Consider the following 144,179-nt stretch of genomic DNA (forward strand, 5'->3'; position numbering starts at 1 on the left):
CAGTCCTAAAATAAGTGAGAAGAGGGTAATAGAAATGAACAAATGATATAACAGGTAATTCACAGAAAAGAAACATAAGTGATCTTTTGAGCAAATGAAAAGATGCTCAACCTTACTAGTGATCGAAGAAATAAAATAACAAGATACAATTTCACTATTTATCCATTTAAAATGTTTTTTTTTAATGTGCAAATGTTTTTTAAATATAGTAACAAGTGTTGGCAAGGGTATAGCTCTCATAAACTGCTGGTAGAGTGTAAATCGATATGGCGGAGAGCAATCTGTCAGTTCCTGGAGAAGCTGAAAACACAACCTCACACCTAGATGTCTGTCATAGAGCAGCCCTTGCTCATGTGAACAAGGGCATGCTGTTGACAGTATTAGTCTTGGTAATAGCTAAAAAAATTAGACCCCTGTCTCTCAGAAGGGAATTAGATTATAATGAAATATTATACAGCAGTTAAAATGAACAAACGGGAGCTTTGTGTTACCAACATGGAATAAATCTCAAAAGTATAGTGTATGAAAAAGCAAGTTGCAAAAAATATGCACAGTATGACACTATTGCTTATTTAAAAATGTTTCTAAACAATATTTTATTTAGCATATGGATATGGATGTATATATATCAGCGAATAAAAATATGCCTGTATTAAGTAATATATGTCAACTTAGAAGATTAATATATGTATATCAACTTTAGGTATATAGTTTCCTCTGGGGAGAGAGGAAGTAAAAAAATTGGATGGTTAATTCTTTTCATTACGTTTATTTCTTTAAGGAAGAAGATCTGAAACAAATTTTGTGTAATCTTGATATTTGCTAAAGCTGGGCAAAAGATACATGGATGGAATACAATTTAATTCTGCCTTCATGGAAGAACAGAACCTAAGGAGTAGTTCATTGAAAACTAGTAAGAATTTACTCAGAAACAGAGGAAACACAAGGTGGGAGAAGCATCCTAAGAATGAATATTTATCCTCAGGAATAAGAAACATGAGAAGCAGAGGCTGAAATCAATGAGAGAAGAAACTGGTGAGCAGCTGGGACAGGAGTTAAGGGGGTGGAGGAAATAGGAAGCAGCTGGAAAACCCTATTAAAAATACCACCTTCCCACCTTGACATCTCAGTCATGTTTCAGGTTCCAAACTGTGGTTATCAAATGGGAGTGTGAGGGGGTGAGGGGGGCTCCTTTTTAACGCAAATTAAAATTACTCTAAAATGTGACCATTATAAAACTAAAGCTAATGAAAAAAAAAAACAACCCACTTTGCCCTCTTAGTAAAATCACAACAGCTATTTACATCCTCCCCTTTTCTTTGCCTCTTTAGCATTATACAAACTCATTTTACATGATGTACAATTTTGCATCCTGATTGCTTAACAATAAATTGTGTTGTCCTACAGTTGCCAGTCTCAGCAGCCATTCTCCAGGGGGACGCTCCACACCCTCCCAGCATCGCCCACTCCTGGGTGCTCTCGGGGCTGCAATGGGCACAATGGGCACAATAGTGTTTTCAGATTTGATAGGTGTGAAAATAGTGCTTTGTTTTCTTTGATTACTGGTTAATTACCATCCACTAAAAACCAAAAGGAGATAAGGCAGGAATTTGAAAGAACGTGAGGAAGGAACAAAAGAAATACAGAGAACGGGCACTTAAAATTTAAAGTAAACTTTGTCTTTTGAGATAAGCCAGGAAATTTCCTTGTAGCAAAGGAAACCTGAAGGGTCTCCTGCCCTTTCAGGATGACCTGCAGGCTTTCACACAGCCCACGGCATTTGTATGATGTCAGGTCTCCTGCCTCAGAGGTTTTCCCCTCTCCGGGAAAACTAAACTGAATACTGGAGTTGTAAATGTCCAACTTTTTTTTTTAAGCAGAAGAGTTAAATGCCCCAGTTTTCCTAATATGCATCACTGTCCTCCAAGTTACAGTTTTGGCGGTGAGGTAAGATCACGTTAGAGGAGACTATGAACTACACCCCACTTGGGGCTTTTTCTCTGGTGCTGCCCTATGCGCAGGTCCCGCCCCTAAGCAGAGTGTCTTGTTCCACCCTTATCGTCCTGAGAAACAAAAGGTAAGTTTGTGGGCTGCCTTTTGTCATGCTTCCAAGGCTGAGGGCACCAAATCTACTGTGAGGAATAAAACAGTAAATGGTGGTGGCCGATATTTAGATACACAGTTTCTCAAACCAGTGTACAAGCTAAGGTACTGCCTTTCCTCCTCCAAAGAAGCAGGAAGTTATATGAAGCAACTTAGAAATTCTTCACAGTGACAGTGCTAGTGAGATGAATAGTCAGATTTTTCTCTGTCTTAAATCCAGAGACTATCCAAAGCAATAATCTCAATTGAAGCTGGTTCCAGCCTTTTTTAAAATCTGAAATCCACAGTACAGGTAAAGAGAAATGTGCAGAACAAAGGTTTGGGGCAAGGGTGCTGGAGGGCCTTCTCGCTAGTGGCAGGTGGTCATAGAAATAGGAGGAGTTTCTTCAGATGGACGAAGATTACATTCCCTTCACCTTTACTGCATAATTCTTTAGATTCTTCACCTCCAGAACTTAATTCCTATTTTTAGTAAAAAATATTTTCTATTTTAGTCTCAGTTTACTTACTCAGCAAAATGAAGTTTTTATTCTATAGATAAAACAATTTCAAAATTCTACTCCAATCGTTAATTTGAGGATTAAAATCTATCTGATAGACTAAAAATGTTAGAATGCCCTTCTTTGTCTCTATTTATTTTGTTTGCATTCACTCTGACACTGTGCCAATGGAAGTATAAAATGTCCCCTTGGTATGACTTGGTTGTCAGGAGGTGACCTCCCTTCCTGCTTTGCATAAATGATGTTCCCAGTAATTTAACAGCGGAAGATATTGAATGCAAAAGTGGAATCCAACTTCTGAATAAACCTTTTGCCATTTGAACCATAAAGATTCAAATTAGAAATACTTCTAAAATTACTCACATGAATTAAATGTTAATACATTAAGGTTAAAGAAGTTAAATCAGCGTCATTATGGGAAGATTGGATGCAATGGTAGACTGAGCATAAATGCTTGATGCCCCTACCAGGCAAAATATATACACATGTAAAAATAGTCATATACAGTCGTGGAAAGGAGCTGATTAGAGGAAGCAAAAGATCTTAAATGTAATTAACATACTCAAGGGATAAGAAAACCTAATGCCTCTATGACAAAGGAAAAGAATATATGAAAGCATGATCCAAATAGGGACCCCCACCTCCACCCCAGAATTGAGAACATCCCAGGATTGACTGAATGATTCAACCAAAACTACATCTACTATATTAATCCAATTCAGAACTTTAGCAGATTAAAGAAGGGAGAGTTATCTCAGTAAATACAGAAAATGCAAATGAAAAATTCAACATTCATTCTTAAAAAATTATTTGAAAGCTAAGAACAGGGGAAAAAGGCTCTTAACTCATTAAAAAGTATCAACCAGAAACTTACAGCAAATATGCTTGACACACGGGATGCATCCCTCTTTCAAGTAGGAATAAGACAGAGGTAGCCATGCTTACCACCATTCCTGGCTAACATTGTGCCGGAGGAACTAGGTAGCAAACTAGGTAAGAAAAGAATAAGAGGTAATATTGAAAAACAAGAGGCAATCCTGTTATTATTCGTAGATGATATTTGGTATACCTAGAAAATGTAAGAGAATCAACTGTCAAATTCAGTATTATAAAGCTAATTCAATAGTAATAATAATAATAATAACAGCAACAACAATAAAAATAATAACAGCTAACACACATAGCTCTTATTTTTTATGCCAGGCACTACTCTAATCCCTTTACCAAACATAATTAGAAAATGTAATGGTTTCAGCAGTGTAACAGATAAGAATACCTAAAAGTCCTTGTAAAAAAACAGGAAATGTTATATAACGTAACAAAAAGCTGAAATCTTAGCAAAGTAAACTGCCACAGGCCACGAATGAGAAAGAAACTAAAAAACAGAGTGGTACATGCTCACTGTAAAGTGCTTTCGGGGGGGAAAAGCAAACAAACAAACAAAAACTATAAATTCCTTTAAGCACAAAGGGAAATCTAGAAGTTTGGATTTAACACCAAGACATGAATAAAAGACAAGGACATATGACTACTTAAGGCAAAGAGTCAGAACTGGGACCCCCCACTTGCAGCTACAATCTTCAGAAAACCACAGGCTAGAATAGAATCTACCTCTTGGGACAGAGAAGTGTTTCTGTTTGGGCCTGGATTCTTAGTAGGGAATTTTTCCCTTCTCATTCCTCATCCCTCTACCCACTCTCTGAGAATTCATAACTATAAGCACATAAGGGTTTAGGGTTCAAATTTATACCACCATGTGATCCAAGAAGTTGCCGGTCAAGAAATTAACACAAAAATTGGTCCCAGGCTGGTAATACCATAGGACATTAGTATGCAAAACCACTCTAATGAGGAAGGCTCACACCCACAGTAGCAGTCCCTCTGAAGGTGATTCACATCCAACATTACAAACACACACAAAAACAATCCACTATGAGGGAGAGCCAAAGACACAACAAAGAACAGGATGAATACTAAGAATTCAGCCATGATAATTGGATGGAGACTCAAACTATTATGTTTAAAATTATAGTCATAAAAGAAAAATTCAATAAGAAAAGAGAGAAGTATTGTGAAATAAAATCAGAAAGGTTGGGGTGGAGAAGAAGAAGCAGTTTTAGAAATAAATATTATAATTATAAAATTTTAATTCAATGGGTAGCTTAAACAGATGATTAGAAAGAAATGGCTCCAGAAGGATGGGAGTAGAGAAAACTGGGAAAAAGCAATATTCAAAGAAATAATTCCTACAGTTTTCCAGAATTGTTGAAAAGTATGAAATTTTAAATTCAGGAAGCAAAAGTTCCATACAGGATAAAAATAAATTCATACAAATCCGAGCAAAAATGCAGAACACTAATGACAAAGAAATGCTACCCACAAAGGAACAACTTTGAAAACTTAAACAAAATGGACAATTTTCTAGAAAAATAGAACTTAATAAAATTGACCGAAAGCATTATTGAACACCTGGACATTTTTTTAAGTGTACAGTTCAGTGGCTTTCGGTATATTTGCAATATTGTGCAACTACCAACTCTATTTAGTTCCAAAGCCCTTTAATCAACCCAGAAGAGAGCTGTACCTATTAAGCAGTAACTCTGCATGCACACCTCAACACCCAGCCTCTGGGAACCTCCAATTTGCTTTCTGTCTCTAAGGATTTGTTTATTCTGGATATTTCCTACAAATGGAGTCATCGATATATAGTCTTTTGTGTCTGGCTTCTGTCGTTTAGCATAATATTTTTGAGGTTCATCAATGTAGTGTGTATCAGTACTTTATATCTTTTCGTGTCTGAGTAATATTCCACTCTGTGGGTATAACATATTTTGTTTATCAATTTATCTGTCAATGGACACTTCAGTTGTTTCCATCTTTTGGCTAGTGTGAATAGTACTGCTATGAACATGAGTGTTAAAATATCTCTTCCAGACTCTGCTTTCAAGTCTTTTGGGTATATATCCAAAAGTGAAATTGCTAGATCATATGGTAATTATATTTTTAATTTTTTTATGAATTGCCATACTGCTTTCCTGCAGTGGCAGTATCATTTTACATTCCCACCAACAGTGTGCAATTGTTCCAATTTCTTCGCATCTTTGTTAACACTTTTTTTTTATAGTAGCCATCCTAATGGGGGTGAGGTAATACTTCATTGTAATTTTGATTTGCATTTCCTTAGTGATGTTAACTATCTTTTTGTGTATTAGTCATTTGTACATATTCTGTGAAGAAATGTCTATTCAAGTTCTTTGCCCATTTTTTAATTGGGTTTTTTGTTGTTGAGTTTTAGGAGTTCTCTATATATTTTGAATATTAATCACTTATCAGATATGTGATTTACAAATATTTTCTCCCATTCTGTAGGTTGCCTTCTTACTCTGTTGGTAGTGTCTTTGAAGCATGAATTTAAAAACTTTTCATGAAGTACAATTTATCTATTTTTTCTTTTGTTACCTATGCCTTTGGTGCCATATTCAAGAAATCATTGCAAAATCCAGTGTCATGAAACTTTTGTCCTGTTTTCTTCTAAGAGTTTTATTGTTTTAGGTCATGCTTCTATCCTTTTTCATTCCCTCAGGTTTGTTTTATGGCCTAGCATATGGTCTATCCTGAAGAATGTCCCATGTGCACTTGAGAATGTATATTCTGTAATTGTTGAGTGGAATGCTCTATAGATGTCTTTTAGGTTAAATGGGATTATAGTATTGGTCAAATCTTCTATTTCATTGTTGATCTTCTACCTAGTTTTTCTATCCACTATTAAAGATGGGGTATTGAAGTCTACAACTATTATTGTTATTTTTCTTTATTTCTGCCAGTTTTCGCTTCATGTGTTTTGATGCTGTTATTAGGTGTATATGTTTATAATTGTTATATCTTCTCAATGGGTTGACCCTTTTACTATTATAAAATGTCCTTCCTTATCTCTAGTAACATTTTTATCAGTTTTGAAGTCTATTTTGTCTGATATTAGTATAACACTTCAGCTTTCCTGTGGTTGCTGTTGGCATATTTTTCCACTCTTCTTGTCTTTGAATCTAAAGTGTAGACTTTTTTTTTTAATCTGACAATCCGACTTTTGATTAAATTATTTAATTCATTCACATTTATTACTGATATAGTTGGGTTTATATCTGCCCCTTTATTTTTTGTTCTCTATGTCTCATGACTTCTTTGTTCTTATTGTCCTCTTTTGCTGTTTTCTTTTGCAATGAATATTTTCCAACATAGTATTTTCATTTCATTAATGTTTTTGAGTTATTTTCTTAGTGATCACTCTAAGATCTACCATATAACTCTTAACTTATCAGAACCTATTACAGATTTATTAGTTTAGCTCCAATAAGGGATAAAAACATTACTCCTATATAGCTCTATTGCCTTTCTCCTTTTTATTTGCAGCATTGTAGTGATACATATTAATATAATACATTACATTAATTATAATTTTATCGTGTCTTCATTTCATTAGCCCATTACAGCTTTACTCCCACTCAACTCCTTTGTGCTATTATTAGCAAATATGTTACACATATATTACATTTCTGTATGTTATAGGCCAGCAATACATTATACATGTTTATACAACTGCTGTTTGAATCAGTTTAAAGAAAAACATGCATTTATAGTGTCATTTATAATGACATTTTTACTACAGAATCTAATTTTACTAGAACTCTTTATGTGGATTTGCATTACTAATCTGAAGTCACTTGCTCTCAGCCTCAAGAACTTTCTTTAGTATTTTTTGTCAGGCAAGTCTAATAGCAACAGATTTTTCTGTTTTTGTTTATATCAGAAGTCTTTATTTCACCTTCATTTTTGAATGATACCTTTGCTAGACATAGGATTCTTGGTTGAGTTTTTTTCTTCGAGCATTTTGAATGTTATCCTTACCTTTTGGCCTCCATTGTTTCCTCTGTGAAATTAACTGTTTATCTTATTGAAGTTCTTAGGATGCATAATTTTTTACTTTCTACTTTCGGAATTTTTTTGTCTTTGATTTCAGCATTTTTACTGATATGTCTGTGGGTCCCTTTGCATTTATCCTGCTTGGAGTTCATTAAGCTCCATGGATGTTTTTCATTAAATTTGAGAAGTTTTCAGCCATTGTTTGTTTCTTCTCCTTTCTCACTTCTCTCCTGGCACTCTCATTCTGTGTACACTGATGCACTTAACAGTGTATTGTTTCCCTGACGCTTTGTACATTTTTCTTTATTCTTTTTCTTCTCTATACTTTGGATAGCAAAATCTCTATTGATCTATCTGCAAGTAGGCTGAATCTTTCTCCTATTTCATATCTACCGATGAACCTGTCTACTGCGTTATTAATTTGTCACTATACTTTTTAAATCAATGGATTTAGCCTCTGCTCCTTAAAGCTGGGGAGGATAGACATGCTGGCAGCATGCCCTTCTAAGTTAATACTGTATCCCTTGATTTGGAATTGAGGGACAGATTCCCATTTTCCTGGCTAAATCCACTTGGATTACAGCATCTGTCATCACAGAGATAGGGGGTTGCGGGGGCGGGGTGGATAGGTTGTGGCTCAAGAGTAATAGACTCTCACTTTTGGAATTTTGTCCAGTTACAGTTGCTTTCTGGATAGTAGGTCCTTGGGGTCCCTCACGTGCCATTCTGGAAGTGGAAATCTAAAATATGTTTTAATGTTGGAAAATTTAACTGTGTATTTTCTGACACTGAGAGATATTTAAATGAGAAAAATTTATACAATTAAGTCAAGATATGCAGGAAAAGCATTTAATAAATTCAGCACTGGATTTAGGAATGAAAAGAACATTTTCTTAACTTAATAAAGACCATCTGCTGGAAAACAACATATTTAATAGTAAAATTTTAGCTTATCTTCAATGTCAGGAATAAGATAAGGATGTCAACCACTGTCATTTACATTATCATAGAAATATATAAGTATTAGAGTGAATGAAATACGACTGACTGTCTTTTATTTGCATCTGACATGATAATGGTTGCTAGATATAAGTCTACTATGTAAAAACCAACAGTAAAACTAGAAAATGATTTAAATATCACTTACTATAGCAAACAAAACTGTTGGATAATTAGGAATCAATATGTGCACAATCTTATAAAATATAAGTGAAAGACAGAATGGAATTGTCTTTGTAATAAATATGTATTATAAAATGGAGCAATATGCCCTATTCATAGATGAGAAACTCAATATCATAAACAATCTTTCCCAAGCAATCTATAAAGTCATTATCATTTTGAAAACAACAAAATCCAAATATAACAAGGTGATCCCAAAATTTATATGGAACAAAAGTCCAAGAACTAATGCATTTTTGGAAGATGAAGGGAATCATTCTATCATATATGATAGCCAATTATAAAGCTATGATGATTAAAACAGGTTATTGGCAAAGATAAGTGGACCCATTTAACAGGACACAGAGCCCAGAAACATTCTCATATTACATGGAAATTAGATATAATTATAGATGTGGCTTTATAAATTAAGAAGGTAAGGATGAACTACTTTTTAAAAAGGTACTAAGAAAAATAACCATCCACATGGAATTTACAAGAGAATTTATGAGAATGTAATCATGACTTCAGGTTATTAAAGGGGTTCTTAAATAAAATATAGAAAGACTAAATTTTACTATATTTAAATCAAAAATTTCTGTATAATAAATGACATCATAAATGAAGTAGATACATGAATATCCTAGTTCCTCACATTTTTATGTAAAATTAAGACTCCCAACCAAAACTAAAAATCTATAAAATACCTAAGAATAAGCCTAATATGAAATGTGCAAGACTTTTATGAAGAAAGTTATTAAAATTTTATCCAAGAATATAAAATGCTTTAATAAAAAGTGGCCTATCATGATACTAATGGGAAAAATTATATTAAAGTCTATTATCCTCAAATTAATGGATAAACTAATGCAATCCCAATCAAAAGAACACAATTTTAATAGAACTTAAACTAATTCTAAGATTTACCTGAAACAAAAAATGTACAAGAATAAGACAACGAAGAGGGTGTCAACAGACAGCAAAACACAGTACAAAGTCAAATGACAGTAAAGAGTGTGGTTTGGTAAAATAGACATCTAGATCCATTGTCCAGAAATAGTCAACTTAGCATATGATAAACGTGGCATTTCAAATAAGTGGAGAAAAGAATAAACTATTCAATAATAGTTGGGACAACTGCCTTTTCATTTTTACTTGGTTGGGGGGGGGACCCTAAAAGATAACCAATAATAAAACTAGGCAAATGTGACATGAACAGGCAATATACAATAGAGCAGCGGTCCCCAACATTTTTGGTACCAGGGACCAGTGCTCCTATGAGAATCTAATTCCTGATGATCTGAGGTGGAGCCGAAGCAGTGACGCTAGTACTGGGGAGCAGATGAAGCTTCACTCACTTGCCTGCCCACTCACCTTCTGCTGTGAGGCTCAGTTCCTAACAGACTGGTACCAGTCTGTGACCCAAGAGTTGGAGATCCCTACAATAGAGGATCTACAAATGACCAAAAAACATACAATGTTTGGTTTTAAAAGTGATTAGTGAAATTCAAGTTAAAAAAATATTTTCAACCATAAGATTGGTTAAATAAAAAAACTCCCAAGATACTTCCTACTGTTGGCAAGGGTGTGGAGAATGGATCATTTTATGGAGTGTGAATTGAAGATAAGTTTCATTACATCCATTAAAATTAAAAATCTATATAATTTTTAATCCAGCAATTCTATGAAAGTAGAGCTATAATTACAGGAATGAAAAGCTATCTTGCACATAACATTAAATGAAAAGTTAGTTGCAAAATAATGACATAATCCCATTTTGTAAATCACATATACAAAACAAAACGAGCTGCTGTAATAAAGAGATGCCAAAAGATAGTGGTTTAAGCAAGTCAGGAATTTATTTTGCTCTCAGTAATGGTACAAGAAAAGCAATTCAAAATTGGCAAGCCAACTTCTCTATCCTCAACACATGACTGTGGATCCCATGACACTGCTTAAGCTCCCATTGGCATCTCAGCCAACAAGAAAAAGGAATGACAGGAAGAGTATACACCCAATTCCTTAGTTAAGGACCTAATGTGGAAGTTCTCACATCCATTGCCTGGTCACGGGGCCACAATTAACTATAAAGTCGGCTGGGAAACAGAGTCTTTAGCTGAGCAGTGTCCAGGTAAAACTTGGGGATCTTATCAGTAAAGGAAGGAGAAAACAGACATTATAGCAGCAGTCTCTGCCACAAGAATTTGTAAATGCATGACAAACAGACTGGAAGAATATACCAAATATAGCACTTATCTCTAGAATAGGAGCAGAGTGGTGGGGAGACAGAGTACCGCCTACAATATTAAAAACAGTATTAGTGTATTTATGCATTAACTAAGGAATTTAAACATTTCACAACATTTTTAAATCTTTTATTTGTAGCTTGATACTGACATGTTATACACATTAAATCTATCTACACTGTATAAAGCTTTTAAAGTTCCAAAAATTAGATTTTATCTAAATGAATAAGTTACTCTATATTGTTAAAACCATTACATTTAGAGCATCTTTCTCTAAGTCTCTCCTCCAGGGAAGCATGATGGTAATGTTCATAGATAGCCACACTGAGACACAGGCAGGGCAGTGACCTGTCCAAGGTCACAGCATGCCACTGGCAGAGCTGAGACAAGAACTGGAGTGAGGACCACTTGGCTTTTACTGCAATCATAACTTTTGATGGCATTTTCTACTTGACAAGGTTACAACTTCTCTAGCTCCATATACTTCACACTTCAGATAATATGATGCCCAAACACTTTGCACTCATGACCTGCATCAGTACTTCAATCTGAGAACAAGGCGGACACAATTCTCTTATAAGCTAATGATTACAAAAATAAAAATAAAAAAAACTTCCCAGAATCAAAACAGTTATGAGTTTGACTTCCTTCTAAACCAAGTACTCAGGTTTAGGATTTATTGACCTGTTCAAAAATCACTTCTATGACTTCTAGATAATGATGGCAAAATGAGGAAAATAATAGTATTTTCCTCCTCTAACATATAATGAATCACTCTAAAAACAGAAGGAAAAAAAAAAGACAGAATCCTCAAGAATCCTGGTGGTAATAACTACTCTACAACACCTCCTGCCAAAGGGAAGAGATTCTTGGCCCAAGCCATTTAAAAAATCTCAGAATGGAAAAGTAAAAGTAAAACCCAAATCCTACAACCAAAGCTACAGGCTGCCCAGCAGAAGTTCTCCCTGATCCCCAAGCCCAGATCCTTTCTGTCTGGGTCTCAGGGAAGAGCATACAGAAGATCTGGATGAAGATGCTCGCTTTTACCAGGAGCAAGAGGTGATGAAATGGCATGAGAGGAAAGAAAGCATAATAAAGAACAATCAAAGAGGACAAATGGCAAGTCAGAGAAAAAAAATCCAAGAAACAAATTGCACTGTGATAGTTCTAGAAAAAAATATAAGGAATACAATGAATTTAAGAAAACAAGACTTCAGAGCTGAAATCTTAACAATGAGAAGGAAACAAAAAAACAAGGCTAAGCAAAACTGAGGCTCAAAAAAAAACACCTATAAATACATAAATTTTTTTACAGAGCTATAAATACATAAATAACAGAAAGAGAACAGATGCAGCTGAAAAGTAAACCTCTTAAATAGGAGAGTCAGAGGGAACGCAAAGAAAAAAGATACATTGGAAACAACAGGACAGAAGATAATAAATACATGAGGAGAACAGTGCTGCCTAATATAAAGCAATCGGCACCCTTAGGAAAGCAAACATTGAATAAAATTAAAAATGTTCAGTTACTTCCCAGCATGGAAGCAGAAGGAAGGCTGGAACAGAAGTCACTAGGTGGTAACGATGGTAGATCTGGTTGTGGTCTGGAGGGCTGTTTCCGTGCATGGTGTGTGTTGGTTGCTTTATTTGTACTTTTGGTTCTGCTTGCCTTTTTTTTTTTTTTAAGATAACACATTTCATTTTTCTAAAACCAAGTCACTAGAGGGGAAAATCGATACCTTTTGCTTAAAGTAAAGCCAGTATAAACTGAGTACACTACAACTTTCTGCAAACACACGTCTTACTATTACCAAGTTATTTCATGCTTTACTAATAAAAATACCTGCCAATTTAGCAGCACCTTAAAAGATTATTTAAAGGCAATTAATATGATTCAAAAGATAACAAATCTGATCTTTTTGGGGTAGCAAATGATAAACATTTTAAAAAGCTATGCACTAAAAATAATGCTGTTATCAGATACCAATGAGTTAAGTTATTGAACAGGTCAGACTGAACATAAGACATGTTTTTAGCACCAATAAAAATAATTTTTGAGATTTCTGGTCTACAGATATCTACATGAACAGTAATGTGCTCCCTGATAGCATCTTTTGGGAAAATGAACAAATGTATTCCAAGGATTAACTGTTAGGTCCCTGATTTTATAACATAATTTGTAGTACCAAATAAAAAAAAAATAACCCAAATATTTTTAATACTTTTAAGTTTTGAAGAATTTCTTCTTCATTAAAGTTTTAATTATGAGGTAGATATCATTCAAAGTAAATATCAAATGCAGCCAACGTCTGTCAACAAACATGATTATTAATCATAGGATTAATGACCAGAATTTTCCATTAGAAAAAGTCAATTAGAAGTTTAGAAATTAATGCTAATCAGCAGTATTCTGGCTTGAGTTTCCAAATTCCTTCACCACCAGAAGTTCTATGAAAAGTACAGAGATTTCTCAATAGTTCTCGAAAGATACAAGACTGTGAAGCTGATAACTTGGATTCGAATTCCTGTAGTATCTCTCGAGTGCTGGCCTGGCCATCCACGTGGGCCTGAAAAGCAATGAAGTTTCTCATTTCTACCAGAAGGTCATCGTGTTCTGTGGTGGAGGGTGGCGGAGCAGAAGCCTCTTGAAGTTGCACGTTTTCACTTTCTAACCGCTCTGGCAAAATCAGATGGTTTCTAGCCCTCATTTTAGCCAAGAGTGAGGATGAAGTGAGGGCCCTGGATAAAGATTCTGCATCTTCCACTTTTCCACTAAATTGCTCAGAAACATGATTTTTTCCATCCTTTTTCATGATGCCATCCTGAAGAAAGAAGACCAATGAATTGATATATTTAAATTCTAGTTTATAGCTCCACTTATTTCACCAAAGGCTCTGCAGAGTCATAAAATAACACATGCGCCCAGGGCAGTGAAGTTGATGGGGAAAGAATGAGACACCATCTAACACGGAGAGAAAAGCACAGAAACAAGCATCTAAATCCACCCACCATTAAAGAACATTTCCTAAAAAAAAAAAAAAAGAACCCCCTCTCCACAGCTACACTACTCACTTGTCACCATTCTGAGTAATGAGGATGGTGGGAGGGCAGAGTGAATGGGGAACAGGCTTCCAGAGAAGGCTTTTAGGAAACTGTCTCTAGGGGGCATGGGTTCTGTGGGCTTTCCTTGTTCTTCCTCCCAAATTTACCCTGATCTAAATAGGTACTGTGGGATTAGGCAGCGGTCCCCAACATTTTTGGCACCAGGGACCGATGCACCTATGAGAATCTCATGCCTGCTAAGCTGAAGTGGAGCTGAGGCAGTGATGCTAGCACTGGGGAGCAGCTGCAAATATAGATGAAGCTTTGCTCCCTTTCCCATCGCTCACCTCCTGCTGTGCGGCCCAGTTCCTAACAGGCCATTGACCAGTACTGGTTTGTGGCCCAGGGGTTGGGATAAGGAATAATATCACAGCTGTACTTCTTTTTCTTCACTTTTAAATATTTTTATTCTTTCCTACTTTATATCTCACACGTGTTTCCTTAAAACAACAAAGGTTCTCTATTCCCAATGTTATCAGTAAGATAACCCTAAACCAGAAAAGACCAAAAAGAGTACTGACTGAGTCTGGCCTAGTATTTACTCTCAGAGAAGCACTCAAGGCATTCAGGGAGTTATAGGACAGGGAGAGACAGGTACAATGCTCTTGCAGTAAATGACATTCAGAGTGATTTTCTAGACCTTTATTCCAGAGGGTGGTGGTCATTGGAGCTGGTACTTCACCTCTGGATGGGGCAGGTTGTATGGTCAGTGACTGATATGTCACCTACCCTTGTATTAACTATCTGAGCGCAAAACAGAGATTCTGCTACAGATCTTGGGTTAAAGATTTTTTCTTTTAGGAAGGTAGCTGGCCCTTTTAGATTCAAATTAAGTGTGTCAAAATCAGAGCATACCACACAAATATCAGGTGTCGCCATGACAGCAATTTTCTTCACATCGGAATCAGGTTAAATTTTCATAGCAATTTAATCAAGTCTCACACGTGAAAAGCAGACAGGCTTTCATATTACCTGGCATTTCTCCTTTGGAGATGCTGAAGAAGACGGCTGCACAGAGAAGCTGGAATTCCTTTTCTGACCAAATCTACTCCTAAATAAGGACAAATATCATTGTAGATAAAATGTTCGTTTTTGACTTACGAGATGAAAATGTCTTTTCAACAATTAAACTCGTCCTAGAAAAATGTTCTTCCGCATGGTTCTTCTTTCATAACCATGACGCTTCTGCTCTCTCCCCTTCGACTCCTCTACTTTATTCTCCTGGGAAGTTAACTATAGCATCTTGAGTAAAAACTACTCAATATCCTTTGTTCGATATGATGGAAACTACCCTCAAATCCCAGGTAAGAAAATCCTTCTAAAGGAGTACACTGAATAGCATAGTAATTACTAATTGTTGAAAACTGGCTAATCATCTGATTAAAGTTTAATCGTTACTATTTTTTAGAGTGTTACTATTTTTAACATCATTTTTAAAACAAAGCAGATCATTTCTCCTTCCCCTGAAAAATTAGCTTTGGAAAGCAAGGGACAAAAGTGAAGAAAAAGGTAAAATTACAAGTGTTTCTCCAAGTCACACAAGTTGGCTGGCTCAACCCCTCCTTGGAAGATTTTCTACTACTGCAGATAAACAGAAATCCATGTCTGCCCTGACTTTATTCTAAGCCTGGATGGATTGGCTTTCTCATAAGCATGGCAGGGCATCAATCTCTTACTTTATTCCTGGCGCACCAGAAACCCCCCTGTGGCCGGTCCAGGTGGGAACACCAGACACTGCTCCCAGACACCGTTGACGAGAGAGTCTCAGGGCTTTCAGAGCATCCTGAGCCACTCGGTTGGCCTCTGCCTCCACCAGCACATAATCTGGACTGGCTCCATCCATAATGGCATCGTGTTTCATGACACTGTGCACACCAACTAACAAGAACAAAGGAAGCAGTAAACGTGTTATTTCATGTTGTACACAATTATATTTTTTCTTCTGTGTAGTCTAGCATATTGTGGGTAGAGAAAAATTATGAATATTTTTAGTTGCTATTTACCAAACGACCACAGAAACTTTTATGTGCTGTTGCTATTTACCTTCATTACCACCTAACAGTAGAGACTATTACTATCCCTGTTTTACAATAACTAAAGTATAATGCTTTGATCACAACTTTAACATAACCTCTTCCCTCCTATCTGGATAATTAAAAAAACTCTATTAATAAATTCTTTAATGAAGGGAAAAATATAAACCAGAATTATAGAATTTCTAAAAAGTAATGACAATAAAACATGACATATCAGAAGAATTTAATGCAGTTATCAGTGGAAAATTCGCAGACTTAACTACTTATATCAATAAAAAAAAAAAGGAAGAAAAATAAATGAACTAAATTTCCAAGTCAACAGTTTTTAAAAATTAAGCCAAAAAAATTCACCAAACACAACAAAAACAAAAGCACAAGAAAGTAATGAAGATAAAAGCAAAAATTAATGAGGTAGAGAATAATCATGGAGCTAATTAATAAATCTAAATCTTGATTGTTTAAAAAATCACAAAATAAACAAACCAGTAGCTTAACCTGATCAAGAAAAAAGGAGGAAAATATACAGAATTAGAAATGATGGGGGAAATTATCTTGAAACAGAAGCAAATTAAAAACCAATTATTACAAGAAAATTTTCTATGCTTCTATGCAAATACTTTTAAAAACTACACAAAATAAATAATTTCTTAGGAAAACATTAACTGTAGGAAAAAAAAACAAGAGAAAGTTACCAAAAAAATACCTTACAAGAAAACATCAGGCCCAGATGGTTTTTTTCTGAAATGCCATACATAAAGCTGCCTTCTTGAACAGAGAACCATAAACAGCAATCTTTCAAAAGTCAAGGCCATGACACTGTAAGCACTATGACTGCCAAGGCCTGACCAAGATGACACTCCCAAGGATGACTAAGCCGTGCAGGACTGCCTGTCCTCCAGGGTCCCGAGCAATTGTTGAGTCTGCTTTCTTAATTTTTCTGCCTTGATATTAGCTATCAGCTTTCCCGCTTCCAGAGTGCCCGCCTCTGGCCATACCCATACCTTTCTCCCCCATGAGTTTACTTTAATCCCCTGTGGTAGAAAAACTAGATAAATATAGCATGTAGAGAAATTTCCTAATAATATTCAGGTAGTACAAATCCATTTAAAGTACTGTACTCCTCTTGTGTGTGATTATAAGTACTATTATTCTCTGAAGTTTCAATTTCTTCTAGATCTTCAAAAAAGGTAAATATGATTTTCAAAAATGTAAATACATTTCAAATCTGACTTTTAGAAGAAAAAATACTTCCAGCTGAGAGTCCACTCTGCACTGTCAGTAAAGGCTGCTACCGCTAGAAATGGCCCACTAATGTTCTGTTCCTAGCACCTCATGGCAAATTCAGCAAAAAGATTACCTGATTTTTTAAAAAGCTTTTCCAAAACATAATCATCATTGCTCTGTTCCTTGTTCTCACTCTCATTTTCGCTGTTTTGCTTCTGGTACTGCCTTTTCTTCACTAGGTGTGGAATTCGGGTTCCTTCAAACTTGGCGTCTCTGCAACGCTTAGAGTTCTTAGACATTTGCTTTGGCCTCAGCTGTTTCTCCTGGGTCTCTTCTGCTACACTATGTTTTGTTTTTGACTTGTGCTTACAAAAATTATTTTCAATTTGTTCATTCTCCCAAAGAGGTTCTGTTTGAACCTGGCAACTTTCTCTTTTGTCAGAAAAACTTTGTTTTTCATCGATGCTTTCCTCACCAGATGTCCTGTACATTTTATTGATTCTTGGAGAATTTGAACACTCCCCATTTCCACTCATCACTGATGAGCACTCTAGTCTAGACACTGCATCTGTCTTTTCTACAAGTCTGTCACTGCTCATTAGATTACTAGGTGTCTGAGGATCATCTCTCAAAGGATCGCCTTGATCAGAAGGTACATTCACTTCAGCTCCTACAGTTGTAGATTTCTCTTCAGATGACATGGCATCATTTGCAGACACATTAGAATCAGGGAACTTTTTGCTTATTAGAACATTATGGTCTGTTCCGAAGGCTGGTTGAAGTTTTCTTTTTAAATGGCGTTTGGATGCCTGAACATCTGAACCAGTTCCTATAAAAGGGGAAAACATGCTAATGTTACATTTGTATAATTCTCACATAATTAATTCCTTTCAGTTAAATTATTTTATGTAATACCTGCAAAAATAGCACTCGTTTCAGTGTTCTGGGATGCATCAGGACTAGTCAGAGTAAACAGCTCATAAAGATCATTGGACTTGAAAAATCGCCTTTGCTTTGGATCTTTTAGCACTCTATTTATCAAAAACTGCTTGAAGATTTGTCTAAAAGATAAAAATTAAACTTATATGAAATAATATTTAGCTCGACCTCAAAATACTAATTATAAAACAATATAAGAAAGTTATGCTAACTGCAGCTGTATGGATGTCTAAATCATCCCCAAAACTTTTAGCCTTGAAAAATTACAATTCGGTAAGTACATAAAACATTAGGTGGTCTCCCATGTTTTACAAAATTTAAGTTAGAAATAATACCTTATTATTATTTCTACCCAGGGGTTTTTTGCAACTTCCAAGATTCATCACAGTTCAAGAAACACCTTTTCATATACATTCATGTGACTCACAGCCATGCTCAGCTGGAAGGAGTCAGCCTCCTGACTCTTGGACCAAGAGCCCTCTGCCCTGCCCTATGTAGTACCCTCCTGTGATGGGGCTTAGGAAACTCTTACCTGGACTTTGCAAAGTTTTCACTTGGAGCCATCTCACAAGCTTCCACCTAATGATCCATACTCTATGCTAAAGTACCCACATCATTGTTACTCTTGCCCAGATTATCACCATAAAGTAGTCCTGCCCCTCCTACTTGCTTATTCAGGCTAAGGTGTATATCTCTTCCTCTCAGGACACAGCTTGACTCTAGACCTCTTATAAGAAGGCCCCTGAAGAACATGAACCATCCCATGAGTGGCTCAGTCCCCATGGTGGAAAGTAAAAGACTCCCTTTAGGGGCTGGGATGAGGCTTAAGAAAAACATCTTTAGCAGGGGAGACAGAGAAGTTGGGAATATCTCTATTTTACTGTTGAAGTTTCTCTCGCCTAAACCCCCCAGTCATTATAGAGTGAAAGATGGAGGAAAAAACAAATATCCTGATCAATCTGTCTCTGTGGGGCATCTGAGCCAAGGCCAAAAGAACACCCATACTAATCACAACTATGTGCTATGTTTAAATATCAATATGTTAGTGTTTTAATTTTGTCACTTCTTAAAATTTTTCTGAAAGAAGATGGACATTATAGTATTTGGAAACATTTCTGTCAAACAACAATATGAGATTTACACATAAGCAGTCCTTGAAGGTAGAAAAGTGATGTGATTCAAAGACATTTTTAAAAAACTCACAATAAGCCATCTAGGCTTATTTTAATAAGAAAAAACATAAAAACAAAACAAACATTTTAAAGACCATACTATCCCTCACATTATAGAAACTACTGCTCCAAGATGAAAAGACTTTTTTATCAATGTTTTTAAAAAATTCTCTGCTTGAAATCCTGGTGGTATACTTATATATCCTGCACACACTGCAGCCAGAAGAGCAGTCGTCAGTCAAGGAGCAGGTAGACAGACATCTGTACTGACCGGTGATAAATCTTTTCTTCAATGGTGCCCGCAGTCAGAAGCCTATACACAGTCACCTGCTTCTTCTGGCCTATCCTCCACGCTCGCTCCCGGGCCTATGGCAGAGAGATACATCTCAACAAGGGCCCTCCCCAGTGACAAGCACTGACTAAAAGAAACAGAGATAGCTGGTTGCTTCCTTCCACTCCCAAGGTTAGAATTTTGACATAATGACATAATGAGGCTAAATATACCTAAGGAAGATAAACAGCCTGATGACAAAGAGAGACTGGTATCTCTACCTGAGAAACAATGTGTGCTTGTAACATCGCAAATTCTTTTTACCCCAGATCTAGCAATAGATGCTATGAAATAACTGTACTCTTCCTATTTGTTATGCTGGAACATGTCTTCCTCAAGGTGAAAATTAGGCAACAACTGAGACATGAACTACATGCTGCAGCTAACACGAGCACTAAGGACACTCCCAAGTGCTAGCCATTAAACTACAGTTGACCTTTGGAACAACACACCACGCCCTGCACCATCAAAAATTCACATATAACTTTTGACTCCCCCTAAAACTCTACTAATAGCCACTATTGACAGGAAGTTAAACAAACACAAATTTGGTATGTTCTATGTATTATACACTGTATTTTTATAATAAAGTAAACTAGAGAAAAGAAAATGTTACTAAGGAAATTATAAAGAAAGCAAAATACATTTACTGTATTTATTGAAAAAAATCCACATATAAACGTTAAACCTGTGTTAGTCAAGGGTTAAACCTGTGTTAGTCAAGGGTCAACTGTATGTCACCAATATACTCCTTTTTAAAAACAAACAGACCTGTGTATCTGTGCTTGGATTCCAGTCGGGGTCATAAATGATGACTCTGTTTGCCCCTGTTAGGTTGACTCCCAGGCCACCCACCCGAGTGGTCAGAAGAAACACAAATATGGATGTGTCCTAGAAGTAAGACATACAACACTTAGTATGCACATTTAAGACCAGTTAGAGCTCTTTGTCTCCGCCTTTCCATATTCTAAACATGGAAAATGTTCCCCATATAAGGAATAGGTTATGATCTAGAGACTTTTGGTCAGTCAAGATCTCATCCCACGTTTCCTACTTTTAATATTAACATTAATAATATTTAAAAGTTGTATTTTCAAGAACACACATATACACACCCCTAATAATCCAGAAATGTACAGAGTTAAAAGCTAAAAGTCCCCTCCACCTGCTGCCCAATCTAGATATAAGCACTGGTCAGGTGGGTGTAGACACTCTCCTTCCTGTCCCACTGTATACAGTAGCACTATGTGACTTGACTGTTATATTCACTTGTTACCTCATTGTATCTTGTAATCAGTGGTTGTCTTGAAGCTATTGTAGTGGTACCATCCATTTTGAGATAGGAATATTTTTGGGCTCTAAGGAATATTTCAAGTATGTCCAACATCTGTTTGGGAGAGAGGATTGGGGAGAAGAGTTTAAAAATCAAACTTATACCCCCAGTGAGTGCTTCTACATTTGTGTAAACAGTCACACGTTCCCAACAGGCTCAAATTAAAAGGGTTTCTCACTTTGAAGTAGATAAATATAACTGCTACAAGATTATTTTTGGTATTTTCTTACTATATATTTACTGTTAATTCTCACACATTTTGTAAATAGCTGGACATTTATTTGAGTTCAGACCCAAACTCATCTACACTCCAGAATCGCATGGTACATAAGCCTAATTTTTAAAAAGCCAACTTATCTGTACTAACTCTAGAGAAAGATCCAAGCTCCCAAAGAGATCTGTAGGCTGCTACCTCAGTATCAGCGGGTAGGTCTGCTTTTGGAGTCGTTATTTTAGATTATATCCCACATTTTTAATTAATGCTTTTAAGTCATAAAGAACCAACTTGTTTCTTGTATGAAGTCTGTATGCTCACCTGCCTTGACTGAGAAAATAGCAATACTCGTTGACCCTGCTTGTGCCATATCTTCAACAAGGATTCAACCACTATCATTTTCCCAGAGCGTTTCCAGTATCCAAACTGATCTTCTCCTAGTTCATCATCTGGAATACCTTTGAGATTCTTGGGGCCTCCAGAAAAGAGATCAGGATGGTTGCAAATTTTTCTTAGGGCTATAAGTCCAGAGAAAATCTATGGTATATAAGAATTATGTGCACTCAGATTATCCCATGTAAAATCACAGTCAGGCAGATTAAGAAGTTCCACTTACTTTTATATTAATATTATATCAGAAAATATATCTGCATGGAAAATACACAAATGGGAAAGATATGAAGGATAGCTCACCCAGCAGGACACAGACCTACTGTCCATGCCTAGCCAGAGGGCATCTTTCACACAGCTTTCAGAGTGAGACTCTAATCAAGCTCACCAGTATAAAAGCTCAAGCAAAAAAGACAAATCATAAATTAAGCCAGTAATCAAAGAGTATGATAGTTTTAAACAGTAAACAACAGTTAAACAAACACATAATGGAAGATCTGGATAAATCAGGAACATTGTCAAAACTCCCCAAAGAGTCATCTGTACTCATCTTTCATCCCTTAGACCTGTGCTGTCGAATACAATAGTCATAAACCATATGTGGCTACTGAGCACCTGAAATGTAGCTAGTCCAAATTGAGATGTGCCACAAATGTAAAAATACAGGTGACCCTTGAACAACACAGGTTTGAACTGCGAGGACCTTCTTATACAGGAATATTTTTCAACAAATACGGTCAGTCCATTATACCATGAGTTTAGCATCTATGGATTCAACCAACCGCTGACTGAAAACAATATTTTTGATCTGAGGTTGGGAATCTGTGGATTCACAGGGCTGATGGTGTGCATTGTTCTACATACACCACTTTATATAAAGAACACGAGCATCTTTGGATTTTGGTGTCCACAAGGGGTCTTGGAACCAATATCAAGGGATGACTGTAGTTGTTAAAGGAGCCAAAAGTTAAAAGCAAATTTTTGATTGTGCAGGAGTTAGGGGGGTTGGCACCGCTAACCCCTGAGTTGTTCAACGATCAACTAGACCCAATTTTGAAGACTTATAACAAAAAAAAGAGTAAATTATCTCAATAATTTAATTTTTTTGATTATATATTAAAATATTTAGGACATTTCAGGTTAAATAAAATATATTATCAAAATTGATTTCACTTTTTTTTAACCTTTTTAATGTGACTACTAGAAAATTTCAAATCACACATGTGACTTGTATTCTATAACTCCTGGATAGTGCTTATCCTAGACCTCCTAAGTTTCACAACTTGAAAGCACATGAAGCTAAGTTAAGGGGAAATTTAGGAGAAGTAAATGAATGCGAATGATTTAAAAACCTCCTATAGATGCCAATGAAAGACAAAATAAGAAATTGTGAGAGATGGTTAAAAGAACTGAAATGACTTATTTAATCTAGAAGAAAAAGCATGTAGATGTTCTGGAACACAGGTAGCCATGTTGCCTACATATATCTCTTCATCATCTACCTCCATGTATAAGCATGGAAGTGTGTTTCTTGGAGTGTACTGTGTTACTCAGCTATGCTTCCATTGAGGACAGACCAAGGACTAAGAAAGTCCTATGTATTAAATAAATAAATAAACAAATAAATAAACACAATTCACATTTTAAGATACTAAAACACAAAGTTGAATAGTTTAATGAAGCTTTAGACTTAGACACTGATTATAAACCTACTACATATACCTATTGAACAGACATGTACCTACGACTATAGATTGCTGAGTATTACCAAACACTAAAAGTTATTAAAAAAATTTATAATAATTATTCTTCCTCCATGAGCCTACTAACCCTGACACTCCAAGGCTGCTTCCCTACATTCAGCACAGGATCAGCTGTCCCTGCAGGACTCCCCATTACAGATCCTGTCATCTAGTGCTATTCTTTCACTCGACCACAAGTTATCAGATTCAAGTGTAACAGTGCTGCAGTACAGACAAAAAGGGAGCATGCTGAAATATAACCATGTGTACTCTTACTTCTGGAAGGGCTCAAAATTAAGTGCAGGTTTGCACCGAAATGTTTTCAAGAGAGTAATAGTGAACCCCTGACCGGTACTAGTTTCCTTTCTTTCCCCGTTTCCCTTAGTCTACCATTCATTTCTCCAGCTTCTATCATTTAGCTGACCTGCATCTCTCCATTGAGAATTCTGTAAACTTCTTTGGAATCAATGAAATTTTGATAGACTTTATGTTGTTCATCTGTAAGACGGCAAAATAAGACCTATGGGGAAGGAAAACAGAGAAACTATAATTTCAAACAAAAACCTTAACAGAATAAAATTATTAAAATATCAACAAAATTTCCTAATCAAAACAGCACAATATATGCAATTTTAACAACGTACCTCTTATTTAAAAAACCAAACACATCTCGACTGAACAATGAGTACAGTACCCTCCACTGACCAGTCCCCATTTTTGTCATCGGTTCACCTCTTGGTCCTCACCCCATTGTCTCAACAGTCCCTGAAGACTGGCTTCCTGCTCACAGGAAAGCTCAGGACCAGGTGCAAACCTTCCTCCTCCTAGCCAACAAGTGCTCAGACCTCTCACCTCCCATGCCCCTCTCCCACACTCCACTTCAGCAAGCCTGAACAGGGACCCTTACTTCACCTGCACTCCCCCTTTCCTGGGGTTCTAAGCGCAACTCCACAAGTTTACCAGACTCATCTCTGGCAGCAGCCCCTATCCTCGTTGCCCAACTGCAGCAATTACTCCATGCCATCATGTTCTCTGACTCTGCTTCTCAACCTTCCTCTCTTTCTCCAAGTCCACCACAGCAACCTCATGGCTTGACTTTATTCCTTGGCTAGTAATATTCCCAACATATTTTCCTTCAGCCAGCCCTCTGCATCTGCCCTGTGAACTTCCAAATGCAGATTAACTCAACTACCTGCCTTCTCTACTCCTTTCTGGTTAGGTGCTGAGCAGCACTGGAGAATGTCACCCACCAGGGCGGCATCCTGCCACTGCCTGCTCCTGGTCTCCAAGGGAATGCTCGAAGTACTTCCCTGCCCAGTACCTTTTGCAAACCTAGAACAGCTGTGACAACACTCCTTTCTCCCCCAAAGCCACTCACCTCTGTCTCAACCTCTACTTAAAAACAACCAAACAAAAACAAAACAACAAAATTAAAATTGAAGTTATCAGGCATGATTCTCTAGTTTTCACTCCCTAAAATTTATATACTTCATCTGCCTCAGCTTATTTTCCTTTATTCTCAGAGAAATAGGTTCCTGTATGGAATCAAGGGCAACCCTTCAACCTTTCTACCAATTCTGAAAATCCTCCTATCCTCCTCAGGACAGAGCTCCACTCCTTAAGACTATGCAAAAAGTGAGGGGGAAAACTCCTGAAAGTATCGTGTACAATCACCATCTCCACTTCCTTGCTTTCTAGTCACGTATGAATCTAGCACAAGCCTGAAGGGCACTTCTGCTGATGCCACTGAAGCTGCTTTGGACAAGGTCACTAATAACTTCCTAGATGCCAAACACATAGGATCTCTAGGGCATCATCACTCCACTTACCCCAACCCAGCTTGTGCCTTTCTACAAAGGCCTTCCGTCTCCCCAGGTCGCTCCTCCACTTCTACCCTCACCTTAATGTTGCCGTTTGCCTGAGCTGTTCGTCTCTTTTCATTCTACATAATCTCCTTAGGAAAACTCATCCTTGCTCATAACTTCAACACCTTCTCTCACAGGTCATAGCTACATCCCAGCCTAGAACTCTCCGAGAGTTCTAAACCCAATTACAACTGCCTTTTAGGCAAGCAGATGTTCCATGGGCACTTCAAATATTACCTAAATTAAACTCCTCAGCTGTCGCCTCTGAGCTGTTTGTCATTTTGTAGCCTCTGCCACAGCAGATTCTTCCCTGCATCCAAGTGGGAAACCTGGGAGTCACCAGGCCCTTCAGCTTCCTCCTGCCAGCCCCGCCTTCACCTCGGTTCAGGCCCATATCTTTTCTCCTGAGGACTCTGTAGGGACTGGCTAACTCATCCCTTTGCCTCCATTTTCTTTCTCCTCCAATGCTTTCATATGCTGACTAAGTAAAAGGAACCTGAGTGTTTATAATTCTTAACTTCTTACTCATATTTTAATCCTTTAAAAGTGGCAACAGAAAAACCTCTCCTCTCAGTAGCAAAGTTAAACAAATTAATCACTGGGTACCTAGTGTTTGCAAATGATTGTTTATAGGTGTCATGCAGAATCTGACGATGGGGTAAGACAAAGTCTCAACCTCAAGGTATTCCAGTCTAGTAGAAGCTTTAGCAGAGACTATCATGGGGTCTTCAAATGGAACATCTCTGTGTTTGCTGGAGGAGTGGAAAACCTCTAGGCAAAGGGAAAATCATATGCAAATGGAAGGAAAAGTAGTGTACGTTTAAAAAATAGGAAGCAATTTGCCTTGGCTACTGTATGGGATATAATAATAAGCATTCTGAGATTCTATAGTGAAAATAAATTGGCACAAATAAACTAAATTGGTATTCTCGGTGGGGAGAGGGACATTAAAGGTATGTTGATAGGAATACTACTACTCTTGGAAAAATCAATCCAGCAACAGTGTGCAATACGGTATGGAGTGTGGAGTGCTAATGGTTGAGAGATCAGTCAAACTAATTGTGCTAGTCAGACTAAACTGCACTAATTTATGAGGATGTGAAGCAGAGAAGTGAGAGAATGACAAAGGACAGAGCATCACAGCAACTGGTTGATTTAGAATTAGAGACAGCTCAGAGTTATGTCCTAAGCAACTGGCAGGAATGAGAGACCTGTAAGGGGGATGCTATGACCAATGGCTCAATTTAGAGATAAGTGTTGATGGGGAGGGAAGAGGTAGTGACAAAAGTAGCCTTGATGACAGATCTCTCAGATCCTTCAGAGTTTCCACTTTCAAAATCTACAATGCATTTACTTTTAGATCCTGAATAGAAGGTACAGTTATACATTTAGATAACAGAACACTAGGATGAAATTCAAAAGGATGACCCTTTTAAATCCTAAGTCAGATGACATCACTCCTTTGCTCAGTATCCTCCTGTGAATCTCCTCCAAATCTTCACCATGACCAGTGGGCTCTGGTGATCTGGCAGGCAAACTGACTTTGAGCCCTCTTCTTGCTCCTGCCCTCCAGCCACACTGGTCTCCTTGCTGGTCCCTGAACATACCAATACCCTCTCACTTCCCATCTACCTAGAACGTTCTTCCAAAATACCCTTTAACTCCCTCCTTCACCTTCTTTGCGCCTCTGCTCAAATGTCTGCTCAAATGTCGGTTTATCAGAGATCCCTTATAAAAGCTTGCTTCCCCAAATCCTTGCCCTCGGCACTCCCTATCCCTGCCTCATTTTTTTTCTCCACACTTATCACCACCTGCCATCTGATAACATTTACTTATGACTGTCTCTCCTAAAGAAAAAATGACAGTTTCATGAGAACAAGTGTTTGCTTTGTTCACTGCTATTTCCCAGACATGTGGCTGGCACCTCAAATAATTTATAGCATGAATGAATTGGGGACTTGAGAAAAATGGAGAAGTTTAAAAAGAGCAGCTGTGGGAATCTAATGTGTTAATAAGAGGGATCTAAGCCTATGTACTAGAGTCCTTCTGAGGCCAGATGCACTAGCAGGCTCAACTGTCACATACAGCTACATACAGGTATAGATCTGCCTGTTCCACAGTACCTACAACCATGTCTCACCAATTCTGCATATGAAAAAGCAGAGTGAATAGACAGGTACACCTGTGCTTTAGAAATCTTTTGGTAACTCCTGGATTTACAGACCTGTTCATTTTTATCCGGCAAAGAAAGGCTCATTTTGACATCTGATTTCATTCTCCTTAGTAGGTATGGATTTATGGTATCTCGTAAAACACATGCACACTTATAAGCAGTTTTAACCTTTAGTAAGAGAAAATAAGAAAGAATTACTGTATGTTTAAGGAATACATTTGTTCTTACCTTTTAAGATTCCAATGTTCAAAGTAAGAATTTTCAAAAGAATGACCAATGACTGTACAAAATTGGTTGGAAATGGTTAGAAAATGGTTTGGAAACATTAATATAAGTTTAATATGGCAGCTTTCATAATAACATCAGTAAAAAAATTTATTAACCAAAATGTACAAACAAAAGAACTGGCAATTTTGTGCCTTATTCCTCTTCTATACTTTGTTTTAATTATTACTGCATGGTGAAACCCTAGAGTAGAGATTTACTTGGTTCTCAACCACCCTCTGGGGGAAAATGCTGCTTTCAAACAAATCTGTTTATAACCTTGAATTCTCCAAAAGCTACAAAGGAATTGCTACTGTGCAAGACTGAAGATCAAAAGCCAACTCTGGGGGGAAGCTGCAGCAATGGGAGTAACCAGATAATCAGTAGAGATTACTACCCACTGGAGACTTTGGAGAGTAAGTTCAAGAAAAGCCCTATGATCCCAGAAATGAAAGGTCACTCTAGTCTAAAATGGGGCATATGGTTCTGTAATGAAGCACAGCCACATGAGATGGGTATTAACTGTACATAAAAAACAAAGGCCCACAGTGCAGGAAGCCACTCCCTCTGCAATCCACTTAAAGGCAAACAAAGAATTCAATAAATTATTGATACTTTAAAAAAATCTAAATAGGCTTAACAACCTAGTAAATTACTATTTAATGGAACAAGAAATATTCCAGCCAGTTTAAATTTAAGAAAGTTAGCTGCAAAATTAATGATAATAGCTTGATTATAATACAGAAAAATTCATGTTACAAAATTAACATGGTAAAAATATTTTAATAAGACCCTAAGAACACCTTAAGTATGTATACATGTATGTGCATGTATATGTGTTATCTTATATGTCTATATGTGTAAACAAAAAAAAATAGGTTTTACTTGGAATAGCAGACAAGAACAAAGCAGCTCAATTAACCAACATCTTTTAGTTACAGGTAACCCTGGTAAATGTATCATTCAGACAGTGATAAAAATTACCTTTAATACGGGTATATATTATGGGTTACAATGCAGAGATGATTAAATTTCGGAATTTAACAAGACATTACAGTCCCAAGGAAACAAGTACTTGTTTAAATTATTCCTAAAAATATTTACAGTGTGTTAAGGAAATTGTCCCCATATCCTTGCCTCTATCCACATTTATCTCCTCCAGAACGAGCGAGCTAGTTGGTGATGCTGGAAAACTAGGGCTGGGTTGTTAGGTGCCCTGGCCACTCCTGTTCTTTTCCACACTCCCGCCCATCTGGAGAGTCTCCCTACTCCTGGGCCACTGCAATGAACTTGCAAGGGTCAGAGCCTAGAGTAGCTGGGGATAGGTCTGAGTCTTTTTGTCACACTCAACTCTTCCCAGAGGAAGATCATCAGCTCTAGACTGGGGTGGGAATGGGAAGCCAGAAAAGACTAAGAAACCCTATTTTAGCCTCGAGGTCAAGCCACATTCTCCAGGCCAGCTTTCTTAGGGAATCTTGTGCGTCAGGCAATAAAGCAGATTCTATATTTAATTTCCATCTGCCTCTTGTGTCTTTTCCTCTGTGAGTAAAAACATGATGGTGGGGAGATGAAGGGCAGAATCCAATTGTATTTCTCTATCACTCCCAACTCCCAAGTACTGTGAAAAATAGATACCTAGCTGAGTATGCCCATTCTTCCTTCCTATTCTCGACAAAGTAGAGTGATAATTACTCCCCACTTCTGCTTCTTCCAAAGCTGAGTGACCTAGGCAAGTCACCAAAATGCTGACTCTCAAAAACCTTGAGCTTGAAATAAGGAAGTTTACCTAGATAACTCCTCAAGTTCTTTTCAGTTCTAAAATGCTCTGCACAAGTTTAACATACAAATCCAAAAGCAATCCCTATTTTTGGTAATTACTGTCCTTCCTCCTCATCTTCCTCTATCTTTTAGGCCCTAGCATAGTCATCCTACCCCCAGGAAGCCTTTCTTGACTCCCACAGCTCAGATATTGGATCTCCTCTGATCACAGACCTTATTACCCTATACTATGATCATGTTTATTTCCCCTGACACAATAAATATCTGCTCACAGAATATCTTCTTGGGATTCAATAATGCATGGCAGCCATGGACTTAAACAGAAAGGAGCAAATAAAAACAACACCTTTGCTCCCAAGGAGCTTATAATCTATAAAAGAAAGAAAGGTAAGTGCACAAACTTCTGAAATAAAGACTTCAAGGAAGAAACAAGGACTTCAAGGAAGAAACAGCCATATTGCATTGTCTCAAAGTATTTTCCCACAAATGACTTACTTAGTCCAAAGGAAAAGTGGTAACTTTGAAGAATTTAGAAATCTGGCAAAGACCACCACACCCAAGTAATCAATTAATAACACCAAGAAAGGGATAAACAGCATGTGCCTCCAGATATGAAACACTGAGAAAGACGTGTCACTCCTGTGACTGTCTTGCCAAAATGCATAATCTGAATTTAATCACAAAGAATGGAAGACAAATCCAAAGAGAAGTACATTCTGTAAAATAATGTTTTGAAGGCCTGTGGTCTTCAAAACTGTCAAAGTCAGTGAAAGACATAAGAGAGGTTAGAGAAGCTGTCCCAGATTAAAGGAGACTAAAGGGACTTAGATGCTACTAAAAGCACCGGCAAAATGTGAATGACACATACTATAGATGACAGAATTATATCAATGTTAAATTTCCTTCTAATTTTGATGTTTATACAATGGTTATGTAAGAGTATGTCTTTGTTCTTAAGAAACACACACTAAAGGATTTGGAATAAAGGGGCATCATCTACAACTTGCTCTCAGATGATTCAGAAAAAAATAATATAAATTTGTGTGCATAGAGAGAGAGGTGGGGAGACAGAGGGAAGGAAAGATAAAGCAAATGTGGCAAAATGTTAGCAAGATGCTAGCAACTGGTAAATCTGGGTGAAGAGTAAATAGTTCTTTTTATGATTCTTGTGACTGTTAAGTTTGAAATTATTTTAAAATAAAAAGTTTTTAAAAAGACTATAAATGCAGAACAACAGGGATTCAGTGGAGGAAGAGAGCCCTTATGAAAGTTAATTAAAAATGATTCAATCTCAAATGTGAAAGATATTAAAATTGTGGGTGACAATCCCCTTAATTTTAAAGGTCTAAAATTCTTTTTTCTAATTAATATTTCAAAACACATAAACATCTCTTCTGGTGAAAGTCTTTGTTTGTGGTTCAGTCATGACCTGGCAGGTGTAGGTCTTACTTGAAAGCTGTGCAGAAATCCTGCAGCTCACCCAGGCTGGAGTCTGCCCTCAGGTGGGCTTTACCTCTCAATGTTCCCGTCTGTGACAACCACACTCTACCAGTCACCCTGGCCTAAAACCAAAGGGGTCAGCTGCAACAGGCTTACCACTCCCTATCCTATTTCTTTTTATCTTATCAGCCTCCACGTCTGATTATGTTCTACCTAAAAAAGAAAATATGCCATCTGGGACCCACTTTCTTTCTTAGGACCACCACTGAGGTCCAAGTCCAAGTTCTCATCAACCTCACCCCCAACGATTACTGCAGGTTTCTCAATGCCAGCCTCCCTTCCATACTATCTGCAGCTGAGAACAGCTCTTTCCCAGTTTCCGGCTCAGACATCCTCCGTGACTCTTCCTTGCTCGAGCACCTCCACCTCCCTTTCAAAGCTCCTATTTCCAGCTTTCCTGATACTCCTGTACCAGCATCTCTAGTCTAATCAAGTATATCTCTTCATTGTCCATGGCCAAATAATGTGGCCCTAATCCAGAATGCCCTTGTTGTTCTTGGCCTGTTTTCCCAGAATCAGGATAAGGAATACGTGTCTCATTAAATCTTTCCTTAACAATCCTCTCTGGTTTCAGCTTTTCTAAGCCTTTATACTACTTTATAAGATGCACTATCTCAGTCTGCACTAAATTATATGCTGTCTAGAACTGATTCATTCTTGTTTTATAATTTCTGACTGCTCTTTAATCTTTTACATGATTTTTAAAAACTCATCTGGAAAAAATCTGAGCTATCAAGCAAAAATAATTGTGATTTTTTTTTTTATCAGATACCAATTTATAAGTTTGGCCATTTTTCTTATATTATGAATGACTTGACTACAGATATAGTACTTAGCAGGGGCATTTAAAATATTAAAATGCAAAAGTATAATCTGCCTAATACATTACCTGTACTGGGGAGGCATTTGAATATCCTCCCATGGTGATAGGGACTGAGAATTGCTCCATAAACACAGGCAATGTGCCTAACTTTCCTGGGAAGATAAAGTCAAAGAGCGACCACAGTTCACGAAGGTTATTTTGCATTGGTGAGCCAGACAAGATAATGCGATGAGGGGTGCGGAACTATTTTGGGAAAGAAAATATTTTTTTATTAAATTCACCTTTTGACAGATGATCAGCAAACCTACCCCAAAATGTTCCCACACAATCTTGTTATTTAACACATTTACTTATTATTTTGGTCTCATTCGAAATATAGACATTTTATGCAATTTTAATTCTCCAGTTACATATAGATTTAAAAAACTGGGAAGAATTTTTCTTATTGTTCAAGCTAAATACTATGGATTCAAGTTGGATTTGGTTACATTCTAACACCTGATTCCTACAAGAGATATTATGTAATGTGAACAAACAGAATTTTAAAAAACAAGATTAAGGGCAAGAATAAAGAATTTTCTGCATTAAGGCAAAAATGTATATTTCAAATTCCTTATGCAAAGGCACAAGGAAAGAATAAATGTGTTACTAAAATCAGGGAGTTTATTCCCAAAGAAATACTATTATCTACCTGGAAATCTCCCGTGTTATAAGAGGTCATACCTGTTTGCAAGCAAGGGTAATGGCAGCATTTGGATTTCTAATTTTGTGTCCTTCATCCAAGATCACGTAGTGCCAGTCATGACTGCTAATATCATCCTGCATCAGTCGAATGTAGGAATAAGAAGTGATCAAAATTCCATGACAACGAGCAATATCTCGAATTAGTTTCTCCTAAAATGATAAAATGGTAAAGCCAATTTTAAATAAGTTAAATTAAATGACAATCTTCTAATCATGATACAATCTAAAGGACTTTATGGATACACACATAATACACACAATTCTAACAGCACATTATCGGCAATGGAAGTTTACTGCATGTTTCATTCATCTGTAAGTAGGAAACACTAACAAAAGAAGACAAGAAAAGTTATAACATATCAACACTTACCCAATTTTTATTTTTCCAAAACATCCCCTGTGTCAATCCTTATTAAACTTAAAACAACAAGGTAGATGAAAAGTGATTTATTTTAAAACAAAAGCAAGAAAAGAAAAACCCTGGAGCTCTACCAATTTATAATATGAATTCGAGGAGGGCAGAGTAGAAATGAAATAAAAGCAATGATTTTAAAAAATGTAGAAAAAAATGTGAGGAGATACTTGAGACTACAGAACAAATGTCAGGCGAGAACACTGAAAAAAGACATAGGTTTAGGCATATATATACCTACTAGATATCTGAATTCCAAAAATAAAGAAAATTAAGAGAAAATGCTGTAGCTTCTAGTCAGAACAAAACAGAAAAAGAAAAGATTCCCATCAGAGGAAAAAGACTATCTGTGTTGAACATCTTACCTGCAACATTAAAAATGTCAGAAAGCAAAGGGAAAATCTTTCCATAGTTCTAGAGGGAAGCAGTGACCCTGGAATTCTGCATCAATCCAAACCAGCAGTCATGCTTGAGAGGAAAAACAAATTTCCAACTTCAGACGGGCAATGACAAAGTAAACCAGTAAGAGATAAGCTAGGTACAGTATGCTATATCCAGAAGGGGCATGGGTGCAGTCACTAAGAGAACATGGTTCCTTCCCATGGGTGAAAGCAGAAAGTGTGCCCGCAGACAACAGATCTCCCGACTAGAAAGCTCATCACAGAGCGCTCACGGCAACTCTGAGAGAGGACAGAGGTGCTATTACTAACTCTCATTTTACAGATGAGGAAACTGTGTCTTAGAGAAAGTAAATAATATATCACGTCACACAGTAAAGGGTGGAGCTGGGATTTGAATGTGGAAAGGCTGCCAACTCCAAAGCCAGTATTAACTAAATATTAGGTGAAAAAAACTGAACAGAAGAGGGTTATTTTATATTTTAAAGGAGACAACACAAAGAAAGAAGAGCCACGAACCTTTACCTACCAAAAAGCATTACAACAAAACACAAAAGTAAAGCTCTTTGAGCTGTGTTGACAAAGTGGCACAACACGGCCTCTCAGAGTTTGGCAGATCAGAGGAGAGAAAGTAACATTAAAGAAAACAAAAAAAAAAATTTAATTAAGATACAAGAGATCTGAATATCACCATTAGTGAGCGCCTTTTACTAGCTATCAGCAGAGCTTCAGACCACATCAAGAATATTCTTTATTCAGAAAGGCTGAAATCAAACTCAGCAGTCAATGCAATCTACTATAAAAAGAAAATGAGAGAATAAGATAAAAACAAAAATTAGTGAAATCTTAAAGAAAAAACCTGGTAAAGTCGATAAAGCAAAAAACTAAGTAACTCTGAAAAGACCAAACAAAACAAACCTCTGAAAAGCCAGCCCAAAGAACACACGAACTCAGATGCACAGCACGAGAACTATCAAAGGAGTGCCATTACAGATGCAGAAAATACAAAATGTTAACCAATACCGCATGTGATCTAACGCCAAAAATGTAAACATCTGATAGAGGATGACTGTTAAATTGGTTCAATAATGAAGAACTAGAAAAAGATGTTATGCTCTTCCCACCAAAAGTCCACCACACTCAAAAGATTTCATGAGTGAAGTAGAATTCTGATAAATTGTTCCAAAATACAGAAAAAGATAGAATGCATTCCGAATCATTAATATAAAGACAGCAAAACCCTGTTTTCAAAACTGCCAGATACAACATATTAGAGATCCATTACTTTATTATAAAATCTAGCAATGTATTAACCTAATAAGGCTTATTACAGAAATATAAGGATAGATAAATATCAGGAAACCTAATACAATAATTTATGTAATCACAATCATAGAAATTTTATAAAATTTAACATCTTCAAAAATGATACTACTTAATAAACTAGGATTAGAATATTTTTTTAATTCTATAGAGTACAAGGGCCAAGAAAATTTTGAAAGAGAAAAATAAAGAGGAGGAAACTGTCTTCGTATGTCATAATATTCAACACTTCAGTCAATAACATGGCTTTAGAGAACAGCTACAAAACCTGGTGCTTATTAAAGGTTCCATAGGTGAGAACAATATTATTAGTATGACTATTATTTTGCCATCTTCCTAGTCATAATTTTCAGTGCCTGCATAATACTACATTGAAGGCCGCACCTGAATTAACCATTTCCTGACTTTCTACCTTATGATAAATGCCATAGTAAATACCTCAGGGCTCACAGCCTTACAAACACACATCTAGGTTCTCTCAGGACTCGCTTTCATCTACTCTTCCCTGACTACACTGCTACTCCATTGCCACTGGCCGTGCCATGGCTGCTAGTGCACAGTGAAGAAAAGCGGGCTATCAAAAGATGCATCATTGCACCTCGAGCACCTTACCCTAGCAGTGCCATGACTTTCAGAAGCCAGTGATGATTACAAGAGTTCCTCCACATCTAAATTTTCCACTGAGATTCTGGGTAGGCAGCTGTCCCGACTCTATATCCATTTTCCCTTCCAGAAGAGCAGTGGCTGCTAGAAGTCATGAAGCAAGTAGGGCATAAGATAACAGCAAAGAAACCTGGAATACTCCAGGTCCCATTCTCCTCCAGGAATGGAGCTGTTTGTGTGCACAGAGAGAAAATGGAGATGAAAACTACCATTGTTTGGGGCTTGAAAGATAGCAGAAGTTAAATTACAACTCATTCCCCTGACCTCCAAGAAACACTACCCTGAACTGGATTGTGGACGTCGCTTCACCAAGTTAAACAAGTGAGATGCCAAGCCTCTTGAATACCTATCATGGGAACAATGTTTACCTTCTTTTGTATGTTTAAGGATTAAAGTTTATTTGAAAAATTTCATAACATTAGCTATCGATGTCTAATAATGAATAAGAATTAAGAAGACACTTCTATAAAAAGAATAAGAACATTTTGAAAATGTCCCCATTGAAAAGATAACCTCCACGTACCTAACAGCCACTGGGTAAAAACACATCTAAGGCTGTTTTCACTATATTCAATCTCAGAATTCTATAACTGCCTAGACTGGAGTTTCAATAATAGTGAATTGTTGAATATTATGGACGTCTCTATCCAAACACTTAAGACAAATCATCTCGGGCGGTTTCAAATTAAAAGCTTGTAAAATATGTAACCTCTCCTAGTTTTTGCAATTAATAGGGTACATCTGCAATTAGCCTGACTTACAGAATGCAGTGCTGTTGTCATTAAAAGATGTCTGTGAAAGTACTGCTGTTATTATGGAGGCTCAGGAGACCAATCCCTCCTAGAGGGCAAACAGTGGACTGGTAGAAAACAACAGCCATAAATCACACTGTCAGGCAGCCAGGAGAGCAGAGTGGAGCACAGGCACATGAAGGCCATTCGCGGTAAATACAGCACGGCAGCTTCCCAGGCAGGATTTACTGCACCTGTAATTAATTAAAATTTCCTTCAAGCTAAATCTTTAATAAACAAGGATTTGTGCTGACAATGAAGAAAAAAGGGCTCCAGCAACATAATTTTAAAATATACCTCACAGAACAAACATAGCATCTATTATTTCTTGTATCAGGTGTATGTACTGTCTCTAAAGTTAATAAGAATTATATCACTTCCCATAATAATTTGTGTACTTGGAATGGGTCTGAAATATTTAGGATGCTTGAGGGACAGTGTGGCTCTTTTCTACTTTTGTTACATTTCTACTTGACTCCCTTCCAACTTTTTAAAAAGGCAAGTCTTTTTACTTTAGTTTTTCAGAAAACAGACCTTTTTAAAGAATGTGCAATGATAGTTTCATCAGATGCCCATGTTTTTGTGTGGTTTGTTCTTTAATCACACTTTGTAATCCCCCAAAAGAATTTTAACATTCTATTTTATCGTTTCCTTTTGGAACAAAATAAGTCTGGACATGAGGAAAAAAGGTCTATGTGTGAATGACCATGAACATTTTTGATAAAGCAGGTGTGAACCTTCCATCTTGAATGTATTTATATTGCATCAATTAGAAATATTACAGCATTTTTCTTTTCGCAACCACTGAGATAGATATAGGTCTACAATATTCTTTGTTTCTAATAGTAAAAATTACCTGAATAAATGTAACCTTTTTATGCACACATATTAACCCAACAAATCCTCACAAAATTACCAACAATCTCATTTTACAGGGGATCAAACTAGGCTCAGAGAAGCTAAGTGACTTGCCCAAGGTCACATAGCTATAAAATAACAGATCCAAGATGCAAATCCTGGTTTGGTAATTATAAAATTTATGCTTTCAACCTTTATGCCATTGTTGCATTTCCCACTCTGAAGCCTCTAAATGCCATGAATCGATCAAAATAAGATAAAACTCTCTGAATTATCTAAAATAATCCACAGAATCACTATTTCCTATATAGAAGAAAAAAATGGAAGAGACATAAAGTGACAACTGCTTATTTCCCCAAGAAAACAGTTAGCTTTTCAAGATCAGTTAAAAACAACAGATCCATTTTTGGAGCCCTAACAGCATCAAATACCTACAATATCATATTTATTGTTATTCAACAAATAAATATTTGTTGACTCACACATCAAGTTTCTCTATGTTAGAAAAAAGAGATCACAAAACATAACAAGAAAGGAAAAATCTTTGCTTCCTATTAATTGAGATTTCAACTGACCATTAAAGAAAATTCAGAAGACTAAAAATGTCTTTATCTGATTTGATTGATTGATTGGAAATATTAGCCACATCTTTTTTGCATGGTTGCTAGGTGTTTGATAATTCTAAATTATGCTATCAAAGAGAATATTAACAATGACAATACAGTATCAAATGGTGAAAGAGGTGGGAAGCTAAAAGGCTATTTAGGGAAGAACAATAGGTACTCTCCATGCAGAAATTGTTTGATCATTTGATATGATCTCTAAATGCAAAAATTTCAACATTTTATGTCATACCAGCTACAACAAATCAAGAAAATAATAAAGATAATCTACTTCAATGATAAGCAGAGCAATTCTGGCATTATTATGCTTTTAAGTATTTTTAAAGAAAAATTCTCTTCTTTTTCCTATTTTCCCTAGCACTGAATGTTCTTATGCCTGCGCACCACTATTACATTTAGACAAGGGAGTCAGTGAGCTCTCCTATGGGAAAAGGAATCTCAGCTGATAAGGACAGAAGTCATACATCAGATGCTGGATTAGAGGCTAGACTGGTACTGACAGGATATTTGAAATTTAATTAAGAAATATACTCTACTGCAATCTAACACACATCTGTAAGCAACAGGTGTGCATGAGATGATGACATGCACAGATCTATACCTACAAACATAAAAAGCAGAGAGATCAAATACCACCTTGGTGCTTGAATCCAGAAGCCAGAGTTCTGATCTTGGAAGTGTTACTAACAAGGCCTGTGCAAAGGAATTAACACATTGCTGATACATCATCATCACAAATAGTAAAAGGATATTGGCATTAATAATAAACAAACAATAAACTGATTGTGTTCCTAAGTTGAGAGTACAGTTTGAAAGATGCAAGAGAACATCATTTTGCATAACAGCTTACATCTTTAGAGATGAGATGTTTTATAATGGAAAATAGAAGAGTTAAAGGTCAGAGTAAAAACACAAGTCATCTGCTTTTCCTCAAAATTTAAGTAAGAATATCAAGTTTAAGTCTTTGTTGAACTGTAAAGCACTGAAGAAATTATGAACAATCACGTGTATGCATGTGTCTGTGTATGCAAAACAACCTCAGAAGGTGGGATCATTGTAAACAAGAGTGAAATATCTATTCTTTAATGTTTTTCCTTCTAAACAAGTTAAGAAAGCAAGCATCACCAACAGAGACATTGACCAATGTCAATTTTATTTCCATTAATGAGTCAATGAAAGTAGTTCATCAGGTTATAATTAATTAGAAGGAATGTAGGTGAGCTATATTCAAGTGAAGATGTGAAATAAATACACTCACTAGCCCAAAAGAAAATAAAATGTAAAGAGGAACATATGAAAAATTTGCCATTTAAAGACAAACATCAATTAATGAATCCTGCTACAGAATTTTGCAATACAAAACATTAAGAGATGTCAGTCAATAGACAATGGAAGTGAAAAAGTAAAACAGTGTTTACAAGGGTGATGACAGGATGGTTATAATTGATTTTGACTAGAAAATCTAAACTATTATTACCATGCTGCAAAAAAATCACTTATTTTTAATTGCAGCATTTATATTTTAACTCAGTTTGTTTTCCATTTATCATTTACAATTCAGGGCAAAGTCAGCTGGTTTAAACAACAGCTAGTATAAGAGTCCATCTCACCAAACCTGAGCTACCAAATTATAAATATTCCTGACTCACATCTATCAAAAGTTCTACATACTCATAATCATAAACAAGATGGGAATTTGGAGGAAAAGAGGTATTGGCAAAATTAAAGAAACACTGGAATTTAGTGGTTCATGTGTGTCTAACTCAGCAAGACAAACATTCACTAGTTCTTTCGTGGGGTACACAAGAGCTCGCTCAAGAGCTCCAATGACTCAGGAAAGAAACTGCTACTTCTTTTCAATAAAACAACCTGCAAATCCAATGTGAAATGTATAATTATTATTTATTCAGCAAATGCTTATAGGGTGCTTGGGGTACAAAATGAGTAAGATATAGTCTCTACTCTACGGAGCTTACAGCCTAGCTGGTGAGACAGAGATGAGAATAAAAAGAGCATAATACAACATATCTGCATTACCCACAGGAGCATAGATAATGTGGCTAAAACATTGACTAAGTGAGAAATACAACTATCAAAATACAATGATTATAGTTATAGGATGATCAAGGATTCCAAGAACAAAAAACAACTTAACTAAAAAGCAAGAAATGCAAATTATAAAATTTTCCAAATGGCAAGTTGTTCTTTTGTCCATTAAACATGTTTTAAAAGCATATTAACGAATGCCTTTGCCAATTAAGGGTTATTCTATGACATTCTGTACCCACCTTCCTGTTTAAAGCTGCTACTGCCCCCAATCTAGACAGTTAACTGTTACTGTAAGCCCGTGATTTAGGGTCCCACTTATGTCCTCAGGCTGTATGTCTGTGCCCAGTTGTTTCACTGGACAACAAACATGTCTCCACACCACTAGGGACTGTGAATGATAAAGCCTACATTCAAAATGGTTTTCAAAATACAGAGCTCTAGATTAAATCAGAAACATTCATGTGAGAAATACATGGATCAAAAAAACAGGTACCAAAATGGAGGTCTTTAAGATAAACAAGGTACTAAAGTGTTATCATGTTACCTTTTTGCGGGTACAGGAACCACTCTCATGTAGAATTGCCACTCTGAATGGAGGCCACCACATGTGAAATTCCTTCACCCACTGATGCATCACTGTTGTTGGACAGACAATGATAGTTGGACCCAAGCCATCAAACCTGCACCCAAAATATCCAGGAAGAAAACCACAACCATGAATGACAGAATATGGATGATCAAGTGCCAAAAAACAAAAGACAAAAAACAAACAAACAAAAACTTAACAGTTCTAAAAAGAAAACCCTAGCTATGGAAATTTATTGGTTATTTTCTTTAAAGAAAAAGCTACTGAGGTTAAAACTCAGTAAGCAAAATCTCTACAATCCCATTCAATAATTAGTAAACACAGGTATTAAGAGAAAACAGCAGCTAATACATTAAAAGATACTATCTAAATAAAATTAAACAAAAATTAAATAACAAAAACACTTTTTCCTCCTCTATTCCAAATTAGTGAAGGTATTATACAGTGTGTCTTCACCTAAGTGAACAAGAGTATTTTCCATTTGTTTGAACTTTAATAGTCTACCAAGAGTTTTAACCCACAGAATTTCAACCAATCTCACAGTCCTGAGAAGTAAAGCAGGACAGAAATGCTTGGAACTTGGGCTTGGAAGGCTGGTGGGTCCAAGGCGACATGGTTACCAGGATGCGGGTGATGCCTAGAAGTCAGTATTCTGAATGCTGTAGCCTGTTCTTTCACTACATTATGCTGCTCTCTTCTCCATGCAATAAAAAAAAAAGTGGAGAAGCATGACAGTTACCGTTTCTCAGGGAAAGCCCACATCAATAGAGTGCAAGCTGCTCTGTTCTTGTGGAAAGCCCCTGAGCACTACATAGCAAGTGCCTTAACAATAGTCACATGTTCATCCAGCAATCCCAAAGAACATTCATGTACCAGGATACACGCTGTAGCACTGTTTACGCTGTGGGAAAAATGGGCCTATTTTTCCTATTCCCTATTTATTTCCTATTTCTATATAAAGTTCCATAAATAAGAGAAGGGTTGAATAAACCATCCCATTCTGTAATACAGCGCAGGCTAGTAGTTAGGAGCACTGCCTAGGTCTGAATCCTAGCTCTGTACACACTAACTGTGTGATCTTGGGCACTTATTTAACCTCTCTGAACCTCACTTTCTCATCTTAAAGTAGGAATAATAGTACTGATAACATAAGAGTTATATAAAGATTAAGTCAGATGATATCTGTAAAGTGCTTATAATAGTACCATACAGTAATTATTATTAATGGTTTATTAAATAAGATGAAATACCATATAACCATTAACATTGCTTTTAAAAAATATTTAAAAACTTGGAAAAATGTTCATAATAGTCTTTCAAAAAACAAGATTATTTATGGGATCACCCCAATTCATTTACACATGGTAGCTGATAAATTGGTTATGGCCACTATCTCAACACACTTTTCTCCCCTCATTCCTGACAGAACCACAATTTTGTGCAGGTATCCTCTCTACATTCCCAGACATGTACTTGATGGGACTCTGACCACTGTCTGGCTACAGTGAAGAAGGGAGAAGCAGGGAATCCTGTCTCCTCTACACATCGTCACCCCACACCGTTCCCCTGGGGATGCTCACTAGTCCACTACGGCACCTGAGAAGACTGGCTCACTCAGTGTAAGGAAGGACTTATAGTAGTTACCCTTATCCACAGTTTTGCTTTTTGCAGTTTTAGTCTGAAAATTCCAGAAATAAACAATTCATAAATTTTAAATTGTACAGAGTATGTGATGAAATCTTGCAACATTTGGCTCCACCTTCGAATCATCCCTTTGTCCAGTATATCCACACTGTATACACTCTCTGCCCATTAATAGCCATCTGAGTTGTCAGACTGACTGTCGTGGTATCACACTGCTCGTGTTTAAGTAACCTTTATAGTGGCCTAATGCTACGTCACAATACCTACATCATTGACCTCATTTCATCTCATCATCTCACATCATCACATGAAAAAGGGTGAATACAGTACAATAAGATATTTTGAGAGACAGAGAGCACATTCACTTAACTTTCGTTACAGTATATTGCTCTCATTATCCTACATTATAGGCAATTGCTTATTGTGCCCAATTTATAAATTAAACTTTATCATACGTATGTATAGAAAAAACAGTTTATATAGGATTTGGTACTATCCAAGATTTCAGGCATCCACTGGGAGTCTTGGAACGTATCCCCCTCCGATAAGGGGGGACTACTGTACATTCTAGGTTGGGGGAGAGTTTTCTCTCTTGGTCTCTGCTGCTGCATGTGAACAAGGAAAAAGTTCAATGGCTGCTGGGCAGTTGGGCTACAGTCTAACTGTAACAGGAGATTTTATGACCAGAAGGAGAATTAGCCTTGAGAGAAAATTTAAGTACCTGGTCTCTGATGACACTGCTAAGCTAGTGATCATGCCGTAGCTAGAGGCTAACCTCTCTATTGGTTTCTAGGTGTATCACACATATTGTGAACATTTAACCCAATTTGAGGCCAGGTTTTATTTACTTGCAGTCAAAATATCCTGATATGCTGTGTCCACTGCAGATACCTGACTGAATCTACACCATCCTGCCTATCTCTTCCCTCCTGTTACAATGAAATAAATGTCTCTTCTCTTGTCTAAGATCATTTCCTTTGCCTTGCTGTTAGCTTGTACCCCACCACAGTAATGCTCCCAATACTGTAGCTGCTTCATGTGCAGTCTTGCCGGGAGTTGGGTGCCAGTCGGTACATAAGATGAATATTAAGCAAGTCAAACTAACTTTGGGAATCTCTTCACCTATACTCAGCTCGTACTATAAAAGGCAACTGAAAGGCAAGATTGGCTAAGGACACTGCAGACCTACACGGCCTATCTCTCACTTATTCTAGAGCGGTCACTGGCACTTTTTAAACTGTCATTTTCCCCTTCCCCAACTTTTTTTGGCCCAACATGGATATTGAATATCTGAAGTTAGATACACATTGCACACACTTCCTCATGCTATTTCATTAATTACCATAGTTTCAACTACTCCCTGTACACTGATGATGCCAAATCTAGGTCTCCAACCCAGATCTTATTCCTGAACTCCAAAGTACCATACGCTTGCATGTCTGTCAGCTGGTATCTCCACTTAGATGTCCCCATGGTACCACACATCATCGTCCTCCCATCTTGCCCTCTTCCCATGTCTCCTAATCCAGAGGAAATAACTGTCACCTATACTCCATGTGCCCAAGTTGGAGATCCAGGCCTCATCCTTGGTCTGCCCCTCCTGTTCTCCATCATATCCAACCTATTAAGTTCATGTTACGTCTACTTCCTAAATCCTTCTCAAAGCCATCCTGTCTCTCCATTTACACTGTCAATACTCCAGTTCTGGCCACATCTCTTACCTGGGTTACTACACTTTCGAGCATGATCATTTCGAAAAAGCAAAATCTGAATGCTTCATCCTTTGCTTAAAAAAGCCTTTTGATGTTTGCCCACTGTTCTTGGGACATTCTAAACACCTTAACCTGGCCTATGAGACCACAGGATCTGACTACTGCTCACCTCTTTAGCCTCGCCTCTCACTGTCCCCACCCCAACACCTGCCCCTGAAGTTCAGTCCTCCTCCACCTGCCGGCACTGTCTGCAGTTGCTACAAAGTACATAACCCTGACCTCTCGCCCTTAGTCTTGTTCCTTCTTACCCATTTATCTTAGCTACTATTTCTCCTTCAGACCTCAGCTTCTTCTATAGAGTGTTCACTGTCCCTTTCTCTCTAGATGGGCTAAGGACCCTTCCTCAGTGCAAGCACACTAATTGGAACCCCATACTAACCCTATCATGACACATATCACCCTTATTGTAACTGTGTGTTAGATCTTTCTTAAGCTCCTTGCAAGTTCAGATATCCTTTTCTTCAAATTACCTCAATGTCTAACCCACAAGAGGTAATTAATAAAGACTGGTTTTATTAAATTAAAACATATTATTAAAGGTTGCAAGAAAATATACTGAAATATTAAAAGAGACTATTTCTGAGTTAGGGGATCATAGGTGGTTTTTATTTTCTTGCTACACCTCAATAAATTATTCCTGAACTTAAAAAATTTATAAATTAGAGTAAATCATAGAATGCTTAAAACATTAAAAATAATCTTCTGTACAACTGAAAAATACCTTGTAGTCCTAACAGAAAAACAAGCCATAATTAAGTGAGGCTTACCCTTACTCTAATGTGACAAAATGCCTCCATCTACTTTTAAATCCTCTCAGACTCCAGCTAGTCACTGTCCATGTCCCTCTACTCCCTAGAAGGGGCTCAGACTACAGAAGCCAGAGGCTGCAAAAGCCTCTGACACTTCCCACAGAATTCCCAAGCCCTGCTCTGCTCTTTAACAAGGACTCGTCCTGTGCAGGCTTCTAAGACAATATTCCTTTCTAAAAGGATTAAATGCACCAGCTTCTTTATATTCTCCAAGGAGTACAAAAGAGAGTTATCATCAATAAGCACTTAGCAGAGATTAGGAAGCAACCAATCAAAACCTGTCTAAAATAGTTAAAAACAAATTCACTTTCGAATAAGTATAAATACATACATATACTTTTATCTGTTATATAGCATTTTTTCCCCCTTTTTATGACATGCTTTCTGCAAACTGCTACAATGGTGAGTCATACTTTGTCATGTAAGGCCAATATTTTATTCTGGCTGAACATCTATATGGCATTATTATGCCCTTTCAATTCTGCCATTTTCCCTCTAATAAAAGACTATGGAGGTTTTCACGCTGAGTGGAAATCTAGGAGCAGACCTACATTGTTCCTGGACCACAGGAGAGGCAATCAAATCCATTAACAGTCGCATCAACTGAACCACCCTTTTCCAACCCTCAATACTGGTGAGAGAGCTTTAGAAATGGCTAAATGTACTAAAGTAATTAGCTTCAATGACCAACTGGCTACAATTCCTTTCATCTTTGATTATCATTGATGACCTAATGAATTTAAGACAAGCCAACAGTTCCAGGGTCAAATATTTCTTCTACCTGCAGGATGGAAATCTACTATTCATAGCCTAGAACTTACCAGGAATTACAAAGTAAAATATTTACCTTTGAACTAATTTAACTTTTTCAGGCCATTTATATGTAATTAAGAGTTTATGAAATGACATCCAAGACTTTAAAAGTATTAACTGAAGTTTGAAAGATAAATAATTTATTTCCTCTGCATCATAAAATTGGGGAGGGGGGCTTATTATTATTATATCAATGGTAAAGTGAAAAGAAGGATAGTGTGTACATTATGAACTGGGAACACAATCAGTATAGATTTTTATTAACCTCATGTAATATGCTTCTCCCTCTTAAAAATAAACACACGCAAAACACATTAAAAAAAAAAAAACAATAACAACAACAACAAACCTTCTTTTACCATGACGTTTCTTCTTGGTATCTCAGAGACTTACAGAAATTTTAATAATCATGGATCTTAAAATTGCAACACTAAGACCATCTCAAATTTTGACCCAAAAATCTATAGTTTGCAAGAGTTCAGAGGAAATGTACACAGCCAATGAAGCAATGCCGGCTCATAGCACTTGACTATTCAATTTCATTTGAACTTCATCTGAGTATTTGTCTATTTTTCTTCAGGACATAGAGGAAAACTCCAAGTTCACTGAGCTTCAGGGAAGGACATGTTATAAACTTAACAGAAAAATGTTACACAATTTGCTCTGGTACATGGAAGTGGAGGGGACCAAGCTCCTCAGTACATCTCTATTCATAAAGAGCCCAGTTGTTTGGTTGATATATAACCACATTCTGGGAAGCCACTTCTACCAAGACTATTTTAATGAAGACAATCTGGGCTACAGTCCAACATGCCACACTATTTCATTATAGAAAAGAGGATATGAGCATTGATAGTTAATTGATTACAGCTGCTGCTCATTATTAGCCCTGACTTCACTCGTAGCAGGATTGTCACTACTCAAGAGAGCATGTTTTAATTTTTAGATCAAAACTACACTGCGAGGATGACTTTAGGTTTCCTAGGCCCAGAGTATTAGATTACACACAAGTTTCATGATAATAATAATAAGAAGAAAAGAGATGGGAAATAAGAAAATCCCAGAAATCATTTAAGGAAGGAAAGACAGTCCTAGAAACTATCTGGGGCATCTTGAGACATTCTCATTATGAAAAAAACCCAAGTAGAGTTATAGAGCCAAGCTAACCAAACAGCTTATTTAGAACAGAAGAAGCATTTTTACAAATGCTAAAGGACAGTCACAGAAAAGAAAACACTAAACGCCCATCTTCAATTTTGACTTTTCCCTTGGGCTAGAATGTTTCCAAGTGTTTCCAGGCAAAATGTAATAGAATTCTAATATTTGAAGAAACACCTCGACTTCAATACAACTTTCTTGTATTAACAATATCAATATTTAGTATTTTAAAATCTTCAAATGTTTTGTCCCCTTCTTACATTTATATAAATATTTCTAAAATATTCTAAAATTTTAAATACTCTTCATGAAGTGGTGATATGTTAAATTAATGAAAAAACAAGGAATAAAAACAAAGCACTGAACTCTAAATATTGGAAAAAAGTTCTTCACTCAATAGTTTGATTCGGAATTGACTCTCTACTAAGAATTTCTCTGCCGATCAACCAGAAAGTAGCATAGGAACCTCAGTAGTCACTGGCTTCAGGCACACAGGTACCATTTTAAAGGTGTCTCCAAATCATATCTAGTGAGTGTAGAAAGTTCCTAAGGAACAATTATCTGGTAAACATCTTGCTGTTATTCATTAGAAACACCTATTGGAATCTAAAAAGCTCTCAGATTAACTGGGTTCAAGATTAAATAGTCTGCATAATTTACCTAGCATTATTTTTACCAATAGTGATTTACATAAAGAAAAATTATAGCTTAAATATGGAAACAGTCACTGTCCTGATTTCAAAATAAAGCATTTCAGTCCTATCATATTGAATTAACACAGTTTAAATGCTTTCAGAGGTTAAGTACTTTCAGAGTACTAAAGCTTTAACAGTTTAAATTGCTAAAGAGAAGAAAAATTAAAATCTAAACATAGTTTTCTATAATTTTAGTCATTCAGGCTTTGGCTTAGAATTTACATAAAAATCTTAAAGATTAGGAGAGGGAGTGGAAGGCATAGTGAACAGACAAGTAATTTCATTTAAAAAAAGCTCTATCTATAAATGTTTATGCATACTGATTATACAAGAAATTCAGGAGAATGGCTTCTCCTAAGCTCCAACTTTCCCCATGAATAGACTTTGTATTTACTGTAATACTCACCTGGTCTCCTGCCAGAACAAATATTTTAATATAAAATTTAATAAATGGAACTAAAAGTATTATGTCTAATTTAAAATTCCATATTGTGTAAACTATTGATATTAACATAATTGAGTTTGTAAACAATCCATTTGTAGACGCTAACCTTAGACACTGTATTGACCCAAAATATCTAGTGGGGCTCATCTGCAAAATGAAGCATCAATGCCTGGAATTCATTAAAAGTGTTACATGTTTAATTCTCCTGCCCTACAGCTCCATTGTCTCGTAAAAATTTTCCTTTGATGTCCCCCACTAAAAGAATTAAAGGAATATTGTAATTGAAATGTCATCAATAATTCACAAGACCCTCCTCCACAGCAATACATCTGATGAAATATTAATTGAGCTCCACAGACTGACAGTCTACAGAGGAGCACTTGCCTGTAATTTGAACCACGAGTCCTGATCTTGCTGTAGCTCAGACCTGCCAAGAAGGCAATTATCTGGATGGTCTTGCCCAATCCCATTTCGTCTCCCAGAATTCCTCCTGCCTGCTGGCAGTGCAATTCCCATAGCCACCTAACACCTGTCTGCTGGTACCTACAACAACAAATACCAACAAGAAAAAGAAAATGGCAAACGGTGGATAAAACAGATCATAACAGAAAGTACTTATGAATTAATCATTTGGTTTGGTTCTAGTACCAGTCAGAGAAACATGCCGGATGTGTGTTTTACATGAGTATTATATTTATAAAGTCATACATTTTTGATTACCTAGGCATAAAATCACAATTTTTTTTTTTTTTTAGAATGTTAACACATTTCTAATTAAACTGATAGATGGGGTAATTAGGGACTATTTCATTTCTTTTTCAACATTAAAAACAGCTTGGTAAACAAGCATAAACTTATTATCTTTTATTTAGTGTCTTTCTGGAAAAAAATCTCAAATATTTTGTTTTTTAAGTTCCAATAATTTCTCTATTAAAAAGGGGGCATGACTAGCATCAAAAAGCAGGACAGAGAATACCACCACTTACAGCATATACTGTTGAAAAGTCATTTGATAATCATATTGTCTTTTTATAGAAAAAATTAAATTATATTTTAAGGCCCTAAACAGTTCTGAATAATAGGGCTGCTCACAAAAATAGCACATAACAGATGATTCTGCCATATTATTAACAGATGCAAAAAAGTAGTTTAAAGACTCAACAACATAAAGGGCTTTTTAATATTTTAAAGAAGAACTTGATTCAGGGATTTTTCATAGATACAAAAATATCAGAATTATTAAAATTTTAAATAAATGGTACAGGTCAAAGAGAAATAACATAGTACCCTCTATAAAAAAAAAAAAGAAGTTGGCATTTTCCTTTCTCCATCAATGGCATGTTTAATCTATAATCTAAAAATGAAGTTTTAAAAGGGAGTAATACAAAAAGAATTTTTGAGAGTGAAATAAAGATTTAACATCATTGAATGGTATAAAGATTATATGCCAATATAAAAAAAAATCTAAAGCAGAAAACACTTAGGTTAAAAGACAACGAAATCAAAGGATTTTTTTTTTTCAAAGAAAATACCAAGACTCATGATCCTCCCACCTTAAAAACAAAGTGGTTATGGTTTTATTGCCCAAATGTTTACCATCTATTTGGTACATGGTATTTCTAACCTAAAATCTCATTATGAAGTTCAGTCCTTGTTGAACTAGTTTTATTTAATCTTTTCTCAATAAACGTCATAATTAACTTTCCCCAGTATTTTGCAATCAATTCCAAAAGTCTAACTCTAGCTGTTGCATTATTATCTACCATATAAAAAAAACTTTGAGAATTTTGCTGCTTACTAAGCTTGCTAATTATAATATACACTTTGAATACAAACACTAGACAAGATGATTAAAATTCAAAATACAGTAAGTATAGTAGAAAGATCATTTAATTTGAGAAGAAGAAAAGGTTCTATTAACACGTGGTATATGACCAGAGAATAAAGGCTACCACTTAAGAAGCCTACTGCCAGGGAGGCACCAGGCCAGGCAGTTTGGATACAGCCTCAAAACCACCCTGCAGGGAGATGATCAGCCCATCTGGTAGTTAGAAAATACAGGCACAGAGAGGTTAAGTAATTTGCCAAGGGTCACACTGCTAGAAAAAAATAACCAAAAGTGAAATCCAGAACCTCTGATTCCAAACCACTTTAGAGATAATCCTGACCAATGGTGAAGATTGGAAGAACTACTCAGGGGGTTATTTTGCTCCCTAGAAGACATCTGGCAATACCTACTGTTGTTACAACTGGGAAAAGTACTATTGTCATCTAGTGGTAGAGGCCAGAGATGCTAATCTACATCCCACAATGCACAGGAATAGTCCCTACAACGAAGAATAATCCAGCCCAAAATATCAGTTGGGCTGAAGATGAGAAATCCAGATGTAAAATCAAAGCTGGTTCTGAACTGGCTACACTAGACTAATCTCAGCTTTGGAAAAAGACGTATTCGAAAAACTCTCCAAAAAATGATGTATGGTAGTCTCCCCTTATCAGTAGTTTCGCTTTCCGCAGTTTCAATTACTTGCAGTCAACCACAGTCTGAAAATATTCAATGGAAAGTCCCAGATATAAACAATCTATAAGTTTTAAATTGCACATCATATTCTGAGTAGTGTGATGAAATTTTGAGCCTTCCTAGTCCGTCTTACCTAGGATGTGGATCATCCCTTTGTCCAGCGTATCCACACTGTATACACTCCCTACCTTTTACTCAGTAGTTCTCTCAGTTATCAAATTCACTGTATTACAGTACTTGTGTTCAAATAACCCTTCCTTTACTCAATAATGGCCCCAAAGCACAAGAGTACTCATGCTGGCAATTCAAATATGTCAAAGAGAAGCAGTATGTGATTCCCTTAAATGAGAAAGTGAAAGTTTGGTACCATCCATGGTTTCAGGTATCTACTGGGGGTCCCGGAATATATCCCCCTAGGATAAGGGAGGACTACTGTACAGTTTCCAGAATTGCTAAATTTTAGTTAGTGGACCTCGTTTTACTGAAGTACAGAACAACTCTGGAAACAGCTCCTCTGGAAAGAGCAGGGACCAAAAGTTCCCAAAGTTCATTTAGTATTTAACTACTCTGCACTGCCTCCATCCAACACCTCTCTTTGTTTGGGGCCAATCAACGTAAAGTGAGAAGAATCTGGAGAGGAGCAATGGAGAAATCATGAAAGAAATAAGAAATGGTGACCAGTATGGTATCCCAAAAGGAATTTGGGAGGGAGTTAAGATATCTGAATTCTATGTAACCCAGGAGAGGCAGTAACAGTGTGCTACGTGTTATCTTGTCTAGAAATGTAATCTCCAAGGGTGCTCAAATAGCATATGATTATGTGTTTATAAGATGATGATTAACCTGAAGAAATGACTTAAAAAAAAATATCTACTAGGCAGTCTCTTAAGTAACATTACTACATGGAAATCTCCCCAAACAACTGGGGACATTGTACAAAGATAGCAAAAAGAGGCTCTTTCTTTCCATAAAGGCCCTCGGACTGCACCAGCACACTGGCTGGTAGGCTGGATGAGGATTTAGGGAGTCTGGGTTCTAGTCCAGCAGTGCCACTAACTGACAAGTTTTGTTGCCTTAATTTCCTAATAATAAACACTAAAACAATTATATACTTTAAACGAAAGCAGGTTATTGAATTCAGTTTTCAAAACCTTTGAAAAGCATATAAAAATTATACTTTAGGAAAATTTAAAGATTTTTATAAACTTGTATAATATTAAAGAAATCAGTATACTTTGCTTTCCCCTTGAGACTAAAGTATCACAAAATAACCACAGATAATTGGTATATCTTGGCATTGTCACACTAACCCAAGACTGCATTTACTAGTGTGGCTAAAAGTAAGGTCAAAGGAGTGAACTCTGTCATTTGATTGCTAAATTATACAGATGAATGCATTTGCTGGGCATACTTTCAAAAGGGAATTTTAAAAGTTAAACATGATCTTGTAGAAAATAGCACTTAAATGGATAATTGTACCTTCTGACTCCCTTGTGTACAACAATATCCTGTTAATTTAATTCCACAGAGTGCGGTAAATATAGTAAAAAATATAACTACAGCTTAAAATTAAATTGGCCTGGCAAAAACTTAATCATAAAAGAAAAATGGAGACTATCAATCCTATTATTTACATATATATAGTAGAAGAAAAGAAACATAAGTTTTATAACATTTATGAAATGTTTAAAATCCAATTTTTGAGAGATAAAAGATGAAAACAAAATACTTTCCAGGAATGTGCGATTAAGATAAATTAAAAAAAAAATGTGTTTACATTAACTACAATAAGGTTAATAGTCAATACACTGAATCATATATACTTTTAGTAAGCAAAGTCTGGTTGTAACTATGAAAGTTCTTTGCTAGAAAATCTCACATTTAAAAAAAAATATACATTCAACTTGAGTCTTGAGGATATTTGCCAAATCACTTATTACACATGTAGAAGTATCCTGTTTTTGATAAATCGATTTAATCTATAATTTGGGTATTGCTTTTGCTAGTACAACACTGATATTATTTTGCCTGTTTCTTAATAAGCAATCACTTTAGAGAAGATTAAAAGAGTTGCCGATAAATGTTGTCTTTATTTACCTTTTCGTAGTTAATTTTCATTTGGGAAAAGCAATAAACAAAAGAGCCACCACTCCAAACTATAAAATATCTACAAAAATTACTGGAGAGATTCAGATATGAATTTCTTTACAGTTCCTCTGTCCAGTTATGGCAACCCAATCAAGATTTAGCTTTCCTATATGTTTAGGACTTAGCTTTCCTGTATGTTTAGTGGAATAAAATAACTACTCCCTGACCTTTTCCCCCCAACTCTGAGAAAAATTAAAACTAGTATAAAAGCTCTTTGAGAGGAAATATAAAAAACATGCTATTTTTAAATAGACTTCTTGTGCAAGTTAAAGGCATGCCAACAGCTGAATCTATGAAGGAGATTAAACATAACCATCTCAAAGAAATTTGCATCCTGCACTCAAGTGATGATACGAGAGACAAAAAGAAGTTATTTAATGGTTTAACTTCCTATACGCATTGAGGAAGCCTCCCTAAAGTACCTTGTTAAGTAAGTCCCAGGAGTGATGAGATTGAAAATGTGCCTCAGTATTTACATTCATCATGGGAGACTTGCCTGGGCCTTGTAGGCTAATAGGCATGCATCTATCACACAGCATCTGGTTATCTATAACATTGGGCCACCTCACATATGAAACAAAGTCAGTTTCAAATAGCAGCTTAATCCTGAAGGTGTTTGCCTATATCTTCTCTTTTGATATTAGAACAACATCTGCATAAAATATTCAGATGCACATTTGGTCGGCTCAAAGTATTATACTCTTAGGTATAACACAGGGCACTCAGAAAATAATCTCGACAGTTTTTTATTTCCACAAAGAAGTAAAAAAAAACTCCTCAATATTGATTTTAATATACAACTTTTCTTAACCTAAAAAATGAGAAGTTTGGTTCCTTGAAATTATTAAGAACAAAAAAAAAAACTCAATGTAGATGGCTTTTAAATGTGTTGCTTTTAGTCTGCTGAGACAGGTCTATTATAGATTCACCAGTTTACAAATATACCCAATGCACATTTTAGTCAATTTATTATCATCTAATTTTAATGAACAGCGTGTGGCTAAAATTTTATTTGACAGTATCTGTATTTGCAATAAATTGCTGCAAGTACCTTAAGGGTCCACAGGTAACTACTGTGTAATTCCTAAAATATTAATTTGTACACAATGGCTTGATGATAGATACAAAGGAAAGAACACAGATATAAAGGAAAGAATACATGGCACGTACTTAAAGAGCTTTTTGAACAGAAAACCTGGAATTTTAAAACCTTCATTAAATTCAGCATCACTTTCCTCAGAATCATCTTCGAGCTTCAGACACTTCTCTTTGTCCTGCAGTCTCAGTTTATTCCATCTCCTACCATGAAAATAAAAATCATATTTCTATTATTTTGGTTACAAGACAGATTAAAATAGAAAGTTCTAGATGATGCACAGGAAAAAACAGGCAAATTAGAATGGTCTTTCAGCTTTCTGCTGTCAACATTACCCAAAACACTGATATTCAAAGAAGAAAAACAATTCTCTTTTCCTTCTTTTTCATTTCAGTTGTTCTTATTTGAATTATTATAGCTGTGCTAGAAATATTTTTGTAAGGCCCCATTTCATTATCAAAACTACTTGCTTCTCTTCTGGCATGCCCTAAGGAAAATTTTCTCTGCTAAGTTTCTAAGATATATGAACTTAATTCTAGAAAAGATTCAATGAAAATTTCAATTTAACTAAGTATCTCCAAAATGGCAATATAACAAAAAATATATCTTATTTATAATTACTATTTCTGTGCTAAAGATATGATAGTCATAGTATAAACAGCACAGTATCTTGAACACAAAGCAAATTTTTTTGTCAAAATTACTATATATTAGATTCACATATTGATAACTTAATTGGGGGGAGGGCATCAACAACATAAAAGCAGTGATAATTATATCAGTGAGAAAAAAAATGTATTCACTAAATAAAACCTGTTATAAATTTAGTAATATGATGCTTTTTCAGATACAAAATAAAATATACATTTATATTTCTGAAGGCTTATGTCACAAATGTATAACAGAAAAAAAGTCTAAAGATCTGAAAGTCTTAGTAATACACCAAGGTTGTTGGAAAGGTAGAGCCATTTAGTCAGACTAATTCTGCATCTATATAACTATAATAGACACTGGTGTCATGAGTTTAAAAAAAAGAAAAAAAGAAAAAAGTCAATAGCCTTATATTCTATTCACTTCCAAAATAAAAGGATGACTTTTTTCAGTGTGCATGCTGAATTTCACAAAATGGTGGAAATACCTTTGAAATACAAGCTCAAAAGAAGGGAATGAGAACAGCAATATATAAGAAGGCATTTATCTGCCACTCATTATGCAAGAATAGTAATGTGTGAGAGAAAGCAAAGGAGAAAATGGAAGGATAATATTGCACACACTGCCTAGTTAGAGGAATGGTATGTTTTCCAGTATTAATTACCGAAGCAGCACAGAGGCCAAACACAGAGTGACAGGCAACTCCATCCAAGGAGCTGATGGAGGACCTTGAAGCACATCTTCTGATAAATTCTTGCCTTGCTAAAAATTTCAACTCTTCAAAGTAACAAAATGAAGAGTTAGCTGAAGTTTAATCATAACCAGTAAGGAAGAACTAGTTGGTGACTTGAAACTGCTTCTCAGTGTACTAAAAGAACCTATAAATAAGCACTGTTGGTAATTTCCAGAGGATGGCAAATGGAAGAGGCAGAATAGGGCCAAATCTAAGGAAATAGCTATCATATAACTATAAGGTTTAATATGTGATAGTCTTTTTATGTAAAAAAATTAATGATCTTTTTGTGTTTAACTTCTAAAGGCAATCTCTTCCTCTTTTTTTATTTTTCTTCCTTAAAAATCATCTCCATGCAATTGACGAAATGAGGTACCTCTAGGTGGCTGTAACAGTCTTTGCTATTCTTCTGAGTTTCCAACTACCTACAAATTTAGTTACGTGCAATAGCATACAGCAAAAGTTCTCAACCAGGGGCAAACTGGCCATCTTCTATTCTCCCTCACCCCTACCCCAGGGTAATCTGACAACGTCATAACATAATTGATTGTTATAACTGCTGGGGGAGGGGAGATATACTACTAGTATCTAGCAGGTGAAGGCCAGGGTTGCTGCTAAGCATCCTATCATGTACAAGACAGTCCTCCATAATAAAATGTTATCTGGTCTCAAATGTCAATAATGCCAAGGCTGAGAAACACTGGCATGTAAGTACCCCTAACTACTGAAACTTAGAAATCAAAATGATGTATACACATTTTCCTGATGTGTGCATATGTATGTATATGTGTATGTGTACATATATACGTATCTGAATTCTTGCTATCTGAAATTTAGCAAGCAAGAAATTTCAGATGAGAAATTCCTCAATATCCAAACTCTTACTATGAAGAGCTCAGAACCAAACATCTGTATAACAAAAGATACCTGTATTTAGCGTATCTGTGGACAATAAAAATTTGAGAAAAATAAAAAAACTAGCACAGCCACTTAAAAATATTTCATTTTGCAACTACTCAAAGATAAGATTACAGGAAGAAAAGCAAAACCACCAGAAGATTCTGGCTTTTGAAGTTTGGCACAACAGGTCATTAAATATTTTACATATGACAGGATCACATACTAAACTTCATTGACAGATAGTAGCTATTTCCTTAGACTTAGCCAGTAAATCCTTGTGGCTGTTAAATTTCCCACCGCATCGCTGCATCAACAGGGTTTCGGCTTCTTCCTTCTCCCTCCCTCCTAAAATAAACAGGCATCATGTCACCACAGAACACACAGCATCTAGGAAACCACATAAGCCACTACATAAATGATTGCATTTCAGTGTCTTCCGCTTCATAAAGAAAGATGAAAAAGACAAACATTTATTCAGTTTGGCTAAAGGATGACTAACAGTGGTGGGGAAAAATCATTATCACCTACAAGTATTTGTATCATTGTGAAGACAAATCATCCTAGTACATATTAAAGACGGAAAATACCAGTTATAAAACCTGCATATGTGTCTCAGGCTAAGAGATTGCTCTGGTATACAAAGCAGCAATTCCTCACATGACTTGTAGCAAAAATAGACCTGACCATCTAACTAGTGCCCACTTAAGCAGAGCAGCACTGAGTGCTGATTCACAAGAACAACGTGGCACACTGGGGAGGTAAAGGAAAGCCAGATTCATTTGAATTCTGAGAGAAAAAGTTGCCTTTCCCATCCTAGATGCCATCAAGGGTCTTATGCTCTATTTAGGCTGCTTGTCCTACAGCCTGACAGGCTGGGCGATCCATTTTGCCAGCAGATATAAAGGGGGATTCTATGCTATGAATAAACTGGGTTTGACATATGTAAGCACAGCCCAAGCATAAAAGCCTGGACTCAAGTGGTGTGGAATCAAATCCTGACTGCCATTTATTAGCTCCTTAACCCAAGGCAAGTAATTTAACCTCTTTAGCGTGTAAGTTTCCTCAACTGTGAGATAGGGAGAACAACAGCATATACTTAACTGGATTTTGGGAAGGATTAAATGAGGTGTCACCTGTAAAGCTCTCCTTAGCACGAACCTAGAATAAGTGCTAAATTGATTAATGTACTATAAATAATCCTACCTATATGTGTGAAATCCTCACACAATCCTGAGGCAGGAACTATTACTGTGTTCAGTTACAGAGGAGGAAAAGAAGGCAATAGATAGTCTAGTAAAATTACATGTGAAAATGCAATGCACCACAAAGTTTGACAGAACTCTCTGAACATGTATATTTGAACAAAAACTGGGCTAGTTTATCAAATGAATGCTCAGTAAATTATTACAAATAGCATGATCACCATGAATAAAGACACCTAGCCATCAGAAGGTATCTGCTGAAATATCTCAACTAAAAAAATTCTAGTCTACGGCCAAGCTACCTTGAACAAGCCCAATCCTGTCTGATCTAGGAAGCTAAGCAGGGTCGGGCCTGGTTAGTACTTGGATGGGAGACCACCTAGCAAGACCAGGTGCTGCAGGCGTAAAAAATAAAAAAAAAAGGGATTGGAAACCGACAAGGTCCTTGCAATCTGTGAGGTCAACCAAGGGTTGCCTCACTTAAAAAAAAAAAAAAGTTAAAAAAAATTCTAATAGATTTGTAAACAATAAACTGTCCTGAAGTATGGCTTTTATACAATGTAACAAAAAAAATAGACACAGAATGACTTAAAATTGGTTGTGGGCAGGAAAAAATAAGATCTGGGCCCAAGGGATCTGAAATTGTAAAAGTCAGAAATGGCTCCAAAATGTCTAAATTTTGTTATTTCAACAAATAAGCTAGATAACTAATTTTAAAAGTAGAAGAAGGCAGTAAGTAATCCAATATTTACATTTTTGGAAAAGAAATTTTTCCTGTTTTCTATCCTCTCATTTTTAAAAATCCACACATGTAATAGTCACAGCTGCAGCCACATAAAACCAAGCAGGCATGGAGTTTCTGGCAGTGTCTCTAACTCTTCACACAACTACCATAGCCTGCTGTTGACTCTACTGGCAGCCACTTAGAAGAGAACCTAGTAATAAACATAAACTTTAATTCCAATCAGATGCGGGCAGAGAAAACACTCCCTGGCTCCTCTACATTCATGCAGGAATGAGAACCTGGCCCAGGCTGTAGAGCCTGGGGTTGATATTACAGTAATGATCTACCAGAAGCAACTGGGACTCAGAACCAGACTGCTAGCAACACGGCACAATATAACCAGTTGAACTGCACCAGGTACAACACTTCCTCCAGTTGTAACCTATTGGAGTACCTTATCAATGGAATCCTAACAATACACCTGAGATCTAGTTGCCACCATTTAATCTGTTTAATTAAATTTAATTAAATCAACAGCCACTAGTTCATTTATTTTCAAAACAGAATTTCAAGCATGTCGAGTATGTTCAACATACATAAGTGGAAAAACACAGCTAGCTGCCCTGTATGTCATATCTTGTGGCTTCTTCATCTCTAGGCATTCCTGTATGGCTCCAACCACCCTCTCACCAACATATACACATCCACACGTTCCATGAATCTCTGAGACCCCCCACCCAAGCAGTGCTTTGAGAGAAGGAAGCCTTCTTGATAAGCCAGTTAGACATATTGTCCTCTAGGTGCCTTCCCAACCCCATGGCACCTCAGGCACACCTGATGTCTCTACTAGAACGCTCATCAAGTGTTAGCGTCTTTTGAAATCTGTATCTGTCTCTCTCGGAACTGGGAGCCACTTGAGATTAGAGACTCTCTTGTCATTTATATATCCCTAGAGACTAGTATAATGCCCATTTCACCACAGACACTCAATGAATGGTGAATGAATGAATGAATGAGGTTCTGATTTGAGCTAAGGACAAGTAGAACATCAGCAACTGAGAAGCATGGCTTGAAAATGGTCAAAGTGGGTCATTTGGAAATGGGTTCAAGAAACTTTCTACTCTATCTCATTTACAGCCTACTTCCTGCTATATTTCCCACTCCTCCTACAGATACAACTTTGAGGTACTACGGGCTATGTCCACTGGAGAAACACGGTTAAGGTTAACTACAAAGAATCTGCCATGGCAAAGGGCAAATACAAAGTCGCAGAAATTCTTAATTTCGATTTTTATAAAAAAACAATTTTTATGTTGAATATAAAAATTCTGTAAGTTATTTTCAAGTCCTGAGTTCTGTTTTTTTGGGGGTTTCCCAGTGGATTCACTTTACAACTGGGTTCTGCATATCGGCTGATGGGAAGAATCAGAAGCCCTGATTTTGGGTCCAAGCTTCCTTAGGACCAGGTGGGAAAGGCTGGGCAAAAAGATTAAACTTTTTATGAAAGAATGAGTCTTCTGACAGAGGAAGAAAGAAGTTTAACTAGCCCTGAAGTATATTTACATTAGCAGAAAGGAAATGTTTTTGATGTTCCCACCTTCATCTTCTTTAATCCATACATGTAATTGTCACAGCTGCAACCAAATAAAATGAAGTGAGTGTATTACTCACTGGGGGTTTTTCTAACCCCTACAGTCAGTCCCTCAGTCGCCAGTGGCAGCCACTAGAGCATCCAGTAAAAAATTCAGATTTAAGATAGCCACTGAGAAGTGAAAACTAGTTGTAGGCAGAGAGCTGTTATTACAGGTCTGTAACTGGTAGGGAAAGGTCTGAATTTTAGAAACATCAGTTAACAATTGCTGCATTTGTCTCCTCAGCCACAAAATGAGCCAAATATTAGGTTCTTACAGGACTAAATGAGATTATATATGTATTAAACCCTTTGTAAACTTTTTTTTACACTACATACATGTCAGATGCTATCTTATAATTATTGGCAGAAGATTACACAAACAAGTAAAATTGAGAAATATTAGTTAATTATAGGTTAAATGTAAATAAAAATAACAAATGTCAAAACACCTATTGCAATCTTTAGCAGGCAGGAGTTAACTGCAACCCCAAAGTCTAAGGGCCATCATGCTACTCCACTCCTACTGTCAGCCAAGACCAAGATTATTATTGTAGTCTACTGTGACATAAGAACCTACACACACAGGACACCAAGGAGTGTGGAAATCAAGCCTTACAAGGCATGACAGAAGGATCAGGAACAATGACCTTAGAACAGAGAGAATTGTGAGAAACCAAAGTGTAATCTTGACCTACCCACACTTGGAACCAATGAACATGCTGTGATGTTTGAAGAACATCCCTTGGGCAAATACCTAGTGCCCCCTAGTGTGTTCAAAAGAGATATAACTTTTTATTTCTTCCCAAACAACCGTTGATAATGTACTTAACATCTGTATAGATATTTTATCATTAAGTGGAACCTTAACATTAATAAAAAATGTAAGGAAAGTAAGAAAAGCCTAACATCAATAAAACTAAGTTGATAACAGCTAATGATATGGTTATGCATACTAATACCAATTGTTAAACCACCTTTCACTTTAGAGAGAAGTCACCTTTTCATATATATCAATATTCATAAGGTCTTCTTCATGCTACTCCATCTACTTCTCACGGACCCTCTTACTGGCTTGATGGAATCTTTGTAGTAAATGTTTTACTTAGTGGACATGCAAATAACAAGAACAGCTAATATTTACTGACTGCCTGACATGTGCCAAATACCTTAGATGTATTATCTATCATGTGTAATCCTCACATCACCCTTGAAGAGGGTACTGCTATGATTCTCGTTTTACAGATGAGGAGATGTATAAGATCTCAGAGCTACTAGGTGAAACTTTGGCATTTTGATTCCATGGCCCATGATTTTTAACCCATTTGCCAAATATCACCTCCTTGAGTAACAACAGCTAGTCAGGACAAGTTGTGTTTTGAAATTACACATACATACATCCACATTATGCATATACATCTTAATTTAGGATCAGAAAACAAATACTAAATAATAACAGTTACTTAATAATTACTGATGCTCACTGTGTGCTAGACACTGTTTTAAGTATTTTACAGGTATTAACTCATTTAATCCTCACAACCCTATGAGGCAAATACTTCTACTGATCTCTTTTTCACAGTTAAAGAAAGGCAGACCAGGAGAAGTACAGTAGCCTGCCCAAGACCAATGTTAGGATTCAAACCCAGATTATTGGGCTCCAGAGTCTGTACTCCTAACCGCTTACAAAATCTTGCCTCTCAAAAAGTATTTTTCAAACTCCCTAATACTACTTCTTTTCTCATAGTGCCAGCCAAAGAGTCAATAATCACCTCTTTAACTGCTATATGATAAAAACAATTGTAGAGGAGCAAACTAAATTCTAAAACTTTAACTCAAATTTGTCTCAAAAAAAGTCAATGCTAAAGCTTAAGGAAGGGAAAGATTGCTTTCATTTTTGTACAATAACACGATTCTTCCCTACCTCAAACCTGTGCGGGGACAGTCAAAACTCACTTTCTACTGGACACCTGCCATCTTTTCCAAATAACGGTAAAATCAGTTTAGCAGTTCTTTTTACTACAGATAATCTGGGCTGACTAAGCACATAAGATACATTTAATATCAGACAAACCAATATACTCCACTGCTCATACCAACCCACAAAAAAAAAAAAAAATGCAAACTGCCCCTATTAATGTGAATTGTCAAATATTAGTAACCTGAGATCATATAGTAATAAAACAAACACACTCTCTCCAAAAATTCAAGGAAGTCACATATTGAGCTGCTTGAAATTCAAAACTGAGCTTACTGCTCTGAAGGGCCACCAATCTGGAGCAGTTCAGATCTATACTGACTGTGAGGGAAAAGGCACACCATATAGTTAAATCGTTCTTAATAAAGGGTGAAATTTCAATATGAAGACCATTCTCTACTTATTGCGATATCCATGAAAGAAATTCTACAACAGAAGCACAAAGAGTACAATTTGATTTTTAAAAATATATTCAAGGCACCAAGCTGGGTATTTAATATAGTTTGTATTTCGGTAGTGCAATAGGTTTTCTATTTCAGACAGCTAAGAATCCCTTACAGATTAGTCTAATTTGCTAAATTGAGATACTCGGTGTTTTACTTTTCTTATTTGCCTTTTTATGGTCTATCTGGGTGGACTTAATTGGCACATCTGAGCAGATGAAATACCCTCAGATAGGAGTCCAGATCTCACAGAGTAAATTAAGACTGATGCAGACAATTATGCACTGGAGCTGAGAATGTGAGGTGTGTGCAGAGCACGAAGCAAAATTAGTCTTCATTTGTGTCTTAGCTTCGTCATTTAAAAGCAGCTAAGACACTCTCTAAGAAAATTCCTTAAGGGAATAACTTTTTCTTCTCTTTAAAACAGATTCTTAGAAGAAGAAAAAAAATTTAGTTCTTGAGAAATTAACTCCCAGAAACTGATGATAAGAACAATCTTCAAATCATTATATTTAGGTTTCTGGATCAAATCTAGATTTTTACTAAATTCAGATTTTTAGAGATTAAATGATTTTTTTTTAAGGTCAAAAACGTCAAGCTTCACAGTTTTGGTCTTTGCCTAAGTGCAAACTGAAGGTACTGAATCTTCATCCAGGACAAACAAAAATCCAAATGAAAGACAAACGAGACAATCCCAGTGCAAAGGGAGGCAACTCTAGGGAACAGGAAGAGAGAGAGGCTCCATGAAGACAATCAAATGGAGAAAGAGCAACTAGGAGAGTGGTTCTAGGAAGCATGACGACCTTTAGTAGAATTTCAAGTGAGAAATGAGACCTGCAGAAAGTATGCAGTTGGTCTCCATCAAGTAAAAGAAAAAATCAGTTGCTGAGGTAATGTTCTCAGTCTATCATAACAGACCAAGATGATAGATGGCTCCCACCTGACCCAAACAACCTTCAGACCCCAAATTACCTCAGCTTTCTGGGCTAAGGTTCCTATCTCTTATGGGCTTGTGAAGATTAAACCAATGAACTCATATAACATGAAGCACTGCCAAATGGTAAGCATTCAATAATGTTAGCTATCATTGTTGTTCTCATATAACCTCTCCCATCCCCCACTGATGCCACCTTGCTCAGGACACTGAGGCCTCCAAATGTGCAAATCAAAAAGGCTTTTTTCAACATTATCCTATTTTGTTTGACCTATATCAGCATCTAAAAATGCTGACACCCTTCCTCTTCTGGAATTATGCTTGTACACAGCCAAACCCTCCAAACCAGGATCGAATTTGCCCCTTGGCCACAGAAGCTCCAATACTCAAGGAAGAGGACAATGAAGACATTGTTTTCCCAAATGATTAAGCCCTGCAGAATATTAGAAGAGATCCTGTAAGATCTACATAATGAATGGAGTCATCAGTCCTTTTTAACTTAAAAGTTATTCATGTAAAATAAATAAGGCAGAAGAAACATCTTTACAAGGTCAAAATGTTTTTAAAAAGTTACATCAACAAGCATCATGACTACAGATTCAGATTACACCAGACCAAGAGGCAAATTCTATCCCCATCCACACCAAATCCTTATCCAACTGGATTAGTTTTTGGTTTGGTTTCTATTCCTGGGAGGTGGAGGCAACTATGTGCTGATTCTTGGCACCACCTTGTGGCCACATCTAGATATTGCATATTCCATATAGTTCCACAAATGGAAGGAAACTGACATTTACATAATCCTGTCCTGGCTCCCAGTCTCAATTCTACCTCTTTCTTAACAGTGAGATCATGAACAAGCTGATCAACCTGAATGGGCCAAGATAGGTATACATAGGATCAAAGACTGAAATGAAATGTAGGAAAATAACAAAAAATATGAAGAGGTGTAAATTTTTTGCATCTTATCATAATTTCACTACTCAAAAAAAGGAATCATCAGAAGTGAAAGTGGAGAGTGGCAGGGAAGCCTATAAACAATTCAGAAGTACAAACGAATCAATTTCAGGCTGCGATCTTAGCTGCTTGGCTCAAAGTACCAGATAATCTGAGGAGGCTCAGGCACTGTCTACTAGAGTCTGTTTCTGAACTCTTCTGTGTTTCGCTGACTGGGGGTGGCTGTGGGGGTAGGGTAGAGATATATTCCAGCAGCAATACCAAGATGACTTTAGGCTAGAGAAAAAAGCACTACATTCTCAAACCCCAATATCTTTAGCAACGATACATCCCATCTACTTCAAAGGTTTACTAAATGGGAACATTAAAGCCTATGATAATGAAGAATGCCATCAACCTCACCTCAAAATTAGTGAGAGCTCAGTCGAAAAGTGCAATGCCTAGCTCCTCCCACCCTTGACCTGCTGCCTCAGATGCTCCAGGCTGAGCCATGAAGATACTACTCAGGTGATACTGAAGCACACCCTGATAAGAATCAGATGATCTATTATGTACAGTATGTAACTAAATGAACTGACCCAAAGGTCCTCTCCAGGTCCTCTCTTACATAAACACAATTTGCAGGATTTTAGAAAAACTGATGTACAAACCAAATCTGCCAAAAGCTACTGCCTCAGAAAAGAAAAAAATGTATAAATCGACTTACATACATGAACTGGTTCCGAAACTTGACAGTGCATCACAATCACTTAGGAAAGCTTTTTAAAATTACTGCCTGGTAGTCCCACACTAGATCTCTTGAATCGGCACCTCCAACACCTGGACTCCCAGGTGATTCTACAGAGCCAGTCTGTGTATTAGCAACCTTTGCTTTAGTCTATTCTCACTGCAAAGGAAATGTAGGCTGTTAGGTAAGCAGGTCAGACAATAATGGCTGGCAAATGGAAACAGAAAGAGCTTCAGGATATGGGGTTAAGTTAAATTATAAACTCTAACCCTAGTCGTGCCAGCCCAAGACAAAACTTATTTAGAAATGCATCTTCTCGCTCAAGATGCAATCTGACCTACACCCCAAGTCTAACCCAAACAGTACTGACTGCTGTTGGGGAAAGAAGCAAGAGTTGGTGACATTTTTTTGTTTGTGTTTTATCTCAAGGTTGGCAAATAGCTGGCATGAATATTGCTGCTTTGCCTCTCTATACCCTCACCCAATTTAGACATCACTAATGGGCCACATGCAGCACTCTTTCCCAGGGAACCCAAACAGGGCCTCCGTCTACCCCTGAACAGACTACCACTGCCCAAGATGGGAGCTGGCTGATAAGGCAACGGCTTGTGCCCTCCTTGTCCTGGGGTAGACAGCTTAGAACCGGGCCTCTATAGAACACAGCCACCACACAAATATCTAAGGCAATCCAAATGAGACTCCTGAGGAAATAACGTTTCCAAGCAAAACAAGAATTTTCCTTTCCAATGATGCACCGGACGTTTGGGGCAAATGTGGCAAGTGTTTAACCTGCATCTTAAGGTCCATATCAACATATCTGAACTAGCCAACAGATGAGGCCCTGTACTGGGATGAACCTTCTCCACAAAGTCTTCTCCAAATACCCAGTGTGAATTCATTATTCCCTTCACACTGGCTAGGTCCTATCTGTATCCATGTCCCCTAAAAGACTGCAAGTTCTTTGCTGGGGACTCCAGAAGCCAGTCCTAGAACGGAGACACACATTCACACAGTGAGAGCAAAGACGAAACAATGGCCATTGATATATCTCAACTGGGAAGTGACTCAACATCAGAGGTAGCAAGGACTGCTGACCTTTGATCATCTTGAGGGAAAAGGTGCACATATGGAATGTTTGGTCTTCTAGGCCACTCTGGGCTGTCCTGGCTGTACAAACTGAACGAGATAAGCAACATGTAAGTGCTCATCAGGGACACAAACAGTGGAAGTATGTTATTTCTATTAAGTCTTTACTTGGCTCCTGGAACTCCCAGACCTAAGCTTTCCAAAGCAGCGATATATTTTAAGAGCTAAACCTCTTTCCTAAGAGCCCTAATGGAAACTGGTACTACAAAATTAAAATTAAAAAACAATGGATATGTTGTAAGATCTGCATACCACTCACATTTAAGAACTCACAGAATATTTACTTCTAAGAAGCGGCTTACCCATCCTGGTACATTATCAGATATATGAAAATCAGAGAACACCAATGAGGAGAGTCTCTAAATGCAATTTGGTACAGAGAAAGAAGCAGGATAAAAATGTGGGAAAGGCAAAATACATGGGCAATTTAAGAAATGGTTAAAACTTCAAAGACTAATCTGAGGTCTTGGGCTAAATCAGAAAGTAGGATCATAAGTGCTATTATCCAGTTCCAGAAAAGGTTAAGCTGTAGAGACTTGGTAGGAAATTCCCAGTGAGCATCAGCTAAAAATAAAGATACCTAGTTAGGACTAACCTAGAGCTAATGAAAGATCTATGGCTCTCAAGTTGAGAGAATAAGGGGCTAAGATGTCTAAGAGTCACTCACTTTCACTTCTATGAGTTTAGAAGAGCATTATTATTAACAGCTTTAACTAACACATATTTAAGTTCAAAAAAGATGCCTAGCCTGGGTACATATTCCTAAATGCTAACCATCAGGAAAAACTCATTTTCTATGTTGTAAACTGTATGGGGCTTTATTCTGATCATCTATCATCAAACCATTGCTAAGAAATCCTTAAGTCTTCTGCAACGTCTACAAGGATCAGCAACAAGAAATAATAAAATATAGAGTGACTGGCAGTTCTAAAAAGTTCTTAATACGTTTCTCAATTCTGAGCATTTTCTTTTCTTTAAACATCCCCCAATCCAAAGAGTACCACAGATGTAGTATAAGCATTTCAATATGGATATGTGCAGTTTAATAGCCTTAATAACTGTAGCTATAAAATTTTAAGAGCTGTAGTATTTTGTTGGCAATTAGAGTTATTGATATTTTTGAAATTCATTAGAGGTTTAACTATAACTTTAGAAAAAATTGACTTATGATATGGCTTTGGAAATAATAGTTTTACAATGGTAACATTATTAAGAAAAACTTAGAATTTAAACTATACCCATATTTAAAATTCAATCAAAATAAATTGCTCTTGATCAAAATTCTGATATATTTAAAATATACTTAATATTGACCCAATTTAATGGGAAGAATATATTGCTCCATTTATAATCAATACGTTCAACTTAACACTTTTATTAATTCTCTGCAGTGTTTAAGATAAAGACTGACACTGCTCACTGTTCAAAAGAGTATTGAGCAATATCCCTCAAAAATTTCAGATGTGCAAAATAACTTTAAAGTTGCAATGAGAAGTGACAAATTTAAACCTCTTCAACTATGTATCACTATGTAAGGTACTACTACAATGTGAGTGTAACAGCTCTAGACAACTGGATTTAGGTCACAGGTCCTCAAATTATTCCTGAAAAGAACTATGCTGCATCTCCTTTAAAGGGTTATGGAATGTATATGGCAGTCTGGATGTAAGTGATCAGCAGTTCTCAATAACAAGAAAATAACATCAGGTCAATCTTCCTTCATAAAAGCCAGTGGAAAGCTACAAGAAATACAATAAACTAGGTCTCCCTACATTGAGAAACAAGAAAAACCTGTTGAGGACTGGGAAAAAGCTGTCCTGGGAGAAAATATTTAAAAAATAATCTGTTAAATGGATTCCTTTATTCCTGTAAGCTTCTTAGCACTCTTGGTAAGCTGAAGTGTGAGACTGGAGACACAGCAATGGAGAAACCTGCAGCATACACTGTTTTTGGCTCACAGAAAATGTGTGGCAACATGCAATACTGACCACGAGCAAACGCATTCACCTTCCCTTTTCTCTTTCTAGCTTACTTGCATCATATACTGACAAAGTCATGGAAATAAAAGACAAAGTAAGTCGCTAGCATAAAAAAATGACTAAACAAGAAAGGTATGCTGTGTATACAAAGTACATTTCTGGTACAACGCAGTTTATAATTCTGTAGATAACTACTATTTCAAGACAAGGAGGGAGGAATTAAGAAAGCAAGCTTATTCTTTGGTATGTTAAAGCTTAAATTTCAGCTCTTATTTGAAGGAAAGTCCTCTAAAATTACTTTCCTTCCTCAAAAGAAAAAAAACAAACCACCCAATATACACTATGTAAGCCAACCTTTTCCTTCTCCTGATTCTGTCGCAGGGCAACCACTCGGTAAAAGGCACACAGCTCCTGCTTCAGGTTTCTGCATTGTCTCTTGCCCCAGCCCTTCCCCTAGGCTTTTCTTCTTAGACTTGCCTCCAAACTGGAGTGAAGACTCAGAAGTAGAAGCATTTGGGGTGAGCTCCACAGAATACTCAGGGCTCTGCTGGTTCTAGCAGGCTAAGGCTGCAGGAAGTCCAACCTTTGGATAAACAGGGGTCTAATATATTAAGCTGGATCTAGAACTCTTATTCATAAACCTACAGCCTAAAATAAAGCAAGCAATCTGTTTATAATCTCTGCAGACTGACCTTAACCGTTGCTTATAATAATCTTCATCTCCATCGTCTCGGCATCTCACTACTTTCCGACTTCCTCGTCCTCTTCCTCCTGTGATGGCTTCATCTTCTTCCCCAGAACTTGAAAAAAAGTCGTCATCCACCTCTTGTGCTATGCCTTTCTTCTGCCATTTACAGTGCTTGAGCACAGATCCTAGTTCAGACTCAGTGCCTTCTCCTGACAGATCAGCCCCTGCTGCCTCCTCCTGCTCCTCTTCCCCTGTGGGTATGTACTCAGACTCTTCACCTTCAGAGTCTCCTTCTGCCACTGGCTTCACATTAGACTCCAAGGGTTTCTTTCCCATCGGCAGTCTCAATTTCCCCTGGAACTGAAGAGCTCTCTTCTGGAGTTTCTTGACGTGTTTTTTCAAGCGCTTGTCTGTTTTTGAGAGAACTTTGCTTCTCCTATTTGGTTTCTTTTCATTGAGTGTTGGGCTCAGCTTAGAATTGACCAAGGCTGGAGTTTTTCTAGCTGCCCTTTTATTACAAGCTTGCTTCTTCCTTTCAAAAGATAGTTTTTCTTGATCTGCCAAATACTTTTCAAAGCCTGATGCTTCGTTGAGCATTAGTTTTCTAGGCTTTTTCTCCTGTTTCTGAGGAATCTGGGTGCCAAAAGGTGTCATCTGGCCAGTGCGAATGAGCTCTTCCCAAGCAGTCTCCTGAACAGGCATGAGCATGCTGCCAAGACAGGACGGCCCTGCTTCTGAAAGAGGGACGACAATGCATTGGGCACTAGCATAAAACTTTCCAGGAGTACAACAGATGTATTCACTTGTTCAATAGTAGATACTTACAAAGAAGCCATATTAAAAAAATATTGTACTAAAGCATATTATCTATAAAGATTAAAGTAAACTTTATTATAACATTCATCATGCCACCTTTAATATACCCCTGTTCACAAAGGTGATTTCTCAATAACTTTTCCCAAGATATGGCATTATAAATATACTCTCCGTGCATCCAAAGACAGACCTAATCATATGTAACATACATACAGACAGATAAATTTAGCTGTTTCCTCGTCAATTCAAGAGTAACCTGGGAGGAAGCAATCTTCCAAGTTTCCATGTCATTGCTAATACCAGCATTTAGGTGGGCTTAAATCGAGACACAGTAAAAACAGAAAAGAGACAGCCAAAGAATCAGCATGCCCCTAATAAGTAAAATATAAATGTTAAATCTGTACTGTTTAATATAATAGTTACCATGTGGCTATTTAAATCTAAGTTGAAAATTCAGTTCCTGAGTTACACCTGCCATATATCAAGTGCTCAGTAGCCATGTGGGGCTAATGGTTACCATAATGGACAACACAGACAGACAACATCCCCATCATTGCAAAAAGGTCTTTTGGACAGAACAATGTTAGGTGTGTGAAGTTAACCAGCTAAAGAGATGTACTAAAATTGGAAGTTATGGCATAATAATATAAAGTTACCCATAAATCACCCCTCTTTTATTAACTGAAATTAATTTCTGGCAAGATTACTTTACTGGTACATTGCCAAAATACCAAAAGAAGTAAGGCTTAACAGGAAGGAATCCATATTCTAAAATCTACATTTCTTCTAGGCCAATACTACCAGCCAATTTCTCATTAAACTTGCAATGAAAAATAATTTCATCAGAAAGTACACAAATCCTAAATATACACCTCAAAGAATTTTCAGAAAAAAACACATCCATACACCAGCATCTAGATCAAGAATCAGAAATTACTAGCACCTCAGATGTGCCTTTCTTGGTGCCACCAAGCCTACACCCCACTGCAAGATAACTTATTAACAGTATAAACAAGTTATACTTGACTTTGAACTTTATGTAAATGGAAATGTTCATATTCTTATGTCTGGCTTCTTCTGCTCAACCTTATGTTTATAAGAATCACACTTATTGAATATAGTTACAGTTTTGATTCTCATTGCTATCATATTCTATTACATAACTATCCTACAGTCTTTCATCCAATCCACAGGTAATGGACATTTGGGTAGCTTCCAGGTTTTGGCTACTAGAAATAATGTTGCTATGAATATTCTGGTATACATTGTTTGATAATATATGCATATAATTCTTTGGATATGTTAAGCTTTAGTAGACATGCCAGACAGTTTTCCAAAATGGTCCTATCAACTTTAAGTTCCACCAACAATGTTTGAGTTTCAATTAGTCCACATTCTTGCCATTCCATTTTATCTATTCTGGTAGGCATGTAGCATTACTACTGCATGGTGAAATTTGTATTTCCCTGATGACTGATGAACTATGGTAACTTTTCATGGATTTATTGATCTTTTGGATAGCCTCTTTTGAAGAAAATGTTCAAGTCTTTTGCCCATTTTTCTCATAGGATATCTGCCTTAAAAAAAAAAAGAGACACTTCTAAGAGTTCTTTAGATATTCTGGGTTCAAGTCCTTTGATTGATACTTGTATTGGAAATGTCTTCCCCATCTCTGCAGCTTGCCTTTCACTATCTCAATGTTATCTTTTGATAGACAAAATTTCTTAGTTGTAATAGAGTTCATTTATCAGAAGTTTTCCTTTACAGTGAGCATTTTTGTGTCTCATTAAGTCTTTGCCCAAAATCATGAAAATGTTTTCCTGTTAAAAGTTTTGTAAAAGTTTTGTTTTAACACTCACATTCAGATCTACAATCCATTTGGCATTTATTTTTGTACATGGTATAATGGGCCAAGGTTCATTTTATCTTTATGGGGATTAACCCAGCACACTTATTAAAAAGATGTTTCTTCTCCACAGCACTGCACTGCCACATCTGTCATAAATCAAGTGACCATATATAGATGAGTCTGTTTGCTAGACCCTCTATTCTGTTCCACTGGTCAATCCATCACTGTGCCATTACTCAGTGACTTAATTACTATAGCTTAATAATTGGTCTGGATACTTCGTTCTTTAAGATTGCCTTATCTATTCTTGGCCCAATGCATTTTTATATAAATTTTAGAGTAAGTCTGTTTAATGCCTCCTACACTTCTCACTCCACACCTTCTCCCTCAAAAACCCCCCTAAAATTTATACTGAAGTGCACTGAAACTGCAAATGGATAGAACTGATATCATTACAATATCGTATCTCCTGATCCATTACCATGGTGTGTTTTTTCCCACTTATTTAAGTCTTCTTTAATTTTTAAATAACATTTTCTAGTTTTTAATATAGAAAACACTGTAGGAAACATTTTTTGCTAAGATTTACTTCTAGGTATTTGATTGTAAGTGGCATCTTTATTAAATTTTTTGTTTTTGCTGGTATATAGAAATATGACTGATTTTTATATATTGGACTTATTTATATTCAGAGATATTGCCAAATTCACATATTAATTCCAACAGATTATCCATTGATTCTTTTGGCTTTTCTACATAAACAACCATGTATTCTGTGAATATTAATGGTTTTATTTCTTCATTTCAATTGTTATGCTTTTTATTTTTCTTCCATTACTACATTGTCCAGTACAATGTTTAACAGAAAAGGAGATGAGCATGTCACTTCATCCCAGAGCAGAGGAGCAAAGCCAAGTGCTGCGAAGTGTACCCCACCTACTTCCAGGAAAGGATTTTTTAACAGATAATCCTCACAACAATCTCTGAAATGGATCACTATGTGGAGAACAGGGGAAAAGAAACCTCAGGGGAGTACATGAGTAGAGAAATGAAGGTCTATCATACTTATGCCTACCTCACGAGTTCAAAACAAATATGGAACGGCTAAGAAATGCACCAAGGTGTACACTTTGGCAATGCAGAGCTGGTGTGCACAAAGCCTGGACTCCTAGACACTCTGTTCCACTGCCTCTCCAAATAGGGCACAGGGCACCAGAGATCCAGAAGGGCAAAGGAGGGAGGAAAATAGAGAGACCATGAGTCTGAAGTGCTGGCTGACGCCTCCAATGGAGAAATATAATAGGAACTAGGAGAACAGAAAAAGGTCTACAGATTTGTACGATACTAGAACCTAGGTGCCCCCAAAAGCTACGAGGAGTGGATGAGATTATTTGGGGAAGAGATACAAAAAAAAGGGATCAGCAAGAAATCCTCAGAACAATCAACATTTAAAATAAAGCCATAAAACCCTGTCAAAAATAACTAAACAGAAATGGTCAGAAGGCCAAAAGGAAAATCAGGAGAGAAAAGGCTCCTGGAAGGCACAGAAATATCAATTGCTGATACAGGCCAAGTGGAGTAAGAGTGAAAAGAGGCTTTTGGATTTGGGGAAGTAACTATTAATCTTGGGCAAAGTTTTACCAAAGAAGCAGTAGGAGGTGAAAGTTATCAGCTAGTTTAGGCAGCCCAACATGAACAAATATCTGTTACCAGTGAGAAATATGTACCTCAGTAGCAGAAAGCACTGGCCATACGTCCAACAAATTCTGAAAGACTGAACTTTAAAAGCACATCTATTATTTTTTTCTATTGCTCAATTAATTTTTCATAATTCTCTTGTCTTATTGAATAAATTTCTGGAGCTAGTAGAAAATATTTGCTTGAAGAGCTTAAATGCTAAGAAGCCTTAATCTATATTTCAAGTAATAAACAACTAAACAGCTACCAACAACTTCTAAACATACATATACATACATAGTGTAGAGATATTTTATTTCAGAGCTTATGCATTTTCCCAAAAGGTCTTCCAAAAGATGCCCATCCAAGGAGGTGATACCAACAAAATCATGGTCATGGTATAACCGGAATGAAAGTGTCTTTTCTTAAACAAAAAATTGATACTTGGAAAGTCTGCCTAATGTCTCAAAAAGATATGTGAAAGCAATTCTATGAATGCTGACTGATGATGCTGAGCTTACAAAATGTAATTCAAGCAAGATGTTGTCTTTAAGAAATTAACCATATAAGAATGTTAAAATTTCTAATTTATTAAACATAATAATAAATGTGCACTAGCTGCCAATAGTAGACTGAGTTAAAAATTTGCTTTCATTCTCTAAAAACCCCATGTGACTTAAAAAGAGATTTGATTCTACAAGTATAGAGAATAAAATTTTCCTAAATCAGTATAACACTAAGGCAAAAAAATATATTTTTCTCAAAACTCACGCCAGGACTGAAGAGACACCCTCCACTGACTACAGGCATCAGGCATCAATTCAAGAACACAGAGACACTGTTCCCACTATCCTCACCTGCATCCTCCTCCAGACTGGCATGATCTATTTCAACTTTTATCTCCACTCCTCCAAGAATGGCCTGGAGACGTTTTTGTTTTGCTGTGATCTTCTTTAGCTGTTGTTCCTTAAATGGTAAATATTAAACACAGAAAACAGCAATGAAGTGATTTACTGTTAAATACAAAAGACAACATTACAAAATTTAAAAACTTTAATCAAGAGCAAAATAAAACAGAAATTCCATATATTACTGTTACTACAGAGAACCTTGTATGAGCAACTGCCACTTTTCGAGAAGGAAGTAGGCCTCAAAGCATTTCCATCAGGCTGTCCCTGCCCGCTCTCCTGACTAGGCAGCACACAGTTTTCTATGTGCCAAGCGCTGATGTTCACGTGTACCGACTCTGCTGATTTGGGAGGTGGAGCTGCTCTATTTGGTTCCCCCATTAAAAACTAGGTAAATCACTATACTTCTGTGTTTCTGACCTTAGCGGCCAATGGGCTATAAAAGGTTAATAGGCTGTAGGGATAAGAAACAGAAACGCAAATGTTCAAAGGTTGAAAAAGTCAGTCCCCTTTGATAATCTACCATATTTTTGATTGTCCTTTATAGTATTCTACCCAATCACAAAATTGTAAAACAAAAATATCTTCTCACATATCCTTTTACCCAACTCATCCCAGACTCTTCATCTTGTCACCCTCTATATCACCAGAGCTCAGATATGGGGCCATCCCCAAATAAGTAGGCCTCTTGATATCCGGTTCCTCCTAAGGTCAAGAATGTTTAAATACCAAATATGAGTGTGGGGCAAGGGGAAATCCTGAATATAAAGACCATGCTATGATTTGTAATTTGTTTTCTCTTGCAATTTTTCTCAGCAAAATCTCATTTAAAACAGCCTTTCTCTCTGAATAGTCTATCTCTAAATATCAAAGAGCTACTCAAGGAAGATAGGAAAATATAATTGAGCTGGCCTATTACCTAAAGCAGCCTGAAGTCTGATCCTCTATTCTCCTTGAAACCCCAGCCTACCAGAAACCCAAAGGCAGAAAAGGTCTCTGCACATTAATTTACATGTTCCCACAAGAGGCCAGATGCTCCCCATCCTCTCTGATTTGGAGACACCACAGCTGCCTCAAGCCACTGCTAGTTGTGACTTTTAGGCTGCTATTCTGGAGGTAAGTGATAGAAGATGGGGTGGTAAATATAATGGACCAGTGAGTAGAAAGCAAAAGATAGAACTGAATCTATACACACCCCAACTAGTAGAGCTTAAATGAAAGATGCAAGGACTCTAACGGCAATGAAACAATTGCAAGCACAAGGATATCTAGTAGTAAAATGATCAAAACTAGTCATTCCTACCTGCTGCAATGTATTTTCACAAAACGTACATAAATTCTAAAAAGTGTTTCAAACCTCATAAAAACAATGTCATAAGTAACAGATATTCTCTACCCATAAATTCTACAACTCTAAGTGCATATGCAGTGTGGCTAGGTGATGACTATAATACCTAAGGCCAGCCTCTCAGAACAGTGCATATAAGTGTATGAGGGGTGATGGCTGCATCAATAGGAAATAGAATGTAAACAATCAGTGCAAGCAGGAGCTAAGCAGAAAAAAACAGTTCTCATAAGACAAGGAGACTGAGTAGAGACTGGCATACCAAACAGGAGCCTAAGCTGGATAAAAGAAAATGATCAAGCTAGAAAGACTATAAAAGTACACAAGTGAGCAGGCACACAAAGCTAAAAAAGGAACTTTTCTCGAATATGTATGAGTATTTATGTGTATATTTTTAAAAATACTCTTTAACAGATGTTAAAAGTAAACAGCTGAAAAATTAAACATACAAAAAGGAATTTGAAATTTTCTATTAGAAATATTTGCTTTACATCTTCTAAGTACTTTTCAGAATGCTTCCTAAATATTAAATGAGCCTAAATGATGACTTTTTCAAAAATGCAATACAATACTTAATGTGTTATTTGGAATCACCTTATTATACTTTTGCCGTTTTACAGAATCTAGTTTCCTGTTGATGTCTCTGTTGGTGGCAGCTTGAGGACTAAGTTGTTCAATAATTTTATTGATTTGCCTTAGGGATGTCGTACATGACCTGAAAAATAAGAAAAAATGTCTATTTTCCACTCTGATAACATTTTTCATAGTATAATTTAAGAGAGAATACTAAAAACATGTTATTTTTACTTATTAGCTAAAAGATAAAAGAAACTAAACCAGAATGCATTTTCTTGTTGGCCACAAATAGAACTTGAAGAGTCGTTATAAGTTTAAGATGACTACTAGTGTTTTCTTTCATCTGGCTTATTTAAATTAGCTCATTCCCCTTTGTAAGCTGATTCAGTCATTCTACTTTATTCAAGAGACTTGTGTTAAAACAATGTGCAATGAATGTGTCCTTTTATATAAAAAAAATGAATACATGACTTTTTTTAAAGACTATTTTTAGAGCAGTTTTAGGTTCACAGCAAAACTGAGAGGAAGGTACAGAGATTTCCCATAAACTCCCTGACTCAAACATACATAGCCACCCCCTATTATCAACAACCTATACATTGCTTTCTAAAGCTCATGGAAGTCTATCAAAGTTTGGAAAAGTACTAAAAATGCTTAAACATTTTCTTATATGTCAGACATCTGTGACAATACTTTTCTTTCACATGACTAGAAAACATATTTGCTAAGGCATTATACTTTGCAGGGCAAAGGAAAAAAAAAATCAATTTATAATACACTACTCCTAAAATAGACACCATAGGTAACTCCCAACTTTCAAGACACAAATTCAATCTTGACATTTGTATAATTTGCTATTTATATCCTTTATGGATTTTAGCATAAAAGATGTTATCAATACAAGTTATTGGTGGTCTAAGCACCATGTGTCAACCATCTACCTAGTGTTAGCCTGCCTTGTGACTGCAGCACTCTGCTCTGTCACGTCCATACCTCCATAAGCAGTGGACACATTTCTAAGGTCAAATGTAAAAGGAGTGTTCATTACAAAGAGATGAGGTACTCACACCTCATGTGCAGCCTTCCCCAGTGGGTAGCCACAGCTCCACATTCCTCCCAGTGGGTAGCCACAGCTCCACATTCCTCCTTCCTCTCCCCTCCCTCACACCCATCTAAGACTGCACCATCCTTCCACCCAGTCCTCCTCTTCCTTTCTTGATCACCTGACACTGTCTGGAACACTGGCCAAGGGAGAAAAGACCAGCAATGGAGAGTGAGCTCAATCCTCCAGCCCTCTTCTAGCCCAGGTCCAGACCCTCCCTCTTCCCCAACAATGTGTTATGTTCAACAGAGCTCAAGTCTGTTTCTCCTCTAAAACAAATGAAATCTCCATGGATCTTCTTCTTCCCTTACAGTGTCAAAAGTAGACAGAAAAAAGGAAAAGCAGGGAGGTATTTCTCATTATTTCAAGAAATACAAATCTGAAGAATTACCAAAAGACTGACACTCGATTTAGAGACAAGAAACTGGAAAGAAACTATAGAGAAAAATGTGAGGGGGTGGATATGTTCTCAGTATCTTGAGTAGGACACATCAGAACTGTAGGTATATCTCTCCTTAAAAGCATTTGTGTATATTCTTGTGAGTCCAGGGTCACTTCTCACTAGAACACTATACATGAACAGGCCACTGTGAACTAGACTGAGACCCTAACTACTATGTACAATGCTGCTCCAGAGTGAAAGGGTTGAAGTTCAAACACGAGGTCTAGGACTGCCTAATTGACCCCATCCTCTGAATAAGGAGTTCTATAAATCTCCTAAATTTCTGAAATACTACAGCTATTGCCTGAATTTCTCCATCAAATGTAAACACAAACTCTGCAATCAGAGAGAAGATGGTCCACACTCACGTGAGGTCATCCAGGACTGACCGATATTCCTTCTCTGCATCAGCGAGTTGGGTGGCATGGGTTACCTCATGGATGGCATTGTCCACCTGCTGAAGTACACCTTGCTCCAGCACATCCTGGTCATAGACATCCACACCCAACCCCTGCAGTTCAAGGGCCTGTGCACTCGGCTCCACCGCCTGGATCTGATGTCTGTTGATGTGCAGCAGGGCAGGCCCCCTCCTCAGAATTTCCGACAGACACCCCTCAGTGGAAGTGTATGGCCCATTAGTAGAGGAACAAGAGGGGAGGCTTTCTTCCATCTCTGCATCACCATCATTTTCTTGCTTTATTGTCATTTCTTCATCATCACTGACATGCTGACTCTGTAAACAGTCTTGCTCCTTAGTTTGACTTGAGTGGGAGATTCTCTCATTTGGCATCCTCTACAGATTATCTAAAAGGAAAAAAAATTTTTTCGATAAGTCTTTTAGTTATATAGAATTGACAGTTATTTAGTTTCTTATTTTATAAGCAAACTGATTTCTCAAAAGATCAAGTAATAATCCTCCAATTACATAAATACGAGTTCCCAAGTATTCTTTTTCTTAAAAGCTATATATCTTCTTGAGTTCTAATAATAAATAAGAAAAACTGACATCCCTCCCCCAAAAAAGCAGTTTCATCAAAAAAGGGCATTTTGAGTAGCCAGCTAAGAAAGGTGGCATCCAAAATCCTGAGAGACACCCAGGGTCGTCTCCAAATCAACTTAAGTCATTTGATTGCTGCTTTCCAAGTCAGTATCTTCACTGCATTATGGCACAAATGATATACATTATAGCAGCACGATCAACTGTAACACACAGAGTTAGATCTAGTGATGTAAGGGGAGAGCTTCTGTAGGAATCTGACACTAGAACTTTAAGGTTGAACATTTACTCCAATAAACACAAACTCTGAACAAGAGATAATCATAGTGCCACTCAAATTATAATCTGAGAAAAATTAAAATATTCTCAAAAATAACTTCATTTCAATGTGTGATATAATTTCTAACCCATCAGGTTGGCAAAAACATAAAGCGGGATAATACCCAGTATAGACCAGGAAGATCCACTCTCACACAATGCTGGTAAGAATATAAATTAGTAAAGCTCTTTTGGAAGGCAATTTAACAATATCTATTAAGATTTAAAAGGCACATGACTAGGTACTTATTCCAGAGAATTACACATGTACAAGCATATTTATTGTAGCATGTTTTTAATAGTTTAATGTAGGCAGTAGGCAGTAAACATATCCACTGGTGCTGATATAAAAGTAAAGTGAAAAAGGCCACATAGTATGAACACACTTATGTTGAAAAAAAATATCTGCATCTGTATGTATAGAATGAATTCAAAGTGATCTGTAGATACACACTAAAACTTCAATAGTTGGGAGGGGGAAGCAGAAAGGGCAGGGAGGAATAAAGAAGAACTTTCACATTTTACTCTAAGTACTCAGAAACTCTTTGAATGAAAATGTATTCACCATATTGTCTATATAACTCTACCTAATAAGTAGATTAAAAAGCAACACAATGACCAAGAGACAGCCTTGCTTTTAAGTTAACTGTCAAAAAAAAACTACGGTTTCTTTCAGCACTGAAACTTTATTTCCGTGAAATGACAAGTTCCCCCAATAAGCCCCACTCATTCCTCATTAAATAAAACAATCCCAGCAGCCAAGCCCTGGGATACAGATATGCCAGGATCCTGCCCTGAGTGGCTCACTCTCTAGTGGAGAAGTGTGTCAAGACTACGAAAGTGGGGCATCTGTAGAATAGACATGGACAAGAGACCATGTGGACACAGAAGAAGGGACAATGCACTGGATCTGGAGTCCAAGAAAGAGGTACAAGCTAAGATTTACACATGGTTCAAGGTTTGATACACAGGAAAGGAAGGTTTGATATGCTGAAAGGAAGTCAGGTTCAGAGATGGTCTTAAATAACAAGTCTGGTCTGAACAACTGAATCACTGGTAAATTCAGTCACAAAAAATGATTATCTCAGAAAGGAAGCAGATGGGAAGCAGGGAGAGAGAGAGCTTTTAAAACCTCTAGTAACATGCCCAGGATGCAATCTAAAGTGCAAATCTGGGCTCAAGAGAAAAAAGATGTGGATACATGACCAGGGCAAACAGCTCCTAGGATCACGAGGCTATGAGAGGTACCAGAGATCCTTTTAGAAGGTAAGAAGAGGCTAACAATGAAAGGCTAAAAGTAAACAACATGAAGCAAGTTCCTTCATTTTGGGGCCTTCTGATTATTTTCAGGAGAAAAGATTAGCTTAGTGCTCTATCATTAACCAGTCTCCATTTTCAACAGAGACGGCAGGATTCTCGCTCAGTGCCTTAATATCAGCTGAAATTTAACAACTATTTTCATTTTTATTTATATGCATGCAAGTCTTTATTTTTCAGCTAAAAAAGACATTAATTCAACCAAAAATATTGTAGCATAAAGATAAGGTTAAAATAATGATGTTTGAAGACAACTAATAACAGAAAAGAGGGAATGGTTAAAAGTGGAAACTGATGTGGCACGTTTACATAAGGAAACTAGAAAGGGTCCAGTGGATTTGGAAATTAGCAGGTCAATTCGGTTGAGCAATGAAGACAAAAACCAGACTGTAGTGAGTTAAGTGAGTAAATGAGGAAACAGAGGATACAAGCAGGTAGCCCATCCTTTAAAAAGAGCTTGCCTGTGGAAGGGAGACAGCTGGAATGATAAAGTAATAATAGGCTAGGGGAGGAAAATTAGGTCAAGAAAAACTATAATGTAATAGCTGGAGGGGGAGTAGAGAGATAACGTACACAGAATGTTTATAAGAGACAGAAGCAGGAAAAGATCAAGTACAGAAGTAAACAGAAGGCACAACACATCTTTCTCTGACTCCTGCTGTACCTAAATTTGTAGGTACAGAATAGAGAAGCTGAGGTGGACCACAGAGAAAATATCCTATAAGGTAGGAAGTTTGGACATTTCCTGAGTCAGGGGACAAGCTTGAGATGCAGGTTAGAGAAGAACAAGAATCTGAAATAAATGTCCAGTAGAAGAGAAAAGCTGATGGGGAACAACATTGGTGATAGGTGTGGAGGGACTACCTGAGCCCCCGCCCAAACCATATATTGCCAACAATCCCCAAAGAAGTAACATTTCCTCCGTCAGTTATTAACAGTCCCAGGGTAAATGTCACTATTGGGGTTTTTAGAGCAGAAGTAGCAGAAGGACAAAAGGACATGGGGTAAAGATGCTAAGGAGAATAGTTCAAGTTACTGACCTTAGGGCCCAAGCTGGGTAGGAAAAAAAAAGTCAGAAGGGACTAGAAGAGGAAGAGAGGGAGAATGGGAGGGAGGAAGGAAGGAAGAAAGACATCAAGAAGCCACTTAGAGAGAGAGAGAGAGAGAGAGAGAGAGAGAGAGAGAGACAGACAGACAGACAGACAGACAGACTGTGGACCAAAGGCACATTTCCTGGAGAGTTGAAAACTAGGAAGTTCTCATCAGAAGGTAAAGATTTTCGAAAGTGAAATAAATCATCCATTCAACAAATACTTATTGAGAGTCAGTTACACCAGACAATGTACTAGATTAACTAGTTTCTGCCCCATAGAGCTTAGAGTCTCTAAGGGAAGACACTTACTTTAAGAATTATATATATACGTATTTATGTATACACATGTATATATAAACTATATGTATGTGTGTGTATATATATTTACATATACACACACACACACACACACACACACAAATGTAATTGTGGTAACTGCTGTATGAAGAAAGTACAGGGTTTTTTATGACAAAATAATAGGCACCTAATTGACACTGAGGAAGTAGATGTGAGGTCAGGGAGGCCTCACTGATAAAGTAACCAAAGAATGAATAGGAGTTAATCAGGCCAAAAGTGTAGTGAACATTTTGTAAATAAACAGTTATGTATAATTTCTAAGGCTGTTAAGAGCTGGTGCATTTGGGAAAATGGAAGAAGGCTGAAGCACAGTGATTATTTATTTTACATAAATAACTAAATTAAAGAAACTGTTAAGGACTCCGCTCATTGCGTAAATCTCAAAGAATATCTTCTGATACTCTGCAAGGCTTACATCACCTGAAAAAACAGTATCTTCATTGTCCTCTCCTTTAACACTGATGTTTCTGTGGAACGACTTGGTTTGGAGGTATGGCTGCATCCATACATAACTGAGAAGGAAGGGCATAAGCGAAAAGGCGGGACAGAAAAGAACCAGATCACATACGGCCTAGGAAAACAAAGCTTGAATTTCACTCCAAGTGCAATCGAAGGACTCTGAAGAGTTTTAAACATGGAAATATAATGTCATGACCCAATTAATTACTGTATCAATAACGGATTGAAGGAAACAATGCAACAAGGAGACAGGAGACATACAAATGAAAAGTGACAGCAGCTGAGAAGAGGATGTCGGCAGTGACGATGGATGCTACGTGGGAAATCACTGTTACAGCACTTACATGCAGAATTGCTCAATCCTCCTTCACATACTCCTACTTGACTATATCAATGCCCTGAGCGCTCGACTTGTATTTAGCCCGATTCTCTTTCGAATAATTCCGGTGTTTAATCGCGATCAAACAGGGCCCAGGCTTAGCTTGAGCCTGCGCGCGGGGGTCTAACACATAGCCAAGAAGCTGAAGCTTCGTCGGTGGCTAGCCTGGCCCGGGCCGGGCCAGAGGTTAAGATCCCAGCCGCCACAGGTGAGCGCTCGCCGCATCGTCACTTCCGGCCACAGGTGGGCCCGGAAGGAAAGCGCGCGCCAAGCCTGAGGGCTGGCAGCTCGTGAAGACAGGCTCTTTGACAGCGACGGGAGGCCAGGAGCCCAAAGTAGGGCCGCGGCTGCCTGGGGAGCCCGAGCGAGGCCAGGACATCCCCCGCCCCACTTTCAACCCGGCCGCGCAAACACTCACCCCAGAGCCACGCGGCCGCGGATTAGGAAACGTAGACACTGACTCCAAAACCAGCAGCCAAGAACTTCGACTGGGAGCGGCCACAGCGCATGCGTCCTGGGTGGGCCGTCAGCTCCGCCCCCAACAGTGACTCGAAGGGCTGGCGCGGGTGAGGACTACAGCGCACGCGCTAGACTGCCGGATTGGTTTGGAAAGGCCCGCAGCGCCACGTGGTTTGAGCGAAGGATGAAGCCCCGCCTTTCTGCCTCCGAGCGGAATGTAAGATTCTGATCCAAGCTGGGTGGCCTGAGACCCGTGCTTCGCTCCTTATGAAAATGCCTCTTTAGTAAGGATGTTATAAGGATTAAAAGACATGTTTCCAGAAAGAGAAAGAGAGGTATTCGAGTAGGCCGTGCGACTGTAAATGTTTACAATTAACCGCGAACTCCCAAAAAGAAAGTAAGCTTGGAGCAGGGAGCTGGCTTGAGCACCGAACATTTCAGTAGCCACAAGCAGGAGGCACTGTGACCTCCCTTGGACACTTGACAGGGCTGTGAGCACGTGAAAAATAGGGAGAGGACTTAGGTCTGTACTCCCTTCCACCTCTCACACACACACAAACACACACACCCTGGGTGAAGGCAGTGTATGTGCATAGTGGGCCTATATGAATATCTTGGTTACATTAGTGAGTCAATCATTTAATATCGGTCCTCAAGTCAAACTGATGAGGAGGATTTTGAACCAGGTGAGAATTTTAGCTTGGAGCATTTAAAAAAACAAAATGTCCACACATAGGTTCAGAACAAAGGGAGGAAATTGAGATTCTCTTGAGGAAGGCATAGCCCTGATGGGTGGGAACTGTACCAAATGGCAGCTCTCAGCCCAGAGATTCCAGTGCTTGGAGAGGATAGATTTTTCTAGGGGCCACAGCCAGAAAGTCCTCTGGGAGTGACGGAACTGTGGGCAGGATCTCTGGAGCCTGAGTAGGGAAATGCCTTACTCGCTCTGAAGACTGGAAGTGCAGTTGGCAATGCTCAGTAATACCACCATATCTCTCCTGTTAGCAACGCTAATATACATATGCTTCCTGTAATCCCACACAAAAATGTAACTTGTTTTTTTTAAAGGAATAGATAATACTATTGGTCTTGTGAATAAAATATTGAGACTAGAAAAGCAATTGGTAAGATATTAGTTTTCAAACTTGAATCTAAAAGCAGAATTTCCTCCAGATACATAGTGGTTCCCAACCACTATGTAATAAGTTCACATTAGCAGCAATAACTCAGAATTTGATGATTCCTGTCCCCACTTGAATACACAGGACCCCTCTTTTAGCTCATGCGCTTAGGAATGCCCTTGTAAAAGAAAAATCCCTTGCTCTTTCCATCGTGTGAAGACAGTGAAAAAGATGGCCATCCACGAACCAAGAAGTTGCTCTTACCAGACACTGAATCTGCCAGTATTTTTATCTTGGACTTCTCAGCTTCCAGACTGTTTATAAGCCACCTAGTCTGTGGTATTTTGTTATCAGCCTAAATGGACTAAGACAGAATATAAGAAATGGAGAGATTTTTAGTAACTTATTTGTAATACTTATTACACACTTAGATTTCTAGATGTCAACCAAGATCTCCCCATTCCTCCCTACATACATTCAGTCCCAAAGTTCCAATGGTTCTGCCTCTATCACTTACACACCTAGCCCATCTTCTCCAATGGTTGCCTTGACTGTTGCACCCACTCTCCTGGCTCCACTCCTTTCCCTACCCTGAGTTTGCATGCAGTTGCCAGAGGGAGTTAAGATGCTGCTCAGATCATGTCTCTCCTCTACCTCAGACCCACCCCTGCAGCATAGCATCTAAGCTATTTAACACATTATCCAAGCCATTTTATTATCTTGCCCAATCTAATATTTCTGTATTATTTCTGTTCTTTTCTCCCTGGATACCAGTGTCCAAGATTTATGAAACTACTTACTCTTCTCCTTTCTTGTGACTTGCTGCAGTCATCTCCTACTGACTAGCAAGCCTATTGTGTATATCTTATTCCAATTATCTTATTCATCTGGGGCATAACAAAAATCATACACTGGGTGGCTTCAATAACTGATATTTATTTTTTTCACAGTTCTGGGGGCTGTGAAGTCTAAGATTATGGTACCTGCTGATTCAATACTGATGAGGACTCTCTTTCTGGCTTTCAGACAGCCACCTTCTCACTATGTCTTCAGGTGGTAGAAGGAAAGTTCTGGTGTCTCTTCTCTTTTAAGAGTACTAGCTCATTAGATTAGGACTTACCCCGTTCTTAAGACCTCATTTAACTTTAAGAACCTCCTATAGGCCCTGTCTATAATACGGTCCCATTGGGGCTTAGGGCTTCAGAGTAGGGGCAGGTAGGGGGATGATGACACAGTTTAGTCCACGACCAACTCCGCCTTCAGTGGCCTCACACTGGTAGCTTGAAATTGACCATGTAGGGGTATTTACACTATAGGAATAGACAAACTCTATGAATCCAGGCTTTTGGTGGGAGGGGGACAGTTAATCACTTCTCAGCATACATTTACTTGTTATTCTCAGGGTCTCTCTACATGGAATTCTCTCACCCATTTCAAACTCAGCCCAAACTTTCTTTTTTCTGAAGCTTTCCTTGATCCTCTAAACAGAATTAGGCCCTTGCATCTCCCCCAACCCCCTAAAGCAGTATTTCTAATATCTCTAGTAGAGCACTCATTGCTTTAGATTTTTATGTATTTTGCTTACAATTAATGACTAGCATTGTAACTAACATCTGCACTTATACATTAAGGAGATTTTAAATGGAATTGTGATGATTCTGAACAAATAAGAAGAAAAGTTATTGTTGATCTATTCTTCATATCAATGGAAACTGAGAATATAAACATAAAGAATTTAGCAATAGTGAGAATAACCTGAGGACATGGACATGTTTACAGAATATCTAGAAAGAAAGTGGAATCCTGTGATCTTAGTATGCTGTGGGCAATTTCACTTGGTTCATTATCAGTGTAGCTCCCTTTCAGCAGCTGACTCTCAGAGAGTGCTATTCAACAAATGGCCACTAGAAGAAGCAGAGCACCTACTATGTAATGGTTTGGGATAATTTCTTTCAACATGCATTTTATTGAGTAGCTACAATGAGCCAGGTGCTGAGTTGGATGTTGGGGACACAGAGGTGAACAAGGAAGACAAGACCCTGCTCTTGTGGGGCTTACATGCTAGTAGAGGTAAAAAACGATAAATGCATTAAGCAAATAAAAATATAAAGTAATAAATGCTACTAAGAAAAATAAAATTAGATAATGTATTAGAGAGCAACTGGGATGCCTCTTTAATAGGTATGAAGTAGTATCTGAATAGGAGACATTTTGGCTACAATCTGAATGACTGAAAGTTCACTATGTGGGGATTAAGAAGAAAAGGATTCTCGACAGGAAACCGTAGTGCATAGAGGGTAAGGCAAGCACAAACTTGGCAAATTTAAAGGCTAGAAATTGAATCACTGTAGCTGAAGCCAGGCAGGGAGGAGCCAGATATCTAGAACTTTATAAGCTAGGCATGGAATTTAGATTTTATTCCATGTGCAAAGCAAATCCATTGAAGGGTTTTAAGTAAGGAAGTGACACAATAAATTTACATTTAAAAATATTATTTTGGCATAAAGATAGTCATGTAGATCAATGGAATAGAACTGAGAGTCCAGAAATAAACCCACATATCTATAGTCAATTGATTTTCAACACAAGTGCCAAGATTATTCAATGGGGAGAGAATGGTCTCTTCAACAAATGGTACTGGGAAACTGGATATTCACATGCAGAAGAATGATGCTGGAAATCCACCTCAAACCATATACAAAAATTGACTCAAAGACCTAAATGAAAGAGCTAAAACTATAAAACTCTTAGAAGAAAATTTAGGAGTAAATCTTTATGACCTTGCATTTGGCAATGAATTCTTAGATATGACATCAAAAGTTCACCAACAAAAGAAGAGATAGGTTAATTGCACTTCATCAAAATGAAAAACTTTTCTTCACCAGAGAACACTATCTAGAAAGTAAAAAGACAATCCACAGAATAGGAGAAAATATTTGCAAATCACATATCTGATAAGGGGCTACTATCTAGAATAAAGAACTCTTTCAACTCAAAACAAAAAGAATAACTAATTTTAAAAGGCAAAAGACGTGAATAAACATTTTTCAAAAATTATATAAAATGGCCAATAGTCCTTAGGGAAATGCAAAGTAGAATCATAATGGATACCATTTTGTATCACTAAGATGGCTGTGATCAAAAAATGAAAAATAATAAGTGTTGGAGAGGATGTGGAGATATTGGAACCCTCGTACATTGCTAGTGGTGATGTAAAATGCTACAACTGCTTGGAAAATAGTTTGGCAATTCCTCAAAAATTAAACATAGAGTTATCATATGACTGAGCAATTCCAAATTTTGATATATAACCAAGAGAATTGAAAGCATAGATCCACACAAAAAAAGTTGTACACAAAGGTTCAGAGCAGTGTTATTTGTAATAGCCAATAAGTGGAAAAATCTAAAAGTTCATCAACTGATGAATAAACAAAATGTTGTTTATCCATAAATGGAAGATTATTCAGCCATAAAAAGAATGAACATGGATGAACCTTGTAAACATGCTGTGTGAAAGAAGCTAGGGACAAAAAAAAAAAACACGTATTATATAATACCATTTGTATGAAATGTCCAGAATAGGCAAATGCATAGTGACAAATGTAGATAAGTAGTTCCCAGGGCATGGGGAAAAGAGGAGTTGGAGAGTTACTGCTAATAAGTATAGGTTTCCTTTTAGGGGTGATGAAAATGTTCTGAAATTAGTGGTAATGGTTACACAATTTTGCAAATATCCTAAAAGCCACTAAATTTAACACTTTAAAAGTTAATTTTATGATGTTTAAATTATAAAAGAATTTTTTAAAAAAAATCTCTAGTGCCTTGGGGCTTGAAATGTTGTTTCTCTTGGCAGTCTTATGACAGCTGCCATGCAAATAAGCTCAGTGGACATCAGACCAAGTCAAGATGTGTAGGTGAGACCATTCCATACTATTCAGCCCCCACAGAGAACTGAGCCTTCAGCTGACCACAGGGATCAGTGGAGATGACCCAGAACAGAGAAAGTCCTTGCTGACCCAAAGAGTTTGAAAACTAATAAATATTCGTTGTGTCAAGCACTATATTCTATAGTATTTTCTTATGCAGTAACAGTTAATTGATATGGATGCAAGGTGACTCAGATGGTTGTTACAATGCTCAGTGCCAGAAATGTGGAAAGCAACAAGATGGCTTCTTTGAAGGCTCATGGTACCAGAGAGGATCTGCCATTTACACAAAGACAGCCAGCAATCACTGCGATGTTACCCAGAGAGCATGCAGGTTCATGGGGACTCTAAAGTCTGCACAGATTGCTAGCACTGAAAGGAGATACAGGAATGAACAAACAAAGAAAGCCACTCCTGCTTTCACCAAGAGCAGTTGGTCCCTAAGTGAGACTGTTCCTCATTCTGCCCCCAGCACACTGCCTGTATGGGCTCAGATACTTGGGGCAGGGAGGGAAGGCTGGTGGAGGAGGGGGGACCAGCCACATGCACTTTTCTGCCATTGCTCATCGCTTCTGAAGACCTGAGTAGAGGATCATAACACCCAAATAATTTGAATATTTACCTGAAAAGACATGAAAGTTTTAACCCTGTATTAGAATACCAGCCAAACTTATAAGATGTGACCCAGATAATATTTCTCACAAGAGATCAAGTTTTCTTTCCTCTCCACTTTCAGGAAGAGAAAAATAACCTGAAAAAGCAATGCTGATGGTAGTGGTTATTGAAAGGGTGGAAATCACATTTGCATGTTTCTGGATTAAACTTCCCCAATTCAGGCTGTTACATTTTCATTAGTTTTTCTTGCCCTCATATTTGGAGCTAGTAAGTGCCTGGCCCTTGGAAAGTGGAGAAATAAATGTCTGACTCTTTGCTCATGTCCTTCTTCTCTTCAGATTTTCAGGTGGTGATATTCTAGAGTCCTCCATGATTTAACTCAAAGTCCAGCCCTTTCAGAAAGCTTTCCCAGCACTCACCCTCAGGCTGTAGTAAGTCCTCCCTGTTCTCTGTTCTTAACTCCCGCACAGCATTCCTCAGACTATTTAGTAGCTGGCTGGGTCAGTGTCCATTTCCTCTACTGACTGGGGAATGAGATCTCTGTGGCCCCCTCCCCTACAACCTTGGTCCTTTCCCTCCAGTGATAAAGGATGCCACTCTCCTCTGTCTCCTCTCCCAGACACTGTAGATAAAGAGATATTGTCCCTGCCTTTCAATGCATCAGCCCTTTAGGGAAAACAGACCTCAGAGCCATTGGCCATTCTGAGGTTGTACGAAGTAGTGAAGCTTCAAAAACTTGCCTCCTCCAGCCTGGCAGGAGCCCTTACCCACAGCCTACCCCATTTCTGTGAGGTCTATGTTTAAAGACCGCAGATTCCTCAAGATGCTTTTTAAGATTTCCTGTTCTTTGCTGGCAAATTATTAATCCATTTGTGGCAGCATAAATAAAATTAGAGAGTTTAATTAGAACTAATGAATGAGTAAGTGGAGACCAGCCTTGTCGCCTTTCTCCCTGAACCTCAAAGCAGTAAATAATGAAAATGTCACATGGCAAGCAATATGTTTTAGCAGAAGTGTAGGGCCAGCAGAAATGAGGCCACAGAGAGCTCCTCCACCCAGGTGCAATTTGCAAGTTGGTGAAATCCCCATTTTGGTCTTATTAACTAAATCCATACAAACCGTTCCAGTTTTCTGGCTCTTCCCAAAAAAAGGGAGAAAATGAGTAGCATGCAGGATGCCTATCTCTGCTTAAGGGGGCCCTGTGTGCTTTGGCAGGGCCCCCTTAATGTCCTGGTCCTCATGGAGGGGCTGTACTATAGGCATTTAGTGGACAAGGGTCTGGAATTCTGACATCTTTGATATGTAGGATACAAAAGGGAGCATTGTCCTACATCCCATCTGACTTTCAAATACTTTTCCAGACATTCATGTGCTAAAAACCTGTTTATAAGTATTTGGGCTTAGACCTGAACTCCAAGTAAACATGAAGTCCTTTTTTCAAATTTTTTCTAAGGAATTTTCCAGATATGCAACTACTTGTGAGTGAGGTAAGCTGGGACTTGGGCAGCATTTTAAAAGTCACATCCCCAATGCCAACACTCCTCCCAGTATCCACCTCCCTGGCGTAACACCTGCATTAGTCAGTCTGTACTGAAGCTTGTCACTTTCAAGGTGATTTCTCATACAGATACAAGCATCTTTCTATTCACTCTGTCCCTGCCCAAGCATTTACATATTGAAATGAATATTATTTTATTATAAATGATTTTCCTTTTATTTTACTTAAGTAAGACATTATACCGATTTCAAAAAACTGTGCATGTGTGTAAGGAGTGTTAAGAAATATTTGTATATGGAAAAGGACACATTGGATTAGATGAGTCTGAAGACCACTATTCACTCCAGCTTATGACTAGGAAAATTGCTGGGAGCATTTTGGAAAATGTGCTCTCCCACTGCTCTACTTATCCCCTGTCCTCATCACCTTCTCAGCTCTGATTCAAGTTCCAGGGACTTCCAGAAGCCATATCTGGGCTTGGCCTAAATCCTTCATCCATCTGGCTGCCATGCTTGGTTCTTTCTCTAGCTCTCTGCCTCCCCACACTCCACACCTACTCCAGCTCCTGTAACTGTTGAGGAAACCTAAAAGTTTTCTTCACTTGGTTTTCCTTACTTTTCCACTTACCATTATGTCCAGGGGTTAGGGACCATGAGGGTAGAGGCCCGGGCTGGACACTGTGGCAGTGTTGTAGGCAGGATTCCAAAATGGCCTCCTGATTCCCCACCCCAGCTGGACGTGCCCTGCGTAGTCCCTGCATGGTGGATTTTACACTTATGACCAGGTTATGTTATACAGTACAGTTGATATTAATTAAGATAAGGAGATTTGCTACATGGGCCTGACCTAATCATTTAAACCCTTTAAGAGCAGAGAGTTTTCTCTAGCTGGTGGCAGAAGGAGAAGGCAGATGTTCCCAATGTGTCACTGCTGCATTGAAGATAGAGGGGGCCACAATAGAAGGAGTTCAACTGATAAGACTAGGAGCTGAGAGTTGCCCCCAGCTGCATTTCAGCAAGAAAACAGGACTGCAGTTCTACAGGGAACTGACTTCTGCACTTGGAAACAGATATTTCCTCTAACGCACCCTGCTGATCCCTTGATTTTAGCCAGTGATACTATGAACAGAGTCACAGTCTCTTCCAGTCATGCTATACCAGTTTTCTGACTTTCAGAACTAGGAGAAAATAAAGGAGAAAATAAATGGGAGCTGTTTTAAGCTGCTAGGTTTGTGGTAATTTGTTGTGCAGCAATAGAAAATTAATTCAGACAGGTACTATTTTTCTGAGGACAATGAGATGAGGTATTTGGAAGTGATCTGAGAAGTAGTACCTGTGAGGAGTACCAAGAGGGAAAAGTACAGCACAAGGGCAGATGGAAGGTTCAAGAAGTAGGAGCCAGCCTGGTGTCTCTGGCATTGACAAGGTGGCTAGTTCCCTTTAAAATGTCTTTTTCTCTCTATATATAAAGATAACACAGACTTGTTATAGGAAATTCAAATGCCACCAAAAAGTAGTAAGAAAAACCCAGAAATCCCAACACTGAGAGACAACCACTATCAATCATGGTTTATATACTTTATGTATCTATGCAACGTGGAGATAAATAATTTGACATAATAATTACAACTAATTTAATTGAGGACTTGCCATAAGTCAGTACTGTGCAAAATGCTTTATATGTAGTAACTTATTTAATCCTCACAACACCTATGTACTCATGCATACTTACAAGATAAGTACTTACGTTCATACTCATAAGTACTATTCTTATCCCCATTTTACCATGGATTCACTGAGGCCCAGAGAAACTGAATGAATTTTCTGTGGTTGCCCTGCTGTAAGTACCACAGCTTGGATTGGAACTCAGGCACTTGGACTCAGGAAGCTGTGCTCTTAACTGCTACCTCTCTAATGCTTCATGTAAACAAGATTTCATAATGAATGCAACTTTACAAAATGCTTTTTTCAGTAATATTTTATGAGCAGTATCCCAGGTTGGGTCCCTCGGGAAACAGGTGCTAAGCTGGAGATTTGTATGTAGGAGATTTATGAGGAGTGAGGGAAGCAAGCCTGGGCTGAGTGGACCACAGTGTAGTTTCAACACAGGCTTTGGCTCACCCCATAAGGAGCTCTGGAGCTGAAATAGCCACCAGATTGAGGCTCAGGGGCAGTAAATTTTGCCATTTACCCCAGAATGCAATACTGTTTTTGATTTGCTGTCTTGTCTGGAGATGGAGGGAAGCAGTTTCAGAAACTCCTACTTGGCCTTCTCTATTGCACTAGCTCTTACCCCATAGGCCAAGGGACTACCGTGAGTATTCTGTCAACTGTTGAGTATGTGCCTTCTAATTATACCTTTGAGGTCTGGGGGAATCACCACTGGGTGTGTCTGTGAGTCCCTCCACAGAAATTGTCCTCAGCTAAAGGAAGCTAGATGCCTTGTCCAAAGTTACCTACCCTCTAATGACTGGTCAGTGTAGGGGTACAAAGAGCAACCTCCATGCTGCAATTCAAAACATCTATGAAGGCCCAGCCCAGATCAGAAAGGATCGGCTTCTGCTTTTCTTGCAACCGTGTTGCTGTTGAACTTCCTCCCTCTGCTCAGTCTTGTTTTCCTCCCTCCACATTGTGCTGCTACTAAGAGCTCTTCCCAATAAATTTCTTCTTCCTGAGAGTCTGTTTCCCAGTGATCATGACCTAAAACAGCTGCAGTCAGGAGTAGTTCAAGGAAGCAGGCTCTAAAATGAGATTTTTGGATTGTATAACCCACTGGCCAACAGTGAAGACCCCATAACTGGAATAGATAGAATAGACAGCCCCTAGCATGCTGAAGCAATGCAATTTTTAAAACCTACACCAGTCATAAGCTGGAATGGGACAGCAATAAACAGACATTACAGATGTAATATCTCAACCTTCTGAGAAACTCAAGAGAAGTAATGACCATAAAGACAATGAAATTGGTTGCATCTTACTGAGTGCCACTGATATTCAGTGAAAGAAAGACAATGAAAGGCTGAGGGTGATTAATCATCAATTAAATGTATAGTGTGAAAGTCAGAGCCTGCTTAGCAACATAGAAAGAGATCCTCATCTCTTGCAGAAGGAGCCAAGAGCAGGACTAGGATTAACTATAAAGGTAGTGGAACTTCAAGGAAGATTGAATTCTTAACCCCAGCAAGTCCACTATGCCAAGGTCAGAGCCAGGGATGAAAAGGGTTGAGACCTTGAAACGAGATGTGGATGTCTGGGTTAATGTATCGGAGAACTTTGAAACTCCATGTCCTCCTGAACTTTGGGGTCTTTGGAAGTAGCCCCTCCTCCTTATTAAAGGCCAAGACACATCCTCCTCCCCTGCTTAAAGACGAGAGACATCTCTGCTTTGCAAAGCAATACATACCTCCTCAGGATCTACCTTCACTCCCTCTACTAATCTCCAGATCAATAACTAGGGTCATATCACAACATAACGTGTCTAGAAGAGTGCTAATTTGACTGAAGGAGAAAAGAAACTTTAAGACCTAACTAACGTTTACCAACAAGAGCTAGGATGGAGACAACAAGAGCCTGGCCTATAGAGAGATATGGAGATGAGACAACATAACATGCAATTCCTAAGAACAAGAAAGGTGGGCAGTCTGTGAGGGTCTTGTTTTACCTATATATTAAAAAAAAAAAGTCAAGAGGGATGAGCAGAAGGCTGACGACAGCCACTTCAATAAAAACTCAAATTCTATTTCAGTTGGCTCAGGCTGCCATAACAAAATACCATTGACTGGCTTAACAAAAAAGAAATTTATTTCTCACAGTTCTGGATGCTGGGAATACCAAAATAAAGGTGCTGGCATTATAGATTTCATTCTGAGGCCTCTTTTCTTGGCCTGTGCATGGCTGCCATTTCACTATATGCTCATGTGTCCTCTTCTTTGTGTGCATGTGGGGAGAGAGGGAGGAAGCTAGCTCACTGTCTCATCTTATAACAGCATTAATCCCATGATGAGGGCCCCACTCTCATGACCTCATTTAATAGTAATCAGTTCCCAAAAGCCCTATATTTAAATACTCTAACATTGGGGATTAGGGCTTCAACATATGAATTAGGCAAAGACACAAACATTCAGCTCATAACAATCTTTTACTCAGTTTCCAGACCTGAGCCAATTAGGTAACCTGAAGCTCATTGACTGAAGGAGAGGCTGGGTCCCCAGAAAGATGGACCCTGTAGCCCTAGGATGATTTACCAGCCCTAGGAGATTATTTCTTTGGATGCTCTACCTCATCCCTAGAAGTAGTGACTGTTCTTTACATCTGCTATTCCTGTGTTTTTTAGAGTAATCTTTATTTGTTTACTATTCAATCCCTTATTACTTCATTCCCCTGTTACAGTTAATAATTCTTTATATTAAATTATCTGTATTTAAATTAATATGTAATTTCTCTTTCCTGATTAAACCATGACTGATATATAATCGGTACCAGGAATGATTTTATCTTTGACCCTCTAACATACCTCATATATATCTCACTAAGCATCTAAAGAACTTGTTACTTCATGTTCGTCAGATCTGATACATTAGTGAAGGGAGTGTCTCCTGGGCCTTCTCCAGGAATGCAGGTGGAGAACAGATGGTACATGATAAATCCAGTCCAACATTTCTATCTAGCTAGCCTTTAAATTCCATTCTCTGCATCATGTCGGGGCAGCTTTAGCACCTTAACCTTATTAAATGTAGGTCAGCATTGAGTCCAAGTTTCAGTCAACTGACCAAATAAACTATTAGAATCACCTCCAGCTGTATGAACTAACACATTAAATATGTATATATTTAGACAGAGAGACATCTGTCTAAACATGTGTATACATATATATACACATATACATATATACATACATATATACAATTAGAGAGAGAGAGAGAGAGACATACATACACATGTATATATCTTACACAAACATATTCATAGCAAAATAAAGAAGGAAATGCACATGATAATTACAGTCCTCATACTAAGAGACACCCGAAGGCATCAGATATTCCCTTCCTTGCCTCCATTTTGGTAGTAGTGTTACCGAACTCAAGGGGTTCATTTTGCCTGCATGCATTAAAGCCAAAAGAGACAAAGACAGGAATTTGCAGCAAATAAAGTACGGATACATTTAAGGAAATGGTGCCAAGCCTGGAGGCAGAGGTGAGAAAGCACTCAAAGACTTGACTCCCCAGTGGCCTCTAAGGGATTAGTTATATAGGGAAAAACTCATGAGTAGCTAAGGAAGTTGTGGCCATGAGCTCTACTGATTGGTCAAGGCTAAGGTAGGAGGTAGTTGATCATTGCATTAGGTCCTGGTGTCATTCCATGGTGTCATTATGTCTGGTTTCAAGCAGTTGCTTGTAGGGTCTTTCCACATTCATGGGTGTAGAGCTGCAAGATATTAACTTCAATTTGACCGAAACTCTGTTTCTATGGTCAACAGACCTGAGGCTTTGCCCCTAAAACTGTTTGATGCTGACTTATGGGCTTAATGTTTAAGGGAGTGATCGTGCAGTCTGCAGAAGGGTAAGGAAAGAAAAGAAGCAAGTGAGCCCAAGGCCAGTTTGAATCAAGGAGAAAGAGAATAGGAAAAGTCATTTTAAAGAAGTAAAGATTTGTACAGTTATAGTAGTCTAATTTCCCCTTGGTAGTCAAAATCAATCGCCAACACCATAATTACCTATTTGCCTATTGATTTGGAGGCATGAGGAGCCCAAAGTAGCCAGATGATAATCTAAACTTCCAATTCAATGGAATCATTATTGTGTCTCCTGGTGAAAGCATTCCTTCCTTTGGAACCAAGATCTCTAGCCCAGCAGAACATAAAATCTTAAGAATAGGAATGAAAAAAATTGCTAGTGGGTCACTAAGGATAAAAGTGAGTGATGCTGCTTCCATTTCCATCCCTTGATTCATGTACCAATAAATCCTGGCTATTGGAGAAACAACACTATGTATTGGACGCTGATTCAGAGGCTATATAAACTTCTGGAGGACCTTACTCCAGCCCTGCAAGGTATTGTAACCTAGCTGGCACTGTAATTGAGTCTTCAAAAGGCCACTTCATTAGTCTATCAAGCCAACTGCTTCAGGATGATAGGAAACATGGGAATACCAGTGAATTCTGTGAGCAAGGGCCCATCGCCTCACTTCTTTTGCTGTGAAGCGAGTTCCTTGATCAGAAACAATACTGTGTGGAATACTATGGCAGTGAAAAAGACATTCTGTAAATCCACAGATTGTACATTTGGAAGAAACACTGCATGCATAGAAAGCAAATTTGTATCCAGAATCAGTGTCTATTTCAGTAAGGACAAAATGCCCGCCCCATGATAAAAAGCAATCCAATGTAATCAACCTACCACTAGGTAGCTGGCTCATCACCCCAGGAAATGGTGCCATATTAGGGACTCAGTGTTGGTCTCTGCTGCTGGCATATTGGGCACTCAGTGGTGGCCATAGCCAGGTCAGCCTTGGCGAGTGGAAGTCCACATTGCTGATCCTATGCATAACCTCCAATCTGGGACCATGGCCATTTTGTCCATGGGCCCATTGGACACTGACACAGGTGGCTGGGGAAAGAGGCTGAGTGATATCCACAGAATGGGTCATCCATCCACTTAATTATTAAAATCCTCTTCTGCTGAGATTACCCTTTGGTGAACATTTACATGGGACACAAATACATTCACAATTTTTGCCTATTCAGAGAGGTCTATCTACATACTTCTACAGATTTCTTTGTCAGCTCTAATCTAAAGGTGCTTTTTCCAAGTCTCTGACAATGCTGTCAAACCAGTAGCTACAGCCCATGAATCAGCATATAATTGTATTTTGGCCATTTCTCCTTCCAAGCAAAATGGACAACCAGTGCACTCCAGAAATTCCACCCACTAGGACTTCCCTTCATGATTATTCTTCAGGGATGTCCCAGAAAGGGGTTGCAGTACTGCAGCTGTCCACTTTTGGGTAGTGCCTTCACATCATGCAGAAGTATCTATAAAACAGACCTCAGTCTTCTTTTCCTCTGTTAACTGATCATAAGGAATTTCTCACGAGGCCATAGGTACAGGTTGGGAGAGAGAAGGCAGTGTAACAGGAGTGGGGACCATGGGCATGTGGGCCACTTCTTCATGTAACTTATTTGTGCCTTCAAGGGCTGCTCAGGCCCAATCATATGTATACCACTCCCATTCAATGTTGGAACATTGCTGTGTACAACCAACTTCATGTTTGGTTAGTCGGATAACTCCCCATTCATGATGAGCCACTCAGGTCACATGGTAACTTGATGGCCTGTGATTAAATGCTCAGTCTCTACAAAGTCCCAGTAACAGAATAATGTGTTTCTAAAAAGGAGAGTAGTTATCTGTGGAGGATGGCAGGGCTTTACTCCACAATCCTAAGGGCCTGTACTGAGATTCACCTAGAGAAGCCTGCTGAAGGCTCCAAACCACATCCCTATCTCCCACTGACACTTTAGTTATTTTAAAGACTAAGACAATTTTAAGAAACAGAGTGAATAAGTATGGCACTTATTTTTTCACTTGAGTAGTCTCCTGAGCTACTCACTTATTTTTTCACTTGAGTAGACTCCTGGGCTTCTCCCATGCTCCAGAAATAATATTTTTAAAATACAGCATGAAGCTTTAGTAATATGAGTGTGGATCACACTGTGTTATAAGGCCTGAGTATGTATTTCATTTTTAACACATTCCAAGGGCAGAGATAGAAAGTATCCGCTGTACCTCCATATCATCCCTGCCTAATGTAATGCCTCAGATATGATCCTGTTTAATGTTTATGGACTGGTACAAGACCAGCATGTGAAGGTCTGGAAAGGTCTGGTGGAGAGTTTCCTTCTACCTCCTACCTTCTACCTCCTACCTTCTACCTCTTGAGTCCTGAACACTCTTCAAAGCTTGGCACAGTGGTTCTCAAAGGGTGGTCCAAAGTGCACCTACACCAGCATCATGGATGTCTTGTTAAACACAGATTCAATGTCCCTTCAGACTACCAGAACTAAATCCTCAGGAGTGGGCCAGGAACAGATCTGTCTCCCTACTTCCCTAGGGACCTGACACATGTTGAGAGGCAGCTCTGGGACCTCTAGACCACGGGAGGCATTTCTGCCCCCTGCCCCCTTGGGGAAGCTCCTCTCCTCCTTCATTTTCATCCTCAATGCAGTACCCTAGGTTTATCTCTCCTTACATTGACCTCCATCTCCTGGTTATCGCCCTCCCATCAGCTTGGCCTATCTTGTACACCAGAATAACAAACGTGGAGTCCAATGGTAATATTTTTCATAAAGTTACACTGTTTCACATTTATCACTCAAGAAAGGTGGTATTTTATTTGTAGCTGGCTGTTCTAGCTGGAATCAACACAGAAATGATTCAGGTAGGGAGCGAGGAGCAAAGGTACAGAAATCAGCAAAGATCCCAGGAAGAATCCCGACTTAAAAAACAATACTCAAGAAAATAATGCAAAACTCTCTCAAACAATTAATATCTTAGGATCACAGTTTTAATTTAAAAAATTTAAAATCCTATTGAGGATGAGGATTAGGATTCATTGCCAGTGTGATGTGTGTTGGTTTCTGACTGATAAAGGAATTGAGGCTTTTGATCCAGGGTAGAAAATGCCAGACTCAGCAAGATTCTAAAGTGGAAGCAATTTGGAAATGGTTTGGAGATCAATTCCCTGTCCAAGAGATCTGAACAAACCCAAACCAGAGCTTTTTACACAAATGATTAGAAATGAAAGCAAAAATTTTGTCAAAACAAAGGTGTATGTGCAACATATTGGCCCCTTGGTGTCACTTAGAGGAAATTAATGTGGAGGGCCAAAGAGATGGAGTCTGCAATATGCAATGCTCCAGAGACCTGTCTGCTATTTTGTTTCTAGTGTAGCAGAAATAAATGCTGCCAGCAAACCTTCAGGGAGAAATAAGACATGTGCATAAGTAAGATTAATCAGTAAAGCTGGCATTGACCTAATGAGTCATCTTTGACATCAACAACTGGAAAAACATGAGGTTGTGGCCTATCAAATTTGTGTACTCTCAGAAGAAGCAAATTGGAGCTTCCTGGGTGCATAGTTGAGGGAAGCTCTTGAGCACATTAGGCTCAGAGGGGAAATGATAGATAAATGGTTGTATCGGGTTTTATTGACCTACATGGGTCTGCTTCTGTGAGGAGACTTGGGGTGGCGTGCTGGGGTAAAGAAAAATGAAGGTTTGGAGGCTCGTGCTCCTTTTCCCTTCATAATCCCCCTTCCTTCTATGCAAATGAAGTACCCAGGGAGGCTGCATTTCCATCTAAAGAAACCATCCACCAGGATTTCCTTGGATGCAGCACCAGCTCCTGGAAGACTAGGAAGGAGAAGGCCACAGAGCATGCCCAGGACAGGACCTCAATGAAACAGGACCTTCTGAAAGTTCCAGGCCCCACAGAAGACTATTCAGAGTGGCCTTGTGTCCAACTGAGTTGCCAGTTCTCCACTCCCTTTTGTCACCAGATTCTCTGGACCAACCCTCATCTAAAATTAGCCCCTCCTTTCTGCTATGCATCTACACCTACTCACACACAGCCTTTACTTCCTTGAGCCTGAAAAGCTCTTCATGTTTCTTTCCTCCCAGCCTGATTATCCCCGGACTCAATCAAGGAAAGCCTGGGGACCATGGTGCTATCCTCATAAATCCCCATTTCTTTAAAAGGTAGTCCAATTGATTCAGTGCCTTGGATGTCTTCACCTGCTACCTTTTGCCATCAGAAGCCAGTCTCTTTCTTGGGTAATTGTGGTTACATGGCAAGTGAGACCACAGCCTCCCAGGTACTACCTGGTTTTAAAAGCTTTCTTTAAACATCCAAAGAGCTGAAACCCACCTTTCCTTTGCTGACTGATTCCATCTAGGTGGTGGACTGCATGCCCAAGGGTCCTAGAGAGTTCCTCCATGGTTAGAGCTTCCTGAAAGAACAGCCAGGACCCTCCAGTGTGCACAGCCAGGTTCTGTGGGAGCAATGTCCTCCCCACAGAGACCACACCACATTGCTCCAGCACTGCACTTGACCTGCACCCAGAGCTCTCCAGCCCACTGCACAAACTATCAGTCCCGTTGCATGCAGCTGGCTACCTGGCTTATTCCACAAGACTCAGTAGCAGCATCCAACATCCTGAGTACCCAGCCCCTTCCCTCAAGTGGCTGATCCTAGAAGTCCTTGGCCAGGGCCTCAGATCTGGCCCTCTTTCCTGGGCCACGTGCATGCAACTAGAGGAGAGGTTTCTGGGACTCTTCCTTATGATGACCATTGAGTGTACAAAAAGGCATGAACAATGAGGCAACACACCTGGCCTAGTGTCCTGGCTCAGTCACTGATGCGCATCCTGGCAAGTGAGTTAATATCTTGGAGCCTCAGTTTCCTTATCTTTCTCTCAGTGAATAAATAATTACTATTCCTACTCTGTGCCTACACTGTTCTAGTCAGTGAGGATACAGCAGTAAATAACAAAGATGCAATCTCCACTCCCCTGGGGCTTATATTTTAGAAGAGAAAGAAAGACAAAAAATAAGTGAGTAAGTCAATAAATGCAATAATGTCAGCCAGTGGTGGATGCCATACAGGAAGTCCACATGACAGAGGGACTGTGGCTGGATAGCCGGGAGGGTACTTGGATAGTGTAGTCAAGAAAGGACACTTTGAGATGATGTTTGAGATGATGCATGATAATCCAGAGGAAGCCAGCAGTAGGAAGATCTAGAGTGAGATGAGAAAGAGGAAAGCTTGCTGAGGTCAGAGTGAATTCCCCATATTTGAGGGGCAGCAAGGCAGCAAGCGGAGGGGCTAAGAGGAAGTGAGGGTGATATGAGTCCAAATTGTGGGCAGAGGCTAGATCATGCAGAGTCTCAGGAGATGCAGGATCTTCCTTGCCTGAATTTTATTCTAGCTGTAATAGAAAACCACTAAATTGTTTTCTGAAAGAGAACAATATCAAATTTCAGTTTTCAGAATTATTCTCTGTCTGCCTTCCATGTGATGAGTAGATGATGGCAATGACAGGGAGTGATATGGGTAGAATAAAAGCAAATTACTATTAGGAAGCTTCTGCAATTGTCCAAAAGAGAGGTTAGGATGGAAATAGTGGAAATAGAGAGCAGGGAAAGATTTGGAATATGCTTTAGAATATTCCAGGTTTTGCTGATGTATTTGATGTGAGGGTTAAGAAAAGGAAAATTAGGAATGAGTCTAAGAACTTTTGTTTGAGCCACTGTTTGAGTGGTAGTACCATTTACTGAGAGGTGGTGCCATTTACCAAGAAGGGGAAGCCTGGGAAAGAAGTAGATATATGCAGGCAGGGAGGAAACAAGAGAAATGTTTTGGCCAGATTATGTTTGAAAGAACCCTTAGATCTCTGAAAAGAAATTCCAAGTATGTAGTTAGATATATGAGCCTAGAGTTGAGGAAGAAGTCCAGGGTGAAACATAAGTTTGGAAGTCTTCAGTGCATGGATGGAACATGAAGTCATGAGATTAGATGAGAGCACCTCAAGGCAATGTGTAAATAGAAAAGGTGAACTAAGCTCTGGAGCCTCCAACGTGTAAAAGTGAAGAAAGATAAACCCATGAAGGAGACAAAGAAACTGAGGTAGGAGAAACATTGGGAAAGAGAGAATGTCATGAAAGCCAAAAAAGAGGCTATTTAAGGAAGCAGCAAGTGGTGCACTGTGTTTATACAACTCACTTCATATGACTACCTTAAGGGCTGAACAAAATAGTGTATGCAAAAACCTCTATGGGCCATCACGTGAATGTACATCATGACTATACCTATTAAAAGGCCCATTGTTGTCTACTCTCATGAGGCTCCTGTGTGTCACTGTGGGCCATTCTGTTCCAAATTGCTCTTGCTTTATAAAAGGAAAAGCAATCACAACACTGTTTCCCTCATGAAGTCCAATGGAAACTGTAGCATTCATTGGATAACAAGATGCTTTCAATGGAATGGACCCAGAAGGATGAAATGAGAGAGGAGAATGGAAAGAAGAATCAAGAGTTTATAAACATACCAGAATTTTCACCAAGGATGCAGAAAACAAGTTTTTCCAAAGAAAGAGTAGAGGATTGTTCTAAACCTCATTAAGACTGAGACCAAACATTGTCTAGTTAGTCTTGGCTGCACCTTGGTTGGTAAAATGGGTTATCTATACAGTAGTTGAGTCAACAGAGCTTTGAGTAACTTTCAAGCCTTTTATAAAAGACCATGCAGTATAAAACCATTACTTCAAAAGGTAAACCAGGTCAGTCATTTCTAAACTGTTGTTTTTTCCTGTCTTGAACAAGCTATCAGAAAAAGTTCACAATGACCATGAGGGGTGTGTGTGTGTGTATGTGTGTGTGTGTGTGTGTGTGTGTGTGTCATGTATGAGAGTGTAAGAGAGCGAATGAATGTGTACAAAAGAGAGTCATAGATAATCAAATTTGAAGATAACTTAATTTTTTAAATCAGACTTCTATATGAAATACTACTGCATCTGATGTTTCTTATTAAGTCTCTCTCTCCTTTCTTGTTCTCAACCCCATCCCTCTTCTTGTACCCCTCTCCCTCTTACTTCCTTCCTCTTCCTCTACTTCTCCTTCTTTCTCAAAGTATTATTAGCTTTAAAATTTTGACATTACAGATAAAACTACACCTGGCTAAACAAGGTCCTATAGTGTATTCCCTAAAGTAAGTCAAAAGGAAACCCAAATAAATTGTTCAAATTATTTTGGATTTTCATAAACCCCAAGCTGGCCCCAGTATCTGATCTCTTTTTAATGGCTAAGGCCCAGAAGAGAAAAAAAATGGCGTAGATGATAGAGGCTTTGTTCATCCCTCTTGTGACCAAATTCATTCCTTTTTCGACCAAAACAAAGTTGTGACGGAAACATGGAGCAAACAGCAAGCAGAGTTGCCTGGGATCTAGATGAACAAGCCCTACAACTAGGGAGAGAAATAAGAAATCACCCTGCAGCAGGAGAAGATAAGACAGGGTGAGGATGCGAGGCTGCCCAGTCCCGAGTGGCTGAGTGAGACAGAGGCTATGGCAACGGCAATCAGCAGCTGCAGACATGTCTTAAAGTGGCTGTGTCTGCAACCAGACTTTTGCGGTGATGGACCTGCTCACTCTGAGCACCAGTGCCTGGTCAGCTGCATGGTTGGTGATGGTGGTGGAGTGAGGGGACCAGAGACTTACAGGGGACACTGAGTTGTCGGAGTGAGGGCTGAAGGCTAGGATCTCTCCCAGACAGAAGTGCTAGCAGTATCCATTGTTCTTCTTTTGAGCTCTCCCCACTCCCAGTGTGCAGACTCAGCTCCACCATAAGATGACATCAACTGGATAACAGAGGTCGCTCTGTTCAGAGGATTTCCTGAAACTCTGCCTCCCCAACTCATGGCCCCACCCAAGCCACATCCACATCTATCTTCTGTGAGTCAGGTGCTCCTTGCAGAGCAGAGTAGAGATTCACCCTGGTGGCAGCTGGCCTTGGTTTTTGGTGTGGTTTCTTGAGGCAACTATAAACACAGGATCTGTGGATTGCTTCCTGAATCTTAACTGGTGGCCCCAGAGGGGCACAGGCTGGGGCTAAACTTGGCCTGCAGCTGAACCCCTCTCAGGACTGTGCTGCTGACACCTAGTATACAAAGCTACACTAATAAAACCAGGAGACTTAGGAGCTTTGCTTAGTACATAGAAACAGATACAGAATGGTAGCCAAAATAGGAAGACAAATAAGCCAAAACCATATGAGAGAACAGACCAGAGATCCAGGAATAATGGAGTCAAGCAATCTAACAGATAAAGAGTTCAAAACACTGGTTATAAAGATGGTCCATGAATTTAGGGGAAATGTAGATGAATTCAGAGAGAACTGTAGCAAAGAACTAAAAAACATAAAAATAGAAATGGAAATTATAAAAGGGAACCAGTCAGAAATGAAGAACACATTATCTGAGATGAGTATATTAGATGGAATAAACAGAGTAGATAAAAAAAAGGATCGAACCACCAATGTGGAGGATGAAGAAGCCAAGGACACTCAATCAGAATGGCAAGAAAAAAGGGCCAAGACTATAATAATAATTTAAGGAGCCTATAGGACATTATTAAATGTAAAAATATCTCTGTCACAGGGGTACCTGAAGGAAAACAACATTGAAGAGCTGTTAGAAGAAATAATGATGGAAACTTTCCTCACCTGGTGAAGAAAATACACATACAACACCAGGAAGCTCAGAGAGTCCCAAGAAAGAGGAACCCAAAGAGGCCCACTCCAAGACACATCATAATTCAAATGCCAAAGGTTAAATACAAAGAGAAAATCTTAAAAGCAGCAAGAGAAAAGCAGTCAGTTACCTACAGGGAAATACCCATAAGACTTGTAGCTGATTTCTCAAAAGAAACTATGCAAGAAAGGAGGGCTTGACACAAAATATTCTATGTGATGAAAACCCAGGATCTACAACCAAGAATACTTTATCTAGCAAACCTATCATTTAGAGTTGAAGGACCGATAAACAGCTTCCCAGACAAAAATAAGCTAAAGGAATTTTTCAATACCAAGCCAGTATTAAAGGATGTGTTGGAGGGACTTCTTTTAAAAGAAAAAGCATGTATCAAAAACATGAATAAAGAATGGTAATAACTACATTTCTATCAACAAGTACCTCAAATGGAAAATAATTAAGTGCTCCAACCAAAAGATAGAGTGGCTAAATGGATAAGAAAACAAGCCCCCTACGTATGCTGTCTACAAGAGACTCACTTCAGATTAAAAGACACACACAGACCAAAAGGAAGGGGGTGGAAAAAGATATTGCCTTGATGAATCTAGAGAGTTGAATGAAATGGGTTGGATAGAGAAAGACAGATATTGCATGATTTCACATACATGTGGAATCTAAAGAACAAAATAAACAACAACAAAAGTGGAAATAATCTCATAGATACAGAGAATATTTTGAAGGCTACTAGATGAGAAGGGGGTTGGGAGGGATGGAGGAAAAAGGCAAAGGAATTAAGTGGTACAAATGGATAGTTGCAGAATAGACATGGAGATGTAGAGTGTAGCATGGGGAAATGGTTAGTAATGTTGTAATAAATAAATAAGGGGTAAAAGGGTTAGTAGGTTTAGTGAGGAAGCATAGAGGTGCCTGTGGAACAGGTTTGAAACTTCAAAAACAGCCCACCATATCAGAATTTCACACAGACCTTACACTCTTGTGGCCTGTCCTTGCCTTACTTCTTTGCTAAATACCACTGAGCTGCCCTGGCTGGTTCTCAAGCCCCTGTCAGCTCTCTGATTCAGTCTGGGTCAGCCGTTTCTCTGTTATTACACTGGACTCTAGTAACTGTCCTCTAATCTCTCCCCAGTCCTTGGTTCTCAGCTTTGTCGCACTGTGCTTGTCCTGGCAGCTCAGTTGGATCATGATCTCCCTTTAGTCATCCAATCATTACTAACCTATACTTAACACACCATCCATCCACTCACCCACACATTCATTGACCATTTATTGATTAACCTGCTTTGTTCCAAGTCCTGTGCTTAGTGCTGAGAAGTCAGAAATAATGAGAAATTCAGAATAAAACAAAACCATCTTTTGAGGGGGAGTAACAAGGACTACATTTACCCTCCCACATGGAACAACCAGAAATCCAGTCATAATATATGAAACAATGAATTTCAACACACTGGACACCAGGAAATGAAATACAGGAATTCCTGAGAGATGGAAAAAAATTGAGATGAGCCCTACAATTGTCTCAGGTGGTAACCCTGGAGGATTTTACAGAGTACAGAGTACTGTACTACAGTACACAGAGGAGAAACTCAAACAGAACCAGAGAACTCTCTGATTTTAAAACATGGAGCTAATAGTCTGAGATAATCACAACAGCTAGAGTTCAGAGGACAGAATACTGTAGAGGTGAGCGAACTCCCGAGACTTAAAGGGAGATTCCCTTGAATATTTAGTAGTGTATCAACCAGTATGTTTATGTAAGACAATTATCCAGGTCTGAGAAAAAAGCCTTCCAAAACTATTAAGAGAACAATGCCCAGCGCTCACACAGTGGCTGGACTAGTGCCTGTTCCTACCAGGCAAACTGGAAGGCCTCATAATTCACAATAGAAGTACTCAGAAAAGTCTTGCCTCGATAATGCAAAATAATTAACCCGAGACTGGGCACTTCTCCAGACCCACCAAATAATAAATCAAAACTTAAAGGATCAAACTGTCTCCAAGTAAATTAACTGCATCCCAGAACAAAACTCAAAAAGATTTATAATAATAAATAATGTTACACACACACACACACACACACACACACACACACACCCCAAAATATTCCACACCCAACAAAGTAAACTCACAATGTCTGACATCCAATCAAAGATTACCAGGTATTCAAAGAGGCAGGAATAAGAATAAGATCCAAAAGAATAAGAAAGTGATATTTAAAAAAAAGTCTCTTGTTAAATTCTTGAGGTGAAAACTACAATGTATAAAATGATAAATACCCCAAATGAGATTAACAGTGGAATAAACACTGCAGAAGAAAAGGTTAGTGAACTTGTAAACATTGTAATAAGAATTATCCAAAATGAAAAAGAGAAAAAATAAATTTTAAAAATAAAAAGAGCATCATTGAGTTGCAGGACAACTTTTAGCAGCCTAGTATTTGTGTGATTAGAGTCCCTGAAAGGTAGGAGGGGACAGAAAATACAATTGTTTCCTTGTATCCATCAGAGATTGCTTCCAGAACTCCCTCCTTCTCCTCTGCAGATACATAAATCCACAGATGCTTAAGTCCCTTATATGAAATAGCATAGTATTTGCAGATAACCCATGCGCATCCTCCCATATACTTTAAACCATCTCTAGATTACTTATAATACCTAATACAATGTAGACGCTATGTAAATAGTTGTTATACTGTATTATTTAGGGAATAATGACAAGAAAAAATTCTTACACGTTCACTACAGATATAGCCATTGTAGGCCTAACTACATAGAACATATCAGCAACAACCTGACATTTTTTTCTCAAATATTTTTGGTCCAATATTGGTTGAATCCATGGATGCAGAGCTAACTGTATTTGAGAAATAATGGCTAAAAATTTTTCAGACTTGATGAAAACAGTGAACCTACATAGCCATGAAGCTTAACAAACCCCAAGCACAAGAATATGAAGAAAACTGTGCCAAGGCATATCAATCAAATTGCTCAAAATCAGTGAGAAAGAGAAAATCTTAAAAGCAGTCAGAAGAAAAAGACATGTTATGCACAGAGGAACAAAGATAAAGATAACTGACAATTTCCCTTTGGAAACAATGCAAACAGGAACACATTGGGGCAGCATCTTTAAAGCAGTAAAAGAAAAAAAAAATCAATTTAGGTTTCTAAACCCAATCAAAAACATTGTTCAAAAACAAAGGTAAAACAAAGACTTTTTCTAATATATGTAAGCTGAAAGAATTCATCATGAGCAGACCTGCACTACAAGAAGTGTTAAAGAATATCTTTCAAACAGAGGTAAAATAATACCAGATAGAAATCTGAATCTAAACAAAGAAACAAAGAAATTGTAACTGGATCTAAACATAGAAACCAGAAATCGTAACTATGTGGGTAAGTGTATAAAACCTTTTTTATGGTTTAAGTTAATTAAAAGATAACATGGTTTAAACAAAAAAAAATGACAATGTATTATAATATTTATAACACATGTAAAAGTAAAATGTCTGACAAAAGTAGCATAAATGCTAAGAGAGTAAGTATACTATTATAAGATTCTTATGCTGTATGTCAGGGTTTCTCGACCACACCACTATTGACATTTCGGACTAGGTAATTTTTCATTGTGAGGGACTGTCCTGTGCATTGTACAATTTTTAGCAGCATCACTGTCCTCTACCCTCTAGAGGTCCCTAGTCTCTAGACATTGCCAACTGTCCTCTGGCGGACAAAATTGCCTCCAGTTGAAAACCACTGCTGTATGTAAAAAGGTTTAATATCACTTGGAGGTAGACTGTGATAAATTAAAGATATGCACTATAAACTCTAGAGCAACTAATAAAATAACAAAGTAAAGAGCTCATAGGCCAAGAAAGAAGATAAAATTAAATATTAGAAAACATTCAATTCAAAGAAGGCATGAAAATAGTTAAAAGGGAACAAAAAAAACATAGAAACAAATAATAAGATGATAGACTTAAACTTAACTGCATCAAAAAATCATAAAAGTATGTGGTTAAATATTCAATTAAGAGGCAGAGATCATCAGACTGATACCAAAACTACATATTGCCTAAAAGAAATGCACTTTAAATATAATGACAGAAATAGATGAAACATCGGGTGAAAAAAAAATATGCCATATTAACACTACTCAAAAGAAAGCTGCAGTGGCTATATCAATATTAGAAAAGAAGACTTCAGGGCAGAAAGTAGTATCAGAAATAAAGAAAGTCATTTCATAAAGATAAAGGGGTCAATTTATTAAAAGTACATAACAATTATAAACATTTAGGAGAGTTTTAAGTATATGATGTAAAACTGATAGAACTGTAATGAGAAATAGACAAATCCATATTATACTCAGAAATATAAATACTCTTCCTTCAATAATAGAACAAGCACAAAGAAAATCAACAAAGATACAGAAGGCTTGAACATTCTCAGTCAACTTGACCTGCTTAACATTTATAGAATGCTCCATAGCAAAGTACTCATTCTGTTCAAGTGCACATGGAACATTTACCAAGTTATTTCAGACTATAAAATAAGTTGCAATATATTCAAAAATATACCAGTCTTACAAAGTATACTCTCTGACAACAACAAAATTAAGTTAGGAATCAATAACAGAAAAATATCTGGAAAATTCCCAAATATTTGGAAATTAAGTAACACACTTCTATATAGTCTATAGGTCAAAGAAGATATCCAGAGAAATTAGAAAGTACCTTGAACTTTCTAAGGTACTTGAACAAAAATGAGAACACAATATATCAGTACTGAGGGGGATAATTATAGCACTAAACACCTATATTAGAAAAAAAAAAGATCTCAAATATATGACCACAGTTTGCCTACATCTTAAGAAATTAGAAAAGGGAGATCAGATTAAATACAAAGAAGAAAAAAGGAAATAATAAAGCCCAATGAAGAAATCAATATAATTGAAAACAAAAAAGAGAGAATTCATGAAACCAAAAGCTGGTTTTCTGAGATGAGTGACAAACTTGATAAACTTCTAGCCAAACTGATGAGGGAAAAAAGACACAAATTGCCAATGTCAGAAATGAGAGAGGTGATACTACTACAGATTCTACAGATTTTAAAAGGATAAAAGGGAATGTAATGAACAACTTTATGCCAATAAATTTACAACTTAGAAGAAATAGACACATTCTGGACAAATTTTGGCCTTGTTTTTGCTGTCTCCTTATCCTCTTTTGACTTCTAAATATTGGAGTGCTCAAGAGCCCAATCTTTGGCAATCTCTTTTCAGTTTAATTTTCAATGCAGTCCTGGTTATCCAACATCTTTAAACACCATCTAAATGCTGATTGCTCCCTGGTTTTTTTTTTTTCCTTCAGGCTGACCCTGATCCCCAGACATGTATATTCAGCTTTTTACTCAGCTCCACTATGATATTCTATAGGTGTTTCAAATTTAAATGTCAAAAACAAATATCCTGATTTCCTCTTCAGTAAATGCAACCTCAGTTCTTCCAATGTCTTGGGCTAAAACCCAAGCAGCTCAATTCCAATGCAACAAGTCCTCTCTACTCTATTTTCAAGACAAATATTTAATCTAATCTCTTCTCTACTGTCACCACTACTATTCTAGCACAAGCCACCATTTCTTGTCCAGACTTCTGCAATAGATTCCTAATTAAAATTTCTACCTCTACTCTTGCTCAGTCCCTATCATCTATCCTTATGGCATAGATATTTAATGTCCATGGATTATTTGTGTGCTCTTCATGCTTTCTAGGACCCTCACAGTTGAGCAGTGCTGTAAGCAGAAGTGACGAAGGTAATACTGAGATGAAACAAGGAAAAGTCTCTGTGTAACCCCTCTATCCCTTTCATCCTTTTGCCACAGTGTTTGGTAGTCCCAGAAGCCACATTTTGAGATGGTATTCTAAGGTGAAACCAGCATGCATTCATGATCCTCAGTCTAGCAGGGTGTTGCCCTAGAGAGCCACCAGACTTGCAGTGTACTTTGCAGGAGCAAGACATGATTTTTAGGTATTAAGATACTGAGATGTTGGATTTGTTTGTCACTGCACCAAGTGTATCCTATTCTGTCCAATACAACCCTATAACACAGCAAAAAAGTGGATCTTTTAGAACACATATAATCACAATTTAAAACTTCTTTTGTTGACATGCCATTCACACAACATAAAACAATTTTAAAGTAGTATTCAGTACCTTTCTAATGTTGTGTAACTACCACCTCTATAAAATGTTAAAATATTTGCATTACTCCCAAAGAAAACCCTGTTCTCATTAAACTATCACTCTCCATTTTCCTCATCACCCAGCCCCTAACAACCACCAATCTGCCATCTGTTTCTATGGATTTTATTCTAAATATTTCATATAAATGGGATCACAAAATATGTGAAATTTTGTGTCTGGCTTCTTTGACTTAGCATAATGCTTTCAAGGTGTATCCATATTCTTGCATATATCTGTTCTTCATTCTTTTTTATGGCTGAATAACATTCTATTGTACAGAATTTTGTTTTATTTATTCATCAACTGATGAACATTTTTGTTTTTTTCTACCTTTTGATTATTGTGACCAGTGCTGCTATGAACATTTGTGCACAAATATTTGTTTCAGTATCTGTTTTTAATTCTCTTGGTTATATACATAAAAATGGAGTTTTTTGGTCATATCATAATTCTATAACTTTTGGAGGAACCCCAAACTGTTTTCCAAAGTGGCTGCACCATTTTACATTCCCACCAGCAATGTACTTCACTTACTATTTTCTGGTATGTTTGTTTTTTATTGTAGTCATCCTAGTGTGTGTGAAGTGACATCTCTATATGGGCTTTGATTTGCATTTCCCTAATGACTGATAATGTTGAACATCTTTTCATGTGCTTATTGTCCATTTGTATATATTTTTGGAGAAATGTATATTCAAGTCTTTGCCCATTTGTTAATTGAGTCATTTGTCTTTTTGTTGTTGAATTGTCAGAGTTCTTTCTGGATTACTATATATCCTTACTAAATCTATGCTTTGCAAATATCTTCTCTTCTGTGGGTTGTCTTTTCATATTCTTCACATTCTTGATAGTGTCTTTTGAAGCACACATGTTTTTCTAATTTTAACGGAGTGCAATTTATCTATTTTTTTCTTTTCTTGCTTGTGCTTTTCAGTATCATATTTAAGAAACCAATACCAAATCTAAGGTCATGAAGATTTATCCCTATGTTTTCTTCTAAGTGTCTTATAGTTTGCTCTTATAGTTCTTTGATCCACTTTGAATTAATTCTTTTGTATATAGTATGAGGTAAGAATTAAAGTTCATTCTTTTGCATGAGCATAACCAGTTGTCCCAGCACCATTTCTTGGAGAGACTGTTCTTTACCCATTGAATAGTCTTGGCACCCTTGTCGAAATTCAATTGGCCATAGCTGTATTTCTAGGACTTTCAATGGTACTCCATTAGTTTATATGTCTACCCTTATGACATACCACACTCTTTCGATTACTGTAACTTTGTAGTAAGTTTTAAAATCAGAAAGTATAAGTTTTCAAACTTTGTTCTTTTTCAAAATTGTTTTGGCTATTTAGGACCCCATTAATTCCATATAAATTAAGGACAGGATTTTTCATTTCTGCAAGAAGGCCATTGGAATTATGATAGGGCATCCATTGAATCTGTAGATGACTGTAGGTAGTATTGCCATCTTAATAATATTAAGTCTTCCAATCTTTTAATATGAGATGTATTTCCATTTATTTAGGTCTTTTTAAATTTCTTTCAGAAATATTTTGTAGTTTTTAGTATACAAGTCTTGCACTTCCGTGGTTAAATTTATTCCTATGTATTTTATTCTTTTTAATGGTATTGTAAATGGAATTGATTTCTTAATTTTCTTTTCATGTTGTTCATTGCTGGTATTTAAAAACACAGTTGATTTTTGTGTATTGACCTTGTACCTCAAAACTTTACGGCGTTTGTTTATTAGCTCTAGTGGGTTTTTTTAATGGATTCTTTGGGATTTTCTACATATGAAATCATGTCATTTATGAATAGATATAGTTTTACTTCTTCTTTTCCAATATGAATGCCCTTTATTTCTTTTTCTTGCCTAGTTGCTTTAGCTAGAAATTCTAGAACAATGTTGAAAAGCAGTGGTAAAAGTAGGCATCCTTGTATTGTTTCTAATCTTAAGGGCAAAGTTTCAGTTTTCCACCATTGATTATGATGTTAGCTGTAGACTTTTTGTAAATACCCTTTATTATTTTGTGAAAGTCTTCTATTTTTAGTTTTCTGAATTTTTTCCATCATGAAAGGGTTCAGGTTTTGTGAAATGCTTTTTCTGCATAAAACGGAGATGATCATGTGGATTTTTCCCCTTTGTTCTCTTAATGTTGTATATCACTTTGACTGATTTTCTTGTGTTAAACCATCCTTGTATTCCTGGATAAATCCTATATGGTCATGGTGTATACTTTTAAATGCTCTTGTGTTTTATATGCTATATTTTGCTGAGAATTTTTGCATTTATATTCATAAAAATATTGGTCTATAGGTTTCTTTTCATGTTGTGTTTTTGTATGGCTTTGATGTTAGGTAAAAATGGGCTTGTTGAATGAATTAGAAGGGGTCCCTTTGTCTTCTTTTTTGACAAAATTTTGAAAAGGATTGGAGTTAATTATTCTTTAAGTGTTTGGTAGAATTCGTCATCAAAGCCATCTGACCCTGGGCTTTCTGTTGTTGTTGTTGGGGATTTTAGATTACTGATTCAATCTCTTTTCTTGTTTTAGGTCTTCTGAGTCATACAGGTTTTTATATAGACTTCTTAAGTAGTTTTAGTGATTTGTATGTTTCTAGGACCGTTTCCCTTTGATCTAGTAGATCGATTATCTAATTTACTGTGTACAATTGTTCACAGTATTGTCTTACAATGCTTTTACTTCTGTAAAGTGATAGTAATGTATCCACTTTTATTTTTGACTCTAATTATTTGCATTTTTCTCTCCTTTTTTCTCAGTTAATCTAGCTAAAAGTTTGCCAATTTTTTTGTCCTTTCTAAATAACCAAAATTTTGATTTGTTAGTTCTCTATTGTTTTTCTATTTCTCTATTTCATTTATCTCTGCTCTATTTTTATTATTTCCTTACTTCTGCTAGCTTTGGGTTTAGTTTGCTCTTATTTTTCTAGTTTGTTATGCCATGCAGTTAGGTTGTTGATTTGAGATCTTCTTCTTAATGTAGGTGTTTACCACTATAAATTTCCCTCTGGTCACTGGTTTTTGCTATATCTCATAAGGTTTGGTATGTTGTGTTTTTGTTTAAAATCATTTATAAGTATTTTATAATTTCCTCATGATTTTTCATCTATTGGTTGTTTTTACATATCTGTGAATTTTCCAGTTTTCCCTCTGCTATTGATGTCTAACTTCATTCCATGTGGTCAGAGAATATACTTTGTATGATTTCAAACTTTTTTTAAAAAATTGAGTGTTGCATTGTTGCCTATGATTTATTCTGGAAAATGTTCCACATATGTTTGAGAAGAGTAATATATTCTGCTGTTGTTGAATAGCATGATATATATATATATATATACACACATATATATATATATGTATATATATATATATATATGTTATATCTAGTTGTTTTTTAGTATAGTTTCTTTAGTATAGTCTTTTGTTTTCTTATTGATGTTTTATCCACTGTTAAAAGTAGATATTGAATTATTATTATAGAATTGTCTATTTTCCCCTTCAATTCTGTCAATGTCTGTTCCATTTATTTTGGGGTTCTGTTTATTGGTGTGCATGTGTTTATAATTATCATACCTTCTTGATAAATTGACCATTATGTCAATATATAATAACTTTTTCTGTCTCATAACAATTTTTGAATTAAATACTATTTTTTTTTTATATTAGTGTAGCTATCCCAGCTCTCTTGGTTATTATTTGCATGGGATATCCTTTTCCATTCCTCCACTTTCAATCTATTCATGTCTTTGGACAAAAATTAATTTATTATAGACAGTTTATATTTGAAATATACTTTTTAATCCATTCTGCCAATCTTTTTCTTTTGATTGGAAGGTTTAAACAATTTACATTTAGAGTTATTACTGATAAAAAAAGGACTTACTCCTGCTATTTTGCTATTTTTTCTGTATGTCTTATACATTTTTGTTCCTCATTTCCTTCATTACTATCTTTTTTGTTTAATTGATCTATTGTAGTGTACCTCCTTGATTTCCCTTATTTCTTTTACTGTATATTTTTATACATTTTTTTTAGTGGTCGTAATAGGGATTACTATTAACATCCTAAGCTTATAGCAATATAATTTGAACTGATACCAAGTTAGCTTCAAAAGCACACAAAAGCTTTGTTCTTAGACAGCTTCATCCATCTCTTTTAAGTTGTTACTGTCACAATTCTGCCTTAGCCTTCACTTTCTGCTTGCACTGATCCTAGAGATCAGCCATAGGTAAAAACCTAAAGTCTTCTCAACTGTCTTTTGAGCATGCATTCTGCCCTGGGCATGCATTTGGCTTTCTTAAGCCGATAGTATTCATGAGCATTTTGATTGCCCTAATATCCTCAAAAAATTCTCTCCCCAGCTTTTGTTCCCAGGCTTTGGGTGCTCTGTTGTTGCCTGAAACTGTGAGCTTTTGCCTCAGGCAGAAGAGGGTTTTTCATTTGTCTTAGAATGTTATCAAGGAATGCCCACTGTTTCTCCACTCTGAGTAAATTCCAAGTTAGACAAAACAAAGGCAAGCACCTAGAGACAGTTTTTCAAGTAACCCTTAGACAGGTTAAAACAGAAAATCACAAGATCTGCTCTGCTTCTTCTGGAACCAGGATCCAAAGTCCCTCACTGGGAATGCAGGTTCCCATCTTCAAGACTGCTGCCAGGCTGGGTAGGGGGTATGGTAAGCAAACAAAAACATAGAAAAACTTTTCTTAAACTTTTCTTAAAAGCCATTTTTAAGTTGGCTTTTACTTGATTCAGCATTTTCTTGGTTGTAAACCTTTGATTATTTTTCAGAGTTCTAACAGAGTTTATTTTGACAGTTTTCGTTTGGTTTTACAATGTTTCTGTGGAGGGATGGGCACTTGGAACTGCGCACTCCATCATTTTCACTCATGTCACATGATGAGCTATTTTAATGAACTGGATTCATAGAATTTAAGCAGAAACCAACTTTATACCATATCTCTAAATTCGTCCAATTTAAAATTACCCTCTACTTTAATCTCTACCTATTCTAAACCAGGAACTTCCATGAAGTCAAGAAGCTCGGCACCATTACCACCAAAGTGATATAGGGAAGAGTTGTGCGAACTACATAAATTAACTAAATGTTAAACCAGAACCTCTGACAGTGCTGCTGCCAGACCACAGGAAACCTACAAAACAAAAGAAGATTCCTGCTGAGATTACTAACAAAATATTTACCCATACCATAAAAGGAAAACAGGTAAACAAAGTCTTTAAACTGTAATTCGTAGAAACTAAGAATGACATATAAACTGAATTCCTTGAACACTTGGGTCTGTCTCTCTCATTCTCTGTCTCTCAGAGGAGCCACACTTTGTCTACAGAGCATTATTCCTTCTCTAATAAACTCTCCTTTTGTCTCTAACTCTGGCATGCACTCGAATTCTTTCCTGCATGCAGTCAAGAACCTTTCCTCTCTCAGTGCAGGAGTTGAGTCCCCACTCAGGGAGATTTACCCCATCCTACATCAAAAGGATAGAGTGAGTTGTATCAAGAGGGAGAGATAATTAACAGAAGTTACAAAATGCCTCCTAGTCATCTGGTAAAAGCAACCACTGAATGCCAGACATATAACTGCCAATGTTTTCTCTTATTGGGTGATTGTATAGGTACATTTGGTGGTGGTCTCCTTCTGAAGATAACTATCCACTTAAGAGCCCAGTAGGAGTCTGGAGAATAATGGCCAAAAAAAAAAAAAAAAAAAGACAGCATCTTTGGAATCAGGTAAGATGCCTTTATTTTCCCTTCTCAAAGATTAAAACCCAGATGGGGCAGTGACCCAGTTTTAATCATGAAACTAAAGCAGTGGTTCTCAAAGTGTGATCCCAGACTAGCAACATCAGTATCACTTGGGAATTTGTTAGAGATTAAATTTTGGGGTGTGTACTAAACAGAATTAGAATCTCTGAGTGGGGACCTAACAATCTGTGTTTACTAAGCCCTGCAAGTAATTCTGTTGCATATTCATGTTTGAGAATCTTTAATCTTAGATAATCCCTTGAACAATGTATCTTGCACATGTTGTGTCATGTTTGACACCGGGGAAGCTTTAATAAATACTGATACCTAGGTCCCATCCCCAGAGATACTATTTAATTGTTCTGGAATGAGACATAGGCACCTGGATTTTTCAAATCTCTCTCTTGTGATTTTAATACGAAGTCAAGGTTGAGAACCACTTACTTGTAGGGTGATGGAGAAAAAAAATGAAAAGAACTTAGATCTCTGAATGACCATGTGGAGCAGAGCCTCCTGCTGACTTGCAACATTTTGGGGAGCTTGATGTGAGAAAGAATCTTCTCTGTTCTTTAAGCCACATTATTTTTGGTTGTCCTCTTAGAGCAATTTTGGCCTAATACAGGACTTCATACGAATGTGAGCAAGAGCTGGTGCTTCACCCTGCTCTGCCCCAGTATTTCCTTACATATGTTGGCCCACTCCAGATCAATTTTGGGATCCAAACTCCAGTTCACACCTACCCTATCCATCTCAGCCACCATGGAAGGACTTCAAACTGTGGGATCAACTAATACACTGGAAGAAAGGAGAGAGTATAGGTCTAAGTGAGTGAAAAGCAGATGAAACAGAGGGAGTAGGTTAGCCTGAGAAATTGGAGTTCTTGGTCAGAGAGTGAGGGAAGGAGGATATAGTTTCAGGAGTTGAACAGCACCAGTTGGCGCAAGCTTGTGGCAACAGCCATGGGTTTGAGCAGCCACCATGTGATGTAGGTGTGAGCACTTGGGATCTAGGGAGTTGAGGGGCTGTGAAGTAGTAAGGAGGATGACATTCTTCCCTGACTATTCCTGCCTCACCTAGCTCAGAGCTTTCTCACTCTGTGCTCATAGCCCCACAGAAGGAGGGACGGCCACAAGCAGATTATGAAAAGGGACCTTTTGAGTTTCAAAAGCTAAGAAGGCCCTTAGATGACACAGAGAATGAGTTTAAGAGAAAAACATAATAAATAAGAGTAAGGATTCTACCCTCATTACTCTATCACCAGTCTCTCACTAATGGAAAATCATTCCCTAGGCCATTAGGAAGGGAGTTTGGGGGGAACAATGAGAGTATATACTTGGGTGGGTCTCAAAGACAGTTGTGCTGCTAAGACTTCAGGAGGCATCCAAATCCAGTGAGGTCTGTGGGGTCTGTGAGCAGAAGTAAGCTATGCCTGCCTCCTGGCTCAGACACAAGAGAAGCAGCAGAAGCAGTCTTGGAGAGAGTGACTGCACTGGGTGTCTAAGCAGAGGGGATCTTGGGCAGTCTCTCAATAGAATGATTCCAGAGAACCAACAGCATCACAGAAGGAGATAGGAAGGCAGCCAGACCCAAAAACCATCCAACAGTAGTGAAGGATACTTTTCTCTCCACCCCTGTGACTTGTTTTTGTACATGACACTAAGGGACCAGAAGCTCTCTCTTTTCCAAATGTCAGCCTCGGCCGTAAGGGAAAGGAAGAGAATCTATATTGGCTAAGATTAGGATTCCCTCACTTCTGCAGAGTGCGGGCTAAAATTAGAATAAAAAACATTCATATTTCTTGTATACCTGAGTGTGGGATGAAATCCTGCCCAATGCAGTAGAGCACAGGATGGGTAGGAAAGACAACTGTCACAGGACAGAGGTAGGATATGCACCAGAGGGGAAGACAGGGACAAGGAAAATGTCACCAGGTCTTCCTGATTCCACAACCAGTGTTCCCACTCTCCCCAGACTTATGTACTTCTCAAACCTTCCTGGAGTCTGTCACAGTGGGGTAGGATGAGGTGGGCAGGGAGGCATTCTAGAATTTAACAGGCTGAGAATTGGTCTCAGTTCTGAGGTCAAAGGAAGATTCAACTGCTACCAAGATTTTCTTTTTGCTTCTTTTCCCACTTTTTTTACTCTCATGACCCAACAGAAAATCAACAGATTAACTCAGTGAAATAACCAGGAGGTGACCACCACTGGCTAATCCATCCATTCATTCAACTGACTTGTGTCTCAGGCAACAGTGTAGGGAGCTACTGATTCTGCCATCATCACTGGGTATATTCACAGAGAAGGAGTCACTGAATGTGAGACTTGAAAGATAAGTAAGATATTATGGTCAGGAGAGGATAGGGTAAACAATTCATCACCAAGACACATGAAAAAAGGCTGTTGGGTCTGGAACCTGAAGAGCAGGGGCCATGGCTGTTTTCTTCTGTGTTCCCATCACCCAGCAGAGGTAGACACAGACACATAGAAAGATGGATGGGTAGATGAGTCAATGGATGAATGAAGGTATTAAGGCTATTTTAAGCAAGGTGAAGAAGACTCGGGGAACCCAAAAGGAGTAAAATAAAATGAGAAGCAAATTCATACCTGTAATACAGTCAGCCAAGCCTCCCAACTCATCCTTATCTATGCTATACTCTCTGCTTAGAATGCTACCCTCCGAGCCTTGGGGATGAGCTCTATCTAGTTTAGGCTGAGAGCCAGCGAGGTGATGGATGCACAGACTTCCCTTCTACCCTTTCTCACCACCTGACCATCTCACTCTAGCCCTGCCCAACTCCATGTGGATGTCTGAATGGCAGGCTCACTCTCAGGCTCATGGGCTGTTCCTCTTCCTGGGAAGTCATTGCCTTTCTCTCCGGTGTGGTTAACTCTGATTTGCCCTTAGTTCCAATTGAGGACCCAAGAAGGAGTCTTTACCTTATTGTGTGGCTTTTCTCTCCCTAATGCTGCCAGACTGTTAGGGGGTTGGTTCCCCATCTCTTTACTTCATCTCTGCCCCCCATCCAGAACATGTGGGGTAATTTTACTTCTTTTAGGCTATTCTAAATACCATAGAAATCATCTCAAAAACCTGTCACTCAGACAAAAGCAGAGACATCACCTAAGACCAGAGGATTAAATGGTATAGCAGGATGTGCACACACATCGGCTGAAAAGTGGTCCCAGAGGAGGTAGGTGGAGGTTGTTCCCTTCACCTCTCAATGCCCCTAGAAGCTTCTCCTCTGCCCTGCAGTTTGGCCATCAGCAGCCCATCCTGTCACCTTCATAGAGTCTCCAGAAGCAAAATTTGAGGCTACGTAATGTTGTTTACGAGACATACAGATCTAAATATCCTGACTCCAGGCCTGTATCATTGTTTCCACAGAACTGAGAAAGTGGTCCCTACACATTGGTCAGTGTGAGTTTGCAGTACAGGTACTCTTCCAGTCCCTGCACATGAAGAAGACAGTGTTACTGATGGCTGAACCTCAGCTAGAGCCGGGTCTGGGTCAGCTGCTGTCTGGCCTTGTGTAGTGCCACAGACCCCGCAGGACACACAGGGAGGGTCCAAGGAATGAGTGTATCAGCCAAGCATGAGGAAGGGACAGTAGCACAAATATAGCAAGTTTACCCATCCCCTCTAAAATTGGCCAATAATTATATAGGACTAGGAACAGGGATGGTTACCTGTTTACGGAGGCCATTGTAAGATGTCCTAGTAATAGGGCAAAGGGCATATGGATATCATAATGAATTTAAGAAGAAAAATGGAAGCCTTAACATGTGTGTGTGTGTGTGCATATCTGTGCATGTAGGTCATAAGTGTAATTACATGTGCACATATATGCACACACGCATATAATAAGGGCTAAAAGCAAGCCTCTAGATTATGCCAGTTCTGGACTCAGCTTAGACCTCATTCCTTGGGGAAACTGTTCTTGATTCTTCACACTGCAGTAGCTGTCCCTTCCTGGATGTTCAAAAAACAATCTGTGTACCTCCATTCAAGCACCTGTCCTACTGTGTATAAGTGTCCAAGGCACACAACTTCTGAGTGGTATGGCCAGGATCTGGACCACAGTAGATCCCAATGAGACTGAGGTCTCACAAAACAGTGCTTCCTATCATACCTCCAAGGACCAGCAGAGAGTAGGGGTTTACACTGTTAACTCCCACCACAGCCACTCTACACCACAAATGATCTCAGCTCAGTGGCTTATAGCAACAAGAACCAATTTCTCTCTCTGGGCTGGGGTTGGTTATGGTTCAGATGCTATTGGCTGCAGGTAGCTCCAGGCAGGACCAGCACTGCTGGAATACAACCTTCTCAAAGTAGAAGGCAGAGCACAAGATTCTAAACTACATCACTCAAGCACACAAAAGCCCCTGATCACAGTTCCATCAGACAAAGCAAGTCACACAGGCAAACCCCACTCCAGGGGGGCAGAGAAGTCCACCCCTCCCACAGAGAGTCATGGTCAGAATGCACAGGAGAAAATAGTACACAAACAGTACCATTGAACTCATCAAAGAGTCAGTCTTGTCAGCTCCACTAAATGGTGGGCCTGTGTGCAGAGATGGTGTATCGCACACTTTTGTTGATCTTCACCTTCACCCCCAACACCTAGCTCAGTGCTCACCTTGCTCACAGTGTGTTAGTGAAAGTAAAATATAGTTTCAGACAAGGATACATAGAGGCCTCCTTCCTTGCCCCAACTTGACCACCACCATTTGGGAGACTCACTTCCTTATGGCTCATTGTTATGGTTAATTTTATGTGTCAATTTGGCTAGGCTATGGTGTCCAGACGTTTGGTCAAACAGATGTCTAGATGTTGCTATGAAGGTATTTTTAAGATGAGATTAATATTTAAATTAGAGACTTTGAGTAAAGCAGATTATCTTCCATAATGTGGGTGGGCCTCAACAATCAGTTGAAGATCTTCAGAAAAAAGACTGAGGTACCCCAGGGAAAAAGGAATTCTGCATCCAACCTTTGGACTCAAGTTTCAACATTAGCTCTTCCATCAGTCTCCAGCTTGCTAGTTTGCCCTTCAGATTTCAGACTTGTCAGCTGACCTTCTTAAGGCAGAGGGCAGAAGCACAAGATTTTGTATCACCACAATCACATGAGCCAATTCCTTAATCTTTTCTTTTCTTGGACGTGGTTCCATGGTGTAGTGGTTAGCAAGTCTGCTTTACATGCAGAAAGTCCTGGATTTGTGCCCCAGTGGAGCCATGGTCCATGGTCTACGGCCATGCTACCCTGAACAAGCCCAATGTGTGATCTCAGAAGCTGAGCAGAGTCGGGCCTGGTTATTACTTGGATGGGAGACCACTCAGGAAGACCAGGTGCTGTAGGCATAAATAAAAATATATATACATATTTTTCTCTTTTATCTTTGAATATACACACATCCTAATTGGTTCTTCTTTTTTGTTTTTAGAACCCTGATTAATCCCATCCCCTTAGATGGGGCCAGCAATGCTGAGCAGAGCTGGGAAAAGATTCTCCCTCACTTGGGGACAGATGGACAATAGACCATCTCCTTGTCATTCAGCATGGTACAACAAGACCTCAGCTGTGTCTTCCAAAATAAAAGTCATCTACAAATCTGCTCTGAGGATGATATGTATCTTCTGTCTCAAGCAGATGTTTGAAAGCCCCTTTCTTTAAAATTCCTGCTAATTTATTTTTGGATATATTTCTTAACTAAATTGGGGGGGTGGGGTGGGGGGAACTTGTCTCTTTATGCCCCAAATAGGACTAAGGAAATGTTGTCACCACGGACCCATAGCTGTCACCATGGACCCACACATTTGTTCCAAACTTTTGCTGAAACAGTTACCTGACCGTCCTTTAAGGGTCTTGACTGAGGCCACAGGAAAACCTGCCAGATCTCCCCACCCTATCCCATTGCCAAGCAAGTCCCACCAGATCCACAGACCAAGGTCATGTGGATCATCCCAGCTGCTCCTGCAGATAATGCCTAGAGGTTGTACGGTACTGTATACAACTGGGCATAAAAGAGGAGTGAAACTCTCAGACTGCACTCAATCTCTGTGTGGCCTGCTATTTCTATTTCAGGGAGAACAAAGTATCAGAACATAGTCCAGCCTGGAGAGAGGATGAAGCTTGGGTATTTGTAGACCCTAAAACAACTTCTATGGGTCAAAGGCTTTACAAGACATTATCTCACTGAATCCTCAGGAAACAGAAACTCACACAAGATCACACCAGCAAAGAACAGATCTTGAATTCAAATCCAGGTCTTCCAGCTCTGATGATTTCTTGGTTCTTCTTAGAAAGCGGTCAGTTTATAATCATAAAGTAACCCAGACAAAGCGAGACATTTTGACTCTGCCATTTTACTCCAGCAACATTTTGACCAAATTGCTTGGAGTAGGGGAGAAATTTGTTTAAAATAGTCAACACAAAATACAATAGGTAAAACGGCATAGATTAAAATTTTTGATTGACTAAGGAAGTAGATGAATTAATAATAAAAATGACCCCTAAAGAAAACTCATGGAGGTAGAAGTTATAGTGGCAAAATTTGATGACTTTTAAAGCCTAATATGTAAATCAAATCTTCATTGAGAAATTTACAAGGAAAATAATGTATTTCAGTGAAGATACTTTCAGTGAAATAAAAATTAAAATAAAGATCCAGGTGGACAGACAGGTAATTGACACAGCAGAGGAACAACATGTTATGCTCCAGAGTGACCAGAGAGTGGCAGCAAAGACCAGAAATGGAATCATCCAGGCCTGTGGTCTTTAAAGTGTAGTCTCCAGACTAGCTCTGCCTGTTCACAGGAGTTAAAAGATAATTTCAGGCAATGGCAAACAAAGGAGGCAAACAAGGTCCTTGCTGGGACCTTGTTAGAAACACAAATCTAAACCCACTGAGTCAGAAACTGCTGGTGGCAAGGCCCAGTATGCTGCATTTTAACAAGCCCTCTGGTGACAGGAAATCCTGCAGCCAAGCACTGGTCAGGTTTCTTCTCCAAAATGAGCAGGCAGTACTATAGGAGTTGGTTACGTGTTTCCTTATTACACCAAATAGCTTCTGCCTGGCCACTAAACTGCTTATTTTTGAAAGAAATAAAGCACAGCTGACTCTCTGTCAGACTGGGCGGCCTACTGCTTTAAACCTGTATCCAGCTCCAAAATGAGAGTGGGCAGGTCAGAGCCCTGTGTCTGCAAGTACAGCTCCTATGCTGGCCACCTCATCCCCATTGTCCTGGCATGGACACTGTGGCCCATCTCCAGCCTAACCCCATCTCTTGCCTGTATGCTTTTCCTGTTGGCATTTTTCTTGTTTGATCTGGATCTCTTTTTGGAAAAGAACCCTATGATCAATGCCAGGGAACAGGATCTGCAGTCCTGAGCCCTGGCCCCTCCCCAGCTCTGGTGCTGGAGGTCAGCTATGGAGCTCTCTCTTTCCATAGTTCCCCAGTTGATAAATTAGAGGGGAAATTCAGACCTGGCTCTCATAGTACACCTATTTTGCCCTGGTTTCTCTTATGAAAGCCTGGGCTATGTCTACAGTCACACCCCATGAGTATAATCCCCCAGCGATGACTGGAGGGAGATGATTAGATGAAAATGCTATTGTCTACAGAGCACTGGAACAAGGTTTGTGCAGCAACTGAAAGAGCATGGACTCCAAAAGAAGACAGACCTGTTCCAGTCTCAGCTCTGCCACTTTCTGCTGGGTTTGCACAAATTAACAAGCCTCTCCACACCTCAATTTCTACATCTATAAAATAGAGCAAAAACTACAAAACTATCAAGCCTATCAATGTCTGGCACAGTACATAGTACCAAGTAAGCTGTCAGCACATGGAGGTCATCTTCCCTTACCTCAGGAAGTAGTTAAGATCATGTGGGATATTGTATCTGAAAACCCCTTACCCGGGGCTCTGCACCTGGGCGAGAGATGAGGACTGGTTCTGAGCCACAATGAGCCTCTGGCTTGGGTCCTCCTGTGATGACTGGGATGTCCTGTTTCTGGCCATCTTTGATTTCAGAGAGGACTCTCAGTGCTACGTTATCAATGTTCTAACAGACATAGGTGGTGTAATAACAATAGTAGGTGCCCCTCCAGTGCTGCACAGGCTAAGAGCCTGTTGTTGAAACCAGAAGGCCTGCCCCTGAACCCCAGCTCTGCACTTCCTAGCTCTGTAATTTTGCTCATTTAACCTCTCAAAACCTGTTTGAGAATGAGTACAGACCCACAATCCCTAATCAGCAATTTCAAAATCTAAAAAACAATAAAAGCCAAAATAATTTTTTGTAACTCATAAGTCTGTCTTGACCTAACTCATTTGGTAGCAAAACCTGCCTGAATTGATGATTCTATTTACGGTCTGTTGATTCTGCAAAGTGTGAATATTTATATATTTCTCTACAGAAAATATTAATGTGTTTGATTATGAGGTGATCCCCCAGATCCTGTGGGGACTTATAAAAGATACGGTATTTGCACCATCTTATTTTCCTAAAATATCCAGTATTTTCAATTGCCAAAACAGTGTGCCCCAGGATTTCAGATACGGATTTGCGGATCTTTAGTAGCTAGCTCACAAGTGGCTGGGGGAGTAAATTGGTGCTGTGTGAAAAGTTGCTCTGTGTAGAGCACATGGCCAGTGCACAGTAATGTCAGCCATTAGGGTTGCAGCTGCATGCTATTAGTGCCTTTCTCCCTTTCCCACATTCCCTTCCCAGGTCTTGCCTCCTTCATCAGAGATCCTGGCCACCTTGCCTTCTCCATGCCTCCTCTGGGCATCACCAGTTCTGCGGCTATCCTCTCGGGTGAGCCCCACTTCCCGGGACAGACATGTTATCAGATATAGCCCTCCTTTCCACCAGAACACCCCTAGATCCCATTTTTCATCTCACCTCCAAGGCCTCAGACTGTTTTCCCAAATTCTGGAGCAAGGCCAAACCAACTCTTTGCTTGGTAACTTCCCACTCCGGATCTCCACACCCCACTCCTGATGCTGAAAGACTAATTAGAAGGTAGAGCCTCACACGGGATTCAATGGGTCACTGTCTCTCCCATCATTCAATGCAGGGGCTGTTGGTCCAGTTCCATGGAACCTGATGCATGGCTACTCAGAATGTGAGAGGCATGGAGGTTTCCAGGGCAGATCTCGGTTGTCTCCTGGGATTTCTAGGCCTCCTGAACAAGCCATCCAGAGACTGTGCATATGGAGACAGGCACACTGGAAAAATATTAAGCATCCAACAGGGATGAGAAGTACCCAGTGCAATTTTAAGCAAGGTGGTCTGGGAAGGCTTCATTGACAAGAGCAGATGGGAAGCAGATGAGGGAATGAGTGAGACTTTCAGGTGCGTTACTTTCCAGGCAGAGGAGAGAGCATGTGCAAAGGACCCGAGGTGGGTGGAGCAGGCATGCTGAAGACCTGTCCAGCAGCAGTGAGGATGGGGTCTAGACCAGAGTGCCTGGAAGCCATTAGGTAGGTCATGACACTGACTTCTAATCACCAAAGGTCAGTAATTAAACAAGATGATATGGTTCCCCGGTTAGCTTGTTGTTTTTTAAAGGTAATAAACCTGGGTACTATTGTGGGGAGAAAGAAGCACTTTCATAGTTAGTGGGAATGGAATCTGGCATCATGCCTTTAGAAAGCCATTTAGCATTATCCATTAAGAGGTGTGAAATGGTCCTATCATCTGGACCAGTCATCCCACATCTGGGGCTGTATCTTTAAGAAAAATCCCAAACATAAGGGTTCTTATGTGGTTCCCTTCAATTTGTCATAAAAAGCTAGTTGGCTCCCCAGGGCCTGGCACACAGCCCCTCAGTCTCAGGGCTCTGCACTCCAGTGCCTCACCTCCATGCTTGGCCCCCCTGGCCCAGGATCCCACCTAGAGCACTTGCCACAGGGTGACCTCTGTCTTCTCCCCTATTCCCCAATTCGGGTCTGGGACAGCCCAGCCAGTCTCCACCCCCTGCTCAGGAAAGATTTCTCTTCCTCTATCTTTCAAAAAATGCCCAGGACTGATCCTCAGCCAGTTGCCTCTCCCCATCCCTCCTACCAGGGTTTGAAGCTAGCCAACCTCTCACTCCCATCACGAGTAGAAGGTCTTATCTGGTGGCCCTCCACATGGGGTACAGCCTGGGATCTTCCTAAGTCCCCTGGGAGTGCTCAGTGGGTCCTGTCACTCACTAAGAATGGCTGAGAAGGGTTACTCAGGGCAAGGCTTGGCCCTGCTGTTCTCCCTCCTTCCAGCCACTGGGAGACAGACAGAGGCTTTATGAACCCATCAACCATAACACTCCACTTGGGATGCTAGAATATGCTCAATATCTGGGGTCAGGTGAAAAGAATGTTCCAGGTCATACAGTCTGCTACTAGATGGCATCCAAGAAGTTCAAGTGAGGAAATGGAACCTGTCCACCTGTCATTGCTCATTTACAAACCCAGGGATAGTCCACTCTTTGCCAGCCTGGCCAGGCATGGAGCCCCCACCAATGGTTAAACACCCCACTGGGGCCTTATGGCCTGGGGGAGACAGAGATATTCCTTATGTGGGATGTGTATAGGTGTCATCAAGTATTAGTTTGAAACTAGCTTTAGATGAAGTTTAATTAATAGCATCTTAATTATCTGGGAAAACAATGCAGTGGCTAGTCTTCTTGATACTCAAAACTGATCGTGTTTCAACTGAATCAGAATGCTCACTACTAACCTTCCCTCACAGTTGCCATTCCCAACTGCAGGGTCCCCACACACCTGTGTGTGGGGGGCACACCTGTATCCACATCTCTAGGTAGGAAGTCTCTGCATCCCTGCCTGTGGCACTATCCAGAGCTCCAGGACTATTCAGGGACTCCCCTGTCCCGTTCAGACAGCCCTGAGTTGGGCTTCTGTAGAACTGGACTCATGTGGCCAGAATTGCCAGGGGTGTCCCAAGCCACCTGCCCATGCTCCAAAGGGCTAGTTCTTCCCACCAAGATATAGGCTTTTCCTCCAGAACCTCCAATGACATCACCAGGAATTAGGGGGTCAGAATCCCATCTTGCTTGGCCCAACTTTCTCCCAGAGACCCGCTCTTAGGGCCTTATCTTGCCACATGTCCACAATGCAGGTCCCCAGGGTTCTTCAGATGTGTTTCTTATTGTACCTCAATAAGAAAGGGTTAGAACTCTGGTCACTTTCTTTCTTGAGAACACCTCCAAATGAGTCACTTTTTATTTTTTTCACATGTTCTAGGCACAGTGCCAGGTTCTGGGAACACAGTGATGACAAATCTGAGGAGATCATAGCTCATGTATGTGACGCAATGGCCATTGTCAGCACACAATCATGGCAGGATTGAGGGTGCCATTGTCCTGCAGTTTACAGTCCTGTGTACACATCTACCAGTCTTTCCCAATACCCCTGCTCTGCCTGGTCCCAGCCTCACCCCTGAGCACGTACCACAGATGAGGAGACTATCCCAATACCCCTCACTACAGCACAAGCTAACTGCCTCCCCACCCCCAGAGGGGCAAGAACAACTCTCTAGACAGAGTGCACCCACAGTTGTAGCTTGATCCTAGAGGGGGATGTGAATGCTCCAGCTCTTTCTTTCCTGCTGACCACTTCCCAAGGGTGTGTAGGGAGCTGGGAGCCACCTCTGAGCTCGGCTTAAGATGGCCAATTGTCCCACCAAGTCACCCAACCCCTCCAGCCCTGACTCATCATCAAAGCCACATTTGTGGGTGTGGTAGTGCTGGCTCTAGGGCCACCTTCCAGGTACAACCTCCAGGCTCTGTTTCTTGCTAGCCACATGACCTGGAATGAATTACTTCATCTCTCTGTGTCTGTTTCATCCGATACGAATGGGAAATAATAATATTATCAACTTGATGAGGTTGTTGTGAGGAATAAGTGAGCCAGTGCCAAGCTTTTCAATCCGCAGGTCATTTACTATATGTTGGTTATAAAATCAAGTTAGTGGGTTGTGACCAGCATTTAACATAAATATGTGGAAACAAGAGTATGCTTCACTTTGGGACAGGGGGTGGTACACACAGCTATATGCGTATGTGGCACAAACTGCTCCCAGATGTTTTTCTGTGAGGACTCATTGTGGGCTTGGGAAATGTTTGCAGAATTACACAGGCCAAGGTGAGGAAAAGACATGCACTCAAACCTGAGAGCAGAAGCATGTGCATGTGGGTCAGGATGCTCCCCAGGTGAGTAACCCATTCTGTTAGGAAATAAAACATGGACAACAGTAGGACCAAGCATGACAGGACCCAGGTGTCCTGGACAGACTGCCATGTGCATATGGCAGGGAATGCTAAGAGAGACAGCATGGGGAGGAGCTGGAGTCACATATCAAGGGTCTTAAAAGCCATGGTTAACTTGTGAACTTGACCCTAGAAAATGGAAATTTAAAGCAAGAGGATGATTGATTTAACAGATGTCTATTGAGTGCTTGCTATGGGGAAGATTTATATCTTAAAAAGTTGACTGTGAGAGCAGCTTAGGGGGTCGAGAGCTGGTGGCAACATCAGAGACAGGGTCTCCACCAAGAGGCTACTTCTATAGTCCTAGAAAGAGATATTAAGGATGGAGGTCAGAAAGTTTGGAGAAGGAAGAAACAGGTACAGCCTCTGTACCTGGAGCTAGATGGTCCCCAACACCTAGGGGAGGATGGCAGCCATGACCTTGCACACAGGTTTGGGGGAAAGAGCAGAGCATTGAAGGCACAGAGGAATTCTACAGACCCCCAAAGCACAGATGCCATATAGCCAAGAGGATAAACCAATGGACATGAATCAGACAACCTGATGACCTTGGTACATTACTCAACCCCCTGCACTTTCAATTTATAAAATGGTGCCCAGAAGAGTACTTAGCTCATAGGAGTGTTATGAGATTGAAAGCTAATAATGGTAAAAGCCTTCTACTGTGTCTGGCTTAGGGCCAGAGCTTGCACTAGGACTGCTTGCTGACATCTCTCTTACATCACAGACATGCCTGGAGAAGGCACCGGCAAGCAGCCTGGGAAGGAACCAAATTCCAGTCACTCAGACACAAGTCAGGGAAACTGGGCTGACTTTGTAGTGCCTCTGTGCCCTCCAGGCCCATGTTCATAACTTAGACCCATCCACAAGGACTTGGGGCCTCGGAGTGGTGGGCACAGTACATGGGCCCTGCATGGCTAGCCCTCTCAGCAGATAGGACCTCCCTGTATCTTCACCATCCACACTTGGGGCCCTTCTGAGAGAATCTGTTTTCAGAGGCTTCAAAACAGATAATCTTGAACCCATGGCCACATTACATAAGCACAGAGGATTTCCACGATTTTTAGTAAAGATTGTTAACGCATCCCCATTCAGAACAATTTGCTTCCAAACAAGCATCTCCCTTGGATTTGCACTAAGCCCTTCCATGTGCAGAGAGTATGATGGTGCTGGGGACTGATGCATTCGAGTATAATGCAGTCCTGTGTAGCATGCATCTGCAGGCGACATCCTTTTAGGGTGGTTGTCTGCCCTCCCTCCATGCTGCTTTCCAAGATTTCCATGCCCCAAACTTACACTTTTCAAGTGCTTCCTTTCCAGATCAAGACAAACCTCCAAAACCAAGAGATGCCCGGCAGCCTTCATCTATCATCTTGGTTTTCCCAACAGAGCCAACCCTGACTGTAAAATGCAGTTTCCCTTAAATATGTTTTTTGCCTGCCAAACTAGTCAATCAGGGGAGTTTTTCAGTGAAGCTGCAGTGTTGATGTGCCTTAGAGCAAATCTATTTCCTGGCTTCTCCCAGGATATATCTGGGGTATTTTTCAGGAACACTTCAGCTTTCTTCTAAGTGTCCCTCTGTCCATTGCAGGCTCAACAAAATTTTGGCACGATGAGGAAGTGCTATTCTTTTCAAAAGTGATAAACAGGCTTATACTTTCATTGCACAGTCTTCTACTGGGTATGTTGTACACCCTGCCCCTTACAACCCTCTCTACAAGGGTGCACACTCTGGTAGAGGAAAGAGGAACATGAGCACATCATTGCAATATTGTGTGAAAAGTACAGTAATAGATGCATGGTCTTAGCACAAAGGAGAGAGATTATTTTTATTTGGAGGTGGGTGGGATGAAGAGTCTTGATTTGATCACAAAAGATGAGTAGGAGTCATGTCAGCAGACAAGAAGGGGTAAAATTAACAACCACATAAACTTACTTCATGTAAGTTTCATCAATACCAAACCCTGTGAGGCACCGTCAACACACCCATTTTATAGATGTGGAAGCAAGGTTTGGAGAAGTTAAATAACTTGAATAAAAAACTTGAGAAGATAAAAAACTTGAGAAGCCGGTTCAACTCTGTATGCTTTTTCAAATGACAGAACCTAGATCCCAAGCATTAAGTAAATTTACTCTAGGTTAGGCAAGTAGAAGATGATGGAATCAGGAATCAAATCTGGGTATCAAATTGAGACCATGGAGGTAGATGGATTATAGAGGCCCATTTGAGCCAAGCTAAAGAATTTGATCTTTCCCTCATTGATGATGAAGAGGCTCTGAAGGGTTTAAATTGGTGTGGCAATTTCACATCCACTCTAATTTATCCTGCCCGATAAGTAAAAACCACAAATTCTAGTAGTGAAAAAGTAACAGGTTTTTAGCTGGGCATGTCCAGGGCAAAGCTATTTTATTTAGTATTGTTATTCTATTTAATGATGGTATTCTATTTAATGAGAATTCCTACAACTTGTGAAAAAAAAGATAATCTCATAGAAAAATGGTGAAAGAAAGTAACAGACAATTTACAAAAATAAAAAAATACAAATGGCCAGTAAACATATTAAAAGGTACTTGGCCAATTAAAACAATTACACAGTTAAAACAATAATGAATACCATTTTTTCTCTCATCAGATTAACAAAAGGGATTAAGATAGAAAAGAGAAAGTGTTGGCAAGGGTGTTGGGAATCATGTCCTCTCATACATTGCTTGCAGGAGTATATATTCATGCAGCCATTTTGGAGGACAAATTGGGAATTCCTTTTAAATTAAAAATATGCAGATTGCTGGGATCTACCAAGTTGTTGATATATGTCATGTCAGCAGACAAGAAGGGGTTGCACTTCCTGAAGAAGCACTTCCACACAAACACAAGGATACTTATTGCAACAACCTCACACCTAAAAATTAAAAATAACCTAAATGTCCATCATAGAGAAATAACTGCAAATACTGCAGTATATTCATAACAAAAAACACTATGCAGCAGCTAAGAAAATCAATCTATTTCTATATAAACTAAAGTGTATATATTGTTGAGTGCAAAAAGAGAGATTACAGAACGATACATATATAATAACATTTATGTTAAATATACTTATTTAAACACAAAGGCTGTTGTGTTTTATATGGGTTTGTAGATATGTATGGAAAATGGTTTAGAAAAGACTTGGAAAATACATATGAAAACAGTAAGAGTGGTAGTTTCTGAGAGGTAGCAGAGGGGACCAGGGTTTGGGGCCATGAATGAACATTCATAATATTCTAACTTCTATAAGTATCTCTATAAACAATTTCTATTACGTGTTACATGATTAATTTTCATGTTAATGAATGTAGGGATAAAATTTAAAGCCACTGACACATCAGCTCCTATGCAAAATGCTATGGCCACTGCTCTGCAGAATGTATAACAAGCAAAATGTTGTTACTAGACACACAAAGACAGATCTAGCCTTCAAAGAGCTCTCAGGCTGGTATAGGGGAACAGGTGCAACACCATGTGGGATAAATTTCTGAAGAGGGGTCGATAGGTCATGTGGAGGGGGAGGGGAAGTTATTCACAATACTTCAGGAATCAGAGAATGTGATCATATGGCAACTGAGAGACAAAGCTGGGCATGGGCTGAGAGAACTTCAGGTTTAAAGGTACAGAGGTGGGAGCTCCCGGGGCCTGTTAGGAAATGAGGAGGACAGGAAAGGTGGGGGCACACTATGGAAAGCCACAATTCTAGACGAAGAAGCTAGATGCCAGTCCCAGGAAGCAGGAAGTCCTGCCACATCTGTAGCATGTAGAAACTTGCTTGAAACTTCATAGAGGAAAGAAGTTTGGCATACGTGCAGGAGGTGGGTTGGCTGGGTCAGGAAACAAGGGATGAGTTGGGAGGTGATTGCCCTAATGTGGGGGAAAGTTAGGGTTAGGAGAAGATTAGGGAGCAGGGATGGTCTCAATGGAAGAGATAGATGAACCTGAGAGACTCACTGGGTTGGGATGGGAAGTGAGTGGAGGGAGTAGAAACTAAGATTTTGAGGACCTGTTGCCATCCAATGATTCACAGGAAGTGTTGAGAGTCAGAAGGAAAACTGGTAGGGTCAACCCCTTCTCTGGGAGCTGTAGAAACTCCAAGGCTTGCCCACAGTGCAGGAGCTGCAGTCCTTTTCTTTTCCCATTGGAATTCAGCTACACTGTGCACAGGCAGGTCTGGGCTCTGAGGACGAGCTGGCCAAGGGCAGGCAGGCAGGCAGGCACGTAGTCCTTCTGGCTTTGAGCCACCAGACTCCCAGGCTTCCGGGAAAGGCAGACGGGGCTGCTCTGTTTCTTTGAATCTGAGAATATGTGGCTGGGGAAGCCTAAATTAATTAAGCGATGCTGAGGACCTCCCAAAGAAGTGATGCTGAGGTCCTCCCAAAGAAGCTCACAGAGTGGGTAGTGAGCGAGGCCAGGGGAAACTACACTCCCTGTCCCAGTATTGGAATCTAAAGAGATTCATGAGCTTCATTGGAACTAAGCCTGCACTTAAGTGCTTCCAAGGAGACAAAGAAATAATAAATCAGGAGCAGGTGCCCCACCCACACACTGCCACCACCACTATCAACTTGTTTCTCCACAGAAACATGGTCATTTCAAGTCTCAGGGACCAGATTTCTCAATTAAATAACTATTGGCAAGGCCCTGGAATTAACTGGGCCCATGACCTTCTCAGAAAATAGTCCAGGATGGGCTGATACGTTCCTCCAAAGTACCACCCCACCACAATTTCCTCCCAAACTCTCCTCCACACACACACACCAGACCTCACCCAAGCACAGATGTAGGAAGACTACCCTGCCACCCCCTCCCCAAGCTCTTATACTCCAGGACTCCCTGAGTACACCACAACAAGCTCCACTTGGGCACTAGCCCAGTGTGAAAAAGACTTTATTCTAGCAGACTGAAATCACAATAGTATTCAACAGATAGAGTGAAAGGTTGTCAGCCAGCAATCACCAAGCTGTCTCTATTCGTGGAAAACCATAATAACTAGTTCCTTCAAAGTGTCAGGCATTGAGCCTTTCAAACTTTCAAATAAGTCATCTCATATTCTTCAGCCATTCTCGAGCAGGACAGCATGGTGGCTGAGAGCTGAATGCTGGAGCCAGATAGCCTGTGTTTGAATCCTGTCTCCACCACTTATGAACTGTCTAACCATGGATAAATTATTATACCTCGGCATCCTTGCCTATGAAAGATAATAGGAAAGTTGGTAATAGGGTTAAATGAGTTAATGTTTGGAAAATACTTAGAGCTGTGCCTGGCACATTATAAACACTTATATGTGTCTAACAAATAAATTCCTCCCTTTACTCATTCTGCTTACATTGAGTACCAGATAGGTACTCTGTAGCAACAGTTCCTATATCTAGCTAAGAAAGGAGAGGGAAAAATGCTTTCATTTTCTCCAACAGAATTGGATGGGAAATTCTCTTGTTCCTGTAAGTTATGCTTAGGAAAAGGAGTCTCCAGAAAGTTCTGTTGAAGAAGAAGCCACAAGTGCAAGAAGACTGAGGAGCGGGGCCCTTGTGGGAGGCAGGTTGGCAAGTGGTTAAGTCAAGGCCAGAACCCTGGACAGCTCCCCGAAGGCCCATACAAGAATGGGGTTGTTCCTGCATCTTGCCAAGGTACAGGCCCAAGCCTTTTGCTGAGGCATAGGGTCTTTATCTCCCTACAACTCCTACACTCTAGTTCTTGGGGCTGCTGAGGGACAGGTTGGAGGGGTTGCCTTCTGAGCTTGAAATTGGAGAGTGAAGAAGTTTAGTGTCCTGGAGCCTCCTTAGGGCACCAGACCAGGACCTTCCACCTCACATGGATCATTTGCCCCTCTCCCCTACACTGCCAGGATGTGACCGGCTTGCAGATAGAGTAGCAGAAGCACAATGAGGCACAGAGAATAGGGAGGCAGTGGGAGGACCACAAGAAAGGTCCCACAGCCTGGGTTTAAATCCAGGCTCTACTGCTGGGATCTTGGGCAAGTGACCCTGGTTTTCTATGCCTTGCTTCCTCATAAGTAAGACAGGGGAAATAACACCTACACTGCACCAAAACTCAGTGAGAATCAAATAAAACAGCACACATAACACCCCTGGCACAGAGTGTTTAATAAATGAGTGTTTCTTGCCATTGGGGAACAGAGGACTGGAGAGTTAGAAATGAACCCAGAGACAACTTGGCTTCATGCTCAAGAATAACCATGAACTATGCAGGCCAGAGTGCTTGGAGAAGGGGTCTGTACCTTGAAGGCCCTGGGAAAGTTTCTCTTCTTTAAGATTCCACTAAGTTCTAAGTTCTTCTAACACTAGACAGGAAACTTCTGTTTTAAATCTCTCCTTTTATTCTGACAAGAAAAACAATATACACATAAATAATAATTGTTCTGTAGGCTAAAAGACTGCCTCTTTAAAAGACCCATAATGGGAGAGTCAGAAAAGGCCAGAGGTTTCAAACTCAAATGACTGGAGAGCCAGACAAATGACATAAATGTGCAAAGCCAGCTGGAAGGAGCTTGCAATGAGCTGGAGAATATGTGTGTGTAGTGACTAAAGACCTTCAAATAAAATTTAAAATAATTTTCTCACCCCAACAGAGCCCTTCTACAGCATCCATTTCTGCCCAAGAGCTTCAGTGAAAGAGCTCTCTCTTAACTCCTTACTTAACAGAGTCTAAGACTAGAGCCCAGAGAGAGGTTGTGGCTTGCCCAAAGTCATCCAGAGCCAGGCTTGCCCCCATACTGGGGCTCTTTCCCTCCTTCAAACAGAGGGCAGTTTGGCCACTGCAGAGCAAGTGCTGGCAGCTCCTTAAATGGAAGAATTTCTTTTTCCCTGAGGTGCCTGGGTTGAGTGGAGAGATTAGATAACAGGTAGCAGGCTGCTGCCTCTCACCCTGATGCCCTGGTCTCCATTACCTTGTCCCACAGCCATCTCAGGGACAGAAGCCAACTTTCCAATGCCCTCAAGCCTTCCACCAGCCTGTACAGAGCCTGGAATCACAATGCCCATCCAACAAGAGGGACTAGCCAGGAAGCCAGGCTGCCCCTATACCTTTTATCTGCTCTGCACAAGACCCACAACTGTGAAATGAAGATAAAACAGCACATTTTACAGATGATAATAATAACAATAGCAAACACATCGCTCTTACTATGTGCCAAGCACCCTAAGCAGTAGGTACTATTATTTACCCCGTTTTACAAAGAAACTGAGAAACAGAATGGCGAAGTAATTCCCAGGCACCCCAACTAGTAAGTGACAAAGCTGAGAGCCATCTGTCTCTAAAGCTTAAATTCTTCGCACTGCATTACAACATGGTGCTTCCTTGGGGTGGGAAGCATGGTAGGGGAAGAAGCTGTACCTAATGCTAGTTTGCCTTTGAGGCCAGGAGGATGAAAGAATCCTCTCTGAGGATGAAAGAATCCTCTCTGACTGGAAGAGAGAGACGGAACTGTAATCTCAATAACACAAGATCCCAACCTCAGCTGCCTAAGAGCCTCTCTCCTGCCAACCCACGGACCAGAATGCTGACTCGATGTGCCATCCAGGGTCAACGCTCTTTGGGGGATGCACAGGGCCCAGCGCACAGCCAGGGCGGCTCATGCAGTCTGCTGAGAGGGGCGTCTCAGACAATGTGGCCTTTCCGGGAAGTGAACCTCTCTTACGTCTCTAATGAGAGCAAAGCCGCTGGGTCCTGCCTGGAGGATTGGGCACAGCACCTACAGGGGCTTTCTTAGAGTCCCAAGACAAGACACAGGCCACATCACTCCTGGAACCCACCTGGGACTTGGAGGCAGCTCTGGGGATTAGGGGATGGGATGGGGGATAGGGAGGGGGCAGGCCTCGCAAGAAAGGAGTAAGGGCTTCCTCTGGAGCGTTTCAGGGCTGGAGAGGAGTTGGGAGTGGGAGGGGGAGTGAGGAGGAGAAAAGAGAAAAGAGGCGGAGCTGGGGTCCTGGACAGTTAAAGAGAAAAGGGGGAGTACTGGCTGGGAGAGAGTGGCGAGGTAGTGTAGGAGGGTGGGAGAGGCAGGGTTGATATTCCAGGCCCTGGGTGGGAGCAAGGCGACTTTCCCCGCTCGTTCCCGAGATGCTCTTAGGAATTCTCTGCTGTGACATTCTCCCCTTGGGCTGGAAAGTCGGAGCCCGGCCCAGCAGTCTCTGCGCCTCCCCCTCCCTTCCCAGGGGTGGAAGGGGCCAGGAGGCGGGGCCAGAGGAAGGGTTGGGGGATCTGTACCCTGCGCCCCTCCAGTTACCGCCCCACAATCCAGTTGCTAGAACAGATGGGCACAGTCGCGGCTCACCTCGGGGGCATCTTGCCTGATGTGTGCCAAGATCCAGGCTGAGACGGAGATCTTCAGCCACCGGCGCCCCCCTCTCTCCCGCTGGGCGGGGGAAAAGCAGCCGCTGCGAGCCCCCTCATGGGGGGAGAAGAGCGGGCTCTGACCCCACAGGTCCTAACGGGGGGTTGGGTGGGCAGAAAGCCTGCTCCTCGAACGGAGCACCCATCATCCTCAGGAGCTTGGCTGGGACTCTTTCTGCACCAAGACCCCTTTCTGGGGCTTTCAGCCCTGACGCTTCTGGTAAGGGGACCCCCGCCCGGCTGCGCTCCGCCCCTGGCCCCCGCCCCGCCGACGTCGTATTAGCATGAGCGACGCAAGTGGCCGGGGCACCACTCGGGGGCCGAGACTCGCCGCGTCACAGCCCCGAGTGAAAAGCAAAAAAAGAGGAGGAGGAGGAGGAGGCAAGAGCCAGTGCGAGGGGAGGGGAAAGCGGCAGCTGGGCGAGCAGCCGGCGGGCGGGCGGCAGCAGCATGCCCCTCGGCCGGTGCGGGCGGCCTCTCAGCGCAGCGGGGGCGGCTCCGGGCACTCCTGAGGCGCAGCGCGCTCAGATTCAGGCCCAGACCCCTCCACACTCCCGCCTTCCCTGACCACCCCTGAACCCAGCGGCAGAGGGTCCTCGGCTCCGCAACGAACAGCGGCAGCGCCTCCGGGACAGGGTCTTGTCTTTCCCAAGACGCAGGCCATGATCCCTGCAGCCACCTGAAGCACAGGGGGCGCTGCGCGGACCGCGCCCCCGAACTTCTGTGCCCTCGTTGCTGCACTGCAGGGCGCCCTAGCCCACCCCCAGCGGAGGTATCTTTGGAAAAGCGGCCGGGTGGGGGTAATGGAACCAGCAGGCCAGGCCCGGGAGGCAGCCACCAAGCTGTCGGAGGCGGTGGGCGCGGCGCTCCAGGAGCCCCGGCGGCAGCGGCGCCTGCTGTTGGTCATCGTGTGCGTGGCGCTCTTCCTGGACAACATGCTGTACATGGTCATCGTGCCCATCGTGCCCGACTACATAGCCCACATGCGCGGCGGCAGCGAGAGCCCCACCCCGACCCCCGAAGTGTGGGTATCCACCATGCTGTCGCCCACTCCGGCCAATGTCAGTGCCAACGTGGTCAACAGCTCAGAGTCCCCGACGGCCGCGTGGCCTGCCGGATCTGCTTTGAGGCCCCGCTACCCTACAGAAAGCGAGGACGTGAAGATTGGAGTGCTGTTTGCCTCCAAGGCCATCCTGCAGCTGCTGGTGAACCCCCTGAGCGGGCCCTTCATCGACCGCATGAGCTACGACGTGCCGCTGTTCATCGGCCTGGGCGTCATGTTCGCCTCCACCGTGCTGTTTGCCTTCGCGGAAGACTACGCCACGCTCTTTGCTGCGCGCAGCCTCCAAGGCCTGGGCTCAGCCTTCGCGGATACGTCCGGCATTGCCATGATCGCCGACAAATATCCTGAGGAACCTGAGCGCAGTCGAGCGTTGGGTGTGGCGCTAGCCTTCATCAGCTTCGGAAGCCTAGTGGCACCACCCTTCGGGGGCATCCTCTACGAGTTCGCAGGCAAGCGCGTGCCTTTTCTGGTGCTCGCCGCTGTGTCGCTGTTCGACGCGCTGTTGCTGTTGGCGGTAGCCAAACCCTTTTCTGCCGCGGCTCGGGCGCGGGCCAACCTGCCGGTGGGCACGCCCATCTACCGCCTCATGCTGGACCCCTACATCGCTGTGGTAGCCGGCGCGCTCACCACTTGCAACATCCCCCTCGCCTTCCTCGAACCCACCATTGCCACGTGGATGAAGCACACGATGGCGGCATCTGAGTGGGAGATGGGCATGGCCTGGCTGCCGGCCTTCGTGCCACATGTGCTGGGCGTCTACCTCACTGTGCGCCTGGCGGCGCGCTACCCACACCTGCAGTGGCTCTATGGCGCTCTTGGGCTGGCAGTGATTGGCGCCAGCTCGTGCGTGGTGCCCGCCTGCCGCTCCTTCACACCACTCGTGGTCTCGCTGTGCGGCCTCTGCTTCGGCATTGCGCTGGTCGACACAGCCCTGCTGCCCACGCTCGCCTTTCTCGTGGACGTACGCCACGTCTCCGTCTACGGCAGCGTCTACGCCATTGCCGATATCTCCTATTCTGTGGCCTATGCGCTCGGGCCCATAGTGGCGGGCCACATCGTGCACTCGCTCGGCTTTGCGCAGCTTAGCCTTGGCATGGGTCTGGCAAACCTACTCTACGCGCCTGTCTTGCTGCTGCTGCGCAACGTGGGCCTCCTGACGCGTTCCCGCTCCGAGCGCGAAGTGCTGCTGGATGAGCCACCGCAGGGTCTGTACGATGCCATGCGCCTGCGTGAACGGCCTGTGTCCGACCCAGACGGAACTCCTCGCAGCACCTCCGGTCCATTTGACGATTGCGAGGATGACTATAACGACTACTACACCCGCAGCTAACAGCCCCGCTCCTCTTCCAGGCCACGCACCCACTCCCCACCCCTTGAGTCAAGGTTGCTGCTCTGTGAGAGCACTAGCCAGCGCAGGTTCAGGGCCTAACCCTGCAGGGAGTACCCTAGCGCAAGCCCCAGTCTTAACTTCCCCTGCTCTGGTCCCCTAGCCATGACCCTTTTTGTGTCCCTCTCCCTTTCGTCCAGGGGGCGTGGAGCACGGAGGCATGCAAAAGGATGGGCTTCTGGCACAGAATAAGAGGGGCGCGGGCCTCTACCTCGCGGCCACCCTGTATAAAGATGTGCGTTTGACTGTCTCCCTTTTCGTTCCTCCAAGTGCCAACTTTGCCCGCTGCACAGCGGTGTCCTCGGTCCGAATCAATAAACCATATATGTCCGATCCCACGTCTCTTTACTGATGGGGAGTGGGCGGCCAGGTCAGGGCCAGGACGGAAGGGAGGGTGAGTTAGGTCTAACCCCAATCCAGGTCTCAGCCCGGCGGGCACGCGGGGAGTCTGTGGCTTTTTTGCTACTTAGAAAAGGAAATTCGTACAAAAGAAGCAAACCCAACAAGGTCGCTCACCCACAGACATCCTACCTCATATGACTCCCTCAGCCCGCGACAGCCCCGCCCTCCCAAGCCCAGCTCAGTGCCCCAGGGCGCCGCCTTGGGGAGCCTGCGGACCCGCTCCCTCAGGGTCCGTAGGCCCCACCCCTTGAGGACACGCCCTGCGTTAAACACAGAGCTCTGAGACTCCAGGGCTGGGCTTCCCTTGAATTCCGGCATCCAGGCTCCGAAAAGGAGAAGGAGCCAAGCTGCTCTGGGCGAGGTCCGATCTCTAGAAATATGCGTGTGTGACGTGTGTTCGTTAGAGAACCAGGCTCCATCCTACAGGGAGTCGGGGAACAGTTGTTGGTGTGTCTGCTGCGTCCCTGCCTTACGGGTCGGAGTCGCGACTGGAGAGGGTGCGAGTGCTGGAGCTGGTGCCAAACCCCCACCCCCACCCCACCCCCTCCCAATTCTACACCGTCCTGAGTGGAAGCAGCCGCCCAGAGCCGTCAGAGACGTCTCCCCACTTTGAGTGCGGGTCCTCAGAAGACCCAGGCCCGCGTTTGTGTGCCACTCCCAGTCCTGGAGCCTGCGGCCTGTTGAAGGCCGCAGAGTCCTCCCATTCCGGCGCGCAGTAAAGGTGGCTTGGTTGAGGAATACCTAAGAGTTAGACAACGCCTGAGAGAATCTGCATGGCTAGTGTGTGTACGTTTGTCGTTGGTCTGCATGTGGGTGGTCTCTTATGTGTTTGTCTGGACAGGGTCTGTCTTTGTGAGTCTGTCTGTATGTGTTTGCTTGTAAGGATCTATGTGTGGGCTGGGGGAGGAGTGCTTTGTCTAGGAGAAGTGCCTGCTTCTGGCTGGTGTTTCTAAGCATCCCCAAGTCTGTATCTCTCCCCACCCCCAACAGTGCTAACAGAGGTGGAAATAAAAAGGAGGGAGGACCTGCAGTGAATAACAAAGAGGTGTTATTATTATTAATTTTGAAAGGAGTTGTAGTAGGGTTTGAGCCTGACCTAGACGGTGCGGAGGGTACAGATCTCCCCAGACCTAACTCTACCCAGCGTTCTGCAGATGCAGCCGCTGCTAAGATAATGGATTTGGGGAGCGCGGGGACTGGGGACTGCTGGGCTGGGGGCAATGGGCATGGGTGGGGCAATGTTCTGCATGCCCTTCTCGGTCCTGAATTCTGCTGCCCTTGTGTAAACTGGTCCGAGCCAGGGCAGGGGACCTAGAGGTGGGATCTCGGAAGGCACCGGGAAGTGGCGGAGGGCGGGGGGAGGGTGCAAGGGAAATAGAGGACATAGAAAGAGAGAGACCGGGGTGGGGCTGGAGAAGGGAGGAAAAGAAAGGAGGGGAGGGAGGAGGAACAGGAGGAGGAGAGGACAGGCGCGGCCAACTCGCTGGCAGCCAGTCGGGAGCCCGCGGGGACGCGGCAACGTCGTCGGAGGCTCTACCACCGACAGAAGCGGCAGCCCGCACCCCCGCTCTGCTGACGTGCCTCCAGATCTCTTCCAGCTCACACTCCCGCCCCGAGTCCTGGTCCGTGAGGTGCAGCGGCGGCCAAGGCGGCAGAGCCGAGCAGAGCAGGTGAGAAGGGCTGGGCTGGCGCGCAGCACGGGAGTAAAGCTCAGGGACCGGAGGGAGGTTCCTTTCAGAGACCGCGCCGGGACAGAGGTCCCAGGACCTGCGGAGTTCTCCAAGTCCTAAACCGCAGCGGCCGTCGGGGGACCGCCAGGAGACTGAGGAATCCAGCGGCTCTAGTGCTTCCTCACGGAGAGTGGGGACAGGGAGTGGGGGAGCTGGACAATAAGACGTTAGGGAGAAAAGGCTTGGTTTGACCATCAGGGCTCCGCGGCTCCACGTGAATGTCCTCACTTCTCCTGGACCTCCATCTGCCATGTGCCAAGGTGCAGACCTTCTGTGCCCAGTCGAAAGGCCCGCAGGTCTCACCCCCCACCACTCGGAAGTGCGGGGGCGAGCTCGCCTCTCCTACTCTAGAAGAGGAAGGAGGTGGGGATCTGGCGCCGCCGGCAAGTACGAGCCTGGTCGAAGAGAGTCCCTAGAGCATGTTGAAAGCCTGTGGTGCAGGGCAGAGCTGAGATTGGGTCTCTAGGGCAGAACAGAGATCTCTGCGTGAAGCTTTTGGAAGCCAGGCTGGCCGAGAAAGCATCAAACAGACAGACTGAACACATAGGCACATACACCCTCTAAGCACCAAGGTCCAAGGAGAAACTGCATCTGGAGTAAGGGCCAGGCCCTCCCCTTTAGCCCCTAGGAAACCATCTTGCTTAGCTCTCCTTCCACTCTCCCAGATGGTGGGATCTCTGAGGTCTGACTAGTATCTTCTCGCTATGGTGCTGGCCTAGGACCAGAGCAAGAGAAGGCATGTGCCACCCTGTATCTAAGGCTCTTACCAAGCTGACCTCACCCTTCTTTGTCCCCTCAAAACCCTGCCACACTGTTGGTGGACCCTCACCTGAATACTGCCACTTCTGCAGTGAATAGATGCAGCCCCTACACTCTATGACACTAATGGGTCTGGGGACCACTTAGTCCAGAGGCTCTTGTTCAGTGTCTGGAAGGACTCTACATTCTCTGCCCAACACTTCCAGGCAGCCCAAGGCTTCTCCACCCCCGTGCTGGGTTCATCCATCTTTCTGGATATTCTGTCCTTGGGTACTATGCTCACGCCCAGCCCCAACCTGGACTGTGCCTGCCTGGGGTGAGGATAGGGTAAGGGGTGGAATGGGCTAAGCATCAGTTTTAAGCTCTTGGTAATAAATTAGAGAGGAGTGAGTGGAAAGCATGTGTGTGTGTCTCTACAGGCTTACGCTTAGCTTAGAGGGCTATCTGAGGGTAGAGGTGAGCCCCACTAGCCTTAAAAATGGACCTTTGTCTCTCTTCGTTTGGCTTACTTTTACTCCTCCTTCAAAATTAATTCACCAGTTTCCAAGCTGAGTCACGTGGCCCCTAGGTGCCTGGGCTGCCCAGCTTTCTTGTATCACCTCCTTCAGCATTCCCATGTCACCTACACTGGGAATCTGCAGACCAGAGACTGCCTAAGTCACAGCCTGTCCAGCAGGCTTCAGGGTCCTCCCTGCCTTGACCACAAGGCAGGCTCTCAATCAGCCCAGAGAGCCTCCTGGAGCCCAGGGTCTTGGAGAGCCTTGTATTCATTCAGGCATATATCCATTCAGACACGCATTCATGTATGCATGCATTTCTTTTACTCAGCTCTGCAACACACATCCTACTCTATGCCAGGCACCAGTTAGGTCCCAGAGATGAAACACTGAACATGACAGATATAGTCTTGCCCTGGAGAAGCTCACAGTCTAGTGGGAAAGAGAGGTTTTAATCTTTAAATTACACGTCTATTTGGTACCAGGCAGGAACTCTGCCAATGACCCCTTGTGGATCTGAAGTGGGCAAGGATCTAGAGCCCTGCTCCTTCCCACTTTACCCTGAGGTGGTCAATTGGGCCTGGATGACAGCAGTCTGGTAAAGCAGGTACCAGCTGGAGGGTCACTTCAGGCCCCATATTCCCCTATTTGGGGGCTCAGAGAGGACACTGTGGTCAGAGATGGCTGGTCTGGAGGCCAGGAGATTGAGATCAGACCTACAATGAGACTTGTGTGCACTACTGTCCAGCTCTGGTCTCCTCACAGGGAGTGAGTGGGTGTCAGACTATGGAAGGTGAAGGACTCATGGCAGGTCTACATGGCTGTTGTGCTGATGCCTTCCTGTTTCTTGGTCCTTAGGTCGCACTTCTGCTTTCTCAACCAGAAGTCACCAAGATGCCCATCCTGGAAAAAGCCCCCCATAAGATGGCAGCAAAATCTCCCAGCAGTGAGGAAGAAACTGTGAGTGACTTTTGGAGCCCTCTTTCTCATCTTTGCTCTCCCTACTGACATGCTCTTGTTTCCAGAACAGTCTTGAGTGGGACTGGCCCTCAGCACTTGCCCGGCCCCTAGCCTTGTACTCTCCTGGGCATGAATGAGGTCCAGGCTGAAGCCTTGCCCTGACCCTGTTGAGGAGCCTGGGAAGGCCTAGGTGTGGGGCTGGAAGTAGCTTCACGGGGTGCTAGTTTGGAATACTGACAACCACACTTCCTAACCCCCAAGGTCAGGGAGAGCCCTTGACCAGAGCCAAGTACTCTTTTTATCTCTCAGGACTTTTCCCCACCCTAAGTTTCACTCTCAATAGTTTTGAGCTTAGTGGAGTTTCCTTAGGTAAGGCTGAATTCTCTACTCTAAGTCTTGTTGCACCCGAGCTGTTGTCTCTAGTTTAGCCCTGGAGCCTTAGGCACCATCTTTCCCACTGACTTGAGACAAACCACTCCTCCCTGAGCAGGCATTTTCTCTCCTACTCCTCTCACCTTCTAGAGTGATAAAGCAACACATCTGACTACCAGGATGTTGCACGTTGCCACACTTGTCTTCTTGACACCTCCTTGACACCCCCATCCCCCAGGATTCATTTGAAACCCTGATAAGAACTTTCTGGCTTCTCCCATGAAGTTGCTCACCACATGGTCCTATCCATTGCAGCTGACAACACTTCTGTTGTTGCTTCTGCTCCATGATGTGTCCCTCCCTTTGGACTGTGGCTGCCTTGAGAGCAAGCCCTGTCTCTCCATCGAAACTGAGTCTAGCCCAGAGCCTGGATCATGTGCACTGCCCAGGAAATGTGTATTGACCTGAGACTCTAGAGTCCAAGGACCTTCATTAGTATAAGTCCCTGCTTCTGTCCTTATTGTGGGCCAGAAGTCTATGAGAGTCTGGGAGGAGCCCCGAGAGGCTGAGACATCTGACTTTGTTCCTTTTTACCCATCACCAAATCCCCATAACCCAGGCTGAGTCCCAGGGCAGAGTCAGAAGTGGCTTGTTTCTAGCAGAAGCTCCAGCCAGACCTGCTGGTACTCTTGGCAATACCACGAGCTGCACT

At 39.9% G+C, this 144,179-nt stretch overlaps 3 protein-coding genes and 1 pseudogene across 9 annotated transcripts in view; 3 read left to right on the forward strand and 1 right to left on the reverse strand.

Annotated features, from left to right (window-relative positions):
* Positions 1 to 10,518: 10,518 nt before the first annotated feature.
* ERCC6 (ERCC excision repair 6, chromatin remodeling factor) lies at positions 10,519 to 82,241 on the reverse strand. 7 transcript variants are annotated; one of them, XM_011355404.2, is made up of 21 exons: positions 82,108 to 82,241; positions 77,138 to 77,573; positions 75,244 to 75,364; positions 73,254 to 73,362; positions 68,059 to 68,788; positions 53,437 to 53,565; positions 47,982 to 48,140; positions 40,220 to 40,355; positions 32,538 to 32,708; positions 31,881 to 32,057; positions 27,500 to 27,616; positions 23,835 to 23,930; positions 21,600 to 21,815; positions 21,008 to 21,118; positions 20,503 to 20,622; positions 19,672 to 19,766; positions 18,205 to 18,350; positions 17,423 to 18,118; positions 15,706 to 15,907; positions 15,002 to 15,080; positions 10,519 to 13,749 (listed from the first exon to the last, which is right to left on the reverse strand). In XM_011355404.2, exons 2-21 carry the CDS (start codon positions 77,557 to 77,559, stop codon positions 13,327 to 13,329), a joined length of 4,455 nt encoding a protein of 1,484 aa, XP_011353706.1. In that variant the 5' UTR covers positions 77,560 to 77,573; positions 82,108 to 82,241; the 3' UTR covers positions 10,519 to 13,326. The 7 variants fall into 7 exon arrangements, with proteins under 7 accessions (XP_011353706.1, XP_011353708.1, XP_011353707.1 ...); XM_011355405.2 differs by lacking the exon at positions 82,108 to 82,241 and adding an exon at positions 81,655 to 81,858 and having other exon boundaries at positions 13,173 to 13,749; XM_011355406.2 differs by lacking the exon at positions 27,500 to 27,616.
* LOC111736563 lies at positions 57,134 to 57,252 on the forward strand (annotated as a pseudogene).
* A 42,789-nt stretch (positions 82,242 to 125,030) lies between the features above and the next one.
* On the forward strand, positions 125,031 to 138,690 carry SLC18A3 (solute carrier family 18 member A3). The gene is made up of 3 exons (XM_011355410.2): positions 125,031 to 125,128; positions 126,890 to 126,947; positions 137,044 to 138,690. The coding sequence occupies exons 1-3, from the start codon at positions 125,031 to 125,033 to the stop codon at positions 138,688 to 138,690; spliced, it is 1,803 nt and encodes a 600-aa protein (XP_011353712.2).
* Positions 138,691 to 140,649: 1,959 nt separating this feature from the next.
* The window catches only part of CHAT (choline O-acetyltransferase), a 46,179-nt gene continuing 42,649 nt past the window's right edge, over positions 140,650 to 144,179 (forward strand). The window contains exons 1-2 of the mRNA XM_011355411.1: positions 140,650 to 140,819; positions 142,994 to 143,095. Coding sequence (XP_011353713.1) covers positions 143,030 to 143,095 — 66 coding nt within the window. The 5' untranslated portion in view covers positions 140,650 to 140,819; positions 142,994 to 143,029. The remainder of the gene's footprint in view (positions 140,820 to 142,993; positions 143,096 to 144,179) is intronic.

This window comes from Pteropus vampyrus, unplaced genomic scaffold (assembly GCF_000151845.1).
Source record: "Pteropus vampyrus isolate Shadow unplaced genomic scaffold, Pvam_2.0 Scaffold20, whole genome shotgun sequence".
NCBI classification, from domain to species: domain Eukaryota; kingdom Metazoa; phylum Chordata; class Mammalia; order Chiroptera; family Pteropodidae; genus Pteropus; species Pteropus vampyrus.

Bases quoted from the DNA above. Each gene is read 5' to 3' on its own strand.
- ERCC6 (XM_011355404.2), bottom strand. From the start codon at position 77,559: ATGCCAAATGAGAGAATCTCCCACTCAAGTCAAACTAAGGAGCAAGAC. The intron at 32,709-40,219 runs GTAACATGATAA...TTATCATTTTAG, and splicing joins GTTCCTGTACCCGCAAAAAG to GAGAAACTAATTCGAGATAT. The intron at 21,816-23,834 runs GTCAGCTAAATG...TATATACCATAG, and splicing joins TTCTCAATGGAGAGATGCAG to ATTTTCTCTGGACTTATAGC.
- SLC18A3 (XM_011355410.2), top strand. From the start codon at position 125,031: ATGTGCAAAGGACCCGAGGTGGGTGGAGCAGGCATGCTGAAGACCTGT. The intron at 125,129-126,889 runs GTAGGTCATGAC...CACATGTTCTAG, and splicing joins GAGTGCCTGGAAGCCATTAG to GCACAGTGCCAGGTTCTGGG. The intron at 126,948-137,043 runs GTATGTGACGCA...GCTGCACTGCAG, and splicing joins CTGAGGAGATCATAGCTCAT to GGCGCCCTAGCCCACCCCCA.